A 139467-nucleotide genomic window follows, 5' to 3' on the forward strand; every position below is an offset into this window, starting at 1 on the left:
AAGCTCTTCCAACCAGGAGTGAGATGGGGCGCCAAGCATCACTGCTACTATTCAGTGTTGTTTGGGAGGTCCTAACCAATGCAGTAAAACAAGTAAAAAAAATCAGGGGCGTAAGAATCAGAAAGGAAGAAATCACGCAGTCATTGTTCTTGGATGATGGGATTGTTCACATAGAAAACTTCAAAGAATATATACAAATAAAGTATTAGAATTAGGGGAATTCCCTGGAGGTCTAGCTGTTAGGACTCGGGGCTTTCACTTCCGGGGCCTGGTTCAATCCCTGGTCGGGGAACTGAGATCCAACAAGCCTCAGAGCATGGCCAAAAAAAAAGTTATTAGAATTAATAAGATACTTTAGCAGGTTTTTGGATCCATCAATAAAAAGCAATTGCATACCTACAGTCCAGAAACTAGAAAACGATGAAAAAATTCCATTTACCTTAACAAAAGATGTAAAATACCTAAAACAAAATTAGCAAAAGTTGTGCAAGAGACTCAACAGCCGAAGTTCCAACTTCTCTAAGTTTCCAACCGCCATTTCCCACCGGAAGGAGATGGCGGGGCAACAAGATGGCTCCAGGCAGCATCTCAGACCTTTTGGACGCTTTGGCACCCCAGTCTCCCTGATTGTATGGAAGGTTCCCAGTAAATCCTGTTGGGTGAATCCTCAAATAGATCCAACTCCTGGCAAAATCACGGCCCCAGGTGTGTCCTCAACTTGTAAATTTTCCAGTAGATACTGAATGTCTGGAATGCTTTGGGGTGTGATTCCAGGATGATTCTAATGAGAAGAGTAGATCCAAATCCTTAAAAATTTCATCCAAAAGAATGATCCCAACTCTGTCTTCAGGATTGCATGCAATGTGTTGAGTAAATCCGCGCTGTTGGGCTTGATTCCAGGATCGTTCCATTGGAGACAGGGAGATCCAACTCCTTACAAACTCAAGTCCCAGACTATGTCTCCAACCCTAAGACTTCTAGATTGCATCTTAAAGTCTGGAGTAAATCCACACTGTAGGACAGGATTCCAGATTCCAGAATGGTTACAATGGAGATTAGTAGATGTGACTTTTCACAAAATCGAGATCTGAGGTGTGTTGTTTCTTTCGGTGGAATAGCTCAGTGGAGGGTCACAGACCAGGATGGTTTGCTGTGCAACCACGTGGATGGACCCCCTTACAAAATGGAGGCTTAAGGTGTGTCCCCAACTCTTAAACTTTCTAGATTATATCAAATATCCTTAGTAAGTCTACTATGGAGGATCTTTCTCAGTGGAGAGGAGTAAGTTGAACTCCTTGGGTTTGCCTTCAATTCAAATGTCTCAAATAATGCAGTGCCAGGATTACCAGGCCAGGACTGGATAGTTTGCAGTGAAGAGTGGATTGAACCCCTTACAAAACTGTGGCCTAAGGCATGTCTGGACTTTTCAGCCGGGGACTTTGGGAGGCCACGTCCTCCCATCTGCCATCAAAATATTTTTTCACTGTGCTTATCTTAGAAAACTGATAAAAGTGACTCCCATAGTCTGTTAATGGGCTGAGAATTTTCTGAAGGTAGGCAATCCTGCCCAGTGGCCACCAGGGGACGTGTGGTGCAGCTGAGGAGACCTTTTCCAGGCCCAAGACACCGCACTTGGGGGGACTTTCTTGGGCCATAGACCCAGCCGGTCAACCTCGAGCTGGTGGAAAAGTGGGACTGGGCCTCTGAGGCCCAATGGACTCTACCGTCAGTCGTCTCAGGGACTTTCCCTCAATTTATTTATTAATTATGTTTTTGCCATGTAAAAAACAGCTTTATTGAGATATAATTCACATTATACAATTCACTCATTTAAAATGTACAATTCAGTGGCTTTTAGTATATTCACAGTGGTGTCAACCATCGACACAATCAATTTTAGAATATTTTTATCATCCCCAAAAGAAACCCCGTACCTTTTAGCAGTCACTCTCATCTCCCCTCAACACTCTCCCAGCCCTAGCTAACCACAAATCTACTTCCTATCTCTGTGAATTTGCCTGTTCTAGGTACCTTACACAAGTGGAGCCATACAATATGTGGTCTTTTGTGTCTGGCTTCTTTCAGTTAGTATAATTTTTTCAAGGTCAATGCATGTCAACACATATCAGTACTTTATTTCTTTTTTATGGCTGAATAATATTCCATTGTATGGGCACACCACCACATTTTATTTACTTATTCATCGCTTAATGGACATTTGGGTTGCTTCCACTTTCCAGCTAATTATAAATAGGCTGCTATGAACATCCGTGTACAAGTTTTTTGTGGACATATGTTTTTATTTCTCTTGAGTATATAGAGTGGGATTACTGGGTCAAATGGATTTTTTAAGGCTAATATTCCATTGTACATATATATCACGTTTTGTTTATCCATTCATAAGCTGATGAACACCTGAATTGTTTACACCTTTGGGATATGAGAAATGTTGCTATGAACATTGATGAATAAGTTATTTCTTTGAGTTCCTCCTTTTCAGCTTTCTTGGGTATATACCTAGGAGTGGAATTGCTGGATCTTATGGTAATTTTAAGTTTAGCTTTTTGAGGAATCACCAAACTGTTTTCCACAGCAGCTGCACCATTTATATTCACCATTTATATAGTCATGTATAAAGATTCCAATTTCTCCACATCCTCACCAACACTTATTTTCTGTCTTTTTGACTATAGCCATCCTAGTGGATGTGGGGAGATTCTTTTATTTTCAAACCACTTTTTAAAGTTATAATATTCCAGGAAATCCATTTCAACAAAGTTTTCAGATTTATTGTCCATAAATTTGTATATTAAACAGTGCAGTGTCTTTAATTCTGTCCTCTTCTTTTATTCATGGCTTTTTTGTGTGTGATCAATGTGCTTATACAATGTTGTCAGTTTTATTAGTCTCAAAAAGCCAGTTTTCTTTTTTTTTTTAATTGGATGATTCCCTCTCTATTGTAACATTTTTCCCTATATCATTTAATTTTCTACCTTTTATTTTGGCCTTCATTATACTTACTTGGAGTTTTCCAGTTGTTCTTTTTCTCACATCTTGAATTAAAATAAGATTCCAACTGCAGGTGACCCTAGGCTGACTCTCATACCTTTGCTAGTATTACTCTTACTGTAAATATTTACTTAGTGCCAGCCATGTACCTGGCTTGTGGGCACCACAGTGAACAACCAGTTAAAGTCTTTGATCCATTTTGAGTTAACTTTTGTATGTGGCATCAGGTAAGGATCCAACTTCATTCTTTTGCACGTGGATATCCAATTTTCCCAGCACCATTTGTTGAAAAGACTATTCTTTCCCCATTGAATGGTCTTGGCATTCTTATTGAAAATTATTTGATCATATATGCAAGGGCTAATTTCTGGATTTTCTATTCTCTTCCATTGGTCTATATGTCCCCCTTTATGCCAGTACCACACCATTTTAATTAACATAGTAAGTTTTGAAATCAGGAAGTGTGAGTGCTCCAACTTGGTTCTTTTTTTAAAGAACATGTTGGCTATTCAAGGTCCTTGAGATTCCTTATGAAATGTAGGATTTTTTATTTTTTCTATTTCTGCCGAAACCATCACTGGGATTTAAATAGGGATTGCAGTGAATCTGTGGACCACTTTTGGGTAGTATTAACATCCTAACAACATTAAATCTTCCAATTCATGAACACGGATATCTTTTCATTTACTGATGTCGTCTTTAATTTCAGCAATGGTTTGTACTTTTCAGTGTACAAGTCTCAAATGTCATATTTATTTTAAATGTCATGCTAGTATTTTGGGGTCAAGTTCAGCCCTCTAGCTGCACGCTTGAAGATTCTGTCAGTAGTGCTCTGTTATGATGGAGAAAATTTTTGGTGCTGTGGAAGCATAACAAAACACATATCATGTCTTGTTCTCTCCCTAGCTAAAAATCTGAGTCCCTTGAAAACAGGGACAGGGACTTCTCTGCCTCTCCTGAGAATGCCAGTCAGTGCACTTACTAGCTGGATATCCACCCACCCAGTAGCCACAGTGACTACTTACAAAATGCAAATTTGATCGTATCTTCCTGCTTAAAATCCTTCAAAATCATTGCTATTAAGATAGCTGTTATTAACGTGTTCTCCAAAGCCCTGTGGTACAGTCCCTGCCAATCTCTCCCATCTTAGTAGGAAGACTCCTTCTAACTCCCTGCCGGCTCTCCAGTCATTGTGGCCTTCTTTTCATCTTTCTAAAACAATGTTTTCAAACATTTCTAATTGCAGCCTACAGAAAGGATTTTATTTTATAGTGCAACCTAGTTTGTTACGCATTAACAAACAAAAGTTTTGTAAAGCAGTACAGTACTTAGCTTTACTACTTATACAATGCACTCTGATATTTTCTATTCTATTTCTTTGACAAAGTACCCACTAAATTGATATTATTACCAATGAGGTACAACACACATTTTGAAAACCACTGCTCTGAGCATTCAATTTCTTTGCCTCGGGGCCTCTGCATATGCTATGCTCTGTCTGGAAAGCTTTTCTTGTATCCTCTTTACCTGGGTAAATTTTACTCATTCTTCAATCAAAGGATGCTTCTCTCTCCGGAGTCGACTGCCTGCATTTAAGTCCTGAAGATCGTGATGAATGAGTTAATACATGCAAATAACTCAGAACAGCGCGTGGCAAATAGTAATGCTTCATCTTATTAATGCGGAAGGTAATTCTACAACTATTCGTGTGACTGTTAATATCTGTCTTCCCACACCTCCCAGACTACAAACTCATTAAGTTAGAGACTTTGGTTAATTTTTGTTCATCTTTATAGTCCTAGCGCCTCACTTCGCCTGGCACACAAAGGGCGCGCATAAACAACGGCTAAGGAAACACTGCCCAGAAGAAATAAAAACGTAGACAGACTGGGTACGGAGCCAGCGTAGGGCGTCACCACGGCGCTCCAGAGGCCCCGCCCCACAGGCGGGGCCCTGCCCACCTGGCTGTCGGTGGTCACGTGGGGCTCCGCTGGGTTGCCGCCGGCGAAGCTGGGCCAAGATGGCGACAGTGAAGAAGGCGCTCCTGCGGAGACTGGTGGGCTCGGCGTCCCTCCGGGCTGTAAGTGCCCCGGCCCGCCCAGGGGCGCTCCTGAAGGCACCGTGATGGTCAGGGTCGGGGACGTGGCCCATAGCGGCTGCCCTCTGAGAGGCGAAGCCGGAGAGCTCATCAGGCCAGGGTTGGGAGGGCTTTGGTATCTTGGACCCTCTCTGACCCGTCCAAATCCCTTGAGGGGCATGGGGAAACGGAGGCCCAGAGATGGGGAGCGACTCGCCCTTGTCGTGGAGACGTGGGTCGCCATCCCAGGCGTCCTAATTCCCTGGCCAAGGCTCTTTCTGGTGACCCTGGCATCTGTCTCCTTCTAATTGAGCTTCAGACTTCTTCAAGTCCCTCATTAAGGAAAATCATGATTACCCTGCCAGTTCGAGAGGAAAAAGCCAGTCATCCCCCTCCGTCCGTCTCCATTTCCAGCTCTTGTCGCGTTTGGGGACGCTTGGCGAGCTATCCCAGCGTGCCGAGCAGGACTTGCATCGCGTGCGGCCAGTTGTGATTCCCTTGTAATTGTACTTTGGGCCAGTTTGATCCTGGTGTTTCCATCTCTCGCCCATGCTCAGTGAGTGGAAGGAAAGTGTAGGAGACCTAATTGTATAAAGGGTTGAATACATTGTGTTGGGAAAAGCTCGAGCTGAGATGTCCCAGTGGTTCTGAAGCCACTTTTTCGGTTGAGTGACAGGTCTCTAAACCCCGGTTTTCTTGATCTATGACATGAAAAAACGTTACCTCAGGGTTGGTTTGGAGATTAAGGAAAACGTAAGTAAAGCATTTAACATTGTTCTAGCTCTTAGGAAGTGATTGCTCAGTTGTTGCCTTAGAGTTTAGGAGGAGTTTAAACTGGTAAAAATTACACTCTTGGCAGTAGGGGCCCCTCTCAGAAAACCACTTCAGTGTCTATTAGACCACCTTCCCCCACCGATTGCTCATTGCAGATAAATCCAGTAAGTCCAACTTGAAAAGTTAAGAATATTAAATGAGATGGTGGATGTAAATGTGATTTGAAAAAATTCCTGGTGTAATGAAATGCTGGTAGTAGGCCCTCCCTCCATGGGGTAACTTGCACAGACTTGATGTCGGAACCAGACGGTTAAATCCAAACTTCCTCACTTCCTACCTGTGTGATTTGGGGTCTTTCTGAGGCTGTTTCCTCTTCTATGGAATTGGAATAGTGATAGTTCCTGTCGTGTAGGGACTAAATGAGGTGCTGATGTCTGGAAGTTAGCACTGGGCTTTAGTCAGTTTTAGCTGTTGATATAGGTACCATAGCTCAGGAGGCTGTGGCCCAGGATTTGTGTGGTTAGAGGGGATTATTTCCATGCAGAACTTTACAGAGGGAATGAACTGGGTGTTTAACCAAGGCGAGAGAAGACCGGGGCGGGGGGGACCGAAGGGTGACAGAGGCAACATGGCCTAGGGGTTAAGAGCATAGGCTCTAGATCCACACTGCTGAGTTCAGATATGAGCTCAGTGACTAGCTAACCATGTGACCTTGGGAAAATTACTTAATCTCCTTGGACTTCAGATTTCTCACCGTAAAGTGGGGATTATAATAGTTCCTACCTAATAAGGTTGTTGAGAGGATGATATGGGTTAATATGTAAAAGGCTCTTCTAAGTGCCTGGCAAATAGTAAATGCTTCAATAATAGTAAATACTTGTTTTGTTGTTAGTATATGAAGAGTTGTTATGGGGTAGGAAGTAGAATTGAGTTTATTCTGTTCTCATAAAAGGAACCTGGAAACAGGTTTTACCTTCTTTCAACAACATTCACTGGTTATTTATTGAGCCCATATTAGGTAGCAGGGCCTTAGAAACATAACAATGAATAAAACAAAGTCCCTGCCTCATGGAGCTTACATTCCAGTGCGATCCTTTTAGGGTAATGTACCAGCAGAGGCTGAACATCCCTTTTGGAGGGAGATTCAACTTGCAGGGACCTTCCAACCTAGCCTGTTGACTTCCTGAAGTTCAGTGGCTCATCACCTTAGTCTCTAGGAAGCTTTGCTGGCTAAAACCAAGGCCAGTTCAGGTGAGTTGTTTAAGTTCCAGCTGATTCATAGCTGGGAATATTTCCTTCCTTAAGGGTTGGAGGAATTTGGGATCCTTGTCAGATTCCCAGTACCCCTCGCCCCTTGCCCCATTGCAATATGTTTATCCAGAGCAAATCTGGTAAAATGTAATTAATTTAAACAGTATTAAGTAGTACTAAGAAGAATAGAGGAAAGAGGGGAGAAAAACCTTGTATTAGTCGGTGGTGGTGGGGAAGGGGAGATTTCCTATAGAGGACTTTATATAGGACAGACTTTATACAGAGGAGACTCGGGGTCTTTTTTTTAATGTCTTCAACTGCTGAAGGTTTTATCTCCTCTCAGACTCACTCTCCTTGTCATCACCCAGCCTATGATTATAAGAGAACAGAGCCCCGTCCATACCCACAGCCCCACAAAGTCCAAGACTACTTCTCGCCACACTCAGTAATTGCCCTCCTCTGGGGCAGGTATGCTCTTCATGCATTTATTTGTTGTTTTAATAACTATTTAATGAGTGCCTCCTTTGTGCCAAGCACAATGTCAAACGTGAGAGGAAGTGGAGGTTATGACAAACTCGCTCACAGAGCATACATTCTACTGGAGGAATCATTGAGCAGGCATTATTTGCAGTGCTCTCAGGATGTAATTATAGTCCTGAAATAGAAAATAATGAGGGTGAGGGGATTGGCAACTTTACAAAGGGTAGTCAGAGGGGCCTATCTATGACTGAAAGATGAGAGGGAGCCAGATGTGGGAAGGGCCAGGTGAAGAGCATCCTGGGCAGAGGGAACTGTAAGCCGTGAGGCCCTGCTGTGGGAGAAAGGCTGGTGGGTCTGGAGTATAGTGACCCATCTGAGGGGTGGGTGCAGAACAGAAGGAACCAGTAATGAGTTCACGGAGATTGGCAGGAGTCAGGTGATAAGAATCTTATAGGCCATGGTGAGTGGGGAAGGAATGAGTCAGGTTTCTGGCTTAGGCAACAGGGTGTATGGGATGCTTCTTACTGAGATAGGAAGACTCAAGTCGGACTGGGCTTTAGGAGAAATTAAAGTTCTGTTTGGGGACATCTGTGAGAGCGCAAATAGGTTTGTTTAAAAAAACAACCTAGGGGGGCTTCCCTGGTGGCGCAGTGGTTGAGAGTCTGCCTGCTGATGCAGGGGACACGGGTTCGAGCCCTGGTCTGGGAAGATTCCACATGCCACGGAGCAACTAGGCCCGTGAGCCGCAGTTACTGAGCCTGCGCGTCTGGAGCCTGTGCTCCGCAACAAGAGAGGCCGCGATAGTGAGAGGCCCGCGCACCACGATGAAGAGTGGCCCCCACTTGCTGTAACTGGAGAAAGCCCTCGCACAGAAACGAAGACCCAACACAGCCATAAATAAATAAATAAATAAACGGATCATCACGTTAAAAAAAAAAACAACCTAGGGACTTCCCTGGTGGCACAGTGGTTAAGACTCCACGCTCCCAATGCAGGGGCCAGGGTTCGATCCTTGGTCAGGGAACTAGATCCCACATGCATGCCACAACTAAGGAGCCTTCGAGCCACAACTAAGGAGCCCACATGCCACAACTAAGGAGCCAGCGAGCCACAACTAAGACCCAGTGCAACCAACTAAATAAATAAATATTTTTTAAAAATAATTAAAAATATAAACCTAAATGCTCAACTGTCAGGCGGTTGGAAATGGGTCTGGACTAAAGGAGAGTTGGAAATGGCCCTGTACTGGGAGCATGAATCACTTACTCCAGAGGTCCCCAACCCCCGGGCCATGGACCAGCATCGGCCTGTGGCCTGTAAGGAATCGAGCCGCACAGCAGGAGGTGAGCGGTGGGCAAGTGAGCGAAGCTTCATCTGCCGCTCCGAATCACTCCCATTACCGCCTGAGCTCCGCCTCCTGTCAGATCAGCAGTGGCATTAGATTCTCATAGGAGCGCAAACCCTACTGTGAACTGCACACGTGAGGGATCTAGGTTGCTCGCTCCTTGTGAGAATCTAATGCCTGATGATCTGAGGTGGAGCTGAGGCGGTGATGCTAGCGCTGGGGAGCGGCTGCAAATACAGATTATCATTAGCAGAGAGGTTTGACTGCACAGAGACCATAATAAATCGGTTGCTTGCAGACTCATATCAAAACCCTATCAGTGAGTGGCAAGTGACAAGCTGCATCTTACGGAGTAGACTGGACATAAGCAACACACTTCAAGTGTCACTGTCTCCCATCACCCCCAGATGGGACCATCTAGTTGCAGGAAAACAAGCTCAGGGATCCCACTGATTCTGCATTATGTTGAGTTGCGTAATTATTTCATCATATATTACAATGTAATGATAATAGAAATAAAATGCACAATAAATGTAATGTGCTTGAATCGTCCCGAAACCATCCCCTCCCCCCACACACAGTCCGTGGAAAAATTGTCTTCCACGAAACCAGTCCCTGGTGCCAACAAGGTTGGGGACTGCTGTCTTACTCTATTCCTGTTTCTAAGTGAAATTTTTTTGTTGTTCTTGATTCTGAAACAGAGCGAATGTGAATTAAAGGGTGAGAAATACTGCTTCTTGTCTCAGTATTAGTGAAGATGGATACATTCTTTCAGATTTGCCCCCCTGGAGAATTGTGACAATTTCCTCCTGTTACTTTTTGTTTCCTCTTTTAAACCAAAGGTTAGCACCTCATCTGTGGGTACTTTCCCAAAGCGAGTGAAAATTGTGGAAGTTGGTCCCCGAGACGGACTACAAAATGAAAAGGTAAGGATGGAAATCAACCAAAAAAGTTTTTGCAGGCATTGAGCGTTCCATGTGGTGGGTGCAGAAGTATACCCAACTTAGGGCCGGGTCGGGGAGGCCAGGCAGGCACCTGTGACAGTTCAGGCACAAGTGTTGTGACCCCAGGTCCACCTTAAGGCCCTGTGGGGGGGTGGGGTGGATGGTAAGCGCTGCAGGAGTGCAGAGGGAAGGTGAGGGCGTGCCTTTGATCCAGCAATTGCACGTAAGGGGATTTGTCCAAAGGAAGTCATGAAAGTCACATGCAAAGACTTAGCCTTGCGGATGTTCCTTAAAACCCTGTTGTAACAGCAGAACAGTTGGAAACGACCTAAATGTTCAGTAGGGGAAAGATAACTCAAATACATTAATGACTTCATAAAATGGAATATTGTGAAGCCGTTAATAATATAGGAGTATATTAAGATGTAATCAGATTATAAGATAGTGTCTATATATATATTTAATCTTATACTTTTGTGTAAGAAACAAAAAAGTTTATATATGTGTGGGAGCATCTGCCTAGAAAAGGATCATAGAACAGTGCTGTCCAATAGAACTTCCTGTGAAGACACAAGTGTTCTAGGCTTGAGCTGTCCCAGACAGTAGCCACTAGACACTTGGGGCTGTTGAGCACTTGAAATGTGACTAGTGTGGCTGGGGAATTGAATTTTTTAATGTAATTTTAATTAATTTAAATTTAAATAACCACGTATGGCTTATGTCTAATGTATTGGACTGCACAGATCTAGAAAGTTACCTATCAGGGTATTGAGAGTGTTATCTCTGGGAGGTTTTAAGGGTGGTTTTCTTTTGTTTTTGCCATGTTTTTCTGAAATAATCATGTATTAATTATTTTATTTCAATAAGAAAACCTCTTTAAAAAAATTTTTTTTAAAAGCATGATCAGCCTACCTTTAATAGTGAGTGTTGGTTGGAAGCAATAAGCTGTAAGCTCTCTGAGGACAGGATCATGTCTGTTCTGCTTACCACTGTATCTGTAGCTCCTAGCACAATCCTTGGAACATAGAAGGCTCTCAAAAATTACTTGTGGAATAGATTAAATTAAAGCAGTGGGAGAGAAATTGGGGGTGGAAGGGCCTGGCGAGAAGGACTTGGAGTTTTTAGGATTTTTGACCTAATCCTGTAAGTACTAGGGAGCCATGGAAGGCTTTTGAGCAGGAGAGTGAGATAATGGAGACTGTGCTTTAGAAGGATTCCTGTGTGGGATGAATTGGTAGAGTGACTGTGACCATGCCGTAACATACATGGGATAATGATGGTAGATTTGGAGATAGGAGTCCACAGAGTCTGGTGAGCAGCTAGACATGGTGAGGGAGGGAAAGAGAGAAGCAGTAGGCTGATCATGTGAGGGTGAGATCCTGTGCCAGCTGAGAGACGGAAGGGGGAGAGTGTGACCCTTTGGAGGCCACATTCATAGGACCCAGAAGGTTAGTCATCTCTGCCCTTTCAGGCCATGGCAATTTGTTTATGGTGGGGTCATAAAGTAATAAAAATTTAGTTTAAAAGCCTGTATGACAGGAAAATATTGTTTCCATGTCAGTATTAACTCATTTTCAAGTGAGAAACTGCTTCCACTGCAAAATGCTATCTGTAGAACTCGAAGACAAGCCTTGTTCTGCACCTGTTGGCTAGGATTACATGTGAATTCATGTTAGTGTTTGAAAGTTGAGATAGTGAAGTGCTTGCTGTAGTAAAAGCTTTGAACTAACAGACTGCATTCTGAGACCATTTTATTACTGACTTTGCCAACCTGTCTTTTCTGGTTTTTCTCTGCATTACAGAATATTATACCTACTCCAATGAAAATCAAACTGATAGACATGCTTTCCGAAGCAGGACTCCCTGTTATAGAAGCCACCAGCTTTGTGTCTCCCAAATGGGTTCCCCAGGTGAGCCCCAGCCCTCAGGCATGTCTCAGATGAGAGGGATATAAAGTTTTGCACTTGCCCTGGAAGTCAGTAGAAGTCAGGAACGTAGGTTTCCAGGTCTCTGGCTTTGAGAGCTCTCTGTGCTTCTTAGTAGCATGTGCAGCAAAAGAGCATGCCCTGGGAGGCAGGTGGCTTGGATTCAGTCTTGGCTCTGCCCCGACTTTCGTGGTGAGCTTGGTGAGGCCTTCCCCTCACCAGCTTCAAGAGGACCTCTCAGGTCTCTTCTGGCTCTAAGAAGTCTAGAATCTCTAGGCCTGTCTAGAGGTGTGGCTTCTGCGTTTGTGAAGGGGAAAGACTGGCGACTCCTGCTTCACAGAGATAGTCAAGTGGGAAGAAAGATCCTGTTCCAACTGAGTTAGATGACAGCTGAGCACAGTGCCGGGCTCGGAGCACATTCTCAGCAAATGGCTACAAGTACCATTGCTGCTCTTACTCCTTATGTAGAGCTGACAGTGTTGGCCATATGGAGAAACTGGGGATCTCACCCATGCCAAGGAGCCTTCTCGCTCATCAGCAGTCAAACAGATAGTAAAAGCATTGGGGAGACTCAGCTCTGCAAAAGGACTCATTCTCCAGGGGTCCTGGAGAACAGAGATTTTGTGCTAAAACGGTTTTCTCTACCTGAACTCTCTGCCTGCCCTTGGTGGTGACTTGGCAGTGTCTCCTTTGGCTCTCAGATGGCTGACCATGCTGAAGTCATGAAGGGCATCCAGAAATTTCCTGGCATCAGCTACCCAGTGCTGACCCCAAATTTCAAAGGCTTCCAGGCAGCGGTAAGAGACTTGTTTTTGGTGGGGGCCCCTGAAATGAGATTGATGGCATTGGCCTCTGTCTTGTCCCTGGGCTCAGTCCCTGTCCCAAGATGTCTGTTTGAAGGACTTGTCTCCAGCGGTGATGGGCACTGTCAGACAGACCTGGGGGCGGTCCTGGCCCTGCCACTCGCAGCTCTCTGATCTTTTTTTTTTTTTTTTTTTTGTGGATTTTTTTCCTTTTTTTTTTTTTTTTAATTTACTTATTTTTATTATATATTTATTTATTTATTTTTGGCAGTGTTGGGTCTTCGTTTCTGTGCGAGGGCTTTCTCTAGTTGTGGCAAGCGGGGGCCACTCTTCATTGCGGTGCGCGGGCCTCTCACTATCGCGGCCTCTCTTGTTGCGGAGCACAGGCTCCAGACGCGCAGGCTCAGTAGTTGTGGCTCACGGGCCCAGTTGCTCCGCGGCATGTGGGATCTTCCCAGACCAGGGCTCGAACCCGTGTCCCCTGCATTGGCAGGCAGATTCTCAACCACTGCGCCACCAGGGAAGCCCAGCTCTCTGATCTTGACAAGCTGCTAAACGTCTTTGAGCCTCAGGTTCTGCCTATAAAATAAGGTTAATGATGGTACCTAACATTGTGAGGATTTCAGAAGAGAGGATGCACATGAGTTGCTTAGTAAGAGCCTGGGAGAAGATGAGTGCTTAATGAACGTTAGCTCTTGTTGTTATTGCCCATGTCCTCTTTAAAGAAAGGTGATCGAGCTCCTCACAAGAGTTAAAGGTAGTTGCTAATATCTGTCAACTTTCTTATAATTTTACATGAGAACGTCATTGGAGATGTTGATTCCGAATTTAGGCAAAAAGCTTCTTTTAAGAGTGACTTCCAGGCTGGGTCGCGGCTCCCTAGTTCCCGCCATCTCCCGCCGTCTTTCGCTTAAGGTGCTACTGGGTTTCCGCCTGGCTGCTCTTCGGGTGACTCCGTCCTCGCTGGGCTGCCTGGAGCTGCGGCCTGTGTGGACTTCCGCCCCCAACCCCTGCGTGGGCTGAGCCGGGCCGGAACATGGCCGCGTGGGGGCTGGATCTTCTCAAAAATGACTATAGTAGAAGATTTTGCCGACCTTCCAGGGCACCTGACATTAATATGGAGCAAGGCAGGAATATACTGGAAATCTTACTAGATTGTTTTGAAGAAAAAAGTCTTGCCAGTGATTTTAGCACAAATTCCACAAAATCAGTGCTTTATTCAACACCTAAAATAAAAGACATTTGTGTTCAGTCACCAAGTAGAGAGGGGACACGAGTTTGATCCCTGGTCCGGGAAGATCCCACATGCCGTGGAGCAACTAAGCCTGTGCGCCACAGCTACTGAACCTGCACTCTAGATCCCGCGAGCTGCAACTACTGAGCCCACGTGCCACAACTACTGAAGCCTGTGCGCCTAGAGCCTGTGCTCCACAACAGGAGAACCACTTCAATGAGAAGCCTGCACACTGCAACGAAGAGTAGCCCCAGCTCACCACAACTAGAGAAAGCCTGCGCACAGCAACAAAGACCCAATGCAGACAAAAATAAATAAATAAATAAAATAAATTTTAAAAAAAAAGAATGCATTAAAAAAATCCTTGGTGAGGTTTCAAGAGGGAGTAGAATATAATGAAAACTTGCTTTTGTTACTTTACGTAATTGAGTTCCATAGTGTATCCGCTGAACTAGCAATGTAGCGGCTCCATTATTTACGTATCTCCCTATTGGTAGATTTTTAGATTTTTTCCCCTCTATTCATTATAACAGTGATGTAGTGAACACCTTTGTTTATGCCTCCTTGTTTGCATTTGTAAATTGAATTTCTCTAAGATATGTACTTTTGAAACGAAATTGTTAAGTATTGTCAGTTTTTTCTGCAGAATGGTCTATTAGTTTACTTTCCCACCTGTGATGTGTGAATGGGATTTCTCTTTTCTAGAATTAAAAAATTTACGACTTGAAAAAAAAAAAGAGTGACTTCCAGGGTGGCGACGGCAGCAGCAGTGTTGGTCCTTGGGGGAGGCCAAGGCTTCTTTTTTATTGAGATATAATTCCCTGTATTAATTTCCTAGGGCTGCCATTATAAAATATGAAAAAACTAGGTGGCTTAAAACAATAGAAATGTATTCTCTCACAGTTCTGGAGGCTAGAAGTCCTAAATCAAGGTGTCAGTAGGGTTGGTTCCTTCTTCTTCTTTTTTTTAAAATTTATTTATGTATTTATTTTTGGTTACGTTGGGTCTTTGTTGCTGCGCGTGGGCTTTCTCTAGTTGCTGCAAGCAGGGGCTACTCTCTGTTGCAGTGCACGGGCTTCTCATTGCGGTGGCTTCTCTTGTTGCAGACCATGGGCTGTAGGCACGTGGGCTCAGTGGTTGTGGTGCACGGGCTCAGTAGTTGTGGCTCGTGGGCTCTAGGTGTGTGGGCTCAGTAGTTGTGGCTCGTGGGCTCTAGAGCGCATGCTCAGTGGTTGTGGCTCACGGGCTTAGTTGCTCCACTGCATGTGGGATCTTCCCGGACCAGGGCTCGAACCTGTGTCCCCTGCATTGGCAGCCGGATTCTTAACCACTGCGCCACCAGGGAAGTCCAGGTTGGTTCCTCTGAGGGCTCTGAGAGAGAATCTTTCCACGCCTCTCTCCTAGTTTCTGGTGATGATTAGCAATCCTCAGTGTTCCTCCGCTTGTAGGTGCGTTTCTCCAGTATCTGCCTCCACCTTCGCTGGCCTTTCCTCTGTGTCTGTCTTCACATGGGCGCAATCGTATAAGGGAAGAGGGACTAAGATGACTTCATCTTAACTAATTACACCTACAATGACCCTATTGTCAAACAAGGTCACGTTCTGAGGTACTGGGGGTCAGCATTTCAACATGTCTTTTTGGGAAGGACACAATTCAACTTATAATATTCATATATCATAAAACTCACCATTAGACAAAGGTTTTTGCCACTCTGTGTGGGTGTTCCTTGAAGAGAAAAGTGCTGAAAGGAATTCACCTGGCTGTTGGCAGGTTGCTGCCGGAGCCAAGGAAGTGGCTGTCTTTGGAGCTGCCTCCGAGCTCTTCAGCAAGAGGAACATCAACTGCTCCATAGATGAGAGCGTGCGGCGGTTTGACGAAATCCTGAAGGCAGCTCGGGCGGCCAGTATCCCTGTGCGGGGGTGAGTCTGACCACATTGCTGCTGCCTCTCTCTATTTCCTCAGTACCATTCTGGGTAGGGCCAGGCTCCAGCTCCAGCGACCATCCCTCACAGACTCCTTATCCTGGGTGCAGGCAGCCCAAGCTCCACACCCAGACATCTTTTCCCAGGTAATTTTGGTCAGAAGAAATCCTGGCAAGTGCTTTCCCCAAACCTGATTTTTGGGTCAGTTCACCAGAGGAATCTAGCAGGACAGACACTAAGCAGGGTTTGTGGAGGTCAGTTTAATCCTGGCTCCACCACCAACTCTTCACACCTCCCTGAGGAATCCCCTCGGCCTCTAAGATGTCTCCGACATCACATCTTTAATAGCAGTAGTGCCAGACGTTGTCCATGTATTATCTAATTGTAGCCTCACAGTCGCCCAGCAAGGAGGCCTCTGTCCCCACTTCCAGATGACAAAACTACGGCTCGGGAAGGATGAAGAGTCTGCTGTGAGGTCACACAACAAACTGCAGCCAGAACGCTGTTTCAGAAGTGCACATCTGATCACATCACTCCCTGGTTAAAAACCTGTCAGTGACTCACCAACTCCAGACTTTTCAACATGGTTTACAAGCCCCTGCGTTTTTCAGCCCCTGTCACGCTCTGCAGCCTCGTTGCTCACGTCCCTCTTCTGGCCCTGCTTCCTCAGCACACTGCATTCCAGCCAACTGGAATTTCTTTCCATTTGTCACATGGCCCAGTTCTCTCCTGCCTCTGGGCCTTTGTACGTGCTTTCTGTAGACTCAGAACACTCTTCCTTCTACATCCTACTTGTCAGGGCTAATTCCTGCTCATCTTCAGGTCCTCTCATGGATGCCAGTTTCTCCAAGAAGCTTTCTGTTCCCTTAGGCGGAGTTGGTGTACCTCCTCTGGGCTCCCAGAGTCCCCTGAACATCCTCTAACAAAGCACTTACCTGCTTGTTAAATTCCCCTCTGCCTCCCATCCCCCACTAGACTGTGCTCTCCGTGAGGGCAGAGCCCACCTCAGTCCCTGCTGTACTCCCTCTCCCAGCTCTGGGCCTAGCACATAGTAGGTGCTCAGGAACCGACGGGCGGATAGATGGATGGGGAAGCAAGGGCATGTCAGGTCTTCCTGACTCCCAAGCCTGTGCTCTTTCCTCAGTATTTCTTTAGCTTTTCTGTGCTCAGCAGTGATTGGAGAGTAAGAAGAAGGATTAAGATGGAAAAATACACTGAGATGTTTGAGTCTGAAATTTATTTATCCAGCAGACATTTATTATGCCTCATAATATGCAGAGTACTTTGTAAGACTCTAAAAGGTTTTAATGGAGCCTCAGCCTGAATGGGGTGGGTGGACATAGAAGCTGGCTACACTCAAGATCTGGACTCCTCACCGTAACTCTCAAGACCCCATGATCAGGCCGGTGGCCTCCTCTCCAACCTCATGTTGTACTTCTTTGCCCCTTGCTGCCCATACCTCAGCTGTTTTGTCCTTTATTCTGTGTCTTGAACACACCTACTCTTCGGTCTCAGGGACTCTACGCTGGTTCTTCTCTCTGCCTGGAGCACGGCTCTCCCCCCATCTCAGCTCCAGCTTCGCGTCCTCACAGAGGTCTTCCTGGGCCATCCTACTGTTGTTGGCCTCCTCTGGTTGCTTCTGTCACACTTCCCTTGTCTTTCCTTCATAGCACATCACTTTTTGAGATTATCTCCTTCCCTTATTAGATCACTTTTTTACCGGCTGTCTCCCTAACTTGAAACCTTAAGCTCCGTGGCGGTGGGGATCTTTTCAGTCTTGCTCACTGCGCTTCCCCAGTGCCTGGCACGCTGTGGGCAGCTCGGTATATATCAGTTGAATAAATGAGTGTTGGAACCCTCTGGCCACTCAACCGGAGCAGCCGATCCCTTGGCCCTTGGCTGGCCCAGCTTTTTTGTTCCTGCTTTGGTTTCATCCGTCCTTGGTCCTCTCCCGAGCGTGGCCCCACTCTGTGCGGCTCAGCTGGCTGCCCATATTGCCCTCTTCAGCTTCTCCTCCTCCTTCGTTGATCTCTGGCTGCCTCTCTGTGTGTCGCCTGCTTCCTGAACTACAGGCCTGTTAGTTTCTTCCCTTCCCTGCTGTGGCACTGCGCTGGCCCCTCCTGGCACTGAGCAGCAGTGCCTTCGTCCGGCTCACCAGCACTGCATTAGCCTTCCACCCAGCCCTTGGCCTCCTGCCCGGCTGCAGGTTTGGGTGCAGGCTAACCAGGGACGTGTGTCAAGCAGCCACCCTGCCCCAGCTCTGCTGGCCAGAGAGCCCGGGGCCATTGACACCAGTCCTCCCTGTTTTCCTACAGGTACGTCTCCTGCGTGCTTGGATGCCCTTACGAAGGGAAGATCTCCCCGGCCAAAGTAGCTGAGGTGCGTGGGGGGGGGGGGGGGGCGGGATTTCCTGAGGGTTGGCTCCTGTGCCTGCCCCTGAGTGCGCAGGTTGCTCTCCCCACACTTTCATGGTGGGTCACGGATTTCATTTGTTTGCCCAGCTCCTTCATTAAGCCCCTCTGAGAGCACAGCCCTGCACTCACCCCTGGAGGGCCACCTCCTGGCCTGGCATGGAGTCTCTGAAGCCCCTGCCCTCTACCCCAGGGTGAAAGCCCCTGACTCAGTTTCCAGTCTGGTCAGTGGACCGGTGATGTGAGGTGAGAATCCTCTGCAGAGGGGTTCCTTGTAGTGGCTGGAGAGGCCATTGACATCCTCTGAGAAGAACACAGGGCGGGAAATGACCAACCCAAGAACTTATGTCATTTTGTCCTCAAAGCCACCCAGCAAATTTGGTGTTATTGTTATTCCATTTTACAGTTGAGGAAACTGAGACTAACTTGCCATGCAGGTTGCAAATGGTGAAACCAGGTCTCAACCCCCATCTGCTTACCTCTAAAGCCCTCTTGCTCTTCCCACACACCAGGCAGCACCCAGAAGTGAGCATTGGTGACAGTAGCAACTGCTTATTGAGAGTGGCTGCTCTCGTCCAGAATCTCAGCCTCCTGTGGCCGCCAGTCCTGCCTGTATCCCTGCAAAGGCTCGTCATTGTTTTTCAGAAGCAGAAATTGAAGCTCAGGGAGGTTAGGTCCGTGGCCAAGGCCCCGTAGCTAGTGAGCAGCAGAAGTGGTCACGTCCAGCGTCGCGTCACTCCCAAGCCTGCCCCTTTGGCTCCACCCTCTGCTGCCCGCTGGCTGCCATGGCTCCTGGTCTTTCTGCCCACATGGGCGGCCGCGGAGGGGGCGCACCGGTTTCTTTATCCAGCAGACCGCCGTTGAGCACCACCATGTCCCTGACCCCACCTCCCGCTTCCTCCCGCTTCTCCAGCGGAACAGTGTGCAGCAGCACCTCCCCGGGTGGGGCGTATACTCTCTGGTTCTACAGTGATTTTAGGGGTGGACAGGTGCGCTTCTAAAAATTTTAGTAGTTAGGTACTTCCCTTAAAAATATATAACTAGCACCTCAGACCCATGTTTCACACATCTTCCTACCAAGGATAGAGCTATGCGAAAGGAATCAATTCTACTGATTCTGGTCCTTGGGTCTGACACAGTGTGTGAAGGTGGTAAGTGAAGGAGTGGATGGAGTTTGAGACACGCGCGGGAGGAAAGCACAGGGGTTGGGGCCCCAGGGCCTGCACCCAGTGGCCGGCTCTGCTCCTTACGTCCCAGTCTCCTGATGAGTAGAAGGAGGATTATCATTCCCACTCATGAAGTTGTAAGGAGTCTGTGGTCTGATAGGAATTTAGTGTCTCAGACGTGGAGGTGTTCTGCGTAGGCCAAGGACCCCTGGCTTGAGGAATCGGGGGTCCTCCAAGCGCCTGCTTGTTTCCCCAGGTCGCCAAGAAGATGTACTCGGTGGGCTGCTATGAGATCTCTCTGGGGGACACCATTGGCGTGGGCACTCCCGGGACCATGAAGGATATGCTGTCCGCTGTCATGCATGAGGTGCCAGTGGCTGCCCTGGCTGTCCACTGCCATGACACCTATGGCCAGGCCCTGGCCAACACCTTGATGGCCCTGCAGGTAATCAGGGCATGTCCCAGAATAGAGGCACATGTCCGTTCTCCCAAAGGGTATGGTGGCAGGACAGCTATGTTTCATTTATTCTTTCAGCAAGCGTTCACTGTGCTGAAGGCCCACACCTGTGTGCCAGGCCGCAGGCTGGCCATGGCGGACACAAACATGTGACCCTGCCCTGAAAGTGCCTGCATCTGTCTGTTAGGAGAGACAGTCGAGAATCAGGTGATAATCCTAATGCATTGTGACAGATGCCACGCAGGGAGGAAGCATGGGGCTTGGGAAGGCCCCAGTCCCAGCTGGGGAGGTCAGGGAGGATTCGCCAGGGGAGGCCTGAAGGACACGAAGAAGTTAAGCAGTTGAAAAAGGGAAGCGGAAAGGTGACCAGGCAGCACTGCATTTTAAGACTAAGGTGGGGTCAGGGAGGACTCAGGTGCCCTGGCCCCGCCCTGGCACACAGGGCTGTGAGTGCAAGTGCATGTGCCTGTGTGTAGCGAGAGCAGGCAGGAAGGAGGGAGGGAGGGAGGGAGGGAGGCAGAGGTCACGCAGAGGGAGAACCTTTAATGCTGTTCCCCAAAGATTGGACTCAGACCTCAGATTGGGTTTCTTTTGAGGCTTGCTTCTTGCGGGCTGGCCCAGAATGAGGGTCCCATGGCCCAGCAGCCCCTTAGACGGAAAATTCCGAGTGTCTGACCACAGGCTGCCTTGCTGTAGTGATAGTCTAAGTCTAGCCGGTTGTCTTTAGGTTAGCTAGAGCAATCCTGGGCCACCTTATTTTTTCCCCTCTTTTTAGCTCTCACATTACCTCCTTGAGGCTCATGTCTTTAAGCCAGATGATTCTATTACCTTCTGGGTCTGTTTTCTCAGAGTTGAGGTTTAAGGAGAGAGGAAAAGTGAAACAGTCATCTTAGGAAAGTGGGAGCGACTGACCTAGGGAAACGGGATAGGCCCCCGTGGGGTTAGAGGCTTGACGTGGGGTGAGGGAGCGGGGGTGGGTGAGTGAACACAGGAAGCAACAGGGGTCTGAAACCTCAACAGTGGGAGAGGGTTAGTTTAGGTCGGTGATCGGGAAGGGCCCCTCTGAGGAGGTGGCTTTTAGGCTGCGAAGGAGAAGGTGAGGAGTCACCCATGAAAGGAAGGAGGATAGATATTCCTGGCAGAGGAAACAGTGTAGCATAAAAGACTCACACTGTTTTAGGAACTAAAAAGAGGAACAGTTTCTTTCAGTGGGATTTTCACGTCGACAGAATCATAAGCCAAAGAATTTCAGGCAGCAGATGGTAGGTTTACAAGAACCGGCGTTGTAGGCTCTGGTCCCCACAGTGACAGCCGTGTTTCACCATCCTTGTTTGCAGATGGGAGTGAGCGTCGTGGACTCTTCTGTGGCGGGACTTGGAGGCTGTCCCTATGCACACGGAGCATCGGGAAACTTGGCCACCGAGGACCTGGTCTACATGCTGGCCGGCTTGGGCGTTCACACGGTAATGCCACCTGCCTCCTGGTGGCGACAGCCCTGAACTGACCAGAGCTCTGCCTGAAGCCGGAGGACAGAAGCTGCTGGGTTTGTTCAGGGTTTTTGTGGTGGTGCTGGTGCAGTTAAGAGAAGGGTGCCAAGAGATTAGGGCCGTTCTGTCATATGTTTTGGGATAACAGAGCGTGGCAGATGGAGGCCACGAGAAGGCAGGCCCTCAGTGTGAGTCTGATGGTTCGGTCTGAGTAGGCACCGGGGTGTAGGGAAAGAGCCCTGAAAGAGTAAAGCCATGACCTGAAACGAGTCAGTTTCCTCTGGACCTTTGTTTTGTTCTCTGAAAAATGAGGACAGTAGAATTAGCCCCGCAGGGCTCTGCCGGAGTCAGTAAGGGCCCTCAGTGTGGGTTGGAAGCAGTGTAGCATCTGTGCTTTTGGATTAGACAGAACTGGGTTTAAAACCTAGTCCTGTCACTCACAGGCTGTGTGACCTGACAGATTACTTCACCGCTCTGGGCCTAAGAAATGGGAATAATAACAGCACCTATCTCACAGAGTTATTATGAGCATAAGAAAATGTGGAATGCTTGGCCCAGAGCTAAGCAGATAGTACGCATCAGTAAATAGGAGCTATTGTTATCAAGGTTTTCAGTGTGGCCCTTTTAGTTGGTGTTTTTACTCCTGTTTCTCTCTACCTCACGGTCCTTACTTCAGTATTCAGTGTCTGACCACTGTGGGCCAGGCCTGTGCTAGACCCTGGAGTTGGAGAACCACACAGGACTACTGAGCTCCCTCCCCTGGTGGCGGCGCTACAAACCATTTCACACATTGAGGGCAGTCAGAGGGGAACCCCACGTGCCACGAGGACACCACCTCACAGGCAGCGGGTATCCCGTCGTCAGAGGAACGAGAGCCTGGTTGTCTTCACCCTCACACAGTTTTCGGTCCAGTCTGATGTTTCCCTGGGTGTTGAGGGCATGTCGTGACTTACTGCATCCTCTAACTTGTTTCTCAAAGGGTGTGAACCTCCAGAAGCTCCTGGAAGCTGGGGCCTTTATCTGTCAAGCCTTGAACAGAAGAACCAGCTCCAAAGTGGCTCAGGCTACCTGTAAACTGTGAGCCCCTTGCCCCCCGAAGCCCTGGGGACTGTGTGGGAATAGGGACATGTGTGGATGACTCACAGATGGGCATGTGGAAATGGGAATGAAATCAACAGGAGTAGGCACCTCACTGCCAGCTCTGCACCTAGGTCTCTCCTGGCGGAAAGGAGGTGGACTGGAGTTGCCCGGCCTCAGGCCCTCCCTGCCTGACCCGAGGATGAGTGAGAGGCTTGGGCAGCTGGAGGTCTCCCTTCACCATGGACCCAAAGGCCCAGGAGTTGGATGCCTGAGGGCACTTGGGAACCCAATTCTCTGACTTGGGTTGATCCTCAAGTCTCATCTCTGGGTGAAACCTGCCAGTTGGCCACTCTACACAGCTTGATGCTGCCATATCCTTGGGGCCATCGCTCGCTGACTTTGTAGGGCAAAGGGGCAGGGAGGAGTTTTTTCCTCAGCTGGCAGAGGGCATTTGGTGAAGGGGTGAGGGCTGAGCTGTGGTGGCCACCTGCCAACTCCAGCACCTCTGGAAAATCTCCACTTCGAACATGATTGTTGAAAACAGCTTACGTAATTAAAGGTTTAATGACATAACCATTCCAGTGTTCTGTTGTGCAGATGCGTGTACATAGGGGAGAGGGAATAAAGCATCTTTACAACATTTCCTCTAAGAGGAAAACATAGACTTCAGTTTATTAATCTCTGAATTTTCTCCCTCTTTCCCCTCTTGAGAATTGGGGAGGTCGGTGGTAATGACAGCGCTGACCAGAGCACCCTGGGGAGGTTGTTTCTGAGGCTCGTGGCTCTGTGACCTGGGCTGTTGCACAAAGTCCTCTGGGCCTGGGCAGGTGCAGCTCTGGGCGCACTCAGCTCTCAGGACCTCAGCCTCTCCTTCCTGTCAGCGTCCTTGCTGGACTCGGGCAGGCCCAGGGCACTCAGGCTGTGGCACACACGTGTGCATTTCTTCCTTTGCTCGGGTTTCATCATTCAGTATGTCATGCCTTTATACACATCATTCCTTAACCCTCCCTTTATTTTATAAATTTATTTATTTATTTATTTTTGGCTGTGTTGGGTCTTCGTTTCTGTGCGAGGGCTTTCTCCAGTTGGCGGCGAGCGGGGGCCACTCTTCATCGCGGTGCGCGGGCCTCTCACTATCGCGGCCTCTCTTGTTGCAGAGCACAGGCTCCAGTCGCGCAGGCTCAGTAGTTGTGGCTCACGGGCTTAGTTGCTCTGCGGCATGTGGGATCTTCCCAGACCAGGGCTCGAACCCGTGTCCCCTGCATTGGCAGGCGGATTCTTAACCATTGCGCCACCAGGGAAGCCCCCTCCCTTTATTTTAAACAAAATCAGAACACCATTTTCTAACGTACTATTATGGTAGGCAGGGTGCAAACCGTTCCAGGCTGACCGCAATTGGCGCTGTAATTCCTGTTTTAGTTTCAGGGCTCCCTTAGCGGTATTTTTTTTTTTAAGTATCTATCTCATCTATCTTATCTATCTATCTAATCTAATCTATCTATGCCGGGTCTTCGTTGCTGCGTTCGGGATCTTTAGGTGCGGCATCGGACTTCTTAGTTGCAGCATGCATGCGGAATCTAGTTCCCCGACCAGGGATCGAACGCCGGGCCCCCAGCATTGGAAGCGCGGAGTGTTACCCACAGGACCGACAGGGAAGTTCCCTTTTGGCGGGTTTTTGAACTAGACTTTACAGAACGGCAGCCTCTGGGCGACCCCTACCCGTTCCCGTCCTTCGGCGCCGTCCCTCTTGCCTGTTCCAGGCAGCCATCTGCTTCATGCCAGGGTTACTAAAAAGAAAGGGTTTGGCAGCTACGAAAACAGTGAAAAACCTGCGGGCGAGCGTGGAGCCGCGGTTTTCGGCCCCGCGCCTGGCTGTGGCTCCCGCCGCCGGACGGCTGCCGGGCGCCCCTGAGAAGCCCCATCTCCCGGGGCGCGGCGCCCGTTTCCCGTGGTCAGGACAAGCGCTGGCGCCTGGGTTCGCGGGCCCGGCTGCGGGCCGTGCCCTCCTCTGCCCACCGCCCAGGCACGGGTCGGTACCTCCCTCTGCGGGATGTGCCGCGCAGGCGTCCTGAAGACGCAGCTTCCGTGGTCCTCCCGGCGCCCCGTACTGCGGTCTCTCCGCTGACACGTCTCTTGGGGGCGTGGAGGAGGCGGGGCCAGGGCGGGCCGTCGGTTCTTAAAGGGACTGGGCGCGGAGCTCGGGAGGCGGCGCCGTTCGAGGCAGCGCGGGGTCCGTGGTGCGGAGCAGGTTCGGGAGGCGAATGGGGGGCCTGGGCGGGTTTGCGAGGGGCCGGGTGGTCCACCGGGCGCGAGGGAGAGTCTCGGGGGTCTGGGCTGCGTTCTGGGCAGAGTCCCGCCAGGGCAGACCCACCCTCGCTGCTCGCAGCTCCCGCTGCCTTGGCTGGGGTGGCCAGGGTTCATTCATTCCCGGCCGAGGCACCGCCCGAATCCCAGCCTGAGGCTCAAGTGCACTTGATAGCTCACGGCCCTGGGCCCCCTCCCCTCCATTTTACGGGCTGGGAAAACTGAGGAGGCGACAGCTGACCGAGGCCACTCTGCGAGTCGGAGGAAGGCCGGCCTCACCAGCCTTCCTGCCTCCCATGGCTCCTCCGCCTCCACTTTCCGGGGGCCCGCACAGTGCGTGGAGCTCGGTGGGACGGGGGCGGGGGCGGCTTCAGCGTCAGGAGCAGAGTCCAGCGGGAAACAGTGGGGGCAGGGGGCGAACTGCTTGGGGCGAGGGGCGGGACTTTGAGCCTGGAGATCCAGATTCTAGCCCGGCCAGCACTAGCTTTGTGACTTAAGGCAATTACTTCACCTCTCTGACCTTAGTATCCTTTTTTGTAAAGTGCCAGTAGTAACACCTGCCTCATCAGGATGTTGGGGGAATTCAGGAAAATAATGCAAAAGTGCCCAATACAGAGCCTGGCACGCAGCGGGCGTTCAGTCAGGTGGGTCGGAGCTGGATGAGCCCAGAAGAGGATTGACGCAGCTCGGAGGAAGGCGGCTGCGGGCCAGGCCGCCCGGGATGAAAGACCTCAGTGTCTGAGTTTCCTCCCCCGCCCCCCTCCTCCGCTCCACCGTCTCTGCCCGTAGAGTTTGTTCAGGGCGGTGGTGCACACCTGGCAGTGGAGCTTGGAGCCAAGGCCACGTCTACACTACCCTGTTCAGTGCCCCCTAGAATTAGGCGAGATCCTTAGCTCCAAGCGGGGAGTGGCATCCGCACAGGCGGAACCAGCCTGGCTGACCTGGGGTGGGGCCCACTCCAGGAGTGCAGTGCTGTAACCCCAGAGCTGGGCTCAGCCTGCCTGGCAAAAGACCCCACTTTGAGGCCATCTGCTATATTTCCTGCCTCCTCCCAGTTGACCTTTGTGGGAGGGAGTCAGGGGGCTGCTTACCCCAGGAGGTATTAGTCACTGAACCAAGGAGCCAGTTTATACCTAGTGATGGCAGAGGGACTGGGAAGGTCTGAGTCTGAGCAGACAGAACCCCTTCCTGGGCTCTTGGAGTCCCAATGCTGCTGCCTTGTTTCCTTCTGTCCAGAACTGTCCAGTCCCCAGACAGCTCGGGGAAGGCAGCGTGGAGCCTAGGGTTCCATCTTCCCAACCCCCGGTCAGTTATGGCGCTTGTGCCTCAGTCGTCTCCCCACCTGTACCATGTGGCAGGCCTTTAAAATCACCTCATCTGACCCTCACACTACCACGTGATAGTTGTACAGTTATAAACTCCATGGTATAGAGTTGGAAACTAAGGCCAAGAGAGAAGTGGTCTCCAAGGCCTAAGGCCAGAAAGTGATGGTATCCAGTCTTGGACCAGGGCTGACTCCAGACCCACCCTATTACCTAGGACGCACCACTGCCTCCCTGACGCCAGAGTCCAGATCGAAGGAGGCCCTGAGCAGGCAGCCTTGGCCACCTCTGAGTCTCTGTCCTGGGCCAGGCGCGATGGCAGAGAAGGTGCTGGTAACGGGTGGGGCTGGCTACATCGGCAGCCACACCGTGCTGGAGCTGCTGGAGGCGGGCTATGCGCCCGTGGTCGTCGACAACTTCCATAACGCCATTCGTGGTGAGCAGGTGGAGGGGGGCTGGTGCTCCCAGGGGGATGGAAGGGAAACCCTGCGTTCTACCCCCGCCTCCAAGAGATGTGTGTCTGGCCAGTCCCTTGGGAACCCAGCACCCCATCTCCTCTGACTTTGATGGCCTCTTTGTGCCCAACCAGGAGGGGGCTCCATGCCTGAGAGCTTGCGGCGGGTTCAGGAGCTGACAGGCCACTCTGTGGAGTTTGAGGAGATGGACATCTTGGACCAGGCAGCCCTACAGCGTCTTTTTAAGAAGGTGGGTGCTTGGCAGGCAGACAGGGGGCATAGCCAAGGGCCAGGCCTGTAAGCAACCTCTGACCCCAGCTTTGCAACCCTGCAGCACAGCTTCACAGCGGTCATCCACTTTGCTGGGCTCAAGGCTGTGGGCGAGTCGGTGCAGAAGCCTCTGGATTATTACAGAGTTAACCTGACAGGAACCATCCAGCTTCTGGAGGTGAGGCGTGAGGCGAGGACACAGACACTGTGAGGGCCCCTAGCCGGGTACGCGCTGCCAAACACAGTGGCAGAGCCCAAGCTGTGTCAACTTCGACAGGTCTTTGCCTCTCAGCCTCAGTCTCCCCTTCTGTACATGGGAGCCCATAGCTCAGCCCCACCCACCTGGGAGGTGTAAGGGGGCGGGAATAACGTGTGAGGCAGAGGCCACTGACGCCTCCCCTCCACGGGCAGGTCATGAGGGCCCACGGGGTGAAGAACCTGGTGTTCAGCAGCTCGGCCACCGTGTATGGGAACCCCCGGTACCTGCCCCTGGATGAGGCTCACCCCACAGGTGGCTGTACCAACCCCTACGGCAAGTCCAAGTTCTTCATCGAGGAAATGATCCGGGACCTGTGCCAGGCGGACAAGGTGAGGGCCCCCTTTGACTCAGCCGTGGCTCCGCTCACGGACCCCTCACAGCCCACGCCCGCGAGCCTGAGGATGGGATCCGGATCAGCCTCCACCGAGGAGGAGGCTGGGGTTCAGGAAGCAGCAGTGACTTGCACAAGGTCACACAGCACTTGCAGGGAGGGCCCGATACCCTGCTCCTTTCTAGGGATAGAGAACCGGCAGGGTGGGCTCTGGATTCAGCTGGGACACACAGCCTGCACCCCCAACTCCCATCGTCTGACCTGCGTCCCACAGGCCTGGAATGCAGTGCTGCTGCGATATTTCAACCCCATAGGCGCCCACGCCTCGGGCTGCATCGGCGAGGATCCCCAGGGCATCCCCAATAACCTCATGCCCTATGTCTCCCAGGTAAAGGAGAAGGGAAAGGAAGGGGGTGGCCCTAGGCTTGAGGGCTACAGCTGGTGCCAAGGTCCTGGGAAAAGCTAACCTGACCTCCACCCCAGGTGGCGATTGGACGACGGGAGGCACTGAATGTCTTTGGCAATGACTATGACACAGAGGATGGCACAGGTGAGCCCAGGACCAGGAGGAGCCAGGAGTGGGAGCCGGGAGGGAGACTGAGGCGGGGCAGAGACTGTACTGAACCCAACACCCAACCACCTCCTCCTCTGCAGGCGTCCGGGATTACATCCACGTCGTGGATCTGGCCAAGGGCCACATCGCGGCTTTGAGGAAGCTGAAGGAGCAGTGTGGCTGCCGGGTAGGAGGAGAAGGGAGGGAGGGGAAGGAGACGGAGACCTGGACCAATGGGGCCCAGAGGGGTAGTAAGTCCAGCCCCCGGCACAGTCCCTGTTCTCCTCTCCGGACAGATCTACAACCTGGGCACAGGCACGGGCTATTCGGTGTTACAGATGGTCATGGCCATGGAGAAGGCCTCGGGGAAGAAGGTAGGCTGGCAGCCCACCCTGACCCACCCCCAGCCCCTCCCACTAACCTACGTGACGGGCATCCCAGCACCGCCCTGTCTCCTCAAGCCTGCCTCAGGACTTGATGCCTGAGAGCGAGACCCTGCTCTGGACCTCCATTTCTTGAGGGCCTGGTCAGCAACTTGGCGGGTAAGGCCAGGGCCAGCTCAGCTAAGCTACAGCCGTCCGCTCTCTTGCAGATCCCGTACAAGGTGGTGGCCCGGCGGGAAGGCGATGTGGCTGCCTGTTATGCCAACCCCAGCCTGGCCCTCAAGGAGCTGGGCTGGTCAGCAGCCTTAGGGCTGGACAGGATGTGTGAGTGCTAGCCCAACCCCTGACCCTGGGTGCTGGCCTGGCCCCTGGGAGAGAGTCAGGGGCTAGGAAAAGGGCCACCGGGGGTCTGGGCCTGCCCACTCCGGGCTGTCCGAGGTGGTGCGGGCCCTGCACTCCAGTGTGGACCCTGAGCACAGACCTTGCCCCATCACAGGCGAAGATCTATGGCGCTGGCAGAAGCAGAATCCTTCAGGCTTTGGCGCGCAGGCCTGAGACCCTCACCTACCAGGGACCAGGAAAGGAAGAGAAACAACTGCCTGCTCTCCAGCCTCTGGCAGGAACCCAGGGGCCTCAGAGCCTCCCCTACCTCAGACCCCAACTGTGCCCACTCAGCCCACCAGGCATGAGGCCAAGGGCACCACTGACCAGGTATCAGGGGTCTCTATTCCACAGGGTCCAGGAACCCAGGAGGACCACCAAGAAAGAGCAAGTGGGGCGAAGCAGGGCCCTGAGACACACAGAACGCCCTCCCTCCCAGGGACTAATTTATACTGCTACGAAGGAGCTTCCCAAAGTATTTAAAATAAAGTTTTCTTACACTGGAGCAGATTCTTGCACATGATCACACTCTACCCCTTGGATAGAATCATCCAGGCCTAAGAGTTGAAGCAATTTCTTTAATTTTATCGGAATCCAGACACAACAAGAAAAACACCCAAAACTACATGGAGACAGAAGACGAGACATGACTCCTCCCCACCTCCCCCCGGCCCTAGAGTGGGGACAACGTGGGGTGAGGCAGCTGGGGGAGACCTTGAGCCTCAGTCCAGCCCTGCAGGCTCCAGGCCCGCGGGGGCGGAGGGTAATGGGGAGGCAGGGCCCAGCCCCCAAGTCAGAATGGCTGAGGGGAGGCCCCCTCGAAGGACTCCGCCCCGTCACCCACACTCCTGCGCAGGGGCAGGGAGCCCACAGCAGCAAGGGGGCCCGGGCCACGGCCACGGTCATGATTGAGAAGCAGCTGGAGTGGAGGCAGGAGAGACACGATTATCTGGGCAGAATCAGCTGGCGGGAGAGGGTGGGAGGTGGGGCCTGGGAGGGCCCCAGGGGCCAAACCCTGAGGTCACAGGAGGGGCCCAAAGTGGGGCTAGTGAGTGAGGTCCTGAGTGAGTGGGTCAGCGGCTGGGCCCCTTTCTCCCGCTGCCTACAGCCCCTCCAATACTGCTGCCAGGGGGGCCCCCCCTCCAGGGAAATGGGATAAGAAAGCAGCCCACCCCGTGCGGCAGACAGCCAGGTGGCTGAAGCCAGGAAGGGAGGCCCGGCCAGGCCTTGGCCTGCCTGCCCCAGAGGCCTGTGGGAAGAGGAAGGGTCCAGGAGGGTGAGAAAGGGGCTCGACCGGCTCAGATCCAAGATGGTGCCGCGCGTGCCAAGTCCCCCATGAGCTGGGGGACCGCGCTGGGGGCCAGGAACTGTAGTTACACAGGAGGCAGCAGCTTCTCAAGAAACTCCTTCACAGCTGCCATCTCCTGGGGGGCAGGGGGGGTATTGTGAGAGGCTCCTGGCCGGAGGGAGGAAGGAGAAGGGCGGGAGTGGGAAGCAGCCCCTCAGCACTGACCTGAGGACAGGAGCTGTGCATGACACCGGGATAAGTCTTGAACTGGACCCTGGCAGGTGTAACAACAGACCGGAGCTTCTCGGCTGTCAGGGCCCCAAACCGTACGGGAACCATGGGGTCCAGCTCCCCGTGACACTGAAGGATGGTCAGGTCCTTGGCACTGCCGTTGGCTGCCTGTGGGCCAGACGGGACTCAGAGAGCAAAGCCAGTGCTTGGGCACAATCCCCCAGCCTCAAGGAGACAGAGGGCAGGAGCGGGGTCGTGGAGACACTCACCTGGGGGAAGGCCCGGTGCAGAGGCAGCCAACAGCTCAATGCCACAATGCCAGCCAGAGGGTGGGGGCAGGTGAGGGCTGTGTAGAGGGACAGGGCTCCACCCTGGAGGAAGGAGAGAATGAGGGGTCATGAGGGCACAGCTCAGCTCCCACCACCCACCCGCCTCTCTCTCCCCTCACCTGTGAAAAGCCTCCCAGGACGATCCGATTGGCAGGGATCCCATTCTTCATCTCATGCTCAATCAAGGCCTTGACTGGGGGGAGGGGGCATGACTGGGTGGAGGGAAAGCTGCCAGAGGGACCCAAGGAAGGGAGCCAAACAGAGGTATTGCCAGGCACTTTCCTGGGCGGGCAGAGGGGGAGAGGGAGGATGCCGAGGAGGGGCTGGGGCCTTACTGTTCTCTGCTGCCTTCTTAATGCCAGCCTCGTCCTCTGGGGCATCTGGACTCAGCCCCATCAGGTCAAACCTGGAGAAGCAGAGGCATTGGCAGCTACCGGGAGACCTGGGCTGGCCCCAGGCAGCTCCCTCAAGCTCCTATTCCCCCTCCCCAAACTCACCAGGAGGGCATCACCATCTTCATGTTGAGTGTCACAGGGATCCGAGGCCTGGGGAGGGACAGCAAGAAGGGCCGTCATGCTCAGGAGGGATGAGGAAGCCACAGCAGAGAGCCCAGGTGGGGGCAGGGCAACCCCTGGGGAACCCTCCCAGCAGGCAGGGCCTGTGTTTAAGGTGTTGCCAGGCAACCTGCCACGTGGGGCTGGAGGCTGTGGTTGGGGCATCAGCAGTAGCGATGGAGAAGCACAGCCCAGCACTCGGTGTGACGGGGTTCCAGCTCAGTCGGTGAGTACTTGGGGAAGGGGTACAGGGGGTCCTGGTTCTAGGAGGCCTTGGGGCTGGGGCTGGACCCTATTCCTGAGGGTTCCACAGGAATGATGAAGGCTGAAAATGGCACTTGTGACTGCTCTGGGCCCCAGGCCCCAGGATGCAGCCGGCAGGAGAGAACAGGCCTGGGACCACAGGACCACCCCCCATCCTCAGCCCCTTCCTTGCTGGGGTGGCACTCACGCATGGGGACAGATGTACTTGACGTGAGGGAGCCGGATAGTGGAGAGGGCGTCAGCCCAGCTGTGCCTGTAGGAGGGAAGAGAGAAAAGGCACCAATGTGGAGAGGGAGGAAGGGAGGGCGCAGGCCTCTCCAGTCCTGCCCACTGGGCCCTCCCCCACTTCCCCAGGAACACCCCCTCCCCAGCTCACTCACCCTGTGTCTCCAAGGCCATGTAAAAAAATAACCTGGAAAAGGATCAGAGATGGGGAAGAGGGCAGTCACCGTCCTGCTATCACTCTCGCTCTGTCCAACTTCTGGCCACCCCTCCCTCACCCCCAAGGACCTGGAGGGGAACTGAGGTGGCAGTCAGGCGATTAAGCCCCTGCCTCCCGGCTGCAGGCTGCTCGCCCTCTTCTCACTGCCACCTCTGTTTTCCCCACGCCCCCTCCAGCCAGTTCCCCAGCCGGCCCCCTGGGGGCTGCGTGGGTAGCAGAAGACCCTTACCGCAGCTGTTTCCCGCTCAGCTCCAGACACAGTGGCAGCATCGGTGAGCAGGGGCACAGACATGGTGTTACCACACATGCACTGCAGGGCTCCACGGCTGGGGCCTGTGCACATTCGGGGCAGCGGTCAAGAGCAAGGCCAGGAAGGGGAGAGAATCCTGACACAGGAGCAGAGCCTCAAACCCAGGGCGTAACCGGGCCATCAGCCCTCCACCCCAGGTTCTATCCTGGGCACAAAGAAAAGCCAGGCAAGAAGTCCTGGGCCCGATCAAGCGGGCAGGAAGTTTGCCTTCACTCCAGGGCTGAAAAGCAGGGGCGGCCACCCTAGTGGCCCTGCTTCTGGCCCCCACACAGCCTGAGGTTGCTGGAGGTGGGCAGAGGCAGGGCTGTGGGGCCGTGGGGCAGGGCAGCCAGGGCATCCCCCCCCTGCTGCCTTCTCCCCACCTAACACTCGTTGGCAGGTAACTGCCTCCTCTCCCTGCTCTCCAATCATCCCCCTTCTCTAGAGCCCTTGTGTCCCCTCCTCCCCACAACTCCCGGCCCTACTGGGAAATGAAGGGAAGGAAAACTGCCGGGAAATATGCTTCCAGCCCCTACCCTCAACCCCACACACATTTTCTCCAACTTCCCTCCCATCCAGCCCCCGTCAGCCTTCTGGCTCAGCCCTTCTCAGAGCCCCTGGGAGCTGCCCATGTCCCCAGAAGGCACACAAACTCCGATCCACCACCCACCTCCTAAACAGTGCCCCCCGCCCCCTTGTATGAGGCCACCTGCGGCTGCCCACTGACTCCAAATAGGTCCCTCAGCTCGACCATGCTCTCTCTGGGACTCCCAAACACACAAAAGAATGTCAAGCTGGCTGGCTCCTCCCGTCCTTAGCATCTTCCAAACTCCCCGGCAGCTTCTGCTACCCGCCCCTAAGTGCCGACCCTTCCGAGCAGCGCCCACCCCTCCCACCCCACCAACTGGCTTCCCCCTCCCCTCTCCCCCGAGCGCCCCTCCGCACAGTGGGATCCCTCACCTCTGACCCTGGGGTTCCTCTTCCCACACAGGAATGCACCTTTTGTCCTAAGCTGAGATTCCCTTCCTTCCCCACTGAGCGACTTCCACCCCTCACCCCAGGCCCCTCCTCTCAGAGTGGTGCCTTCCCCCCTGACCTGGGGTCTTCCTCGCCACAGTAAAAACTCCCACCCTGACCCATGGTCTCCCACTCCCCACAATGGAAACTTCTGTTCTGACCGAGGGTCGCCCTCCCCGCAATGACAATTTCTATCCTGACGCCGGACCCGCTTCTGCCCACAAAGGGGCGTTCTACCTTTGACCCTGGAGAGCCCCCGCCCCACAATGGGATCCTCCACTTCCGACCCTGAAGTCCCTCTCATCACACCGGGACCCCACCTTCCTCCCCCTCTCTACCCCCAAAGTCCCCCAGACCGGCCAGCGCCTCCTCGCACCTCACTCCCCACCCCCATCCCTCACAACTGCGGTTGCCCCTCCCCACTCGCCAGGACCCTCGCGGTGGGCCGATGCCCCGCCAGTGCCCTCCCCGGGCCTGCTGGCCCCGGACCACGGTACCTCCACTCCTGGGGGTTTCGAGACCTCTCGGGCGATTCTCCTCTCTCTCCCGCACAGACACTCACTCTTCCCCCTCTACCGCCCCCGCCGGAACTTCCGTTCGAGTCCCGGGAACCCAGCCATCGCGCTGCCGGAAGTAGCCTGGCCAGCGGTACGGAACCCGGAAGTGGGCGTCGGGGTTTCTTCAGATAGGAGCTGCCATGTTGGGTACGGTGGGGCCACTCCCCATAACCAAGCCACGGAATCTCCGGCCGCATCTAGACAGTGCGTCCGTGGCTCCCACCTGCTGCCACCACCCGTGCGCCTCCTGGAGGAAACCTGTCCTGAAGGAGAGGCATTCCTCACACTAGCAGAGTTTCCCACCTTCCCATCCATTACGGTCTTGGGTATCCACCACTGGCCCTCACGTCCTGTGCCAGGGTCATGGATAAAGTCATACACTCAGCGGAAAAGACACTTTGAGACCATCTAGTCTTCCAATCGTATTTTAAAGATGAGGAAACTGAGGCTCAGGGGAGGGAAGTAAACAGCAACCTCAGGATTACACTGTAATGCTGCCTCTGCACCTGCTTCCTGAGCTGAAAAACGGTGACCATAACCACCCAGCTTACTTCACAGCTTTGCTGTTAGGCTCAAATGAGGCCGTGTGGAAATGCTCTATACGGTGTAAAGTCACAGTGTGAGGACATAATGACTCTAAAAAGGACCCTGGGAGAAAAGAACACTGGCATCAGCAGTGTCCGAGACAACTGGTCAGAAATCGAAGTGTTGTCTTAGCTCTGCGCACAGCAAGCAATACCACACAGACAGTGCACAAAATACCGCCATCAGCGCGCTCCAGTTGTTAACAAAGAGGGTTTCATTTGGTCACCGAGTCACCCTTTGCTCCTTGTGGCATCGGTAAAGTGGAATGGGGCTCAGGGTCCACATAAAGGCCGGAAGGGGAGGCAAACTGGGTTGCAGGACCATGTCCCTGACAGAACCTGTGGGCATCTGCACACAGGAAATGAGTCATCCCTCAGCAGCTTAGGACTCGTTTGCCCAGCTTAATGTACACTGGTTTTTTTTTTGAACTGCAAGAAAACAGTATCATCTGGAAGCTCAACAAAGCACTTTTTCCCAGGTTAAGAGGCAGTTTGGTCTTAAGTGCTCAGCAGGTCACAGAACAGGAAAACTTTGGGTCCAGAGGACCACAGCAGGCCAAGGATCCAGGGGTGGAAAGGGGGAGAATGGATGTGGACAACACAGTTGCTCCCACTCCCAGAATCCCTGCTGGGTCTGCTTGTGGAAGAATAAACAATTCCTCCTGCACCCCAATCACCTAAGACACTGTGGCACTTTGAGCAAATTCTTCAGAGTGAAGCTCAAATTCAGAGGCCTTGTCTCAGAGGCTACCTGTGATTAGTGCTAGTGGGATTAGTGGTTAGTCTGCTCTAACACTTCTAACTTTATTTTCCCCCTACTCCAAATTAAAACATAGCCCTTCTTTATCTCCAAATGACCCAAATGAAATAAAGAGGCTGTGGCGGAGGAGTGAGTAGGACCCTTAGTGCATCGAGAATTGTATTTGCATTCTGGTTGATTTCAGGCTGCATTTTTAGAAATTCTGAGGCTCGGGCAAGGCTTGGTGGTGGCAAGCTTTCCCCAGGATAAGCTGGAGAAACAGGCTAGCAACGGTGTGGGCCAATCCCTCAGAGGCATTCTCTCAAGAGGATTAAATTCAACACTAATTTCCATTATCAAGTGTTTCTATTTTCTGCAAAGGAGAGAATAGTGACCACTTCAAATCCCCTCTTTTAGGATACTTAAATTCTGTCCAATTGCCGTACTGACTTTCAAAAACTTAAGTCCAAATTCTTGGGTCTACCTTCAGACCTTACGTGCTGCTCACTTCACTTTCCTCACCATCACTTCTTCCGAGGAGCTCCAGAATCTGTTCTCCCTTGTTTTTGTAAACATCACCTCACAACTTACTTCCTTACCTGAGAAATGGAATATAAGGTTTTTAACCTCACCTTCTTCTTTACAAAATGTGGGTGGGTGGGTATAGGAGCATTTTTAGCCTACTGTACAGAATTAAACCTGACCTTTCCTGGAGATACTGATCTACTGTCGATTTAATTGTGGCACTTATCATCTACCTAGTCCAAAACAACAACAACAGATTTCAAAGTTTCATACAGTTCTCAGTAAAGGTTTCATAAGTACTACCAAGAACTCAAAAGAATATACAAACATTAAGTCTGGCAAGGATTTATTAGGAAGCTTATTAGTCACAGTGAATAAAAAGCCATGAACAGAAGAACTGAGATCTCCAAATTCTGCCACTGGGCTTACAACACTAGTTAGAAGCTAATATTAAGGATGTCCCAAGAGGAATCTTATCTAAGTCCCAATCTTACCCCGACCAGGATACCCACAAGCACAGAAACGATGGCCATGCTCTCCTCAGACTGCTTACCTGGTTAGCAGGAAAAAAGAACTTCTTCTCAAGCTATTAAGCATTATCAGGAGATTCTTGTTCTTCTAACTATAACCATGGGACACTAGTGCACGACAGACAACTCCAAGCTGGGCAACTTGACAAGAATGTTGAAAGATGACAGGGAGAAGGAGCAAGCAGGGACAAGTATTTCTAGTTGGAGACCCTCCTGATGGTTAACACGAACACAATGCTGAGGCTTCAGAAAGTTTACTGCAGCCCAGGAAGAGTCTCCATTTAAGAAAAAACAAGTCACACAAAAATCCTGCCACAAAGCAACAAGACACTTGGGATCCCATGGCCACCTTAACTGGGAAGGCAGGCATTATCCATGACTGCCAGGTGCTGACCACCCCAAGACCCAACTTCTGCAGGGCCCCAGGGAACCACGATTGTCCCTCGGCACCCACACGACCCTTCCCGGGGGTGTGGTGTCTTCCGTAGGGCAGGTTTCTGCAGCAAGCCCCAAAGACAAAGCTTGGCAGAGGCTGTGGCAGCCAACTCTCTCTGGAGCCCCATCTCTCTGTGTCTTTCCCAACAGTATGTCGTACATCTTCACTGACACAACGCCTCTGTGGGAGCCTTGGCCAGCCCTTAGGAAATAAAGTGTGTCTGTGGGGTAACCTGATGGACCCTGTGGTCAGCTGGGTTGGCCGATGCTTCATAATTGCAGATGGTCACCTCATGTCGGCGAAGCTGCAAGAAAATTGAGAGGCTGGGTCAGCTGGCCATTGCCCAGACCACACAACGGAGTGGTCCTTATTCAGGTTCATTTCTAGAAGTCATCATCTAATCTCTTCCCCGTTCTGATACTTTTTATCCTGAGAAGCCTGGGTAAGAGCGAATCAATGATTCACCCCATCACTTAGAAGAGTCATTCCTCCACTATAATGGAGGCACCATGTGAAGAAGACCTTGTCTATCTTGTTTATCACCCTATCTCTGGTGCCCAGAACAAGAAAGGTTACCAACAATGTTAAATGAAGGAAAGAATCTTAAGGTGAAAAACTGCATTGATATCAACTGTATTATTTCAACCCCCTTAAAATTCCTATAGCCTGTCAAATGAGACGGACAGTTTACAGTGATGAAACCAAGAAAAACTAGACTGGGAGAAACCAATGTCTCACTTGCTCTTTTTCCTTTCCTTCAAGCTCCTACTACCACAGCATGCAGATATACAAACATATGTACACATATTAGAGGGGCAATAATACTTCCAACCCCATCTTACCTCAGTCCATTCTCCTCTCAGGCCAATATAAAAGACCTTTGTGGTATCGGCTCCAAAGTTTTTTGAAATATGAATTGAGAGATGATAGACATTTGAAAAACGAGAAATTCTAGAGGATGAAGGAGTAGAGAGAGAAGACAACAATAAGAGTTCAGTGAGAAGCTCACTACCATGTCAAAAAAGTCAATTCCAGCTCCATCTTGCGGTAAAACCCAGGCAAATGTCAGAGAACAATCTTGGGGTCTTACGTCTCATCCTTCTCCTTTGGGCAAGCAATGAATACAGTGAACATTTACTGAACATCTACCAGATCTTGTCCAAGGCAATAGGGACAGAAAAATGAATCAACACTGCCCCTGCCCGCAAGAAACAGGAATGAGAAATGCTGTGCGACCACGCAGGAATCTGAAAGCAAGCTCAGTAGGAAAATGAGAGAGGTAAGGTGGTCACATGTAACTTGGCTGCTGTAAGCCCATTATGCAAAGAGGAATTCTGAAAACATCCTTCCTAAGACCATACTAGGAGCTCATTCAAATCTGTCAATTGCTTCCAGGTTAACAAGTCTGTGGCTTGCACTGAACCTCTGCCAAAATTTGACCAAGCCGAGGATCAGGCCTCTCCACTGTTTTAACTTGTTTCTGATGCTAAGGAAGCAGGAGATGGGCCAAAAACAACTGCAAGCCCACTAAATGCTAATGCACAGATGCTCACTGCAAATGAGGGAGCGCCTACCATTCTCAGAAGCCAAAGAGTGGAAGAGAGGCCCAGTGCTTACTTTGTAGCATACTCTAGTTCTCCTGTAAGATCCCGGTTCAGACTAAAGGTCTGATCTGGCTCCCTGTCTGTATCATCAAAGCTCATCTGTGGAATGTTCTTGTACCTGAGAAAGGAAAGGGGAGAAAAATCAAGAAATGTGCATTATCACATTTTTCAGGTTCTCAGAACTTCCTACTGACTCCTCAACTGCCCTCGGTTCTATCAACAGGAGATCAAATTTTGGAAATGGCATTTTACTGGCATTTATACACAAATATCTTTAATCCAACAAGAGCTGAGAACTGCAACATAAGCCAATGGCATCTCTGAGTGGGTTAAGAGCGCATGAGAAGCAATACACAAAGCGATAGCTCAAACTGGGTCACATGCAGCAAATGCATGGAGAAAATAAGCAACTCAGCACATTCAGACCAAGCTGGGGATGTTAAATAAAACAGCTTACTCACGGGGAAAAAATACTTTGGCAGAAACATCTTAAACACAGTTAAGAGATAAGATCAGGTAACCCAATGCTCAAGCATTTTTCTGTGTTCAAAATTACCCTATAGTATACAGAGTCATCTTACAAGTCTTAAAAAAATACAACTTGGGGATTTCCATTTTGAAGAAAGCACAAAAGGCCGCCAACTCACAATGGGCTTTGGAAAGTTAAGTAAAACTGCTAGTGAAGAAACAAATTTTCAAAGACGTATCTTAGAAACAGCAGTCTCCTCTGTAACTCACAAATTCTAAAGGACTGGGCCACACACACCTCCAATCTCTAGAGTGTCTTATTACCACACCCACATGGGAGGGGCCTAGATATTAGCTGCAGCAAAATGCAGGTAACACAGGAAAGCAAATGTTTGCTTCAAAGTGTTTCTAAGAATGATGCACAGAATAATAATAATAATAGTGAACATTTATAAGCAGCATTATGAGAGGCAGTACAGCACTGTGGTTATTAAAAGCAGTGTCTCTGGAGCCAGACTTCTAGGTTTAAAGCCTGGTTCTGTCACTGACCAGCTGTGTAATTTTGGGCAAGTGATTTAATCTGTCTCTTAGTTCATCATCTGTAAAATGGGGATAGTGATAGTACATATCCCATACAGTTGATGTGGATATTAAATTGAATCAATTCTAACAGACACACTTGTTAAAAAATTTTACTATGGAAAATTTCAAACATACATAAGAGTTAAGAGAAAAATATAATGAATCTCCATATACTTATTACTGAGCTTCAATAATCAAGATCATGCCAATTCTGCCTATCAACCCCATTTTGTTTGTGCTTGATATTCTGAAGCAATCTCAAACGTATCATTTCATTCACAAATATGTCCGTATATATCTCTACAAAGTAAGGTCTTCGTAAAAAAAAATATGATACCATTTTACAATGAACAACTTAACCATTAGCAATAATTCTTTAATATCATCTAACACCTAGTTTGTGTTCAAATTTCACTGATTTAAGGTCTCAAGTTAACTTTTCTGAATGTATCAGTGACATGTCATAGTTGAACAGATACTGCTTTTTTCTTTATCAATGGTACATAAAATAATGGTGCATTTTATAATCAATGACATCTTAGATTTGATAAAGTGCAAAGTGCTTAGAACTGAGGGCTCTGTAAGTATTTGCACCTGCCTTTCCAAAACCAGGCACATACTATGGAATTCCCTGGCGGTCCAGTGGTTAGGACTCGGCTCTTTCACTGTTGAGGGCCCAGGTTCAATCCCTGTTCGGGGAACTAAGATTCCACAAGCTGCGCAGCGCAGCCAAACTCCCCCGCAAAACCAAAAAACAAACAAACAAAACGGGACACATCCTACGTTCCAGATTTATTCTAAGCTCTTTACATGTTATAGCTCATTTCTTTCCACAATCTTAAGAGGTTCAGACTATTATTGCCATTTTACATATGAAAACGTTGGGATATAGAGAAGTAACGCCCAAAGTCATGCAGCTAGCAAGCGGTACAGCCAGAATTTGAACCCGAGTATTTACCCCAGAGCCCCCTCTTCACTACAGCGCAACATGGATGTCTAGTCTTGTCCAGTCAATCCATCTCCCAAGTAAACAAGTCCCAGAAAGAATCAACTCAAACATACTTTGTTTCCTTACAATGATTAAATAAGTGGATTTGCTTTCAAATTCATGTTTCTAACATTCAAATAGTGTCCATTTCTTAAATCTCTCATTTAAATTGATCACTTTTTCAGAAGAACTTTTTATGTAAAGTTCTTCTCATATTTGCTTCTCCAGCCCTCAGAAAGCAGTGTCCCCTCCTTCTAGAAAGGCTACGCTGGAATAAGGCAACTTGTCAGAAAGGGAGTACTAGCTCTAGTATCAACAGATTCCATGTTACAAGAGGTATATAGAACTTTGCTAACTAAAGGCCGTGTAAACTCAGATGGAGTGCTTCCATCTCAACAAAACACACAGAAAGATTGTAATTGTCTGAAACAGCAAGGGAAGATGTTGAAGCTAACCCCAAGGGTAGACTCCTTAAAGATCATTTGAGATCTGCAGCTGGGTTATTACGAAAACTGCAAAGTCATCAACAGTTGGCATTTATAGGATGCTCTCTGAATGGTGCCACAGCAAATACTTTGAAGAGAGACAAGCTGGTGGCCCTAAAGATACTTAATCTAAAAATGCCGTTAATTCAGGAAGAGATAAGTGTATTCCGATGCAGAACAAACATGAGGCTTTTTTTTAAGAGAGGGAGGGGATATTTAACCCAGTAAAAAGAAAAAGTTAGACTATTCTGGAATAAAGTGCTACCAGAGAAAAGAGAAAAAGGGATAGGAGCTTCTTGAGGGCCTAGACCCTTGCCACTTACAGTCTCATCTCAGAGGGGTGTGAGTCATCATCTTCTCCCATTATAATGATACCTTTGAGCTTGACATTGCCTGTAAATCTGCCAGAATGCAAAAAAGAGGGTTGTCAACCTGGGGTTCAATCTGTGCTGAGCTGTGTGACCCTGGGCAAGGCCCTTCCCCTTACTGGGCTTCAGTTTACTCATGTGTCAGACTTGTGCTAGATAATTTCTAAGATCCTGTCTGCCTCTGGCATTCTTTGGTTCTAAAAAATTTACCTTGACTTCTCAGTTATCTTTTAACAAATACATCTTTTTTGCACCAAGAAAGCTACTCACACCCACCTCAGTAATTTACCCCATTTCCAGAAACAGAGGTGTCCTCTTGACACAACCATGGAATGAATCCTGATAAGGCAACTGGGTACAGCCTCTTTAGCCTGAGGCAAGCACCAAAGAAATACTTACGGAATATTAAACAGAAGCTCTTCATCTGCATCACTTTCAACAAACTGGAGGGGAGAGGGAGGAGAGAGGAGAAAGCAACAAATATTTGCTGAGCGCCTACGATTTTAGGCATCTTCCACCCTGCTTTACAGCTGGAGTGCAATGCAGATAGTCAACCGCCCTCAGTTTTCCAGCACTTATTAACTTCCAGGACCGACTAGCCTCCTGAAATTGTGTGCAGAGATCTGTGCCTATGCGGTCCACAGCTTTCAAATGGCTCTACGCCCCACAATGGTAAATACTCTAGATAGGATAACGTGCTTCATCTCCCAAGGCTGGTCTTCGGTCTTCATCAGGTGACAAGTGAAATCAGGCAGCCACTGGGACCAGTGGTCAAACGGTAGGGAAAACGCCCTGATGGGTCATCCTCCCTCACTACCCCCGCAGCCCTGGAACTGAACGTTGGCCGTGTAAAGCAAAGAGCCCCTTCCCGTCTCTGGGCCTCAGCTCCTCTACCTACAAAACGGGGAGATTCGACTCTGTTCGCCTCTCACAGGACTGGCAGGAGACGGGCACGGGAAAGCGCTTGGCAATCGGGCCGTGGTTATTTTTAACTTCAGAGATGAGGCTGACAGAGCAGACGGGCGGCCTGAGGCCCCGCGCGGGTCCCCGCCCGCCCGCCCAGGCCCCGGAAGGCCCACCTTGGAGCGGTCGGTCCGCTCCTCCCACGGCTTGAAGACGCCGCGGCCGCTGCCCTCGCGGCTCTCGTTGAGACACTGCAGCCGCTCCAAGTCGATGCGCAGGTACAGGCCGTAGGCCAGGCCGCGCTGCTCGGGCGGCTCCTCACGTTCGGCGGCGCAGCGGCAGCCGCCCCCGCCGTGACTGTGGCCATGCGACATGGCGACGCCGCCTCCCGCGCGTTCCCGTGCCCTGCCGCCGCCGCCGCCGCCGCCGCCGCCGCCGCCGCCGCCGCCGCCGCCGCCGCCGCCGCCCGCGACTCGCTCGTTTCGCTCCGGCCGCCAAGCGCGCCGCGACCGCCGCGTCGTAAAAGGCGCCCCTGTGCGGCGCAAGCGCGTGAGGAGAAGAGGGCGGGGCTCGGAGAGAGTCGACGTTTGCTAAGGCGCTTCCAGGGGCCGGGAAATTAAGGTTGACTCTTTCAGTCCCGGAGACGGTTGCTATTGCAGTCCCAGCTTCACAGATGTGGAAACTGAAAAGCAGAGATCAAGCTGGTGTTCCGAGTAAATGGTGGGGCTGGGTTTCGAATCCTCCTCCTCCTTAGGCTAAAGTCTGTTTTCTTTTCGTTTACCACCAACGTTTTTTGGGAGCTGGTGGCGCAGTGATAAGGCCCTGAAGAGTAGGGAGCACAACGTTATCACTGCCGCACATGTGCATGCTTAGGCGCTTAGAGCTCACAAACCCACGTTCATAACCACTTTCTTCACAGTGGGCTTAGTGGTCGAGACCACAGGCTTTATGGACAGCTGAATCTGGAGACAAGTCCTGGGTCTGTTATTGACTGTGTGACACCCTGAATAAGTCATGTTCCCCATCCTGAGACTTTTTGTTCCTCGTCTGTAAAGTGGGAATGGTAATATCTGTTTCATAGGATCTCAGTGAGTGTTAAATGAAATAATGCTCTTCAAAAACTCAGCATAGTGGCTGACACATGGTAAGAATTCAATAGTTGAGTCAGATCTTGGTTGAAATCCAAGCATTGCCACTTACTAGCTTTGTGGCCTTGGGCAAGTGATTTAACCTCTCTGAGTCTCAGTTTACCCCCTGTAAAATAAAAGGATTGGACTAGATGACCTTTAAGTGCCCTCCCCATGTGATGTTTCAGAGCAGTTTTTTCAAACGGCTGGTTGTGACCCATTGATATGTCTTAAAATCCATTTAGAGGACTGTGACCAGCATTAAAAAATTAAATAGAATAAAATAGAAAATTCAGAATGTATTACACATTTTAGTCTCCACTTACAGAACTTTTGTTTCAGCTTCTTGTATACTCAGGTGCAATTTAAAATGTTTTTCATCTTTTGGGTTGAGATCAAGAGTGGAAAGCCACTATTTCGAGTTGAAATGATTCTGGTTTCGGGGTAGTATGCGTTCTTACTTCTTGGTGGAGACGGGGAGAGATAGGAAGTTGAGAGAGTTAAGAGATACTTTGGATAGCCCCTACCCTTCACCCTGGCTCTGAAGTATCCAGACCAGACTTGGGGCTGGAAACCAAAATAAACATCTGCTCAAGTTCCATTCAGAAATATTTTGATGTCCTAGTTCAATTCTTTGTGAAGCAGGCAAGCTTGGTTCTGGTTCAGATAGCTCAATGTTATGACTTATTCCTGCTTTCACATTACAGTTTCAGGGAAGGGGCCTGGCACGTGCTAAACTAAACACTTAGCAAATATTTGTTTAATAGAATGATACACTCAGTAGCCTTTCTTTGGGAAGACTGTATCCCACTGCAGGACTAACCCAGGCCTTCTACTCACTTTTGGCTTCTTTCCTATCATTTGCATCATTGTCATCCTTTAGTGATTTATCGAGCAGTGTGTGCCAGACATGGTGCTAAGCACATTATGTAGTTCATGTAGTTCATCTCAGTTATTTGTCACATGATCTTTAAGAGATAGGGAGTGTTACCCAATATTATCCCCAATTTGAAGGTGAGGAAAATTGAGGCTGAAAGAGGTAAATTAACTTGCCCAAGATCAGATAAGTTTGGGAAATAACTAGGTTTTGAGCCTAGTTTGTTTTCCTGAAACAAAAAGGTATACATCAAGTAAATATGTTGTATCGATTAGCTTATACCATGTAACAAATCACCCCAAAACTTAAAATATTTAAACAACAGCATTTATTATTTCTCATGCTTCTGTAGATCACCTGGTCAGTTCTTTTCTGGGCAAGTTGGGTGGGCTGATTAGTTAGGAATAGCCTCACTCACAAGTCTTGTTGATGTGGACGGTCTGCTGAGGTGATGGCCACAAGTCTCCAGCAGACTACCGGAACTCAGACACATTGTTGCAGTTGCTGAGTTCCAGGAGCACAGGAGGGAAGACCCAATTGCACAAGCACCTGTTAACCATCAACCTCTATCATTTTTGTGAATGTCCCGTCAGCCAAAACAAGTTTCATTGGCCAAATCCAAATTCAAGGGTGGAGAGATAGACTTCACCTTTTAATTGGAAGAACTACAAAATACTGTGGCTCCCTGCTCTTCCGCCCCCAATAGACCCATACTGGTTATCTTTTGTTGTGTAACAAATTACTCCCAAATTTAACCGCTTAAAACAACAGTCGGCATTCATCTCACAATTTCTGCAAGTCAAGAGTTTGGGAGCGGCTTTGCTAGGGGGCTGGGGGGTTCTGTCTTGGCTCTCTCACAAACCTCAAGTCTTCTGAAGGCTTGATGGAGCTGGACAATCCAGTTCCAAGATGGTGCTCTCGTATGGCTGGCAAGTTGGTGCAGGCTGTTGGCACAAGGCCTCACCATATAGACTGCTCCGTAGGACTGCTTGAGTGTCCTAGTGACATGGTGGCTGGCTTTCGCCAGAGCAAGTGATCAAAGAGAGAGCAAAGTAGAAACCACAGTGTCTTTTATGGCCTAGCCGTAGAAATCACATATTGTTGATTCTAAAATACTCCACGGTTCCATAGGTCAGCCATATTCAGTGTGAGAGGGAACAACATAAGGGTGTGAATACCAAGAGGTAGAAATCATTAGAGGCCCCCTTGGAGGTGGCTACCACACTACCATACATGTTAAGTAACCACTGAAAATGTCTTTAAATTTCTCTTATACTTAATTGGTAATTTGGATGAGGATAGAATCTCTCAGAATTGTGAAGCTATTGCTCTGTTGTTTTCTAGCTTTGAGAAATACAGTGCCATTCTGATGCCTGATTCTTTGTGTGGGTTGCCCTCATTCCATTTCTGGAAGCTTTTAAGATCTTCTTTTGGGCCCTAGTATTGTGAAATGTAATGCTGTGGCTCTTTTGTCGTTCACTGTGCTGGATAGCTGGCAGACCTTTTCAAGTTAGAGACCCTAGAACAGAATGTGAGCAGACAGGTTAAGACAGCCGCACGCCCGTGCACAAGGCCCCTTGCAGGGACACATTTTAGGGTAAGAGAAGAGGGGTGGGGCTATGGCCCTGTTCTCTCCCTTTCCACCACCTTCGAGTGCAGAGCTCCAAAGGCTCAGAAATCTGAAGGTGGCCTCCAGGTCACTGCGAAGGTTCATTTGTCAAGGTAGCAGAATAAGCTGTATTTTGTGTTTGTTTGTTTTTGGCCAGGCTGTGCAGCTTACAGGATCTTAGTTCCCCCACCAGGGATCAAACCCCGGGCCCACAGCAGTGAAAGCACAGAGTCCTAACCACTGGACCACCAGGGAATTGCCTAGGCTCTATTTTATTTAACTGTTCGTTAGCTCCATTTATAACTCTTTAAGTACACCACCATTTATTGGTACTCTTGCCTCAATCCCGCAAATATTGAGTATGGCCTGCTGGGCAAGTCACTTAGCCTCTCTAAGCCTCAGATTTGTCATATATAAAATGGGAATAATAAGAGTACCTACTCTGTAGGGTTTTATTATGAGGGCGATATGAATAATGTATGAGAAAGGTTTGGAACAACATCTGGTGGGTTGGAAAAGGGTAGATAGTGTCCATTACTTATTGTTAACCAGGCTTTCAGCTCAGCAGCCCCGTCTGGTTCAGTGGGAAATTGCAATTGCTAAGGGGGTTGGATTTGGAAGAAACCAGCTCTTGCAAGGTAGCCTGGCTCTGATTTGCGGATAATGCCTTCGGCCTCTCCTTAATCTGTCTGCCTCTTCTCTTGCACTCCTGTGTTGCAGGGATGTCTGAGGACAAATGGGAATTCTCACCGACTTCTAAGACTACCCTGGGGCAGGTAGGAAAAGCTTCCGATTTTTTCTTTCTCCTACTCCCAGGTTCATCTGCAAACATTTCTGTAGCAAAAGGACTGCTGAATTTGTATCCACCTTCCCTTCTCTCCTGTCTCAATTAAGCTGGGAGAAATGAACTATTTTTCTGTCACTTTCGAATGCTTCCTTGTGGCAAACCGAGAGTATTGTACTAATAATAGCTAATAACCATATGGCACTAATAATGTGCCACGCACTGTCTCAAGAGCTTTACTTATATTGTTTTTTAATCTTCATAATTATAGGTGTCCTATTATTTTTATTTTATAGGTGAGAAAACTGGGGCACAGAGAAGCTAAGTAACTTGCCCATGGACACACAGCTGGTTAGTAGTGGAACCAGGATTTGAACCCAGGCAGTGGGGCCTCCAGAGGCTGTGCTGAGGCTAACCACACTGAACCACCTCCAAATATTAATTAACATTTATTAAGTACTTACTCTGGTGCAAAGCTGAGATCCCAGAGCTCAGGCTCTTAACCACCATGTTATGCTGCATGTACCAGCTAGGTTACATTGGGCGAGTCATTTTCCTCAGAGCTTCAGTTATAACAAAAATCCTTTACTAAATGCCCATTCCATGTTGGGTACTTCACCTAATTCATCACTGACATCCTGGCTGACATGTCTTGAGCTCGTTTTATGTTCCAGGCACGATTTTAAGCACTTTACATGTTTTAACTCATTAAATCATTATATGATAGCTCCACAAGGTTGGTGTATTTTCCTCATTTGGGGAGGAAAACATTGAGACACAGAGAGGTTAAGTGACCTGCTGAAGCTTGGAAGTGTGGAATTCAAAGCTGGGTGGCCTTGTGGAGTACCTGAGAGTCCAGGCTACTGTGATTGCCTTTGTAGTTAGCAAATATTTCCAGTTCTCTGCATCAAGGTGCATGGATGGATTGTACTTCCCTGTCCCCTTGAATTTAGGTGCAGCCAATGAAATATGATGGAAATGATGGATGTCACCTCTGGATGTAGCTTAGGGTCCAGTGCAGTATTCTTAACTTGCCTTGAAAATCTTAGAAGGCCTCCCTCAGCCTGGGTCCCTGCGTGAGGATGACATAAAGCAGAGCTCCAACAGACCCTCAGTGGACATGTAGTGTGAGTGAGAAACAAATCTTCGTTGTGTTGAGCCACTGAGATTTGGGAGTTGTTGCTACACCCTAACCAAGTCCAGGGTTCCTTAACCTCTTCTCTTTCTTTGCTTTGGAATAGTTTAAGTGGCACTGGTATTATCTAATCTTTAAGGTTGAGAGAATTCTCCTATGAAATCTTAGGCCTGGAGCTTTTTTATAGGGCAAGCTCTACAACTACTTTCTCATTTTTTCTATGGTAATTAGTCTGTTTAAATTTGCCATTTCTATACGGGTCAATTTTGGTAAGTTGTATTTTTCTGGAAAATTATCCACTTTATATAGATTTTCTGGGTTTTAAATACTGGGAAGTTTTACATAGAAGTCTAGATTTCGGTCTTTTCTTTAAAACTCGATGACGTGGCAACACTGGGCCCTGCCTTCTGCCTGGAAACAATCAGGTGGAGCTGTGTAAATAGCCCTTTTTCCTTCTGTTCCCACCACTTCCCACTGTCTTACACCAAACTTCTGGTATTTGTGGCCCCTGAGATAACAAGAAATTAGGTAGTGTCTGCCTTTTTGGTGGTTGTTAGGGGCTATGGTTTAAGGCACCTGAAATAGATAGGAGTCCAAAAACAGAAAAGCTGAACTAATCCTATCTGGGGCAGCAGGGGCTAAGATTTCAATTATCAGGAAGGACTCACTGACCTCAGAATAGTCCTTATCTTGTGATCCTAAAGCTTTAATTCCTGTCAAGAGAAAACAAAACTTTGCCTTTCATTCTGCATTTAGAGGGAATGAAGGAAGGACAGTAAAATTTATTGAGCTCCACTTCTCTCATTGAATCCTTACAAGAATTCCTGTGAGGTGTCATTATTCCCATTTCATAGATGAGGAAACTGAGGCTCAGAGAGGTGTCACAAAGCTGAAGAGTGGTGGAGCCAGGATTTGAACCTGAATCTCTTATCCCAAAACTCATGCGCTGTTTTCGCACTGCACGAGGCATTCCCAAACCAGGCTGCTCATCAAACTCATTGGGGGAGGCCTATAAAAAAAGTACCTACTTCCAGATCCTACCTCTGACCAATTCAGATTTCTGCAGTGGGGCCAGAAATATGTAAACAATGATTCTGGGAATTCCCTGGCAGTCCAGTGGTTGGAACTCCGCGCTTTCACTGCTGAGGGGCCGGGTTCGATTCCTAGTTGGGGAACTGGGATCCCACAAGCCACGTGGTGTGGCCAAAAAAACCAAAAGAAAACAATGACTTGTGTAGTTATTTGATTACTGTCTCCCCTACTAGATGAAAGCTCCATGAAGGCAGAGGCCATGTCTGTCTTATGCAGTGACACAGAGTGGGGACAGCACAGTATTTGCTGTGTGACTGAGTATGCAGGCTTCCCAGCCCTGACACACAGGCCAGCTGTGAAAAGCTTTTACACTGTTTGTGGAAAATTCTCTGGAGCAGTTCTCAAACTTTAATGTGCATTATAAGAAGAATTGCTTGGATTCTTTTTTTTTTTTTTAATGCACATTCTGGGGCCCCAACCCCAGAGATTCTCTGCTTGCGAAACATGGGTATAGCTATATAAAACTTTGATGGCTTGAACTTTCCTCAGAAGTTTCTGAAAAGAGTTGAGACAGTAGGCATCACAGAAAGAGAAATCTGGGGGCCTGTGAGGACAAACTGCCTATTTCACCAAATAACCAGGTTAGCCAAATCACCAAGGAGACACTCAAGTGGATGTGGAACCTTAGTGGAGAAACCCTGTGAGAGGGGCATCTGTTAAGGGGATGAGCCAGGAAGAGGATTCTTCTGGACATCAGTCACACGAAGCACAGCGAAGTCATTCCTAGAAATGATTAGGGTCTTGGCCTGGGCATCTTTCTGCATTGGAGGTTGGCTTTGTTCCAGAAGCCTAACATTGGGTATGTGTTTGCATGTGAGATGGGAAATGTGACTGAGAAGATGTGCTTGGAAGTCAGACCAACAGCACACAGCACCACTGGTCACCACTGTGTGACCTTGGGCAAGTTCTTAATTTCCCTGTGCTTCAGCTTTCTCAGTTTTTAAATGGGGGCCGTGACAACCTACCTTATAGTACCATTGTGATAATCGAGATAATGTATGTATATGAGACCGTGGTTCCTGGAACATGGTAGGTATATAACCAGTGAGCTCAGTTACTCTTACCTGACCATGAGCGCCAGACTTGACTGCATGTTACTCTGTATCCCAGGGTCTAATACAGGTCCCTGGCTCAGCAAATGTTGAATTAATGAATAATGGACAAAGGGCTAACTTATAGACAGCGGGTAAAATCATCCATCAGATACCACATTCCATCATTAACTTCAATGCATAGTAATTTGTAACAGTGAGAATTAGATCCAGTAAAGAATTGGGAAAAATAAGTCCAGACCATACACCAAGAATACCCTCTTTAGGAGGGAAGGGATCATAAAACCGTGTTGCCGTGAGATGTTGAGGTTTGATGTGAGAACCAAGGCTCTTGATGTATGTAGGGGCTGAAACCAAGCCCTTGGCTCCACCCACGAATGCTGAAACTCTCGCAGCTCAGCCAGGGCCAGCACAGCAGGTTCTTATTAAGCCCTTGCTGCCACGACCTTTCTGCCTGTGTGCTCGTTGTGCTCTCATTAGGAAGCCAGTGTAAGACTGAGGAGACCTATCTGGGTCCTCCACACCCGCTGGAAGTGACTGAAAGGTAGAGTGGCACACACTTTGCAGTCAGAGAATCTGGGTTTGAAATCCTTTCCTTTGCCACTTACTAGCTTAATGGCTTTGGCTGTCATTTCACCCCTCAGAGCCTCAGCTTCTAACTGTAAAACGGGGTAACAGGTCAGTCCCAGGGTTCCAAGTGCAGTAAGGGACAGTGCATGGTCCCCACCAAGTGCTCATTTTTATCTGAGTTTCCTTGCTTTGCTCATAGGGTTTCCTCCCCTTTGAGTCTCCTTTTCCCAGACCTGCTGTGCTACAGTACAGACAGAAATCCAGCATCCTTCATGGCCCAGCCCAGGGATTAAGATCTCTGCCTCACAGCCCAGAAACCAGACATTGTGACCGACTTCCATTCTCTGACACGATAAGGGAGAAAGGAAGAAAGACAACAGTATATGGTGTTTTGTTTTGTTTTTTTAATTTAGACATGGAATTTTCCTTCCTTTTCATATAACTTATCTAATTAAAATATTCATCTTGGTAGTTACCACAAAAAAGTAACATAGAAAATTGTATATACATTTTGGGACCAAAATACAAATGAAGAGCAAGGTAATACCTTGCTCCTTTCCCTCCCACTTCCCGGAAAGAAAGAAAAAGCCCCAAAGAAACTGCTCATTACACCAAGGATCACAAAGGGGTTAATTTGCAATTCAGTGATTTGTATGTAGTGTAGCACAGAAAAAAAAAATTGCACAAGTTTTCACAAATGAGACCAAAGGTTCAACATCATCCTGTGTCTGCTCTGCAGGCATTTCAATAACCCAGGAGAGGCGGTAGTTTAGAAACTCAGTTTTTCCTCTTCCCTCTTCTCACCAGGTCACATCCCTGATGCAGACAGTCTTGGAGGGGGAGAGGGAAAGATCTGGCTCTATGCAAACAGGGGTGATCCAAAGATGGATAGTGATGTTGGGATGTGTCTTTTCTTCCCTCCCTGCCCAAAGACTCCTAATAAAGGAAATTAAATCATACACAACTGTATCAAATATGAAAAACTGGTTTCAATGGTAAAGACTTGAACACACAGGTAAGAGACAAATTCAAGGCGTGGACACCTAGAGGAAGCTATTCTAGGCAACAGGTGTCTGGCACCTGACCCAGACGCTCATTTGGTTTTAGATAAGAGGCTTTCTAATACCACCTTGGGGGAGCAGGCTGGGGGACTGGTGGAATGGTAATACAAACAATCAAGAGAAAGAATGCTTTACCCAATTCAAAAATACAGCAAATTAAAACACAGCAATACTTGTGTCCCTCAGGTACCCTGCATAGCAACGCACACTGAACAATGCTTCTGCTGCACAGACTTCTTGCTGCGTCGCTCTGCAATCTTCAGAGTTAGCCTAACTGAGGTCTCCAGGATGGTTAAAAACAGTGGGCTCCATATTCTGGGCTTTGAGTGAGCTTGTCAAAGGGACTGGTAACTGCCAAGCTCCATGGGCTATCACACTAACCACGCCCTCAATCTGCTTCTCAGGTTTCTTAAGGATGAGCTTCTCAAATTTATAGTATCTCCTTCTATCTGGGTCACAACCAAGTGGGTTCCTACTAGATTAGTGCCCTTCAACAGCCAAGAAGGACACTGACACTGTCCTCCAAGCTCTGATTTTTCCCCCTATGTCAACTCGAAAGTGAGATCCTCCCTTCCCAAGACTGGTGGATGCCCTTGTGGCTGCCCCATCCTGATGCTACAGCTCAGACCCTTTCCTTAAACTGGCCCTTACCTCCAAATTCTGGTTTCAAGATTCAAAAAGTAGAGTTTCAAGTTGCTAAGTTCTCTACAAAACATAGCAAATTGTTGTGCTCTTTCAATCACATGATCTTACCTTTTAAAGAAAGGCAAAAACAAAACCAATTTCCAACACAGCATTACCTTTTAAAACCATTCACTTCTAGTAGCAATTCACAGGGACTAAGAGATTACAGTGCTGGCTTTTAAAACTCTGAAGTTGTATTTGGGGGCCTACAGAAAGCCCTGCCATGTGTTAGTGTCTTGCCCCATGCCAGTGGGGAGAAGGAAAAATAGGGGAGGAAAAAAACCCTAAAGTTTTGAATTAGAAACTGGAAATTGTAAAAATACTGGAGTTCTGTGCTCTCTAGTGAGCCTCAAAAACAGTGGGACCTGGCAAAAAGGATGGGGGGAAAGACTCTAGAACTTCCCTTAATAAATAATTCCCTGAATGAGTAGGAAAGAGATGCACCTGCACAGGACCTCAAAGCAACTGAGGGTCTCAGAGGTGGGGCGGGGTGGGGGGGGGGAGGGTCCGACCTGAACACTTCCTGTCACCACGCCAGGGCTCCCCCTCCAGGACAGGCAGCCCAGGACCCATTCCTCGCTCTACGTGCAGCACGTGCCACACAGGCTCTGGGGACACCCAGTCCTCTCTCTGGGCCAAAGTCTACTCAGGAGAGATGAACTGGGACAGGGGAAAGGCTTTCAATAGGCTTTTGTCTAACAAAGAACCCTAAAAATAAAAGGCTAAGTGTGTGGTAGAGGACCGGAAAAAAACAAAAAAAACCCAAAAAAACAAAAAGAAACCTGGGGGTAATATAAATACAATCTGGGGGCAATATTTATTAATTAAAACTATGTCTTATAGTTTACAAAGAAGGTAATTAACAACAAAGGTACAATTGACCTTAAAATCCTCAGTGAGCGTGAGGCTTCACATCTTCTTCAGAACTCGGAAGTGCTCGCCAGGCAGGGAGGCGGCAGCTGCGGACACAGGCACAGGCACGACGCCTGCCGACTGTGCAGGACTCGGAGACCAAAAGCCTCCACGAAGCGAAAGATCCTGGTCTCCTCTGGAAGTTCCATTCCCCAACCCCCACTGTCCTCGTATTCCTCTCCGCAAATTTCATTTCCAAGGTAAGTCCTCAGTTTATCGTCGGGAGAATCTGTTCTTGAAAGCTTTAATCGTCTTGGCCATCATTGGGGCAATTTCTGTGAAAAGAGAAATAAGGCAGTTGTTTCAGATCCATGGCAGTGTGGACACCAGTGGTTTACAATCAAACAAAGCCTTGTTACTCTTGGCTCTACACAGCCAGACAAATGGATACAAGCAGCAGTTATCTGCCAACCCCATAGAAAAGCAGCAGCCCAAAGGTAACACTTCCCCAGCACCTGCCAGGCCCCTGACAATCATTCCCTCTAATTCTCACAACTTCACCAAGACTCAGGCTGGACCCTGTACGGTAAGCGGCAGAACTGGAGTTCAAGCCTTGCCAGACTCTAAAGGCCATTCTGAGCCATAATTTAACTCTGCCTCACCAATATCCAAACCAGCCAAAAGCACCCCCTCCCATACCTGTCTGTCCAGTGTAGCAACAGGTCTGAGATGAGCTAAATGCACATACCACCTAAGAACGACTAGCCTGCCCTCTAGCCTGGTTAACCTGAACTGAGCCAAAGTGCAAGTCAGGACTCCCACCCTCCTGTGGGCCCTGAAGTAAATACAGAATAATGCTTTTCTTAAGTTAGGACACCGCTGTAGAATATTGGGGATAGTCTACAGTAGTTAAGTTAGTAAAATATGAAATAGACCCAACTACATATAAAAAAATACTTGGAAGGTGGGGTTATAAGGTTATAAAACTTCAATAAAATTATTTAGCTGTTAATAATAACAGTTGGAAACTCCATGTTATTGCCTGGAGAAACAGGTTTACATTTAGGTTGAAAAAAATAAAAGAAAAAAAAAGCAGAGTACCAAAATGAATATTCACTACGATCATAATTTAAATGACACACGAAAATATGCACTACGAACAAAGCAGGGGAAGGAGGCCCTGACATTTAGACCAGCTGTGTGCAAGGCATCACATACGCTACATCTAACACACAAAGTGTGATGCAGCAGGAATAACATTAGAGGGGTTCAAATACTAGTTTTGAAATATCTGAGCAGGAGCTCCAAGTTACCTACTCTTCACAGTCGGTTTCCTAGGATCACAGGAAACAGCGCTGCTGACCACGGGTGCCGAGTGGGCACTGCTGGTACTCGGGCCGTCGTAGGCCGGCTCCTCGGGGCTGGCGTTAAAGCTGTTGCTGCCGCCACTGCCCAAGCGGCTGCTTCCTGAGAGGTACGGCGCTGGCTTGATCCTGGGACACAGAGCAAAGCTGCTAGCCAAGAGCAGGAGAGATCTGCCCTCGGCACCAGGAGCCTGAAGCTGGCTGGTCTGAGGACTCAGTTCTGCGGCTTTGACCAGCGGACCTAGTACCCTAGATTCTGGTGATGGCTCGGAAGTGACTGTGGTAGGCCTTCAGAATGAATGATAATCTCAACTAACTTTTCACTGTTTAGGTGTAAATCTGTATTTTGACAATGCTAACGTACTTAGATAATTTAGTCATCACAGTAATATGTTTTTTGTTTAAATGGGGAAAGGGAAAAAAGCCTTAGGGGATGTGTCCCAGAAGCCAGGCCCTGTTCTCCATTTAATCTTGACCACCCCCCCGCCCTGACCCCACCTAGGGGCAGGAATCATTATCCGGCCCACAGTGCAGTCAAGGACGCTGAGGCTCAGGGAGGTCAAGTGCCCAGATGGTCAAGGTCAGCCTGCAGAACCCACTCTGCACTGCCACGCTTTCACCCCCAAAATCAATCGCTTCTTGCCCCTGGGCTGCCTCTCAGGGCTGAAAGATAAGCTCTTGGGCTCTCTCTCTCCCTGAGCAGGCAGAAACCACAGAGGAGCAGAGATCTTACCTGATTTTCTCAGGCACAGCTGCACCTCCTGTTCCAAACTTCTCCTGCCTCCTTCGAACATCACGAGGCGGCTTGGCCACAGAGTTGACAAAGGCCATTTTTGCTTGTCGGCCTGCAGAGAAATGGAGATTAATACCCGCCTTCTTGAGCTGAGGTGCTAAAGGTAGGGGATTATCAACCCTGGAAACCCCTCTGTAGGGTAGCATGCACAGTGGCAGAAGAAACACCTCACCCTTTGCCCTCTTCTGCAAATGCAGGAGAGATTTGGGGGCCAGAGGTGATACCTTAGCTGAGCCCACCACGGCCCTGCTGTTGACCAGAGCACAGGGCTCACTATTCTGCCAGACCCACGCTGCCCCCTTACCTTTGGGCTTATTGGCGTGCGCAGATCGGATATTCTTTGTGAGGACTCGCAGCCGCTGCTCTCGGGCATCCTGAAGCCGCAGGTACATCTCCCGCCACGACTCATACTCTTCTGGCCTTTCATCCTTAAAGTCTCGGTGACAATGAACTTTCCATAATTGATCCGTATCTTCAATTAATACCTAAAATCAGAACCAGGACATCATTTACATGCAAGTACTCTTACACATCTCTTTTCCATCCTTAATCACCCAGGGGGACCAGCTTCCTAATGATATTTTGGTCCTCTTAGTAGTAGCAGTAGTATATTAAAATACCACAGTTCTAGGAAAGAAACCCAAATCACTGAATTAAAAAATGTTAAGTGTGAGGCACTATAATACTAGCTGCTTTTGGGGGTTGTGGGGCTAGGAGAGAAGGCAACACAAAAATTAGTTTAAGATCAGTCTTTTCCTTTAGAAAATCAGTGCAGGGTAGGAACTGGGATGAAGTCAAATCCAGGCATTTCCCCATCACTACACTGAACTGCAATGGCCAGGGGCCACTTAAGAAGGATATGTCATAGATCCTTTGAATTAGAGACAGCTAATGCAATCAGATGAGCATCTCCAGCATTAGGAGGATTTGGGGATAGATCTGTTTGTCTCTAGGAGACACCCAGCCAATTATATTCACCAGACACCTGAGTGTCAACACATAGCTCTGTCCCTGCCCTGGATCCCAAGGGCTGTGCTGCTAGAATTCTCCCTTGACCTCTGTAACTAGGCAAGCTCAAGGGAGGTGTGGGAAATGGTCCCCCTCTCCCACCTTTCAATCCCATCTTGATTCTAGCCCAAGAGGCCTACTTAAGATGCCAGGAGCAGGTGCTAAAAACCTGCCTGTTTAAAGGCCCACAGACAAACCCAGAACAGTGATCCGACCACCACCTGCCCATCACCGTGGCAGATTCGGAGACAAAGCTGCTTCTGGAGACGCAAGCCAGCACACTGCCCTCTTCCCATCCAAACAGGATACTCACGTGATTGTATTCCTCTATGCGATATAACTGATCAGGTGTACACCTCTCCAAAACAGGTTCAAGAACAGAATATGGGACGCCTCCCACTTCAAAGATTGCTGCAGAGAATCAAAGGGGAAACGCACTGAGTAGTGGCCAAGTCACCCAGTGTCCCAGTGCCACAACGTGCTGAAGAGCGAAAGAGAAGCATGTGACTTACAGTCAATGTTGTTTTTAAGCACCCGGATGCACTGCTCGTGCAAGGTCATCATTTTGGGGAGATAGGCACACTTGGAACCAGAATAGACCTGCATCTTGGAATTCATTCTTCGTCCGGTAAATCCAGCTTCTTCCTCTTCCTGGGGTGAGGAGAGTGCTGTAGGGCAAGAAAAACAGGAGTGTAAGTGATAAAAGGCACTGAGCAATACAGTGAAAACTCTCCTTCCACCCCATTCCCCAGCCTCCCAGTTTCCTTTCTCAAAGGCAACCAATGCTACCAGTTTCTTGTGTCCTTCCAGAGAGTCTATGCAAATATAAACTAATATTTATTTTATTCCTTTTTAACCAATCAATAACATACTATAACCATTCTGTCATTTACATTTTAGAAATCACATCAGTACATAGATTTTCTACTTTTTTTTTTTAAACGGCTGCATAAGATGCCACTATGTGGATGAACCATGATCCATCTGTTAGTCTCTTGCTAAGGGACACCTATGTAGCATCTAATTCTTTTGCTATTAAAACTAGCCTTTATTTATTTATTTATTTTTGGGCTGCATTTGGGCCTTTGTTGCTGCACGCGGGCTTTCTCTAGTTGCAGCAAGCGGGGGCTACTCTTCGTTGTGGTGCACGGGCTTCTCATTGCAGTGGCTTCTCGTGTTGCGGAGCATGGGCTCTAGGCACATGGGCTTCAGTAGTTGTGGCACACGGGCTTAGCTGCTCCGCGGCACGTGGGATCTTCCCGAACCAGGGATCGAACCTGTGACCCCTGCATTGGCAGGCAGATTCTTAACCACTGCACCACCAGGGAAGTCCCTAAACTAGCCTTTTTTTTTAAGCCCCTATGGAATGTACAGAGTAAAAGGCTGCTGGTAATAGCAGCAGCTAAGATTTAGCAAACACTATGTGTAAAAACCCAGAGCTCAGAGCTTTACCAGCATTATCACTTTCAATCCACCTCATAGGCAGATACCATTATTACTCCCATTTACAGAATATGAAACTGAAGTCCAAGGAAATTAAGTTGTTACCCAAGTTCATGTAACTTGTAGTAGAAGCCAGAGCTGGGATTCAAACCCAAGCCATCAAACTCCAGAACCTGTGCTCTTAGGAAATGCACCAAAATCTGATGACAGATTATGAATGAATTTTTAAAATCATTTTCTCCATTAAAAAAAGAAAATTACCTTTTCGCTTTGGTTGGAAGGCAGACATCAATTCAAGGGAAGGAAGTGGGCGGTAATTGGCCTGTATCACAGGTAATGGAAGGTCTGGTAACACTGGCAGCACATCGCTGGGGACCTGCAGAGAAGAGACCAGTGACTGGAGAGCCTCCTTCTACAAGCACAGCTCCTTCCCACAGTCGGTGCCCAGCAGCGCTGACGTGGCAGGTAACTTCACAGGCGTATCCAGCCTGAAGGAGGGGCGGCAGCCGTGCCCGACACCACCTAAGTCAGGAGACACAGAGAGATGGGCCCAGCACAATGGGATGCCTCAGAAAATACTTTTCTTGGATTCTGCTGACCCTGGTGGCCAGAGAGAGGTGGCCAGAGAGGCCGGGAGGAAATTACTTCAAACTGACATTCAACAGGCCACGGGAAAGCCAGCCCAGACAAACAGCGGTGGGGTCGTCCCTGGGGTCGTCCCGGGAGCTCTGCAGGCCCAGGTGCTCTGGCTGGGAAGGGGCCACAGGGGTTACCTTTTTCAGCTTGGCTGAATGGGATCCAGCTGGCGGAAGCTTCTCTGACTTGTTTTCATTCACCTTAGGTAATTTCTGAACTGAGTCCAAGTTTTTACTAGTGCTTTTTGAATCATGTTTTTTAAATCCTTTTTCTCCAGGAGTCGTGGTTGAAGTTTTCACAATCTTTTTCTTTTTCTTCCGGGGCTGGTCATAGCTGAGGTATGACTCAAAAGACATGGTGGGCTGCTCGAATTCATCATCCATATCTGCCTCCTCAGCTTTAAGAAAGGAGCCCACTGACTTTCTATCTGAATGAGAAGGTTTTACTTTTCCTTCTTGAGTCTTTAGGTTGTTAGAAACCTTCTCTTTTGCCTTGGGCAACAGGTCTCCTGCCCTCTTGCCTATGTCTAAGCTTTCTAGACTCTGCTTGTTTTTGTCTGATTTGGTTTTCTCTGGGTCTCTATATTTTGGCTTTTTAAGGTGGTTGTCTGATGCCACCTCCAAGGGGGGTAAAACCTTCTTGGTGCTGCCCTCTTTTTCCTTCTCTTTCTTGACACCACTAGAGGGCGGTTTCTCCTTTGTACTGTCCCCTGAGGGTGGCCTCCGCCGGTTTTCCTCTTTGGAGATGGCCTTGTGTGATTTTTCTCTGCTCAAAGAAGACTTCTCATCTCCTTTGGCATTCACCGGACGTTTTTCTTTATGGGAAGATCTGTGCTCCTTGCTCTGACTCACGACCTCTTTCCCTTGGGCTTCACCCAGGTGTCGTTCTTGACTGACCCCCAGTCTGTCCTGAAAGGCATTACTGTGGCCTTTGCCAGGCTTCTGGTGTGAAACAAAGGGCTCGTGGTCCTCCTCCAGGGATCTGTAATGGTCCACAGACATCTGATGAGGGCTGGCGGATGACAGTGGGGACTGAACATGGCCGTAATCGGAAGATTCGTGGTCTGAAGAGTAAACTGGAGAAACTCTGTGGTACCTCTTTCTCTCGTCTCTCCTCTCATGACTGTGAGATACTTTGTGAGGGCGCTCAAGCTCTGAGAGTTTTCTGTGTTTTTTCTGTCTGTTATCAGGAGTAAACGACTGGCTACCAGAGGCTTTCCAGCTTTCTGGGTAGTCCCCCTCTACCTCCTCCTCCTCCTTAAGGGCATCCCTGGGGCGCTTTCGAGAATTGCTCTTCTCAAAGTCCTGTTCATCAGGCTCAGTATTTCTAAAATAAAAGAAAAAGAAGATGCAGCAGATATAAATCTCAGGGTAATCCTTGTTCAGAGGACAACGTCACAGGACCTGAACTCACGAAAGAGATGAAGAGTTTACAGAGTTAGAAACAAGGTCTTGGGAAGAAGGTCAATGGGTTCTGCTCAAAGACACTCAGCTAAGTTTTAAAACTGGGAAAGCTGAAATATTCAATAAATGGAAAATGATGAGTTTAACTACAGGACACAAAGAAGATCAAACATCTTGTGGACGTGAAAATACTTTAAAAGCTTTTCAACACAGCGAAATATTTAACTTGTTACATTAAAAAAGGGCTGTAATTTACATCAGTTTATTCACAACTATATAAAAATGCCTTTTAAGAACAGGTTAGAGGGCTTCCCTGGTGGCGCAGTGGTTGAGAATCTGCCTACCAATGCAGGGGACACGGGTTCGAGCCCTGGTCTGGGAAGATCCCACATGCCACGGAGCAACTAGGCCTGTGAGCCACAACTACTGAGCCTGCGCGTCTGGAGTCTGTGCTCCGCAACAAGAGAGGCCGCGACAGTGAGAGGCCCGCGCACCGCGATGAAGAGTGGCCCCCGCTCGCCGCAACCAGAGACAGCCCTCGCACAGAAACGAAGACCCAACACAGCCAAAAATAAATAAATAAATAAATAAAAATTAAAAAAAAAGAAGAACAGGTTAGAAAGAAACATTCCAAAATGTCAATAATGCTTATCTTTGGATGGTAGAATTAAGAAATTTTTATTCTTATTTCTATTTTTAAATGTTTTCTAGTATTCTATAATGATCATGGATTATTGCTTATAATTGAGGCAGAACTGAGGAACTTTTCTTACCGTTCCACAGGAACCAGCTTCTTCCACTGGGCCACTAGGTCCTTGGCAAAGCTTCCGACATGCTCATGTTTTCGCAAGCTATTTACCGTTTTCCCAACCCCGGTCTCCTACAAAGTTGACAAAGGAATTGTTAGAGGGTTGTAGAACCAGGCTCACAATTTTCTAAAGAAATAAGACCTCCTACTTTTCAACAAACCAATACTTCCTTCCAAAAACATACCTTGCAAGTCTCAGTACAAACTTACTTTGTGTCTGTGCCCCAAAACTCTAATAAGACACACAGTAGCAAAGCGCACCAGATTCAGAAGAGGAAAACACTAAATTAAAACACTTCTAGAACTTCAGCAATAATAACAAGAGTGATCATGGCAGGTGTTAGGCACTGAGCTAAGAGCACTGCATACAGTGTCTGAATTAATACTTATTTGATAACTCTATGAGGTTAGGACCTGCCCCATTTTACAACGAAGGAACAGCCTAAAGTCACAAACTTGGATTTGAATCCAGGACTAAATGCCAATGTTCTTTTAATTTTTAGAAAAAAAAAACTGAGATAAAATTCACTATTTTAACCATTTTAAAGTGTACAGTTCAGTGGTTTCCAGAATACTCACAATACTACACAACCATCGCCACTAATTCCAGAACATTTTCATCACCCTAAAAAGAAACCCTGTTCCTCCCAATTCTCCCCACCCCTGGCAATCACTAATCTAACTTTCTATCTATGGATTTGCCTATTCTGGACATTTCATATAAACAAAACCATACAATATGTGGCCTTGTGTCTGGTTTCTTTCACTTCTAAAGCCCATGCTCTTACTGTACAATCTCTCTGGTCGGGAAGGGGAGGGGACATAGCTATATAACATCTAAAATTACACAGTTCTTACCGCAAGAATGTCTACTGTAATAGGCAAGGTGGAGAGTTTCTTCAAATATTTCAATAGCTGCAGAGAATAAAATGAACATTAATTTCTATAAAATCATAATCATTCACTGGAACAAATAAGAATAATATCCAATGGTTAAGTACTTACACTGTTCTGTAGTATACAGTATGATTGTTATCCTTATTTTACAAGTGTGAAAACAGACTCGAAAAAGTTAAGGTACTTGCCCCAGGATGCAAGTAGGGCAGGATTCACTCAGATCTGCGGCTTTAGATTGTGTGCTTTCAGCCACTATGCTACACCAAGGGGAAATAAAACTTAGAGAAGAGAATCAAACCTATCAGCTCTAGGAAAAGTAATCAACAACTATCTTTCTGCCCAGTTTTGAGAAAGACTTTCTGAGAAAGGAGCCAATTTTAGGAAATTACTCATGCACCCGGCATAGAGGAAAGTAAAAAGGAGAAGAGGTCTCTACAGAAAAAGGGTATCATGTTTCCAGAAAAAGTGTGTTTAACAGAACTGGGTTTTTTCGATGTAAGTGGGAAACCAAGATCAATTTCAAGTTGCTAGAATCAGAGCTTTGCCATTGCAAATGGTGAACACAAAATGTCTGGGTAGATTAGAGAAGCAATCTGGGTTTGGTCACATTTCCTTTCTGTATCCTCTTGAGCTAGCTCAAAATCAGATAGCAGAGCTGTTACGACAGAGTTCCAGAGTCAGAGACAGGCTTCAGTTTGGCCCTGCCACTTCCTTGTGGGGTGATCTTGTGCAAGTCACTAACCTCTCTGAACCTCAGTTACTTCATCTGCAAAACAGGAACTGGATCCTGTCTGTACTTCACAAGCTGTGAGGATTCAGAGAGACAAACCATGTGCAGTCTTTAGCCATAGTGCCTGGAATGCTATACAAGCTCAATAAATGCTTCTTATTAATCATTTCATTCATCAACTGACCATTCTTTAAACGGCTACCCTTGATCCTCTACCAGATATTCCCCAGCCAATTCCTCCTTGCTCCACTTCTACCCAAAGTCATGACTGCTATGCCATTCTCTAGGAAATATTTATGTATATATAAATATACCTACCATTCGAGGAGTGCTGAAAAGTACAAGTAGTTCAAAATAGATTAACTGTGACTCCCTTTATATTTAAATATCTGATAACAAGATCTGTTCTTTTTCTATGTGTAGCCCAGGCTACAATTAGTATGCTATATTGCTACTAGGTGGAGTAGCAAGTATGTTTTTCTGGTCATTCTACTTCAGTAATTACCGAACCTGGTTGCTAGGCAGAGCAACTGGATCACATGTGATAATCTTGTTTTGACTGGGAACATATGAGAAGCCAAGTGGTGTATCTAAGGAGTTTCACCTTCATAGTTGAGTGAAAATTATCCTCCACTTCGAATTCGATCACCACCACCATCCAACTCAGGACAAAGTATATGTGTATTTCTTGTCATCAAAGCTATGGGTGCAACGATGAATGCCAATTCCTTTTCTTAAAGGAAAATTTAGAATCATTGAAAAGGTTAAAGACAGGTTGTCTCCTCTAATGCCATTCCCTGGAAGGCATTTATATACTATTTACTGTGCACTGGCTACTATGCTAAGTCCTTACATGTGTTACCTCATTTCATCCTCATTAGCCAACTCTATAAAATGGATATTATGTTCCCCATTTTACAGATATTAAAACTGAGCTCAGTGAGGTTAGGTAACTTGCCTAACAAGCGAGTAGGTCAAGTGTGTTTACCACAGCATGTACTACAAAGCCAGGAGAAATATCCAACATAAAGACACTGTCCTTAGAAGACCGGAAAAGTAAATGGAGCAGTAGTTCATGTGCCTCTTAGCACACTCGACACAAAGCAGAAGAACCCCTCCTTAGTGTTACGTTGTCAGACAGTTTAGAGTCCACAGAGGAAAGAAGGTCACCACCAGGACAGAGTCCCAGGACCTCTACAAAGGCCACATATAAGAATGGGGCCAGAAGTCATTGAAGGTGTGTTCATCTCAAAGCCTAGCACTAACTGGAAGTGTAAATGCTGCCTTTCTGCTTCGTTTTGGGTTAGGAGGGACGACTTAAAAGCAGATGAAACTAAAACCCTAGAGATATTCAAACCAATTTAGCCCAACATAAGAGAAAAAGGGCTTCAGAGCCCCTCTATTTTCAATTAGGTTCAAAAAAGAACAAAGGGGCTTCCCTGGTGGCGCAGTGGTTGAGAATCTGCCTGCTAATGCAAGGGACACGGGTTCGAGCCCTGGTCTGGGAAGATCCCACATGCCACGGAGCAGCTGGGCCCGTGAGCCACAACTACTGAGCCTGCGCGTCTGGAGCCTGTGCCCCGCAACGGGAGGGGCCGCGATAGTGAAAGGCCCGCACACCGCGATGAAGAGCGGTCCCCGCACCGCGATGAAGAGTGGCCCCCGCACCGCGATGAAGAGTGGCCCCCGCTTGCCGCAACTAGAGAAAGCCCTCGCACGAACCGAAGACCCAACACAGCCAAAAATAAATAAGTAAATAAATAAAGTAGCCATAAAAAAAAAAAAAAAAGAACAAAGCATTAAAAAGATAAAGCACTTTGGGTATCCTCAGGTAGGTGGAAACTTGCCGTTATCAAACCAGTTGTAGTTTGCAAGAACTGATAACAAGTCATTGAGAAATGTCAAACATTTGCACAGTCCATGCTTAGGAATCTCAGTTGTCCTCTGCACACTACTTCAACACAAAGAGCTAAAGATATTCATAATGTTGACCCCTCGTTCTCCACTTGCCTTCAAACGGTGTTCTTCGTAGTTTCCACGTTCAAACTGTAACACAGGACAGGTAACTTTACCAGCCATGAAAATTGCTTCCACTTAAATAGTAGGAACCAAGTGACCCTGGTTTGCCTGATACCTTTTTCCCCAAGTAAGCCTAGATCACAGATGAGCTTAAAGTGAAAAGAGAGTTACAGTTAAACACCTATGTTTAATACGAGGAAATCTATGAATATAGGTGTGGAATCAACCCTTTGGCTAATAATGGTTTGAAATCAAGATTTAGTTGTAAGTTCAGTACTGCTATATAATCATCTTACAATTTCAAGAACAACCTGTGGGAGCTTGTTGGGTTAACAGAAGGTTGAGAGGCCAGTGTGCCAGCTTGCAGTTTTCCCTCTGCATTAGCTCATTTGTAAATGCCAACTATTGTGCCCTTTGCAAAAATGATCTTCATAATGCAAAGTCAGAAGCTCAGGGTGAGTTTCTATCTGGGAAGAGAAAGCCCAGATACTCACAATCACTAATAGTTCAAGGAGGATGTGAAGTCAAACCAACCTTTTCTTAATTTTAAATTTCATGCACATCAACTACTGGAAAAGCTACTTCAAAATTTAAATTCTAGTGGGAAAATGTAGACACTACACGGTGCATTTTTTTTAACCCGATGGAAGACCAAATTGGGGAGATGGGGGCGATTTACATCATACTGCTCTAGGGTTTTAAAAAAAATCAGTCACAAACCTACAGTGTTTGGGAAAACAAGCTAGTACTTGGAAATAATGACCATTTATTAGATGCCCACAAAGGGTTATTGTAAAAAGAAACTTGTAAATATGTCTGTCCACTAGGTACTGAAGCCATTATAGAAAATATAACACAAAACAAGTGAAAGCATTTCAGTTTTCACAGACTTAAAGCTAAAATGTCGTCCTGAAGAAGTGGATCTTTGAGCTAGGTATGCACGAGAAGAGTTAAACAGTGGTCTGATAGATGCGTTGAGCAGCCTTTAGAAACGGAGGGAAAAAAACCTCACCTATGACAGGCCAAGAACAGGTGAAGAGAAAGGGGCCCTTCAAGAAAAATTGTAAAGAGTGGAGATTAACATCTACTGAGCTCTTCTGCCTTTTGGTTCTGTCCTGGGAAGAAGCAGGTGAGGAAACTGGCTTAGCAAGGAACATCCCTAATGTCCATGGCTGGCAAATGAATTAGAACTCAAATCTCCTCACCACTTTATTTCCACTGCCTCCCTGGATTATTTCCTCTTCAAAAGCCACTCCGGGGTTCAGAGATCCAACTCTTACACACTGTACACTCCAGCTATAATGCTGACAGAGAATGTCAAACACCTTGAGTGTTTTCATCAATGTATTTCAATTAAAAAAAAAAAATTCTAACATCCACGGGACACTCTCCCAGACACCAAGAAGCTGGATGGAAGAAAAGTCGCAGAGAGAGAAGAATGCATTTAACTTAAGAAAACAGTTAAGGGGGGAAAAAACTAGCTGAGTGCAATTAAAAATGGTTGCCCATCACTCGCAGCAGCCAGAAACGGTAGCTCTTACCTTTCTATCAAGGCCAGAAGGAAATCTAGCTGCAACTTCTAAGCCTTAATTTTTTTCTTTCCTTTCCATTTACAACCTAAGTTTTTAGTTAGGGTGACGTGAGGTTTATTTTGTTTTGAAAGAGATTTACTGAGAAAGCGAAAAGGTCCACGCTCTAATAATCAAGCCAAAGCAATAAAAACGTCTTAAAGACGCAGGACCACACACCGAGCCTAGACTCCATCAAGCACAGGCAGAACCACCTCCTTCTCCCAACAAACATCAAAAGACTCTAAGAAATCAGAAACATTTCGCAGGGCGAGGAATGGAGCGGGCAGGAGTTAACTCTGGGCGAGCTCTCCCGACAGGAAACAGCTGGCCCGGGACGCCGGGGGAGGGCTCCGGGAGCCCCGCCGGCACGCGGGCTCCGGGCGGACACCGCGGGCACCCGGCCCGGGAGGCAGGGAGGCCGGGCCCGCCGAGGCGCGCCGCTCGCCGTGCGGGGTCCCACCGCGTGGGCAGCGGCCAAGGGCCACTAACTTCCCGACCGCAGGCCGCAGACCGGCGGGGCCGCGCTCCGGGTCCGAGCCCCCACGGCCCCGGCCGCTCGGGAAGGAGCCGCGCCCGGGCCCGCGACCGTTACGGGGCCGCGCCGCGCCCAACGCCCGCCCCGCTCCGCGCTGCCCGCTCGCTCACCTTCTTCGGGTCCGGGTTCGCGGCCAGGCGCGCCTGCAGCTTCTCCACAACTTGGAGCGCCGACTCCGCCGCCATCGCTGTCACTGGCGCGGCCTCCTCGCCGGAACTGGGCTCGCGTCGCGTCCTCTGGCTGCAGCTCCGCCCTCCGTGCCTCCCCGGCGGAGACGGAAGCGCGACTGGTCCCTTCCGGGCCTCGGCGAAGTGGGGTGGAGGGGCCGCGGGGCGTGCGGGGGGGGGGGGGGGGAGGCCGGCCGGCTGCAGGCCCCGCCCCCACGGCCTGTGGTTGTCGGGGGTCCGGTCCTCTGCGCCCTCCCGGAGCCGCGTGCGCCGGGAGCTGGAGCAGCTTGGTCCGGGGGCGTGGGCTCCGCACTGGTCGCCGCTGGGCAGCCTCGCTTCTGGTCCTCGTAGTGCGGAGCCACGGCCTGGAAAACCACTCCGGTGTCCAGCCAAGGCAGGATGAGATCACGGCGCCGGACCCTGCCTTTATAAATCCTAGCCCGCCCCCCTTGCGCTGTGAGCCACGCCCCAAATAACACCTGTGTGTGGTTCCAGGGTGGGTTTGCGGCTCAGGAAATCAGGGATTAACGCTAGTGACCACCCTTGATTGGGGGTACTAAGCCCAGTGGTTGAGCTAAGTTTCACTCTCAGTACAACCCAATGAAACGAGGTATATTATCCCCATGTTACAGATGAGGAAACTGAAGCTCAGGGAGACTAAATTAACTTGCATGTGGTCATGTAACAGGAAAGAAGTGAAGCTGGAATGTGAATCTAAACAGTCCAGGTCCACTGTGACCGCACATCTCTGAACAGGTCAAGGATTTGAGACCCAGAGAGTGAAAGTGATTTGTCAAAAGTCAAACAGTTTAGCTACAAGAGGTAATAGCCTGTGTCTCACTTTCTGCCAAAAACAGTGTCTGGTACAGAGGTACCAAATAAATACTTCTTGAATGAATGAATGAATAAATGAATGAATGGCTGGTTCCTCTAAATCAGTAGGGCCTCAATCAGACAAGCCCATGACACCATCCTTGAGAGCCCTTACCCTCATCCTAGAAGCACTAAATTTTACTATTAATAAAGTATTATTACTACTAAAAAAAAAAAAAAGCTACTAAGCAGTTGAAAATTGGTTTAAAACACCAGCATTGATTACATCTTGTTTGATTAGATCATATCGGATTACACACTAATCTGATCACCATCAACAATTTGGCAGTGTACTGAGCCTGACCTCTCACCCAATGTGGGAAAGCCCGGTGGCTCTTCAGGTCTTGCTCTGGGAAAGGTAAAAGAAACAATATAAATTGTTTCTTCAAATGAGCTTTCATTCACTCAGTAAATTGAGAAGCCCCCCTCCCCCCCACCCCCTCTGCTTGGTGCCCTTTCCTCTGCAACTAACACTTTTCAGGGTGTAAATTGTCAATTTATTCTTCTGTCTTCTCACTGAGCTGTTTATTTATCAAGTGCAGTGACTGACCTGTCCAACTTTATTTTATTTTTTGGCTGCACCGTGTAGCTTGTGGAGTCTTAGTTCCCTGACCAGAGATCGAACCCAGGCCCCCGCAGTGAAAGAGCTGAGCCTTAACCACTGGACTGCCAGGGAAGTCCCTGAACTGTCCAACTTAAAATCTCTGTTGCCCAGCACGGTGCAGTCCATATAATCAGCACTGGATAAAAAGTCCATAAAGATTAATAATCACCCATTCAGTGCTCTAAGACTCAGTCATGGGGTGTAATGGAAAACACATCAAACTGGTGTGAGGAGACTTGGATTCTAGTCCTGGCCCTAGAATCTCCCTCTCCTGCACAGCAAATGCTTTTAAATTTACATTTTCAATGCCTTCCATTTTGAAAATGTAACACTGGTGTAATGGAAAAATGGGCCCATTCCTGACACAGAATTGCTGACTAACTGACCTGGCATATACTTAGGACACATGGAACACTTTGTGCACGTTACCCAGGGAGATCTCAACAACCGGAATGAAAAGAAGCAATGTTTGCTGCTGGGGGGTATGCACCCCATCCCTACCCCATTTATGCCAGCCTGAGGCAGGGTTACCTGCAAAGTAAAGAACTCTTACACTTGAATATTTGTCTACGTCTCAAATCAGTTAATTATGTCATATGTGTCATTCTGATTAAAAAGAAAGTTTTTAACCAGTTCTGAAAGTGATACTCTGTATATGTTCACTGGGGGATTACCATCTATCTAATCCTTGGTTTATGCAAGGATTTTCAACAACAGAATGAGTTCCCTAAAGTCAGAGGCTGTTTTGTCCACCTTGGATGAGCAACACCTAGCACACAGGTGACATTCCATGAAGGTTTCTTGAAAACTGAACTAATTATTATTCAACATAAGGCCAGCCCAGAGTGTCATCTGAAAACCTGAGGAGGTTAGCACTATACAGCCCCTTGTGAGAGGACTTAAAGGACCCATCTTTTAAAACAACAACAAAACATGTTCAGAAGGCATGTTTAAGGCTATCCTGGGAGACAAAAATGGGCACGGAGGCTCGCTCTCTTCTGCTATGCACACTTTTTGCAACAAATATGTTCCACTTTTATAATGAAAACAACTTAAAGGCATTTTAATTTTGGAAAAGAGCAATCCCAGGCTGGTTAGCACTAGAGTCATTTAAAACACTGAAAGACAAGAGGGGGGAAAAACCAAACAAAAACAAAACAAAACCAAAAAAACCAACCACTTTGTCTTTGATAGCAGAAAGGGGCCCTTGCCTTTCATGGAATGGTCAAGTGGGATTCTGTGGGCTGGACAGTGTGCTGGGTGAGGAATACTGGTGGGTGAAAGGCTTCCCCCTTGGACCTCTCCTGGCCTGGGCTCTGCCACTCCTCTCTCTAACCAAGTGGGCGGCATCTGAGGTTTGTTGGGTGGTGGATGTAAAGGACACAGGATTGGAGTTCAGTGACAACCTGAGCTCCAATCCCCACCTCTACCAATGTTGGCTGTGGTCAAGTTACTTAAACTGGCTGAAATTGTTTCTTTATAGATTTCTTGTGAGGTTTATTAATATGTTATATTAAGTAACTGACATACAGAGGTTGTTTTTTTTTTTTAAAGAACAAGTTATTAAAGAAAATTCATTGCCTTGGTAAAGAGAATATTATGTTCTGCTGTAAAGGAGGATGTAAAACCATCTGGGCAGCTTTGTTCTGCACAGCTGTAGCCACTGTTCTCTTCCCCAATGGGCTCATTTTTCTGAATTGACTACATTCATCTTTGTTTCACGTACTTCAAACATGTTCAGTTGGTGGTTATTTTACTTAGGGACGGCATCTTTCTGAGTTTCACAGGCTGGATTTGCCCTCCTCAAATGTGGTAATGCAAGCAGAGACTGCCAGCTCCAAGGAATGGTGTCTGAGATTCAAAGTCCACACATTTCATAGACTTGCCTTGAAGTTCAGTTAAACTCTCTACTAACTAGTTAGGGATATCAGACCTAGAAACCTCCTGAGGCCCTTTGTCTTAAGAGGGCAGACAAGCATTCTGTAATGCCCATGGAAAGCAGTCCACTGAGAATCTGTATTTATGGGGCCGGGGCGGGGACGGGGGTGGGGGTGGGGGCTACTATAAAAATAAAGAAGTATCAATGATATACTTTGATACTTTTATACTATGAATTTATATAAATTGTATCCAGGTAGTAACCTAACCACCGGGTCCCTTAGCTCTTTACCTTGTTTCATCTTTGTTATAACATCTATTACAATTTGAAACTGCTTTATTTAGTGGTTCATGTTTTTATAGTCTCTTCCCCCTCTGTGAGCTCCATGAGGCATCACTGTGGCTAAAACTACCTAGAACATAGTAGGCACTCAATATTGACTGAGTTGAATGAAAGGTCTACCTCACGGAATTATTGTTTGGATTTAATGAGATTACGTGTGAACATACCTGGCAAAGTGCTATCAACCAACAATGTTATCTTCATTAATCCTCACCATCCATTTTACAGATAAGGAAATTGATGCTTTGGAAACTTAAGGGACACCATGCCCTCAGCTCCAGAAACTGAGAGTGTGGTTGTGGTCTGTGCTGAGAATGCCCTTAGAGGTAAGTTGTTAGAAAAAGTGTGAGCTAAATAAAAGCAGCTTGCCTGGCACACATAGGGCCGGACAGTAAAGAGAAAGAACAGAGAGGACGGAGGGAGAAGAGGGAGAGATTGATTGATTGGATTAAGTCTGGATCTATTAAATTTTCACCCCCACTATCAGCAAAGGTTTAGGAACCCTCTGAGTTTGGGTGTTCACAGGTTACAAAATCTCAAAGGGGTCCATGTCTCCCTTATCTCTTTGGGAAAACCAACCAACCAACCACTGGGTTAAGTAGAGAAGATTAAGAAGGCAGCACCGGGCTTCCCTGGTGGCGCAGTGGTTGAGAATCTGCCTGCCAATGCAGGGGACACGGATTCGAGCCCTGGTCTGGGAAGATCCCACATGCCACGGAGCAACTGGGCCCGTGAGCCACAATTACTGAGCCTGGGCGTCTGGAGCCTGTGCTCTGCAGTAAGAGAGGCCGCGATAGTGAGAGGCCCGCGCACCGCGATGAAGAGTGGTCCCCACTTGCCACAACTAGAGAAAGCCCTCGTACAGAAACGAAGACCCAACACAGTCATAAATAAATAAATAAAAGAACGTGAATTTCTTAAAAAAAAAAAAAATGTATATGATATCATTTAAAAAAAAAAAAAAAAAAAAAAGAAGGCAGCACCACCACTGAGGTGGGAAGAACTGCTGCTTGTTGAGTGCCTTATAGGTGGCCCAGCTCTGTGTTACCTTTATATGTTATTTCTCCACCTTCCAACAATCTCATGAGGCATTTTAAGGATGGAGAGCCCAAGGCTCAGAGAGGTAAAGCAACTAGCTCAAACGTGGTAAATGACAAACCCAAAACATGAACCAAGGTCTGCTCAGCTCGGAAGCCCACACTGGCTTGCACTCCATAACTGAACACCTGGGTGCTGGTCACCTCTCCTAGTTCCCTGACTCATTGCTTGACGCTGGCGAGGCCTGCTTCCTCACCTGTTAGCTGAGGAGGCCTGATGTATCAAAGCAATGATAACAATAACAATGGTGGTAACACTACCACCAATTCTTGGCACTTACAATGTGCCACACATTATGCTAAGCAATTTGCATTAACTATCAACTGTACCTAAAAACAATCTTGCAATATAGATATCATATAATCTCCATTTCACAGATGAGGAAACTGAGGATTTGTGACCTACCTAAAGTCACAGAACTTGTAAGCAGCACAGCCAGGAGTCAAAGCCAGGTTTGTCCAGCACCAAAGCTCAAGCTCTTTGACCTTAAGCTGCCTTGTTTCCCCTTGCCAGAGAGGCCACTTGGGAAGACACCATCCAACTGACACACTTCATTCATTCATTCCTTCATTCCTTCATTCCCTCACTCCAGCTTTGGTGCTGGAGTGGACTGAGAAAGGGGAAGGGCAGTACCAGATGAATTGGTGAGGAAGGCAGGGGGCAGATTATGGAGGGTTTTAGAGACCGTGGTAAGGACTTTGTATTTTATTGTGAAGTTTTATGGATCCCAGGTAGGGGAGTGGTAAAACCTATAAACTAATTATTTTAACACTGTAGACGGGGTATCAAGAATTAAAGACTACAATTAATTTGATACTGTGCTTTAAAACAAACTCAACAATCCCTTATAACAGTCATCTGATCAGAGAGACTTGACCTAATCACCTTATATGAAGTAGTGCACATATGCACACACACCCACACACCTCTGTCACTATATTTTTCTTCAAAGCACTTATCATCACCTAATATACAGCTGATCCTTGAACAACACTGGGGGGTTAGGGGCGCCGACACCCCTCGAAAATCCCCATATAACTTTACAGTCAGCCCTCTGTATCCGTGGTTTCCCCATCTGTGTATTCAACCAACCTTGCATAGTAAACATAATAGTATATATATGTATGAGAAAAAAATCCGTCTGTAAGTGGACCCGTGCATTTCACACCCATGATGTTCAAGGGTCAACTGTATTTCATATAGTGTCTGTCTCTCCATTCCTAGAATATAAATTCCATTTTTTGTTCACTGCTTTATTCACCACCACCTAGGATAGTGCCTGGCACACAGTAGGCAGTCAATAGATATTTATTGCATGAACAAATAACAAAGGTATGTTATATGCCCCTGCAAAGAACAGTCTACATTTGCTATCTATGCTTGCTCATTGCCTCAATCAATATGAATGTTGGTTTCTAGTCTCACCACTCTACTGAAAATAACTTTTCAAGGTCACCAGTAAAATCCCAACTGCAATATCTGAAGGTGTTCTTACTGTGGTGGATCTCTCTGCTGTATCTGACACTGGTGATTTCTCCTCTCTGGGAAACTCCATTTGTTGGCTTCCATGACACTTCCTCTCCTGATTAACTTTGAAAGTTTCCGACTGTTCCTTTTCTGTCTCCTTCATGGTCTCCTTTCCCACCACTTCTCTCCCCTTGAATGCTGTAGTTCCTCTGAGTTTAGTCCTGGGCCCGCTACTACTATGATACTACATTGTCTTTGGGCATTCTCATCTATTCTCATGGCTTCTACCACCATCTATAGGCTGATGATTCCCAAATCTATAGGTCTAGTCCCAAACTTTAGATTGCCTGGATGGAGAGCAGAATCTATCTGGATGGATATTCCTCCTCGATGTCCCCCATGGCCCTATGGCTCAGCAGGTTCAAAGTGGAACTTGCCATCTTCTCCTTAAACCTCCTTTCCTCTAGTGAGCTAGGAGCTGCTGAGACGGAGATGATTGAGAGCACTGCTGCCCCAGGACTTCCATCTACTCCTTCACAGCGGAGGGCAAAGATCGGTTTTTAGCCTGAGAGGAAATGCAAGGAAGCACTCACACCAAAACGGCTGCCCCCATAGCTGGTCTATTAGAGGCTCACACCCTCAGCCTCGAGGACTGCCTGTGTCCAGTAGTTCTGCTCCGAACCCTCATCCTGGCTGTTTGTTGGGCATCTCAAATGCGAGATGTGCACACTTGACCTCACCATCCTCCCTTCCTAAATCACTGTTCCCCACATCTATAGCTGGCGCCATCATCTACCCGCATTCCTCCAGGCTTGAAACCTGAAAGTCATTCTTGATTCCTCTTTTCTCTCCTGTGACACTGAATTAATCCTGGTGATTTTCATTCTCAAACATTTCTTGATTCCATCTTCTCCTCGAAATTCCTACTGCCATGAACCCTCCTGGGCTCTTAAAATATGTTTGCTCTCTCAAACTCTCTCTCTCTGCACACTTCTCTAACAATTGCTTAGACTCCTTTTATTTGTGGAAGGGGACATTTTTAGGCAGAGCAAGGCAGGCAACAGGATCTATCTAGCAAGAGTTTTATTTTCACTGTTTCTTTTTACAATTAACTTCTTTTTATGTTGAGTAATAATGATTTTTTTTCATTTGGACATAAAATTTCCTTTTAAAATAAATTTATTTAAGTTAAAAATAAAGAGTGAGTCTCTTCACATCAAAATTAAGTGGATACTCAGTAGTGAAAATCATGAAGGTGGTTCAAGAATGACAGAAGTGTGGGGAACACTAAGATAAGATCCAAAACCCTTAGGAGAACATATTAGCTTGAACCATATGAAACTGATGATATCTGACTATTTTTGTTTTGACCTACAAAAATGACAATTTCATATGGTTCAACCTACAAAGTCCTAAGTTTTCTAGCCCTTGCCTATGTTCCAACACAACCAACTGCTTGCCGCTGTCCTGCACACACCACATTATTTCTCTACTCTGTATCTTTGCCCAAGCCAGTCCTTCCACCTGGATACCCACACATTCTTAGGACTCAGGTGTCCCCACCTTCAGGAACCTTCCCTGTCACCTGTCCCCAGATGCAGGTGAGGTGCTCCCCCTCAGTGCTTCCCTAAAGCAGTTAGCATGTCTGTCTGCATGTTTGGGTCTGTCTCTCCACCTAGACTATGCACTCCTTTAGGGCAAAGACTCTTTTTAAAATGAATCTCCGTAGCCTCTGCCTGGCACACAGTAGCCCCTCAATCAATCTGTAGCTAATCAAGTGAGTGAGTAAATGGAGATCTATAAAGAAGGGAGGCCTCAATCTGCCTAGAGGGCCAAAGGAAGCTTCAGAGAGGAATCATTTGACCTAGATCTTGAAGGCTGAGAAGGAAGGAATTTGCCAGGTGAAAAGTGAGTGGAAGGACACTCCAGGTGAGGCAACAAAAGGGACTGCAGGTCTGAGAGAGTCTGCAGTGCTGGAGGAAATGGAAGTATGGCTTGAGTGGAGGGTAAAGGAAGGGGAGATGAGGAAAAAGGCAATGCTTACAGTGTACCCCCCACCCAGTCTTGGTCAAGATACCCCAAACCAATAAATACATCCACAAATAATTCCAGTGGGTGTTGACTGAAGGGGTGTGAGGCTGGCGTATTTTTCTACCTTGAAAACAAAAAGCTGGTAATCTGAGCACAGATGCAAAACCAGCCGTGCAGAACCACACTGTTCAAACCGTGTGACCTCCCTGCAGCCCTCAAGGAACTTACTCTCTAGGATAGCCGCTGTGTAACCAAGAATCAGAGAAACTGCCACCACAAAGACCAGGCTTGATCGGCAAATCCATAGGAAGACCGCTCCTGGGAACAGAGTTGCCTAAGACAGGAAGATTGATTCAGAGACAAACATGGGTTAGACCCCTCCCCACCAGATGAGAGATCCCTCTGACCTAGTAGGAAGGCAGACTAGTTATGGTAAAAACAACAAAAATCATATGGAAGACTTAGTATTGTTAGGAGAAATGGATGTTTTAAATATTTTCTCATTTAAGGGACAGCCTTTTTTATTACTGTCCCCACTTTATAGAAAAAGAAACTGAGGCTTGGTGAGGTAATGGGAACCACTGGGTCTGAAATTCAGGTCTATGGCTGTGAAAACAATGCTCTTCCCACTTCAACACAAAAGAGGCTTCACTTCGCAATTGACCAATGAAGGAGGGAGGACCCTCTGTATCACGGGGAAAAGGGCACATTCAATTCCACGTATTAATATGATGTGCACAAACCATCAAGGGGACACTCATACCTCAGGCGTGTCATCCTCAGCCTCATGTCAGGATAATTTCTAAGCAGTTGGCTATCAGAGTTCCAATCTCTCCCTCTCTCAAGCTCCAGTACCTCTTTCAGTAAACACTTCCCTAATCACCTACAAGAATCACTGTTCCCTTAAGGCAAGCCAGTTCCTCTTTTTACTTCCTGGTTTTAACGGGGCAAGACACAGACAAATCTCTCTCAGTCTGTCTTCTCATCAAAGTGGGGGAGTTGTGCTTGTCGAATAAGCCGATAGCTAAATCAATACTACTTGTGCCGAGAACTGCAAAATAAAGAAATATCGTACTCTTGAAACAGGACTTGATTCGTTCAAATATTTACTGAGCTTCCTACTGTGTAGCAGGCACTGTGCTTGGTGCTGGGCCCCCTAAGATGTGCAGACAGCACCAAAGCTGTAAGGAGTCCAGTCTAGTGGGTGTGATGTTATTCAAAAGAAAAATTCCATTAGGGAAGCCCTAAAACTATCAGCAACTAGAGCACGATCCAAAGACTTGAAACAAAAATTCTACTGAGGAAGAAAATACTTCTATAGATACATGAAAGGATGTTCAATCTCTCTAGTAATCAGGGAAATGCAAATTAAAACCACAGTGAAATACCCACCAGACTGAATTAGTACCCGATAGCAATACTGGGCCAGCAGACCTGAGGTTGCAGAACGGTAAACATGATCAGGAGCTGAGGAGCACAGGTACAGCAGGCACTTATTAAACCTTTTGCTAATCCACGAATAGAAAGGCTAGAGCAGAGACAGCAAACTGGCAGCTCGTGGGTTAAATATGGCCTGCTGCCATGTTTTGTTTGCCCTCAAAGTGTTTACAAAATTGAGCTAATTGCCAAGAGTTAAAAATCAGGCGATTTCACAACTTCTCTCGAAAAACAGTTAAGATCTAGCAGTTCTTGGCCAGTCTACATGCGGCTGGAGCTGAGTAGCAGCTGAACCCCTCCTTCCACCACGTCCCCCCACTCTTCCACCCTCTGGCACTGGGGCTGCTGCACTGACTTCCATTACCTCTAGCCCTGAAGTGTGCTCCCCCTCAACTGAAGACTGAATGAGATCCACTCCCAGGGATAAGATCCAGAAACTGGTATTACCACCTCTGCAACAGGGCCAGGAACTACAGCGGGAGACAATTTCTTCAGCAAGATATTTTACACACCATTAACCCAGATCCTTACAACTCTGCAGGAAACCAGGGCTCAGAGAAGTTAAGAAATTTGCCCAAAGTGTGGCAAAGCTGGAATGCAAACTCAGGAATCTCTGATTTAGCTAATATTGATTAAGCACATTCATATACTTAAGCACTTTTAAGGGTCGTACATGAACTAAAAATGTAATTCTCACTTCAACCCTATGAGATAGGAATGATTATTATCTCCGTTTTACTCATGAGAAAACGAAGGCACAAAAGGTTAATAACCTGTCAAAGTTCACACAGGCAGTAAAGAGGCAGAACAGGGATTTGAACCCAGTCATCTCATTGGAGAGCCTGACTCTCAGGGCAATGCTGACAGGCCTCTGGAGCATCCACAGAACAAGTCCCCACCTCCCAGATCTTGGACCTCGCCAGTATACAGTTCAGTGGCTCCCTTCCAAGACATTTTGTGTTAGCCTTTAATACCGAAATGGGATACCACATACCATCCTGCAAAGTATTCCACCCCACTTATCCAGATCAGCATAGTCTCCCATTTCTATGGACACACTACAATTTGTTTAACTTATCTCCCTATAAACATCTGTCTCCTGTTTTTCCTTACTTTTTTTTTTTTTTAAACTGATGTTCCCCCCACACCTGCCAAGAGGCCAAGGTTGGGAGAGCCCAGAGCTTATTCAGGGGTGCAGGTCCAAAAGAAAAACAAAAAAAAATTGAGGCAGCAAACATTCTCTTTCACCTAAATTTGTGCACTTGAACATATCCTCTATAGGATAATTCTAAGTAGAATTATGGGGTACAGGTCATGCACGTATGAGATTTTGATAGATATTAAGTTGCCCTCCACAGAGGCTCTACTAATGCACATTCCCACCAACACCCTACCACGGGCCTGTTTTCCACACCCTTGCCTCCACTGGGTATATTTTTTCTATTGCTATCTATGCACCACTCTCAAGCTGTCCCCCTTAAGCTGCTTCGTTATTTTTATAAATCAGTTCTGTTTCACCAGTATGATTACAACTGTAAAAAGAACATAACAAAATAATCTATGTCTAGTTTAAAAAGAGGAGGGGGGCAGAAAACACACCAAAATGATGGCAGTGACTGGATTTATGTGGGCATGATATAAATGATTAAAATTTTTCCCCCAGTATTCTCCGAATGTTCTGAAGACTGTTACTTTGATAACAGTAAGGGAAACCTTCTCCCTGCTGCCCCCTATTCCTATACCATGCCCCCACTTTGATTTCTTTTTTTTGAAGAACACAGGCCCAGAGTGTGTTTTGGGGGCAGCAGGGAGGAGAGGAACTAAAGAGACGTGCCATCAGCCAGATTTTGTGGAAGAAGTGCCCACCACCCCCATCCCGCCCTCAAGTGGATAGTGAAGGTGGTAAAGAAGGAAAGAAAGGAGCTGGAACTACTCAGGGAGGGCCGGAGGCAAGATGGAAAAGATTAGGGAAACTCTGGGGCTTAACAGTCAGAAGGCCAGCAAAAGAGTAGACGGCTGTTTACAGAGGATTACAGGGCCACGAAACGCTTCCTAAACCTGTGTCTGCACAATATGTCAGATTCCAGGAAACAGCCCCATTACTCACCTAAGTTTTCCAAACCTGAAGTCAGGAGCATCTTAGATTCTCACCTGTCCACCCCAGCCATCAGATCCTATTGACTGTGTCTTCCTAACTCTCTCAAAATCCATTTGCTTGCCACATCGCCTTAGTTGGGGCTCTCATTCTCTCTCGCCTGGATCACTAAACCGTCAACACCACCACCTCTGTACCCAGCCCCCCTCATTTCCCGCAGAGCTGTCAATTCAGAGCGTATCTGACCCGCCAGTCTGATCTGGGTAGGACATTTCCATGGTGTGGGGCCTGCGGGCCTGATCTCAGCCCTGGCTGCACGCTGGAATCACCCAGGGAATCTTAAAGGTGATCCTAATGCACCAAGTCCCCAGATCCAGAGATTCAGAGAAAGCATCTACGGTGGCCCTTTTACATTTTGTTTCCCCTCCTCCTCCAGACAATATATTGAACCCTACTGTGAGCCATGCACTTGCTGGGCACTGAGTAATTTCAAGAGAAATGAGATACAACCCTTGCCCTCAAGGAGCTAATAAGTTAGTACGAGAAATGGTTTAGGGTAGGGCCCAGATTTTTAGTTTTTAAAGCTCCCCAGGTGATTCTAATGTGCAGCCGGGCTGAGAAATGCTGCCTCCAGGGATCCTTTGTATGGTGTTCAGGAACTCCACATCATTCAGTCTTTCAGCAGATATTTATTGAGCACCTGCTGTGTACCAGACACCTCGCCAGCACGGAGGCTAAGCGAAGAGTAACATGAGGGCCCTCATGAAGCCTGTGGTCTAGCAGGGTCAGTCTGGGGCTCTTCGTATTTTAAGCCTTAGTTCTGCCTCCTCCCACCTCCCACTCCTTGTTCTAGTAATCCTTACTGATTTGGGATTCCCCAAACTTGCCCCACTGTAGCTTCAGGGCCTATAAACATGCCAGTCTCTCAACCCAAAAATCTAGCCCTCAGCCTCCTGGCCTAGTTGAGACTCAGCTTGAGAACCACTTCCTCTGAAAAGCCTCTACTAAACCCCACCCCCAGATCTGCCCGGATTAGCAATGCACCCATCTCTGTACCTAGGGTTATATTGTGCATTTCATTGTCTGGCACCCTTACTAGACTGTGAATTCCATGAGGGCAGGGATAGTGACTAAACCATCTCTGTATCCCCAGTGGAGGCACTAATTAATTGTTTGGTGAATCCATAAATGAGAGAACTTGAATGACCAAGAGGGGGGTCTGTGTAAGAGGTATCCACCTAGGACAATGTATGGTATGAGCAAGTTATGAGCAGATTGGAAACTAGTTAGAGGAGGTTTACAGCTTCAGAAGCTTCTGCTTCAGGGAGCTAGGCTCTGGATAGGAGGTTCAAAAATAGACAGCTTTATAACCACCAGGGAGGCAGATAGATAGATTACATAGCATCAAAACTGAGTAAGACAGTGGTAGCCTTACTTCTCTTTGAAGAAGTGCCCTGTGTGATGGAAATAAAAGAGGATTTGTTCTAATTTGTGTTCTAATTTGGACATTTGCTTGTTATGTGACTTTGGGTTAGGTCTACCCCTAATATTTGTAGGGCCAGTGGCAGGAGTGCGAATGGAGGCCCACATACCACATGTCTCAATATCTAAAAGTTATCAAATAAACTAATAAACCATTTAAATACAGTTTCTATTCTATTTTCCTACTTTGATAAACATACCTTCATAATGACCTGGAAGTCTAGGTTTGAATTTCAGATTCTTAGAGTTCTTGGGAATATGGTGGAACAAGGAAAACTAGCTCAACCTACCTGCTTCTCTTCCCACCAGTGGTAGGTAGAATAATGCCCCTCTTTCCCAAAATGTCCACAGCCTAATCCCTGGAGCCTGTGAATGTGGTACCTTACGTGGCACAGGGGAATTAAGACTGCTAATCACCCAACCTCTCCTCCAGATGGGGAGACTATCCTGGATTATCCTGGTGGGCCCATCATAATCACAAGGATCCTTAGAAGTGAAAGGGAGAGAAGAGTCAGAGTCAGAGAAGATGTGACGACAGAAGCAGAGTTTGGAGTGATGGGATTGCTGGCTTTGAAGACGGACGGAGGGCGCCACCAGCCCAGAAACATGGGTGGGCTCTAGAAGTTGGAAAAGGCAAGTCAACGGATTCTCCTCTAAAGCCTCAAGAAAGGAGTGTAGCCCTGCTGACACCTGGATTATAGCTCACTGAGACCCGTTTCTGACTTCTGGCCTCTAGAAATGTAAGAAGATACATTTGTGATAATTTTTAACAGCAGCAACAGGAAACTAGTGAACCGCCCAGGCTCTACCCTGAACCAGGAAGCCTCGTGTTTACCTGCTGGGCCACGCCAGTCACAAGTCCTAAGTGGCCCTCCCACCAACAGCTGCCCCTTGGCCACCCCAACATACACCAGTGTTCTCAAGAGGAGGGACCCAGGAAGGAGGCTCTAGAAGAGAGCTGGGGCCATTTGAGCAAGGAAATGTGGGTTTTCTGTACTTGTGGTTGGTCTGGAAGGGGGTATGGGCTCTAGGTTGGCACAGTTCCTGGGTCATGTGGGGAGGCACACAGCTCCAGGGCGTCCAGGGAAGGACCCTTTAAAGCACAGAGGCCAGGATCCCACAGGCCGTACTGCCTTGAGTCAAATGGCTTCACCTCCCTGAGCCTCATCTGGAACATCAACCATTTGGATCATTACTGAGCATCTTGTCTGTGCCAGGTGTTATGCTTAGAGACAGCTGAATGGTAAGGAGCTAGTTGGCACTGAGCAATCCCTCAATAAACTTTAATTTCCTTCCCTTTCTACTTAATCTCAACGAAATCAATAGGCTTGCAAATTAAAATTAAAATCCCTTAAGGGTGGCTTCCATTTGCTTTTCGAGGAGCCTGAAATCCTCCGCAAGGCCCCGCAAGCCCGACCTTCCCTCCCCACTCTGCCTCCTCCTCTGCTCCACACACAGGCTTGTTCTTCCTCGACTGAAGCAAGGGCCTTTGCTGCTCCTGGTCTTCCCCCTGTTGTCCCTTCTGTCTGCAGTGTTCTGTCCTCCACACACACCCACCCCCCTTTCACCAAGCTGACTCTTTCAGGGCATGGTTTAAATGCCATTCTCTTGAGGAAGCCCTGCCCAGTTCCCAAACCCCACCAACCAGAGCAGGTTCACCTGCTCTCTTCTCTCCCAACTCCAGGGAGCATTTCTCTGTAGCACTTAACATCATGGCCATCATAGAACTATTTGTATTACCTTATTTTGGTTAAATATAAGATGAATCTATTTTCATAATTTTTCATTTCATTTTCTTCAAGACAAAGTCCAAAATGTGTTACTTTTTTTATTGTGGTAAAATAAACATAACATAAAATTTACCATTCTAACCATTTTAAAGTGTATGGTTCCGTGGCATTAAGTACACTCGTTGCCATGCAACCAGCACCACTGACCATCTCTAGAACTTTTCATCATCTCAAACTGAAACTCAATACCCATTAAACAATAACTCCTCATTTTCCTCTCTCCCCAGCCCCTGGTAACTACTGTTCTTTCTGTCTCTGTGAATTCGACTACTCCAGGTACCTCATATAAGTGGAAATCATACAATATTTGTCCTTTTGTGTCTGGCTTATTTCACTAAGCATAAGGTCCTCAAGGTTCCTCCACATTGTTGCATGTGTCCGAATTTCACTCCTTTTTATGGCTGAATAATATTCCACTGTTTGGATGTACCATATTTTGTTTATCCATTCATCCATTTATGGACATCTGAGTTGCTTCCACCTTTTGGCTATTGTGAATAATGCTGCTATGAACATTGGTGTATAAATATCAGTTGCCCTGCTTTCCAATCTTTTGTGTGTATACCCAGAAGTGGAACTGCCAGATCAAATGGTAATTCTATGTTTAATATATATTGCTTGGGCTTCCCTGGTGGCGCAGTGGTTAAGAATCCACCCGCTAATGCAGGGGACACAGGTTCTATCCCTGGTCCGGGAAGATCCCACATGCCGCAGAGCAACTAAGCCCGTGTGCCACAACTACTGAGCCTGCGCTCTAGAGCCTGTGAGCCACAACTACTGAGCCTGCGTGCCACAACTACTGAAGCCCACGCGCCTAGAGCCCATGCTCCGCAACAAGAGAAGCTACTGCAATGAGAAGCCCACGCATCGCAATAAAGAGTAGCCCCCGCTCACCGCAACTAGAGAAAGCCCACGCGCAGCAACGAAGACCCAACGCAGCCAAAAATAAAATAAATAAATTTATTTTTAAAAATATATATATATTGCTTTTCTCCATTCTTTAATACTCTCCCTGCCCCCTTGCTTCAACACTGCCTTTAGCGCCATGAAGATAGGAACCGTGTCTGTCTTACTCCTGGGACCAGCACAAGCTGGTGTTTCAATCAATGTTTGTTAAATGAATGAACGAATGGCAGTTTAGCTGACTTGGGTGAAGGGTGGAAGCCTGGAGCAGATAGAAACAGAAGAAAAGTGGCAGCAGTTCCTGACAGGGATTTTTACTCCCAGAAGTCCCAAGGAGGGTGCCCACAAGTTTGTCTTGTTTTCCCCAGTTTTTTTTTTTTTAAGATTTATTGATTGATTGATTGATTGCTATGTTGGGTCTTCGTTTCTGTGCTAGGGCTTTCTCTAGTTGTGGCAAGCGGGGGTCGTCACTCTTCATCGCGGTGCGCGGGCCTCTCACTATCGCAGCCTCTCTTGTTACGGAGCACAGGCTCCAGACGCGCAGGCTCAGTAGTTGTGGCTCATGGGCCTAATTGCTCCGCGGCATGTGGGATCTTCCCAGACCAGGGTGCGAACCCGTGTCCCCTGCATTAGCAGGCAGATTCTTAACCACTGCGCCACCAGGGAAGCCCCCCCAGTTTTTTTTTTGTTTTTTTGTTTTTTTAAGGTTTCATGCCTTTCTATGGGGCTCATCCTGTCTACGGCCTTACACTTGAAGCTCTTAGGTAGAAGTATATAAAACTACATCCAAGTATCTATGGTTCACTCTCATGAGGCAACAGGAGCACACTGTGAATTGCTGCTTTGAGTCAGAAGGAAAAGGGTTAGAAATCAAGCTCCACCACCTCCTGGTAGTGACTCTGAGCCTCTCTCTCTCCTTATCTGTAAAATGGGAATATTATATAATTCATAGGGCAACTACAAAGATTATCTCAAATATGTAAAGAGCCTGGAACCAAGGGGATGCTGTCAATAAATGTTCTCCTCTTCACCTCCTCTAATCCCCTCCCCCCGGCACCCCCCCCACAACACACACAGATTATGTGTGCTCAACTGATAGGCATGATCATCTGTTTTGGAAAGCCTTGATGGTTTTGATCACCATGGGGGCAATTTGTAAAACAAAGACCAAAGGAACGTATTCTAGGGCACAGAGGAATTCATTATACACCACACATTCTCTCCACAGAGGCTCAATCCACAATTAGAGCTGAGAGAGTTCTTACTACTCCCAGATCAGAAATGTTAGGCACATTGACAAACACTTGACCACATCTGAAATGATGATGATGGAAACGCCTCACGAGGATAGACAAACTATGTTGGACTTTGCATGACACTTTCACATATATTATCTTTTTTTTTTTTTTTTTAATTTTATTTATTTATTTTTGTCTGCTTTGGGTCTTCGTTGCTGCACGCGGGCTTTCTCTAGTTGCAGTGAGCGGGGGCTACTCTTCATTGTGGTGTGCGGGCTTCTCGTTGCAGTGGCTTCTCTTGTTGCAGAGCACGGGCTCTAGGTGCGTGGGCTTCAGTAGTTGTGGCACGTGGGCTCAGTAGTTGTGGCTCGCAGGCCCTAGAGCGCAGGCTCAGTAGTTGTGGCGCACGGGCTTAGTTGCTCCGCGGCATGTGGGATCTTCCCAGACCAGGGCTCGAACCCGTGTCCCCTGCATTGGCAGGCGGATTCTTAACCACTGCGCCACCAGGGAAGCCCACATATATTATCTTTTTTGAGACAGGCAGGAAACTGATGGAGAGTTGAAAGACTGGTCTAAGGTTACACAGCCTGCATACGGCAGTAGGGCATAATGCAAACCATTCAGGAGATTTGGGTTCAAATTCTGACTCTGCCATTCACTCATGCTGTGATTTTAGACATGATAAAGTAAATGAGACTCAGGCAATCTGTTTAAATAAATAATAATGATTACTTGAGGCATATGACTTTTAGACACTTGTCCTCCAGAGTATGATATTTTGCCTTCTTAGAAAGAGGAAGGAAAAAATCAAATACATGGGGGAAAGGCCAGCATCAAGTTCTACTCAAAGTACGCTTGGAAGACCGGCAGCATCAGCATCACCTGCTACACTGTTAGAAATGCGAAGTCTCAGCTCTACCGCAGATCTACTAAACCTGCATCCCTGGGAGGCCCAGGAATACGTATTTTATTTAATAAACTCTCTAGGAGATTTGTAAACCCGCTGAAGTTTGAGAAGCACTTTGCTACACACAATGCATAAACTGATTCATCCTGTATCCTGCTAACTCCCAAGTTTATATCAATTTCCCCCACTTATCCAACTGCTTCTGTGACTTCTCCATTTAGATGACTAAAAGGCATTGCAGATGTAATGTGTTCAAAACCAAACTCTTGATTTTCTCTCTCTGAACCTGCTCCATTTGCAGTCTTTGCCCACTGGGAACTAGCACAGCCATTGACCCAGCTCTTCAAGCCAAGAACCTAGGTGGCAATCTTGATGCCATTCTTTCTCAGGCCCCATATCCAATGCAGTCCATCAACAGATCCTGTCAAACCAATTTTCAAACATCCAGAATCGCACCCTGCTCACCATGTCTTCACCACTACCAACCTAGTCCAAGCCCTCTCATTGCAAGTGCCTCGACATCCAATCCTTGACCCTACAGCTTTCTCTCCTCACAACTAATCTTTTAAAACATACATCATGATGTCAGTATGTCTTACTACTGGTGATGTTAATCTTGATTGCTTGATTAAGGTGGTGTTACTGAGGTGTCACTTTTTCTAGACCTTCTCAGCAGAAAGAGCTAGAAAATATGTGTTTATACTAACTCATGTACCTACACACATTTATCTCTTTCGAGTTCCAACCAATACCAGCAACTTCAATCCAGCACCACAGGGTTCATTCTAGCATTTCTCCTTTGCTTACTGGTAATTCTTCTGGTCACTTCTTTTTCAACACTGAGAAACCTGATTCTCATTATCCAGAATATATTTACTTATTGTTCTATCCTAGAATAAACATCAAGTAATTTCAGAATTGCTAACTCACATTCCTCCTCCTCTCTCTTCCCCTCCCCAGTGTGATGAACAAATTTACCAACTAGAATACAGTGTTTGTGTACAGTTCTTTTTGTCTTTAGCCTTAGTTTCCAATCAAACACTATTTTCCAAAGTTACTTAGCTCAGATCCTTTCTTCTTCTACCTCTTTAGTAAAATATCAATATCATATACTCGCTAAGAGCAATGCACTGAGGAGGGCACATCACCTCTGTAGTATTCTTCCCCAAAATGCACCAACCTCAATCTAATCATGAGAAAACAGCAGACAGACCCAAAGTGAGGGACATTCCACAAAGTAACTGACCGGTACTCTTCAAAAGTATCAGTGTCATGAAAGACAAGGAAAGACTAAGAACTGCCACAGACTAGACGAGACTAAGGATAGATAACTTAACGCAATGTGGCATCTAGATTGGATCCTGGAATAGAAAAACTGGTGAAATCCAAATAAAGTCTGTAGTATTCTCTCAATATTAACCTCTTAGTTCTTTTTTTTGGCTGCACCACATGGGATCTTAGTTCCATGACCAGGGATCAAACCTGTGACCCCTGCCTTGGAAGCGCTGAGTCTTAACCAGTGGACTGCCAGGGAAGTCCTTTAAGTTCTTAGTTTTGATATCATTGTGCTATGGTTATATAAGATGTTAATATCTTGAAAATTTTATTGAGATAATTGTAGATTCACATGCAGTTGTAAAAAATAATGGAGATCCGTTGTACACTTCATCCAGTTTCTCCCAATGGTAATATTTTGCAAAATTATAGTATAATATCACAACCAGGATACTAATATTGATACAATCTACCTATCTTCTCCATTTCACTTGTACTCATTTGTGTGTATGTGACATCTATTTTTTGTAAGTCTTAAATCATTCCAAAACAAAAAGATTTTTTAAAAAGGTTGATGAATTGGCACAATTGAGATTCCCCATCCCCACCTCCTCTGAGAAAGGGGAAGGGTCCACCACCATGCCAGTTTCAACCAACTCTGTTACTCCTAGCCACTATAGGTATTTAAATATGTGAACCCTGGAGCATGTAATTTCTAGGGGCCATTCCAGCAATAAAATGTTATGAATCTCTGAAAAAAAAAAAAAGTTGATGAAATGTCACAGGCATGAGGGGAGGAACCTACATCAGACCACCTCAATTTCCTTTCCAACCCCCCTCAACACCTTCCCATCACATAATAAACCCAAACTCTTTATTACCATGGCCTTTGAGGCCTTAAGTGGTCTGCTCTGCACCTCTCCAGCCTCTTTTCTTTCCATTCTCCCACTCCCTTGCTGTGTTCCAGTCACACTGGCCTCTTTGCAGTTTCTTAAAAGTGGCCAGGTCCTTTCTCATGTCAAGGTTCCCTCTGTCTAGAATTAGTGCCTTCCTAGATACTCACAACAAGGCTGCCTCCCTCACTTCAGGTCTGTTCAAGTGTAGCCTGCCCAGAGGTCTCCCCTAACCACTCTTTTTATTTACATCCTCCATCATCTTCTACCCAGTTAACTTTCATACCACTTAATCAATGCTTGATGCTATATATGTTTGTTTACTAAATGTAATCCCCATGAGAGTAAGTATACCCAGAGCTTAAACAGTATCTGAAATACACTAGCTTTTGATATTTATTAGATGAGAAACTAGATAGATGTTACCTATTCTATTCTATTCTTCTAAACAAAGGCTTTTTAGAAGTTTCCTGTAAGAATGTCAAAGCCAGTGCTTGTCATGGACCTACTATATGGTATGATCTCATCTATTTTTTTTTAATTTTTATTTTTTTATTATTTATTTTGGTTGTGCCAGGTCTTAGTTGCGGCAGGTGGGCTCCTTAGTTGCGACACGTGTGCTCCTTAGTTGCAGCTCGCCGGCTCCTTAGTTGCGGCCAATGGGCTTCTTAGTTGCGGCATGTGTGCTCTTTAGTTGCGGCTTGAGGGCTCCTTAGTTGTGGCATGCGAACTCTTAGTTGCGGCATGCATGTGGGATCTAGTTGCCTGACCAGGGATTGAACCTGCATCCCCTGCATTGGAAGGCGGATTCTTAACCACTGCACCACCAGGGAAGTCGCTGGTATCATCTCACTTAATTCTCAATAATCTTGCATAATAGCATTATCTCTATTTTGCAAATAAGAAAACGGAAGCTCAGAGAGGTTAATGTACAAGCTCAAGTTCAACAGTACAAGGCCGGTCTGAATTTAAAGCCCTTTTTTCATCTCTAATAGCTGTTATGGCTCAGTGGGAGTCAGTCTAGGCTGAACCCACCAGTCTGGACAATTACATGCTTCTAGCTTGGATGAAGGAGATGTATTTGTACAAGAGATCTCAAACAGTCTAGACATCTTTTACACTTAACTCTTGGAGGCCCTCCTTGGACCTTACTTTGATATGTCAAAACCTCCAAACTGACCACAGCCCTCCAGATATGCTCTGGTCAGTGGCATATACTTTGAAAGCCTGGACCAGGATACTGGATTAACATATCTCAAACTAAGCTCCGTGGCCTGTAATCGCTTTTCAGAACTTGCACTCACTGACTTCATTTGTTGTTGCCATCTTTGAAAACATGAGAAAAGTATAGCCTTGAAAATTATAGACCAAAGCCTATCAGTTCTACAGAGAACGCTTGATATTCTGGAAGGATAGGAGACTTTTGAGACTTCCCCAAATTTATACTTCCATATAATTGCCCCCAAAATATGATATAAGGTATAACTGGGGGAAAAAAAAAGACCCTTAGATACCCACTGATCACATAAATCCAGGACTATGGTGCTTTATAGAGCTATGAAATCTTGTCAACTTTTGCCTGACCTTTTCCTTCTCCTTGGATGATTTTTTTACTGTGGATGAAAATGATGGAAACAAATGGCATTTCCTCTTTGCTGCAGAGTACACAGTATTCTGCCTATACAGGGGCCACCTCACATCATAGATTCAAGGCTGCCGAATCTGACTTCCACTCTTTATCTCCCATGGGCTTGTGTCTCTGAAACCATTTTCTTTAGAGCACATCATTTTCTCTTCACCTCCATCACCCTCAGTAGCAAATGGTTTTCATAACAGATACCTCTTAGGATGTCCCAGCAAAGTTACAAATTAAAATTTGCTACAGACTTCCAGGTTTGCTTGCAAACAGCTGTAATTCTGACTAAAATTCACAAACACCAGACGCCACTCAGCTATCTCTACTTGCCACCCCCTCTCCAACTTCCTCATTTCAGGTCACATCATCTTACATCAGGAGTACGGCAAAATGTTCCTGGTGCTTCTGCCTCTGCCCAGTCTTGACGCCCCTGGTACCCTGCTGCTAGGAGGAGCTTTCTAAACACAAAGGAAACTGATAATCATTTGACCATCTGTGTCATAATAACTTCACTTACATTATTTTCACTCTTCATAATAACCAAGTCACACAGGAATATCTATCCCTACTTATCAAAGAAACTGAATTCAGAGAAATTAAGAAACTCACCAAGATCGGAAGGTCATTAAGAGCCAGGACTGGGATTCCATCCCTGGTCTCTGTGGCTCCAGAGCTCGTGCCCTCCCCATTACAGCCAGCGGCTTCCCAAAGCTTTCCTGCCATGCCCCCAACACTGCTCTCGGCTCCAGACACAACTTAACATCCTTCTTCCCGCTTCCATACCTTAGTGATCACTATTGCCTTGTCTGAAATGACTTTCCTCAACCCTTTTCTTTGCCTGGTTCACTCACGACACCGACATTTAAATCAAGTGAGTTTTTTGTCATCAACCTCCGCTGCCCCCGCCCCCCCCTCCCCCGCTGCAACACACACACACACACACACACATAATCACAGAACAGCCTGAGCAAACCTCTGGCACACCATCCATCAGTTTTCTAACCTGCTGTATCCTAAAGTATGGGGTGGGTACATGGACACAATATTAAATAATATTGAATCGCAAAGTGAGAAAGGTATCCCCTTTCCATTTCTCTTTTAATCTCTGACTACAAGCAGGAAGTTTCAGTGCGGTGGTGGTGATCAGGTGGTGGTGAAGGGCACGGCCCCTGGAGCCAGACTGCCTGGGCTCACTCCCTGCTGTGCTACATAATAGCCATTGACTTCTCTGTGCCCCAGCTTCTTCATCTGTACTGTACAGATAAGAGTGTAAACGGGGCCGTTCCAAGGATCGAGAGAGTTAATAACATTAACTCATTACCTGCTCAGGGTAGGCGCTCAGGAGCAGATAATTACTATAGTTAGTTCTCTTTAGCTCCTCTCTGACTACTGCTACTTATTCTCGAATAGAGCAAGCCTCAGGCCCAGAGCCTTTAGCAGGCAACAGAATCTAACCAGCTACTGATACTGATGTTCCATTTATAGTAGGATATAAACAGATATAAATTTAACAATTGAGTCCCTTGAAAATAAACATTAGGCAATAATACAGGTGGTACCTGGATATGGCAAAAAAATAATAATAAAAGCAGTACTGGAACGAATAAAGTTAGAGAAGTATACTCAAGTGTTCTCACACACACACACACACACAGATAACTATGTGAGGTGATAAGTGTGTTAGTTAACTTGACTGTAGTAATAATTTCACATGTATACATATATCATCACATTGTATACTTTAAATATATATAATTTTACTTGTCAATTGTACCTCAATAAAGCTGAGGGAAAAAAAGCTGTGGAAGCATATTGTTGATTTATTCACTTGTCTCCCCCACTAAACTGGGAGTTCCTCAGGGACAGAGACTGTCTTTCATTGCTGTATCCCCCAGATCCCAATACACTGCAGGCCCATAATATGAATTTGCTGAATGAATGAGTTACAGAGAAGTATACAGCCTAGTTCAGTGGTTCTCAAAGAATGGTTCTTGAATCAGTAGCCTCAGTATCAACTGGGAACTTGTTAGAAATGCAAATTCTCAGACACCACCCCAGATCTACTGAATCAGAAACTCTGAGGGTGGGGTCCCAGCAAGCTGGTTTTTACAAGTCTTCCAGCAGATCCTAGTGCACTCTTAGGTTTGATCATCACTGACCTGTAAGACAAAGATACAGAGCAGGGCTGGAAGACAGCCAAGACAGAAGCCAGAAAGCAAGAGCAGAGGTGAGAGGAAGCTTTTCGCATGACAGCACTCTGTATCAGGACAGACCCGCAGGTTGAGACGCTACCAGGAAGAGCAAAGATTCTATCATGGAAAAGATTAGTTCCTTGTGCATCTATCAAGTACCAGGCCAGGAAACCAGGCCATCTGGGTTGGGCTTGGCTCTGCCTTTAACCAGCTGTGTGATCTTGAACATGGCCCATTAGCTCTCAACCTGTTTCTTCACCCATCGGTGCTCCACTGAGAGGGTCCTGCCCTTCAGGAGTGTTCCTCCATATTTGGTGCAGGACTCTCCCAGATGATTCTTTCACTCCTTCTCTAAGGCCTAACACCTCTCCCCCCATCCTTACTCTCCTGCTTCACTGAGAAAATGGAAGCTCAATCAGAAGAGAATGTCCACGGATCTCCATCCCACATCCACCACCTACCAACATCTACACCCACATACTCAGCCTCTTGACTTACCAGCCACAGTTCTACCCAAACTGAATCCCTCCACTTGTGTGCTAAAAGTAACCCCTCTCGCTTATTCAAAGGTATTGCTACAGCACATCTCCCCTCTCCCACATCAATTTTTTTTTTTCCTACTGGACTTTTCCAATCACCAGAAAAAGCTATTTCACCCATCTTTGCTCCCCTTGACAGCAAAACTCCTCCTAAGAGCTGTCTATACCAGCTGTCTCCAGTCACTCTGCTCAGGCTGTCACCTCTACCACCCTACCAGCACCTCTCCAGTCAAGGTCACTAGTGCCTCCATGTTGAGAAATCTAATGGTCAGTTCTCAGTGTTCACTTTACTTGACCCACCGGCAGCACTTCCCTGAGTTCATCACACCCTCCTCCCGCACGTGTTCTCACTTGGCTTCCAGGACACCAAACTCTTCTGTTTTCCCTCCTACTTTACTAGTCCTTCCTTCTGAGTCTCCTTTGTCAATTCCTCTTCTTTTCCCAGACCTCTTAATGCTGAAGTACCCCAAGGTTCAGTCCTGGGTCGTCTTTTCACCACACCCACTCCTTTATGATTTCATCCAGTCTCAAGACTTTAAATATGGATATCCTGATGCTGAAGACTCCCAAACACACATGTGCAGCCCAAACTCCAGCCTCTGGGCTGCCTATTCCACATCTCCCCTTGGATGATTAATAGACATCTTAATCATGTTCAGAATGGAATTCCTAGTTTCCAGTCGAATCTGCTCCAAACACAGCCTTCCCTATCGAAATTAATGGCAACTGTATTTTCTGTTGCTTACGCCAGAAATTTTAATCATTCTTGATTTCTCTTTCTCTCATATCGCTCATCCATTCATTCAAAGCAATCCTGCTGGTTTACCTTCTAAACCTGTTATCTGACCATTTCTCAACACCTCCAATACTGCCACCATGTCAGACCCAACATGATTGGATTATTGCAATACTTTCTAACAGGCCTTCCTGCTTCTACCCATTCCCCCATATTCCAGTCTCAAACAGCAGAGTTAGCTTTAAAATAGAAGTCAGATCATGTGATACCTCTGCTCTAACTCTGCAGAGTGATCCGTTTTACTCACAGTGAAGGCCAGAGTCTTTATAACGGCTTACGAAGCCCTACCCAGGCAGCTTCCTCACCCGCTTACCTCTCTGACCTCATCCCCTCCTACGCTGCCTGGCTCTCCTGCTCTCTGTGCTATATACCCCTCCGGTGGAGGGCCTTTGCTCTAGCTGCTCCCTCTCTGGAAAGCTCTGCCTCACAGATCCATTTGGCCAACTCTTACCTCCTTCAAGTCCTCTCAAACCTCACTTTCTCAATGAGGCCTACCCTGACCACCTTCCCCATCCCCCTTTCCCCACCCTACTTTTCCTTTTCTCCACAGTGCACATCATTTCATGACATACTTTATAATTTACTTGTGTCTTGTTTGTTATCCATCTCCTTCCACTAGAATTTAAGCTCTACGAAGGCAGAAATCTTTTGTTTTTTTGGCCACGCCATGCGGCATGAGGGATCTTAGTTCCCCGACCAGGGATCGAACCCATGCCCCCTGCAGTGGAAACACGGAGTCCTAACCACTGGACCGCCAGGGAATTCCCAGAAATCTTTGTTTGTGTTTGCTGATATAGCCTAAGAACTTTAAACAGTGCCGGGCATATAGTAGGCACTCAAAAACTTTACAGAATAAATGACTTAAGTAGGACACATTTTTTTAGATAGTTACATATCTATTTAGTATATTTACTGGAGTACAATATACTAAAAGTAGGGGAATTCCCTGGTGGTCCAGTGGTTAGGACTCAGCGCTTTCACTGCCATGGCCCTGGGTTCAATCCCTGGTCGGGGAACTAAGATCCTGCAAGCTACATGGCACGGCCAACTAAAAATATATAAAGTAATATAATAAACATGTCAAACCTGTAAATTCAGTGACAGGTTCTTTTATGACTTTTAAAGAAAAACATCTGGTAAATTACAGTACTTCAGAAATAAACTAGAGGTGGTTTACAAATTGAGAAACTCTGCCCGCTATATACAGACAGGCAAATTCAAATCCTCTGCCATTCTAGAGGGCCTTCACAGCGTTAAGGGTTGCATCCTAGAACTTTCAAACGTGGCTGTGCACACAAATCATCTAGGAAGGCTGTTACAGAAAGGATTCCTACTTCTCCTCGAAGCTCTTTGGGGTTGGGGCTGGAATCTGTATTTTAAACATATGTCTCAGGTGATTCTCCTGTAACCAGTCCAGTGCTGGGCAAGGATTAGGACTTAGGGACTGCTGGATCAGATCACCTCTGAGGGCTCTTCTAGCTCAGAAGTTCTGACTTTCTGATTGAAACACAACTGACTACCCTGGAAAGCAGGATTTTTCAAACTGCAGATTTAATGGGTTAGAACCAGCATCAGGAAAAAAAATAACAAAACAGACTATAAAATGAGAACGCATTGCCTGTAGTAAGGGTATTGTTTCATGAACTATTTTTCAGAGGTGAGTATATATGTAAGTATTTAATAAGTGGTGATATAAAATTTGTGTGTGTTTGTGTCGCGGGGTGCTGTGGTCAAAAAACTCTGAAAGCTATTGTTGAGAGAACAACGAATCTCTTAACTTTCAGTGCTATAAAATGCGAATTGCTAAGCCCCACAAAGTTCAAGTCTCTGAGTGGAGTTCAGGAATCAGCATTTTTAACAGCTGACTGATGCAGGTGGCCCTAGACCACGCTTAACTGAGCTCTGTGAACTCAAACCCGCCCCCAGGACCCAACTCATGCAGTGCTTTTCAACACTGGGGGAGGGGGAAGAGGGGGGTTGGAATGCCCTGGGAAGGAGCAAATCCCAACTCTCCATTTTTTGGGTGGTGCTAAGGGATGATCTGGAAAAGCATAGTTAATATCACTGTACTGTAATACTGGGGAGGAGCCCTATTTTGTTCTTTATAACATTAAAAAGGACACTGGATTTTTCTTCTACCTGAGAAGTGGGGGAAGGAGGAACATGTACTTTTCGTCCACTTTAGCAGCGAGGACTGTATCTGTCCGGTTCAATGCCATGCTTCAGGGAGGTAAGCACTCAAGTATTTGTTGAATGAATAAGGAGAGAAATGCTGAAATGAGAGAACAGGAAGCTGTGCCTGGCTCCTCTCCAAGTTACTGTCATTCTCAAGGCCCAGTTTTTTGAAAACAACCCCCTGAATCTGAGCTTACTCAGCGCCTTTACAGTGAATAACCCTCATCCTCATCTTCTTTCCTTTCCCAGGAAAGAGAAGCACTCAAGTCTCAGAATAAAACCTCTTACGTTTAAGCCTACCACAGACCACAAAGTATATTCAATATGTAGTATTTACATACTGATAACAGCTCCTACTATGTGATTTACATATACTACCTTTAACTCTTGAAAATAACCCTGAAAGGTAGGTGTTGACCTATTTTACACAAGACCTTAGGCCCAGGGAGGTTGGCTGACTTGCCTGCAGTCTCACCCAGGTAATAACGGGCAGTGTTGCTGGTTGTGCCCTATCTGAGCAACAAGCTGGTCTCGGAGGTCAGACACTGGGAGCGCACAGTGAGACACAGCCTTGTGCCCGAGGTTACAGAGCATGAGCTACAAAATGCACACATCTCCCATTCTCAAGAACTTTCTTCCTTTAATTATAACTCAGCAGTTACTTGGGTGTTTGTCCCTGTAGACCCAGTCTTTGAAAAGTAAAGACCAACTCCATTTCTATGATTGTCAGCCCTCTTGGGGACTTGGAGAATGTAGGCTAGCATTTTGTGGGCCTGTCAACCTAATTTCAAGGAAAATTTAATGGAAGTATATTTCAAGGGGCAGATGTGTGGTTTAACCTTATTACAACAGAAGCTATAAAAAGGTTTAACCTTATTACAACAAGAGCTATATAAAACTGTACAAAAAGACAGCCGGTCTCTATGTCCTCATCATCGTAACACCTCATAGTTATGAAAACTAAATGAGATAATATGCGTGTCAGGAAAGAATCCCAACCAACATCTGGGAAAGCATACTCCTGCCCCCCAGGTGTTTGCCTGGACCACCACCCTCAGAGTAACAACTATTGCACAGCTATTTCCTAAAATTAGAGTTGGAAAGGGGTGAAGTGGCAGCTAGTGGGACCTTTCATAGAAAACAAGCCTACACTATCTGTCAGGGACCTGCAAGGGATTTGAGATGCTTAAATTCCAAATTCTGTGCTCTTACCCACTGTGATATACCGTGTAATGATTAAGCAGAAGCAGAAGCAGTCTTTTTTTTTTTTTCAATAGGTGCTTTTTAATTAACTGATTGTTTTCAGTTATTTTGGAGTACAATAAGAAATTTGGAATTTTGAAAATAGAGATGGTATAAACCATATTTCATTTCCTCATAGAATTATATCCCGTTTTTTACATATAGATCCATAAGAAATTGCACACATAGAAAACAATACAGGAAGCAGAACCAATCTTTAAAAGCAAAAAATAGAAATACACTATAGGAAAACATTTCCAGAGGCAGTCACCACAGTATTAAAAGGGTTAAAAGTCACGTTATCAAAGCAATGTGTTTAGCAGGGTAACCGGCGGAGTCTAGAACATCACTTCTGCTTCAGTTGTCGAATGCCTTTGCCTTTTAAGCTACTTTCAGATTCCAGGTTAACTGTTGATATATTTATTACATAACAAATTAAACCAATAGTGATAAATATAATCCTAAATCATGTTACACAAGGTCCTTAATTGGTACAATCACACATTATTTTTGTTCAGATATGTAAAAGCACAAACCATCTGCATTTGTTTCCTAAGCTTTCCTGCACCTGCACCTTGAACAGTCAAGTTCAGTCTTCCTGGTGCCCCCGGGTACCTCAGGCTGGATTCCCCTCTGACAGCCACAACCTTGGTTTCCATAACAAGCTGCTCTTAAAGTGGTACTGTTCCCCCAGGCACCAGCTAGGTCCCCAGTGGCAGGCAGTTTAAACTATTTGTGGGTGGTTTCTGGGCCCTGACCTCACCACTCACCTAGACGGCCTGGGCCTTAAGCCTGTAAGACTCAGGCCCCTCTGGCAGCCTACTCATTGTCTTTACTCAGCAGTCGGCTAGAGCGCCTCAGTGTACACATGGAGTTTAACAGGTTGGGACTAGCGGGTGGTTAAGCTGGAGGAATAGGCAAAAGCACAAAACCCAATAGGCTTTGCTATAGAGGGCCAGAGAGGCTGAAGTTTGCTGTTACTTGCCTATGGTCACAATGCTGGCAGAAGCAGAGCAGAAATTATATAACACCATCCAACAGCTTTAAGATACAAGAACCTTACACACACTCCCTGGACAGAGGGCCAAGAAAACAGGACAACAGTGCTTCTACTGGGGCAGTTCTATGGAACTGACATTCCTGACATTTGGTGCTGGCTGCATAGATTAAGGTAGTATATGGCCTATACATCTAAAGGATGGCATGTTATGAGGCCACTGTAATGACATGAAAACACTTTATGTTAAGAGGGGAAAAAAAGCACAGATTATAGCTATAGTTTCCTCTCAATTTGTTTTTTTTTTTAAAAAAAGGCCGGAAGGTAACATTAGCCATGTTTGTGAATTAGCATCTCCAATAGAGAACCTGTCTTTAGTCTTGTGATTCTCATGCAATAATTTCTGACTGAAGTTATTTGGCACATTTTCTACCTAACATCTCAAAACAGTAACATATGCACGTACACGATTTCCTGTGACTACACTTCCCTGGCTGGATTTTGATCTCTCCTGTCCGTTTAGCTATCCGATGTGGATGACATGCCAGCACCCTGGAACAACAGCCCACGTGGTCCCTCCCTTTCTGCCCTAGTTCCCCTTCCTAAAGTCTGTCTTGCCAAAACAGCTGGAGCCTCCAATGGCAGGCCTGACCTGACTGTTCTCCCCAGCCCTCACTCCCTCTGGTCGTGGTCTCCCTGCTGTTTCTCAACCAGACTGGGACCTCCTAGCGTTTGCACAGCTGGCTCGCCCCATCATGTAGCTAAAGTCATCAGTAACCACCCTGTACCTACCCCCATAGCACTTCACACATTTGTGATCATCCCGAATGGCGGAATGTTTAGTATCCTTGACCTCCAGTAGCCAACAGCAGCCCTAGTTACTGTGATAACCAAAAGCCCACCCCCACAAATATCCAAATACCCCAGGACGGGGAGGGGCAACACTACCCGTTTGAGAACTCTGCCCCAAAGGGTAGTTGCAGGACTACATTCATTCAGCCAAGCAGCATCTAGTGTTCCCGGGCCTGAAACTGGGATACAGACAGATGCCCGCCAGGGACACTACCTGTTCTGAAGACAACCACATGTAGCGTGGGTGCAGAGTCACCTAACATCTACCTAAGTTTTCACGGGTGGCAGCTGAGGAAATGAGAAAAACCACACAGCAGGAACTTCATAAAACTAAACTTACTCAAGAAGTCTCCCTGTTATACCTTCCCTCTCTCCGTTTTGACCTTAGGATGCGGTCAGCGCTTCTACTCTTTAGTATGCATACATATCACCTACAGATCTTGTTAACGGAATTCGGGTCAGAGGTGGGGCCTATAGGAGTTCTAACAACCCCCCAAGTGACCCAAGCAAGCTCAACCCAAACATCAATGCTTCAGACCCTGTGTGACACTTGTCTGGAAGCCAAGCTTCTAATCAGACAGCGGGTAAGCTTTCCTGGCACTGCCGCTCTAAACTGGTTAAGGAAGCATCCTCACCTGCTCCAGTTCCCAAATGTCTCATCACTCACCTAAAATACCACTGCTAGAACTAGGAGTAAAATCCAGCTACTCCCCAAACTCCGTAGGGCCTTTTTTCCTCTGGGCCAGAAGCCCGGGCAGTTTAATTTTTAAATGGGAAGTGAACTCAACTGAATACACAATACAGCAGGACCAAATGGAGGGTGGGCAGGTTTACACTGTTAAACTAAATAGTACCACAAACTTAAAAACACAGCTACACGGCAAATGGCTAACAGTAAAGAGCACAAGGACGGCAATACTATTAGAAGGACTTTCACTTTCTACATTTCATTTTCCTGCAATGCTTTATTTAGACGAAGCTAGCATACATACACTCCCACCCCTGGAAAATATACTGACTTCCCACAGCAGCTAGCACCCAGTCCTAGTTAGCTAATATATTCACCAAGAGTTACTTTGTTCTCAAAGATGTTTATTCCAGTTGTAGTTGTTAGTGTAATTACAGATGTTAAACAATGAGGTGCCCCCGCCTATAAAAGAGAAGCTGAATCACAAGAATTGGGCTCCTTCACAAGTCTTTACTCCATTTACAAAGTGGTGGCCCACAGTAAAAGACTGAGAAGTGAATGCACACTGATGTTTCAAGTGAAACAAAAAGTTTATGCTAACACATTTCATGATTCTCCCCTTTAAGCATCTGGATCTGATGCCTAAGACTTTATCAGGAAGACAAAATAAGTAGTATCTTCATAAAAAGTTGGGCATACCAAATAACTTCAAGGTTTAAAAATACCTACGAAGGCAGCTATTAAATTAGAGAACCATTTAACAGCAATGAAAAGGTGGCCCAGGGACAACTGAACTCATTAGTCACAAGTGAGTAAATTATTGAGTTAATTTGTGCTCAAAATTCAAACTATGAACCACTGGCCAAGTATTGTGTCCAGTAGAGAAATGGTGGCTTCTGAATGTCACTGCTTCAGTGACCTGGTAAAGTATAGGCAAGACACGTTCCACTTTCACACCAAAGGGGGAGCAAACTGGATAAGAGTAACATTTCTCACAGATGATAACACAAAATTAATCCCTTTTGAGCACTATGTGCCTGGTACAAGTTTAAGCATTCTACAAGTATTAAACCGTTTAACCCTGAGGGATATAACCATTATTGCCTTCACGATACATATGGGGAAGCTGAGGCAGATTTATACACAGCTAATAAAATGCAGGGTGAGGAATCAAATCCATGCAATGTGTCTCAAAGACCACCCCCTTTCTCTACTTATAGTCTCATCAACTCTAGACTCTCATTTTAAAGGAAAACTCAGTCCAATATTTAACCCCAAGCACCACACCAAAGCCTCTGATCCCTTCAGACATCATTGCTGGTAAAACCTCTAGTGAAGAGCAGAATCGCTGAACAGAGGGGAGCCCTGCACCCCACTTTAACCAAGGCTCTAAATTCAAACCCAGCCCCAACCATTCCCTCCCCTCTACAGTCAGTTTCCACAGGGTCACCACACCACAGCCTGTCAACAAGGGTGTGGTGAGCACAGACAGTGCTGCGAAGCTCTCAGGTTTGGATCTGCCAGGAAACACTGGCATCCAATCGGGGATGACAGGGTTGTTACCAGCTACTCCCATCGAAGCTTTAAGTGGCTTGAGGTCCAAGGACTTGAATATGGCCAGGCTCCTTTCACAGAACACACAACAGTAATTGTACATTTCACTGAAAACTTTTTATTAGCCTTTTGGATAGAAACGGGAATTTATTTGCCAGGAAGGATGATCCCATCATACTGAAAGAGAACAGATTTTATTTTTTCAGAACAGGTGGTTAACAGTGAAGATTGCAGCAATGGCTAACGTTCAAGAATTCAAATCAGGTACGTGAACTTCGGCTTTGAATCCCATATCCCTAAACAGGAAGCTGGCCATCTTTAACAATTGCTACACTATGCTCAACTGCACTATACCCTGAGAAAAGGGGCTCCTATTAAAGCCGTATTCCTCCCCTTCCAGCTATCTGCATTCATGGGGCTGGGGAGAAAGCCTGGTTCTGGGTGTTCTTTTAAACCACCAACCCTGGAAGCCCATTTTCCAAGTTGCCCAAATGTTCCACCTTTAAAAGAGCTACCCACCAAAGGGTGCTAGACTTTGCATCCCCGTATCCCAACTCCATTCACCAACACCACATTCCACCACTTCACCTGAGACAGATCAAGCTTTACCTTCTGCTGGAACCAGCGCATGGCCTCCTCTTTGCTGATTCTGTGTTTGGCCCCAATGCAGCCTGTCCTGCGCTTCTTGTCTGCGATGCTGAAACCTGGCCTACCCAGCACCTGTCCCAGGAATAACCAACAGTCACCTAGTCAGCTCAGAGTCAAGAGCAGACGGACAAGACTCACACATTGGAGCGACTGAGCTTCAAGAGTTACCTGGTGGCCCAAGAGACCCATGATCTCAGTGTGATGGAACCTGCATCCTGGATGACACATCGCCTTCCTATACACTACAGGTCTGCTCTGGAGGCTGGACTTGCAGCTCCTCCCCGCTCCCCTACTTAACTTCCAATGGTAGCTAAGGATTCACCGCTGCCCCCACACCTCAAAGCACTTTTATTTAAAAAAATAGCAAATAAATTTTACTTCAACATGTGCATTGTAGAAATCTTAAAATTTCAAGAAGCACAAAGAAATAACTATTTCTCTCCTCTGCTTCAGCTCAAAAGTGCTTCTTAAAGGTTTGTCATCCCCCGTGAGCACCCAACTCTCACTACCATTTGTCTGGATGTTCAAATCTAGCAAGGAGAGTGCTGCCATCCTTCAGGTTCATACTAGTCAGGACTTCAGCGTTTTGCCATTTATTTACTTTGATGGTTGGACCAAAACATTACAGTGACACAAATGGTCACGTCTACATTAAAATCCCCATCCTGAGCAAACAGCCCCCTCGTCAAACCTGCTTCCATGTCCTCTGGAGGGAAGCCACCCCATTCCCAGAGTCTAAGGGAAGAAGCAGGGAAAGAGCAGCCTCAGTGCAGCCAACCCAAACGCCAAATGCAACCCCAATACCCTCTCTCAAATTTTCGATTCAGTGGCTGGATGGAACTGTTTCCTTCGCCCACCTTTGTGCAACATCAGTGCTTGCTAGATCCTAGACCGGAAACGTCACGGATCTTGCCCATCCAGTTCACAGTGCTGTATCCCCACACCTGCCACAAACGAGGTGTATCTTCCCAAGGGAGAGAAGACAGACGACACTCAAAGCCCCAACCCAACATGTCACCATCAAGCTAGCACATACGAAATAAAGGAGGAACAGATTCCACTCTCACAGATCAGGAGGAGAAAAAATTAAGTATTCATACCACATAGAAGTCCAGGCCGTAGATACCAATGCTTGGGTCATATTTGATCCCCAGATCGATGTGTTCTTGGATCCCAAAGCCAAAGTTTCCAGTATCTGAGAAGTTATTTTTTCTTAACTCATACTCTCGCACCTGAGGAAAAAAAAACGCAGCAATCACTCCCTGTTAACTCAACCCCCCCAGTAACTAGCTCAGCCTGCAACACTCAGGACCCCCAAAACACAATTCAATGTAATTTGGCCAGGAACAAAATCTGATCTTCCCACTACACCAAATCACAGCTATGGATTTCATATAACTACTAACTTTCGAAGGGAAGGGAAAAACCCTTTAGAAGTTCAAAAGTCAGAAGACAGAACATTAAGTGTAACTACTACCCCAGTAACTGTGTGCTAACTTGGTGCTCTTCAGTATTATCCCACGGAGGGATCAGCCTCACCTTCAGACCTTTCTCCAGGATTTCTTCTGCCTTGGCCCCACGGACTGTGCAATGGACAGCAATTTTTTCATTTCTTCTGATGCCAAAGGATCTGACGGTGTATCTAGCTGCAGGCAGGGGTAACAAGGAGTCAGCTGTTGTCATACTCCCACTGCACTCCCCTCTTCCCCAGAAAATCATCTCTATGACTCCAAAGAGACATTAAGTATCCATCCACATTCTAAAGTGGTGGTGTTCTAATCAGTGTCAACTTGTATCAGTTAATCAGATTCAATTCTAACACAGAAACAGATTTTCCAGCTTCAAGTCACTCAGCCATACTCGAGCAATTAAGACCTCAGAGCCATAATGTCAAAGTCTCAGGAAGGGCAAGTTCACAACCAGTATAAGCTAAAGGAAAATGACCATGCATTCTACTAATAATGTTTATTAATAATAGCTAATATTTGCTAAAACCTTATTGTATCCCCATTTTACAGAAGCCGTGAAAGGTTAACTTGCACAAGATCAGTTGGTAGTAAGAGGCAGGCTGAGACTCCAAGGACTTGCCATATTCCATTACCCCAAAGCAATGAAACTCTAAAAACAAAAAATGTAACAACAGTAATGCCTACACTGTGCTTGGTATGCAGAAGGCATTTCATGTAACGTATTCTGTCCCCCGCGATCTTGTAATGCAAATACTACCATCCCCTGCATGCAAATAAGGAAGCTGAGGCCCAGAGAAGCCAAAGTCACAGACTAGCAAGTGATGGAGCCAGGATGTGAACTAGATTAGTCTAGGGACACGGCCCTGTTCTAATTGTAGCCTATGTAACCCTAACTGCTAATCAAGCCAAATACCATTTTCTGCATTCCCAACATTTCCACGCTACCTCATACTCTCGTTACTTGCAAAAATCGCTACTTGGGCTAGTCTTAGCTTAATCTCGGCTCATACGAAATCTGGTATTCCAATACCACTCCTATGTTGGAAGGGAGATACTTCCTGGGAAGCTCAGGAAAGCAATGCTTTAAAGAGATATCAACTGTCACCTTCAAAATGGGTACAAAACAGGCTTGACAGCAGGCGAGGTTAGAAACATCCGGACATCTCCAGCCGCCAGCCCTCTCCCTGCCGGCCACGACTCACCTTTGGAGAACACAGGGGTCTGGCCTGTGAGCTGCTCCAGCACCTTGGCTGCCCGGGTCAGCCTGTCTCCACTCTCCCCCACGCAGATGTTGAGGCAGAGCTTGCGGATGCGAAGTTCCCGCATGGGGTTCTCCTTCTCCCCTTGATCCTGCTGCAACAGGGAAGCGCAGCCGTCAACACACACAACCCCGCCAGAGCTGCCAGCCTAATATTTATACACAGCGCATTTCCGCTCATCCCAAATAGTCCCGAAAGCCCTAAAGGTTCAAGAATTATCACCATGTTTGTGTGGGAAGCACCGAGGAAGACATCTCGGGGTCTTGTTTCTCCTTCCCCCACGCACGGAACGGGTGAACAGAAACAGGACAGGTACCGAGTGGAAAAGCTACAGACAATGAGGGTGAACCCCAAGGGGCTCAAAGTGTAAGGTGACGGAGGGCGCCCCGTTACACGGCCGGTGAGGGGTGAGTAAACAGCACGTGGCTGGGCAGCTCCCCGACCCCATTCGGAAGCCGTACAGTGGCTGCGGCCGAAGCCTGGCCTCTGCCCCGAGGAGGAACCGGCTGAGGCTCCCCAGCATCGGGCAAGTTTCAAGACCCGAGGCCCAGCAACAGGTCCGAACCCCGCGTCCCAGACACCCCTCCGATCGCTCCACTGGCCCTCGCTGCAGCCTGCGGGCCGTGCTTCTGGGCCTCCCGCGGCTGCCCCGAGCCTGCTCCTGGGAGGATGGGAGGAAGGTGACTGGGTCCAGCTCCGCGCCCTCGGCTCCTATGGCTCTGCCAGTTTCGGCACGGCCGGCATTGCGGGCTCCATTCTCCTCGGGCGGCGGGCGAGGTAACCCCCGCAGGCTCCGCCGGCCGTGGATGGAAGCGGATGAAGGGAAGCAAACCCAGGCCTCGGCTACTCACCGCCATGACGGGAAACAGGAAGAGAAAGTAAGACTTCTGAGCCAGGGCCTTATGGGCCAGGAGGCGGGCCCTTTTCCCAGGCTAACCAGCGAGATGAGGGAGAGGAAGAGAGGGGCGTCTGGAGCCGCGTAGAGTCGGCTTCCCCCTCGTGGACACAGATGTCAACTGCAGGCGACGCTGACTGACCACTGGGGCTTGGGCTTTTCCAAAAGCCGGTTTTTAAAGCTCCCTGAGCTGGCATTTCCTTGAATTTCCGGTCCCCAGGGACGCTGTTCCCGCCCACAGCCTGAGGTACGGGTGGTTCTTGCGTGTTGAGACTGCCAGAATACACTGTCAGTTATGCAAATTATGAAGTAACAGTTTTACTCTGTAACAGTGTAAACAAATGGCATTTAACTATTTAAATAGTAGTTAGAACAGAGTGTTGGCTTAAGAGTCCTGAGCTGTGAAGACAGGCAGATGTGGTCCTGTCTTGGCTAGCTCAGTAGCTATGAGATCTTGGGCAGGTTACTAATTATATCTCCTTCAGCCTCAGTTTCCCTCAGCTTTAAAATGGATACTTGTATCACTTGAGGTTGTTGGTAATAATAATAATAATAATAACAATAATAATATAGTGGGTTATTCTTATGAATGTAAACCCACTATATTCAAGCAACCCCCTACCCCCAAAAAGTGTTAGACATGGTACATAATCAAGAGAGGGTCATCATGCAGGCACAAAGATGGCTTACGGATTAGTCTCTGACAGACAAGTACTCCAACCTCAGACAGTAACAGGCCTCCCTGGTTTGTGCTAAATCCTCATCAGCAGGACCCAAGGGGGTGCTGTGCCAGGATCCACACCCCAGACAGAAGCTGGCCGTGAGTCAGGGGGTTTCTTTGACAGAGGCAAATGGAGAAAGGAGAACATACAGGGCTTTGGTGGAAAAGGAGTGAAGGGGCTTTCTTCTACAGTCATAATTCCTTCTCTCATCCCCGTGCGGGAGGTAGAAGCCCCCAGGTTCTCCTTGTATCATCCTTAGGGACAAAAGGACACTTCTGGGAGGACACTTCTGATGGAGGAAAGCAAAGAGAAAAGGCCTATCCTCTGAGCCTTGTCTACCAAGCACCCAGCACTAGTCCAGAGCAGGGGCCTCAGGCAGACCCCTAGGATGGGCAGAGCCAAGCGAGGGACTGCTCCAAAACTCCAGAGATGTGACAGCTGGATGTAGCACATGATCCTGCATTTTCTGTTCCTATAAAGCACATTATTGGACCCACTGACAAAATCTGTAGACTTCAGAAATGTATGCATGGTAATTTAATGTTTGACCTGATTATGTGAGCTTGGTTACATAAGAGACTGTACTTAGGTTTAAGAAATATACATCCAGGGACTTCCCTGGTGGCACAGTGGATAAGACTCCATGCTCCCAATGCAGGGGGCCCAGGTTCGATCCCTGGTCAGGGAACTAGATCCCACAAGCATGCCGCACCTAAGAGTTCTCATGCCACAACTAAGGAGCCTGCCTGCCGCAACTAAGGAGCTGGCGAGCCACGACTAAGACCTGGTGCAACCAAATAAATAATAATAATTTTTAAAAACTCAGTGAACTTTCAAACTACTTGCTATTAAAAAAAGAAAAAAGAAATACACATTTGGTATTTGTAGGAAAGGGGCAGCATATCTGCAGTTTATTATCAAATGGTTCAGAAAAAAATGTATATTTAGAGGGAAAAGGATAAAGCAAATGTGGTAAATTTAAGATTTGGAGAATCTGGATGAAGGATACGTGGGACTTCTTGCAACTTCTGTGTAAGTCTGAAATCATCAAAGTAGAGAAAATAATTTCAGGGAAACATGTACCTAGGAAGATACATAAAAGCTTATCCTCAAGAACTCCCATCTCATTCCCTCCCACTACAATTTTTCTCCAGCCGAGTCGCTTGACAGCAATACCCACAGGTGGTAATGAGGAATAGCTAATTGATACTGATATGCCGTGCCCAGTAGGTACCAACTCACTCAAACTTCAACATCCCTGTGGAGGCAAATACTATTGTTTTCCCATTTTATAGATGGGCACACAAGGCACACAAAGATTCAGTAACATTTATAGACACTATTTAAGTCAGGGGGGTCTAACACCAGAGTCCAGTCCTGTTCTAGGAACTGATGAACTAAGCCAGGGCCAAAAGCTGCCCCCAGCTTCCCCCTTTATGCCTTTTCCTCCCTGTGACCCCAGCTCTGTGGTTCTTGCACCAGTCAGGCCCCCAGGAGGAAGGCAGAGGGGCAGAATGAGACCCAGCACCCCTCTGCTTCCTCCTTGCTTGAGACATCCAGGTCAGTAGAAGCAGCGGCAAAATGACTTGTGCTTTATCCCCATGCCTGAAACTCATCAGCAAAAAGAAAACCCAGTTAGCAGGGGCAGGTTTAGGACAGCCCAGGCAAGAGAAGAGCAAGTCCAAGACTTCTTGAGCCACTCTTTCCCCAGGTGTGGCTCTGCCTGGGCTGCCCCTGGCCTGGAGGGGCCTGAGTAGCCATCACCACTCACTTCTTGGCGGCTTTTATGGTCGCCTTGGTGACTCTGCCTCAAGTAGCTGCTTTTTTCTCCACGGCTTTGGTGACCCTGGCAGCCTGACATTTAGCACAGAGCCTAGCGCAGAGTAGGAAGTGCCATTCCCTGTGTATTGAGTTCAGAAAGTTCTTGTGCTTCAAGCCCAGTCACGCCTAAGATAACTGGGGAGTCTAAGATTGGGGAATCTGAGCCTTTGGGTTCAATAGGCTCCATCAGTAGTTCTGGTAATCCACTAGGTTTGAAACCCACTGCACCAGAGAGTAGTGGAAGGAAAAAAAGTCCCCGCTACTCTCTTTACTGTTCACCTTCTCTAGGTCAGTGCTTCTCAGACTTTGATGTGCACCTCGGTTACCTGGAGATCTTGTTAAAATGAAGATTTGAATTCAGCAGGTCTGGATGGAGCCTGAGATTCTGCATTTCTAACCAACTCCCAGGGGATTCCCATGCTGCTGGTGCACGGACCACACTTTGAGTTAGCAAGGCTCTAAAGTGGCCCCTGCCTTCCCGTGTGACACTAGGCAAGCTGCTTTCCCTTTCTGGGCCCTTCTAACCTGGCACTCAGATCCTCTGACCAGGTTCTGCTTCCCGGCTCAGGTGTGACACATTGGCCAACTGGCTCCCTGGAGCTGGGAGGAGGAGAGAGCAGCCCCGGTAGCCAGTTGCTGTTGGGCCTTACCAAGGGGTGGGTCCTCAGGGAAGCTTTCCATGCACATGGGATTGCTCAGAATCATCTGGGTGATGCCTGCCTCCCCAGACTTCAGGGCTTTAAGGTTGTCTTCCAGCTTCTTGCCTGAGTGCCGGTCAAGCTTCTCTCTCAGCTCTGCAAACTTGCAGGTGATGGGCACTGCGGCAGTCCAGAACTGGTGAGTAGACAGCTGCAATGCTGCCAGGATGGTTGAAGATGATCACCTGGAACTGGGGGGAAGTGGGGGGGAACGGGGGATGAGGAGGGTATTAGCCAAGCATCCTTCAAAGGAGGTGGCTCTAACCAGCTAAGGGGTCAGCTACCTTGGACACAATTTAAATCATAGTGAATATTTGAATGTTTATAGGGTATACCAAGTTCCGTGCAAAGCAAATCTCATTCATTTCAGTTTAATGTTCACAGCAGGGAGGCTGTGTAACCCAAAATTTCATAGCGAGGAAGTGGCAGAGCTGGGTATAAATGATGTCTATGAGTGATAGATATTATTATGTGTACTACTTCCCCCCACCTTTTAGAAAAATGGATTCTAATAATAGCTACTTAACTTGTTAGGTGGCCCCAGGTCAGCTGTTTTATACATCACCTCATTTAATAATCCCAAGATCACTGCAAGGTAGTCCTAGCCTCCACATGCACAAAGAAGAATGTGCTAGGGGCTTCCCTGGTGGCGCAGTGGTTAAGAATCCGCCTGCCGATGCAGGGGACACAGGTTCGATCCATGGTCCGGGAAGATCCCACATGCCTCGGAGCAGCTAAGCCCGTGCGCCACAACCACTGAGCCCAAGCGCCTAGAGCCCATGCTCCACAACGAGAGGAGCCACTGCAATGAGAAGCCCATGCACCGCAATGAAGAGTAGCCCCCGCTCGCCGCAACTAGAGAAAGCCCGCTTGCAGCAACAAAGACCCAGCACAGCCAAAACTAAATAAATAAATTAATTTTAAAAAAAAAGAAGAATGTGCTAGACATTGCATTAAGAAAGGGTTTCATGGGACTTCCCTGGAAGTCCAGTGGTAAAGACTCGCGCTTCCACTGCAGGGGGCGTGGGTTTGTAGAGGGAGCTAAGATCCCACATGGCATGTGGCGTGGCCAAATTGAAAGAAAAAAGAAAGGGCTTCATATTCTGACTCGGGGCCAAGGAAACACCTGAGAGGTCCAAGCATACAGATTCCCAGTTTCCACACAAACCTACTGAATCAGAACCACTAGGGAGAGTTCTAGGAATCTGAATTTTTGAAACACTTCCCCAGTGATTTCTAACGCATTTGGTTTGAGAACTACTGCTTTAAGGCATCAAGATCATGCTTTGGAAACTAACCAGATCAGCAAAATGCATCATCTCGTTCAAGGGCAAACAGCAAATACACTGCAGAGTCAGGGTACTAACCCAGACTGTCTGACTGTACCTACACTGCTGACAAGAGCCCAGCATGGAGCCTGTGCTCAGTGACCACTTCCTGAATGACCCAGTGACCCATCCTGTTCTCAGGATGGTATGGCCACTTCAGGAGGACACCCATAAGTGGACTTTCTCACCTGGGAGAGGAAGCTCCCATCTCTAAGGGCGGGTCATTCTTGCTGTCCCCTGCCACGTTGCCCTGCCTGATGTCCTTTAAGGACACGTTCTTCACATTGAAGCCCATGTTGTCACCAGGCAGGGACTCAGCCAGGGCCTTGCAGTGCATCTCCACAGACTTGACCTCGGCGGTGATGTTGCAGGGGGCAAAGATCACCACCATGCCCGGCTTGAGGATGCCAGTTTCTACTTGGCCCACGGGCACGGTGCCAATACCTGGAGGGACAGAGAAACCAGACCCTAGTGGGCCCTCAACCCCAAGTACCCCACCCAGCATGCGCTCACCCCCAGTCTTGTAGACATCCTGCAGGGACAGCCACAGGGGCTTGTCTGTAGGGCAGGCAGGCGGCATGATGGAGTCCAGCGCTTCTAGTAGCGTCGTGCTTACCACGTTCCCTTCCTTCCTGATAATTTTCCAGCTTCGGAACCAGGGCATCTGGAAAAGCCACCAAATGTGCACCTTACTCAGCCCTGAGAAAGCCTGTCCCAGGTACCAGCCAGCACTTAACATGGGACCTCAAGGAATTTCTTTACGCATTCTGAGCCTGGGCTTCCTCATCTGTGAAACGGCAATATCACTGCCTACTGGCAGACCAGTGTAAAGACACAAAAGACCACACAGTCCACCAAGCACAATACTTGGTACATACTATGTGCCCACTAAATGGTGGCCATTACTCCAGATCTCACAGGCATTGCCCCTGAGTTGAGCCCATACGTTTTAGGAAGCAGAGATTCCTAGAATCTGAATAGCCCTTACATCTCATTCCATCTGCTCATTATACAGATGGGGAAACTGAGGTCCAGAGAAGAGAAAGGACATGTTAATGTTCAACAAAGTTAAGTAAACATTAATAATAAGAACGAAAACAAGACTCAAATACTCTAACACTCATACCTTCTAAAGACTAAGATGCTTCCCAACCGAAGTACCCTAAAGAATGTGCTACAACATGCGAAGACCAAGGAAGCAGACTTATAAGCAAGGGCACATTATTGAGTAAAAGACCTTCTGGGAAGATGACTTTCAGTATGACGGTGCATTGTGTGCAGGCCTTTTTTTTTTTTTTTTTTAATTTTTATTTATTTATTTATGGCCGTGTTGGGTCTTCGTTTCTGTGCGAGGGCTTTCTCTAGTTGCGGCAAGTGGGGGCCACTCTTCATCGTGGTGCATGGGCCTCTCACTATCGCAGCCTCTCTTGTTGCGGAGCACAGGCTCCAGGCGCGCAGGCTCAGCAATTGTGGCTCACGGGCCTAGTCGCTCCGCGGCATGTGGGATCTTCCCAGACCAGGGCTCGAACCCGTGTGCCCTGCATTGGCAGGCAGATTCTCAACCACTGCGCCACCAGGGAAGCCCATGTGCAGGCCTTTTAAGCAGACGTTGTATTTACTCCTCTAAAAACCCTACCCAAAGCTCATCAGAGACATCATCTTTGCCTTCAAAGATTTATCAGTTAACTGGAAATCCAGCACAGAGGACATACAGAAAGAATCAAGGTGGTTGATATTAAGGGCCAGGTGGGCTGACCAAGAGCTGATCAGCACTTGGACCTTATAGGTCAGGCAGACAATTGGAATCCTGATGAAGTTCCTCCTTTCAGCCGTAGGTCCTTGAGCAAATGTCTAGGCTTTGAAACTTCAGTATCCCACCTGTATCAAAGGAAACACCGGCCCCTACCACAGCACTGTAGAGAGGGGTAGGTGCCCTGGCCCTGAGGGCACTCACAGCAAGCTCTGTGAACTCTCAGTTCTTAGTGAGACTCTCAGAAGGGGAAGAGGCAACAACTGCCATGGGTGAAAGGGTGAGGAAGGGGCATCAGGGAAGGTTTTGATGGATGGGGAAGAAGGCTCCAGTCAAGGAAGGCTTCTTCCACGGAAGAGAAGCAAAGCTATGCAGTACAGAAGCCACACAGAACACATCTCGCCTCATGGACTCAAAAATCAGTGGCCCAAGGAAGAAGGCTACCATTTCTATTAACACTCAACTCTTACAGAGGACGGGGGAGAGGGGAGAGGTAGGAGGCTTTGAAAAAATTTAATAAGCAATTTTGTACAAATAATTCAGACTTGTAAAAAAAATAAAAGTATTCCTTCTTTTTCCAGAGGGGATAATTGAGGGTCAGAAGTAGGTTGCCAAAGGACCGATGACTGGCAGATGGCTAAACCAGGAGTTGATAATGAGGCCAACTCCTTATCAAACACCAGCCTCTCAATGAGGATGAGCTCTTCAATTAATTTGATGAACTTGGCAACTCACTTAGCTCTGTGCCACCTCACAGACCTGCACAGCCTTTGAGGTTGGCATCATCTCCATCTTAAAGCTGGGGAAACCGAGGAGTCCGATGTCACAGATATTTGAGAGCTGAGTCTAAACTCCAAGTCTACCATCTAGTCCACTGGCTGCATGCTTTGTTCTTTTAGCATCTAGAACATGGTAGGTGCCTAATAAATGCTCGAAAGGACCTGAGCGTGAAACTCCCTTATCTTACTAGCTGAAATGTGTAACAAAACTCAGGATGTGGGTGGGACTTCTTTTGTGGCACAGTAGTTAAGAATCCGCCTGCCACTACAGGGGACACAGGTTTGATCCCTGGTCCGGGAAGATCCCACGTGCTGTGGAGCAACTAAGCCCGCACAACACAACTGCTGAGCCTGCGCTCTGGAGCCTGCAAGCCACAACTACTGAGCCCACGTGCCACAACTACTGAAGCTCGCATGCCTAGAGCCCGCGTGCTGCAACTACTGAAGTCCGTGCGCCTAGAGCCTGTGCTCTGCAACAAGAGAAGCCACTGCAATGAGAAGCCCGCGCACCGCAACAAAGAGTAGCCCCCACTCACCACAACTAGAGAAAAGCCCGCGCGCGGCAACTAAGACCCAACGCAGCCAAAAACAAAAAACAAAAAACCAAACAAAAATGTCGGCATGGGGAAACAGGCATCAAAAGCTTCAGATCTGTCATTTTAGATGAGTCCCCTTTTACCACTAACGCACTCTTACCTTGTCCCTTTACCTTTTAGATTTTTCTCAGCACTTGTCATCATACATGATATTATTCCCCACCCCCAACACACACACACACACACACACACACACACACACACACACACAAAAGACTGAGTGCTGTGAGCAGAGCTGCTTCTTATTCACTGTGGTACCCTCAGCACCAAGCACAGTGCCCTGTGTGCAAAAGTTCAAATACCGTCCAAAGGAACACATTGCCAATGGCAGTTCTAATCTTTCTCAAGGGCAATTGGGCAGGATATGTCAGAAGACTCCAAAATAATGCCTACCCTTTGTTTCATTAGGGATTATACTAATTAAGTTATTGAGGACACGTGCAAAGATTTATTTACCAAAATGCTTATGGCAATTTTAAATAAAATTAGAAACAGTATTCTTAGAAGTTCATGACCTTGGGCTATTCCTTAACTGTGTCTCAGTTTTCTTACTTCACATGGGAATAAAATGCCTTCTTCATGGGGTTCTGTATGTGTGAAGTGCTTAGTCTGGTATCTGTCACATAGTAATTACTTCTATCATTAATCACCATTTTCATTTAATAATGGATATGGCTAAACAAAATACTGTATTTTGAGGTTCAATACAAAACACACCCATTAACTATTGAACATGTTTAAAATATTTATCTATTTATTTATTTAGTTGTGCCGGGTCTTAGTTGTGGCACGTGGGATCTTCATTGTGACATGCAGCATCTTTAGTTGCGGCATGCGGGCTCTTTTTTAGTTGCGGCACGTGGGACCTTTAGCTGTCATACAGAATCTTTTAGTTGCAGCATGGGGGCTCTTAGCTGCAGCATGTGGGATCTAGTTCCCTGACCAGGGATCAAACCTGGGCCCCCTCATTGGGAGCGTGGAGTCTTAACCACTGGACCACCAGGGAAGTCCCTGAACATGTTTAAATGGCAAGGAAATTTTAAAAATTAGAAGTGTTATAGAATATTATGTTTAGTTTGAGTCCAGCTGTGAACGTCGAGAAAGAACTACATGAAAACTAGGTTATCTGTTAAGCCATGGGATTGCAGTTTATGCTTCATATCTGCATAAAATGCTCCTTGTAAAAAGTTAGACGTTACTTTTTTAGTCAGAAAAAGATAGCTATGTACATGGGGAGCAAAAAGCTTAAGAATCCTCAAGTCAGTTATGGAAAAGGTAGGCTTTAGGCAAATGCAATAAGTAGTAGCAGTTAGCGCTTGAGCGCCAACTGTTTGTGTGAACAGATGCCCATGTGGAGTCTCCCAGGTAATTCCCACAACCCCGTGAAGTGAGTCCTAAGTCCCAGAGCATTAATACCTCACTCGTCCCTTTACTGTGGGCAAGGGATGGAAATGGGGCTTGAACCCAGGTCTAATGCTAGAGCTAGACTTCCTTAGTAGGGTGACACTCATCTAGGAATGTTAAACCCTACTAGATTCTGGGATCCACGGGCACAGTGACTATATCTTAGACATTTATATTGCCCCCATAACTGCCTAACCCGTCTTGAGAGGTGGGATAGCTTAGACGCAGTGAGCATGGGCTAGAATTCTACACTTCGCTAGCACTACCCAATAGAACTTTCTGCAATGACAGAAGTATTTCATAACTGCACTGTCCAATATGGTAACCACATATGGTTGTTGGGTACTTGAAGTGTAGCTAATGCAACTAAGGAACTGCGTTTACTTGATTTAATAATTTAAATAGCCACATATAATCAGTGGCTACCATATTGGACAGTGCAGCTCTATGCTTACTAGTCACGTAGTCTTGAGTTACCTCTGTTTGTTCCTCTGTAAAATGGGAATCAAATCATGTATCCCACGGGGATGGAGATCACTCACGGTGACTGACCTAGAAGCACACTCTAAATCCTAGGTATTATATTCTAGGAAAAGCCCAAAGATTTGAGTTGGAAAGTCTCATGTAATTGGCCCTGCCCCCATCCGCCCTCACCTTTGTGCTGGGTTCTGTCATGTTGTCCCCAAGTCCGCCTCAGATGGGCACAAAGACAACAGCCTTAGCGTTGTAACCGATCTTCTTGAGAGAGGCCTTCACCCCCTTGCTGGTTTCCTCGAAGCGCGCCCTACGGTAAACAGGCTCTGTGATGTCCACCTTGTTGACCGCCACTATGAGCTGCTTCACGCCCAGTGTACAGGCCAGCTGTGCATAATCACGGGTCTGCCTGTTCTTGACGACGCCAGACTCAGACTCGCCTACACCACTTGCCACGGTCAGCACAGCGCAGTCCGGCTGGCCTGAGGGACAGAGAGGAAGGTCCAACTCAGACCTGTCCTAGAACAGCCACTGCCCATCCTCATAGCAGGGCCCCCATGGCAGAGCAGACAGCACCCCCTGGTGGTGCCTGCGAGGTGCCCATGATCATGTTCTTGATGAAGTCCCTGTGACCCGGGACATTGATGTTGGTGATGTAGTGTGTCTTGGTCTGGAACTTCCACAGGGAGATGTCAGTGGTGTGCCATGCTCCCCCTCTGCCTTCAGCTTGTCCAGCACCCAGGTGTACTTGAAGGAGCCTTTGCCCATCTGGGCTAGGAGTGGGAGGGAAAACCCCAGGGTCACTCTGCCTTCCAAAGCTGCCTACCGACCAAGAAGAAAGTTCCCGAGTAAGCTGAGAGTCAGAGGAGACAGTAACAGGGCAGTGTATGGAGATGCCTTTGAATTTTTAAAATAATAGAATGTATTACTAGTACAATTAAGTTTTTCTTTCAGAGCAAGTTTTAGAGTCAGAGTGACCCAGGGCCACAGTGAGCCTTGAAGTAACAGCAGCAAACATGTAAGTAATGCTGACCATGTACCTGGTGCTGTTTTTAGTACTTAACATGGATTATCTCATTGAATTCTCACAGTGATTCAGTGAAGTTTTATTATCTCCATTTTACAGATGACGTAATAGAGAAATGAACTGACTAGCTCAAGATCACACAGGTAATAAGCAGCAGAGGCAGGATCTGAACCCAAGGCATCTGACGCTAAAGCTCATGCTCTTAACCATTACCCTGTGTTAAATGGTAGCTGTGACTGAGAATTACCCCTGGGATCCTGGGTAAGTTGAATTTCTTTCAGCACTGGTGAAAATGAGGCTACTAAAAATTCTGTAGCATATACAGGTTACCATGTTGGTCTAGGCTGTACTCTACCTCTTGCCAGCTGGGAGACCCTGAACATTTGTTCATTTCAGTTCTAAGTGCTGTGCTAGGCCCTGAAGGCAGAGTGGAGATCAGGAGAATCCAGAGACCAGGTAGATTCTTCAAGAAAATGAATTAGTTTGTTAGGAGATAGGACTAGAACCCAGGTGTCCTGACTTAGGAACTTGTATAAAGTCTCCCACAGTTTAGAATATGTATTAGATAAGCAGTTCTCGAAGAGTGGTTCCAGGTCCTCTAGCTGTGTTTTTTAGAGACTACATGATATGAAATTGCAACAGATTTATGCAGAAGCTGATAAGAGAATCCGGCTGTCTGCCATTAAGCCAGACATTATTGATACCTGCAAAAAATGTAAAACAATGCAACCACTCTAAGATTTTTTTGTTTTGAAAAATAGTTATTTTTCAAACACAAAACTATGATATTTATTTAATATGTAAGGGGTTTATTACTGTTATTTATTTTTTTAATAGATTTATTTATTTATTATTTTTGGCTGCGTTGGGTCTTCGTTGCTGCGTGCGGGCTTTCTCTAGTTGCGGCGAGCGGGGGCTACTCTTCGTTGCGATGCGCAGGCTTCTCATTGCGGTGGCTTCTCTTGTTGCGGAGCATGGGCTCTAGGTGCGTGGGCTTCAGTAGCTGTGGCACATGGGCTCAGTAGTTGTGGCTCGCAGGCTCCAGAGCACAGGCTCAGTAGTTGTGGCACATGGGCTTCGTTGCTCCGTGGCATGTGGGATCTTCCCGGACCAGGGCTCGAACCTGTGTCCCCTGCACTGGCAGGTGGATTCCTAACCATTGCACCACCAGGGGAGTCCCCATACTGTTATTTTTAAATGAATTAAATATTTTAAAAACTCAGTTTTAATTTTGAATATGGTAAATGCAGCTATGTCTAATTGACATAAACAAAAACTCTTTGGGGTCCCTGTAAGAGTATAAAGGGTTTCTAAGACCCGAAAATTCGAGAACCACCGCATCTGGTCATTTGTTTCTCCAGGAACTTCTCGGTTATGCTCCACCATGCTGGCTCTGGGCCAGCCCGTCTTTTCTCAGGGTTCTAAAGCTTTCCTGACTGGCCCCTGCCCCATAAGCAACTCCACAGCAACTGACGGCACCTCTGGAAGCCAAGAGTAGGAAAACGGGATCTATGTAGCCGATGGCACAAATTTATGCCCTGTTAATTACTGTCTTTTTTCAATCCTCCTTATTTATACCTGTGCAGCAGCTGGTTCTCAGACCCCTCCCATCTTGCTGACATGCTTCTTTAACTTTCTCTAGGGTTTTCCACCCACCTCCCTGGCCCTCCGTTCTCATTCTCCTGCATGGGCTTCTCTTTCTCCACCCATCCCAGGGCTCTGTCCCTCACCCTTTCCCACAGCATGTGCCCTGCTTACTCCCGTGGTCTAGTCTCCAACCTGGGCTTCCCTCCCGAGCTCCAGACGTCAATATACAGCTGCCCCGTGGACACCTCAAGTGTCACACACCTCGGGCAGACTCTTTCAGACCCAGACCAGCTCTGCCTCTGGTATTCACCAACCATCCACTTTCTCGAGCCAGGAATTCCTCTTCTTCCCTCACCCCCTTACCTAGAGCTAACCCCTAGGTTCTGTGGGTTCCCCACCTCCACGGCCCTGGACTCCATCCATTACTCTCCATGCCACTGCTGCTGCCTGAGCCCAGGCCAGCATTCTTGCTCACCTGTTCAGCTGCAACAACCTGCTGACTGGCTTCCCAGCCCCCAGTGTTGGGCCCTTTGGTCTGTTGTCCCTTTGCTGCCCCCAGTGTGCTCTTCCTAAAAGACTTGTCTGACCCCGTCATTCCCGTGCTTGCAGTCCTTTAGTGGCTGCAGGGACAGTGGCTAGACTCCTTAGCAGGGCTGTCAAGGCCCGTGTCCCCCTTTCATCAACCGCACTCCACCTGAGGTGCTCTGACCTGCTCTTCTGGTCTCCTCGTGGCCCATGGATACCCTCCTCATTTCCTCAAGACTCAGAGGGGGTCCCTTCCTCTGGGAAGCCTTCAGGGCCTCCCAGGCCGTGTTCATTATCCCTGCCCTGGGCCCCTACAGCACCCACGCGGTTACTGAGCTGGTCGTGTGGCACAATGGTGTGTGACCAAGAGTTCCGGGGGTCAAGGCTTGTTATGTTCGCCGTTGTATCTCCAGGGTCTGCCTCAACATCCATAATAGGTGCACGGCAAATGAATCCTTTTCCCCCTTTTAAATGGGGATGCAGCTTTACCTCCTGAGATACAGTGTGGCACACTTGAATTTAAACCTTGGTGCCACCTTCAGGCGAGCTGTTTAACCCTCCCGAGCCTCATTTCCTCACCTGGAAAATGGCAGCCACACCACCTGCCTGGAATGATGAAGAAAAGCACCTACCAGCCCAGCAGGTGCTCAGCGGGAGCGGGCTGTGCCCTCCCCCAGCACAAGGGCTCCCTCCCAGGGAAACCAAGGCTGGAAAGGGGGCAGGGGGCACTCAGGCAGAGCAGCCTCAGCTCGGAGGCCTCCTTCTCAAACCTTTCGATGGTCCTCTTGTTGACACCCCCGCATTCGTAGGTAAGACGCTCATTTGTGGTGGACTTGCCCGAGTCCACGTGGCCGATGACCACGATACTGATCTCTTGCCCATGCTGGGAGCTGCTGGGAGCTGCTGGGAGAGAGAAGGACAGGTGTGCTCAGGGCCCCTGCCCCTAGCTCACCTTCCCTGGGACTGGGCCAGCAGAGGTTGAGACAGGAGAGGAAAACAGTTGGCCAGGAAGGAAGGGGAAGGGGGCCTCCCCAACACCTCGCACCTGGGGAGGCTGCTGTGGTCTCCCCCGGCTCCAAGGGGGTCGTGTCTACCTCCTGAGTCGGGAGGAGCCCCTGGTGCTTCTTGGCATCTAGAGCCGACCCACCGGGTGCCCGGCCCCACCCCCTTTTACAGCCCACATCCCAGGCCTGCCCCTTGCATCCCCACATCCCCATTGGCTCCCACTGGTCCTCTGGACCACGTGGGAGAAACCCAGGGCCCAGCTGTCGGGGGGTGGGCTGTCATGCTTTCAGGTGGGGAGGGGCGTGAGTCCGCTGCCCACCAAAAGGAGGCACCTCTGGGCTTTGAGATGATGAACGACACCCTCTCCCCACCACTCCCAATGCCAGGCTGGGAACTAAGAGATGGCCCAAGGGTCAAAGGCAGGCCTGAGGATGGGAGGTGAAGGCAGGAACCTGGGGTCCAGAGGAGGTCCTGTACTTGCTGTCCCTGGGCATTCAGGCGTGTGTATGGGAAAGGGTGGGAGCTCTAGCTTTATACATATCTGCCTCCTGGGTCGTCCTGGGCCTCAAGAAGCGAATGGATTCATTCCTGTCTCCAGCAAGCACAGAGCCCGACCCATTGCAAACCCTGCGTTTGTTGAGTAAATGCAGAATCGCTGCCTACCGCCTTCCAGGCCCTGCCCCGGAGCCCTGCGCGCACCATCCCCTTTATGCTGCTACGAACTCTCTCTGGAAAGTGAGGACGCGGAGGCTCAGGAGCAGGACCACCGGTGAGAAGGTAGCAGAACTAGGGCTGGAACACAAGTTGCCTGACCCCAGCATCTTAGCCAGAGGCCAGCTCTGCCTCTCAGCGAATTAATGTCTGAAGGAATGAAGGGAGGAAAGGACGTGACTGCAGCCACAGCCTTGTTCATCTCTGGGCTCCCAGCCTCCGGGAGTGGCTCACTAAGTGAATATCGAGGGTGGGACCTGGAGGGGAAGATGAGCTGGAGGGGTCTGTCTCCCCTGAGGGAAGGGCTGCCGCCAGGGTTGAGGGTCAGAGCTACTGGACTGGAGTGTGAGGCCAGCACGATGCCAGCGTTTGGAACCATCCACACATCAGTTTCTGAGGACCAGGCTCTGTGCCCGGAGATCAGTGTGATGCAGGGAAAGGTGGCAGAAAGAACAGGCTGACCTAACTGGATTAGAACCCTGGCTTTACCACTCTCCTCCTATGGTCCTCCAGCCCCTCTGAGCCCAGGTTTCCAACTACCTCTCAGTGTTGTGGTGATTCTAGTAGATACGGCACCCCTCCCCCCATTATAAATCCAGAGGATGCTGGCAGTACAGTAGGTCCTTTAAAACAGCGGTCCCCAGCCTTTTTGGCACCAGGGACCGATTTCGTGGAAGACAATTTTTCCACTGACTCTGGGGGTGGGGGGATCAGGCGGTAATGCGAGCGATGGGGCACCGCAGAGGCCCGCCGCTCACCTCCTGCTGTGCAGCTCTGTTCCTAACGGGCTGTGGGCTGGTACCGGTCCGTGGCCCGGGGCGGGGGGTGGGTTGGGGACCCCTGCTTTAAAAGACTTAAGGCAAAGTAGAAACACATGGGGGCGCTCTAACCACAAACCGCAGAGAAAAATATTCTTACAACCAGGGCGATGGGGAGCTGGGGACACTGACGGGGCTGTTACTAAACCCTTTGCCGATGACATGACCAATTCTGGTCTTTCCTCTTGGATACAGGTGGTGATAGAGAAATGATGTATGAGTGGGTGGTTGGATGATGTAGTTAATTTCAACTTCATCTAAGCTTTGCTGTTTACTAATTATTTTGCATCTTCTTATGCGAACAGAAATTTTTGGCTGTTAACTCCCATAAGTTCATAAAAGGTAAAGTGAGGCCCTAGTGTTACCCAAAAACTGGGTTCACCTCTTGGTAGATGTTGAGCCAAAAGACACAACAAAGCCAAGGAACGGGAGACGGATTTATCACTCACAGTAAGTAAGGAGAACACCGGGGATCCTGCCCAAGGCAGTGTCTCCTGGAGCAGCAAAACCGGGGAAGTTTTAAGCTGAGGGTACATGCATATTCATGAGGGGGCTTGAGCAGAGGAGAACTCAGCATAGAGTTGGGGGAAAGGTTGACAGAGTCCAAGCTTTAGTTGGTTGAAGTCCTGAGGGTCAGCAAAGGTTAGCATCATCATTCCTTAGGTTCCAGTTGATCTCATGGTTGAGGGGTTTAAACTCTGCCAAACAGCTCAAGACAGTGCTTCAGGCTAATCTTTACCATTGAAACAGAACTGGGAGTCTTTACAACTGATTTATTATCTTTGCTCTTGTTACTTCTCTTGTCTATTCCCTTAAGATCATTATTACTGAGACGTGTTCAAGGGCAAGCATTGTGGCCAAGCTTAGATCACAAAATGGGTTAGGCCTGGGTCTTTCCTGGTGGTCCAGTGGTTAAGACTCCACGCTCCCAACGTGGGGGGGCCCGGGTTCGATCCCTGGTCAGGGAACTAGATCCCGTATGCCGCAACTAAGAGCCCACATGCCATAACTAAAAGACCCCGCACGCCGCAATGAAGATCCCGCATGTGGCAATGAAGATCCCGTGTGCCTCAACTAAGACCCGGCACAGCCAAATAATAAATAAATAAATAAATATTAAAAGAAAAAAAGGGTTAGGCCTAAAGTGGCTTCTCTATATCTGGTTCTTTTCTTCCGGGGACCTGCTACCCTATCTACTAGGGACAGTTATATTTCTCACCCATCTCTGGCCTTTCAGCTCATGTTTCTGAGACTATCTGTGGAGTGCTGGGAAGGAAACTGGCTTTAGGATCCAAAGACCAGGCCCCAAGCCACAGCTCTACCACCTCATGGCCGTGTGAACTTGGGCAGGTTGCTTGACCTCTCTGAGCCTCATTGTCTCATTGGTAAGGGAAGGATGGTGATAGCCGTCCTCACAGGATTATTGTGAACATCATGTGAGCTGTAAGATGATTTTGCTGCAGGAATGCCTGTTTGTTGTATGGCATTAGCCTGTAGAAATATGTCAGTAAGTTCCTAATCAATGGTTTTAACATGCTGATTATTGGCTGACCACCTCCCCAAATGGGTCAGAAATTTCATTTTACCTCTTAAGGGGCTTTCCAGTATCTGGGTTTTTAAAAGCACTGGACTGGGCTTTTTGCCAAAGGGAGGTTGGTAGTGACTTATTGTCCCTGAGGGTCCTTCTCTGCACCAGCCTATCATCACCCCAGAAACTCCACCATCGGCAGTGTTTTAGTTCAGGCTGCTATAACAAAACACTACAGACTGCATGGCTTAAAAACAATAGAAATTTATTTCTCACAGTTCTGGAGACTGGAAGTCTGAGGTTAGGATGCCAGCATGGTTGGGGGAGAGCCCTCTTCTGGGAGGCTGACTTTTTGTTGTGTCCTCAGATGGTGGACGGGGCAAGGGAGCTCTCTCAGGCCTCTTTTATAAGGGCGCAGTCCCCAAAGGCCAGATCTCCTAATAACATCACATCACGCATTCAGATTTCAACATCGGAAGCATTCAGACCAGAGCAAGCAATTTGCTGCTTCGGGTTCCTCTTTTTTTTTTTTAAATAAATTTATTTATTTATTTACATTTTATTTTTGGCTGCACTGGATCTTCATTGCGGTGAGCGGGGGCTACTCTTCGCTGCGGTGCGCGGGTTTCTCATTGCGGTGGCTTCTCTTGTTGCAGAGCACAGGCTCTAGGCACGCAGGCTTCAGTAGTTGTGGCTCGCGGGCTCAGTAGTTGTGGCTCGCGGGCTGTAGAACGCAGGCTCAGTAGTTGTGGCACACGGGCTTAGTTGCTCCGCGGCATGTGGGATCTTCCCGGACCAGGGCTCGAACCCGTGTCCCCTGCATTGGCATGTGGATTCTTAACCACTGCGCCACCAGGGAGGTCTGGGGTTCCTCTTTTAAAACATCACCAACTACTCCCCCTTTTTTCTCCCTTTCCTTCTCCCAAAGGGCTTTTCCCACTGACTTGCTGATTCTTTAATGCCACCTTTGGACACTTTGGTTTGGCCTAAGGTTTCAGCCTCCAGATAAAACTGCTTCTAGTTCTAAGAAAAGCCAATACTGGAGACTCCATTATGAGGTCTTCCAGGGCAAGGACCATGGCTCAGTCATCTCTGTGTCCCCCAGGACCTAGCAAAGGGCCTGGCACACCCTAGGTCTGCAGTGAATGCTCGTGGAATTGGCAAGTTTTATCCAGAATCAAACTAAAGTGTTTTTCCATCATCCCTGCAGCTAGGAAGGAAGGTACAGAAAAGGATTTAAAACAGGGAGGCCAAGCTCAGTCTTTCACACATTTTCACAGTCTGTCTTTTTTTCCCTCAACACTAAAGTTTGGGTTTGAAAAAATTAATTACTAAATTCATTAATTGTTAATTATTAAAGCAGTACACAGGTGAGAGAGACAAAAATAGTATATGATATCACTTATATATGGAATTTAAAAAATAATACAAATGAATCTGTATACAAAACAGAAACAGACTCATAGACATGGAAATCAAACTTGTGGTTACCGAAGAGAAAACTTAAGGGAGGGAGGAAGGGATAATTAGGAGTATGGGATCAACAGATATAAACTACTATACATAAAATAGATAAGCAATAAGGATTTGCTGTATAACAGGGAAACAATATTCAGTATCTTCTAATAACCTGTAATGGAAAATAATTTGAAAAAATATATATAACTGAATCACTTTTCTGTATACCTGAAACTAACACAATATTGTAAACCAACTATACTTCAATAAAAAAGCAATATATAGTCAGTATAGCGGTTATAGAAATACAGAAAGAAAACCAAATTATTCATAATCCTACAACCACCCAGACACTATCATCGTTAAATTGTCATATTTCCTTCATGTTTTTCCTTTCTTTAAAAAAAATCCTATGGCCGATTGGGAGTGGTCTGGACCTCTGACAGGTGTGCTGGGAACATCACAGCCTGCATCCCGGCCCTCACCAGGCACCTGCTCCAGCCCCTCTTGCTCCAGCGCTGCTCCCCTCTGGGGAGAAGGTGCTGATGCCGGAGAGGGAACAGAACCTGCTAGAGCCTGACCCTCAGGGCTTCTGCTCCAGCAATTTGGGATTTGACCGCACCCCGATATGGTGGTGGTGTCTACTGAGTAGAGCAGCCCCTGTTCACACCCGGCTCTGGCTCTCGCCTCTCCACCTCCAGCCCCACCTCCTACCAAGGTGATAGCTGCCAGATACTCTGGGGGGAGATGTGACTCATGCTCTCATCAGATCCTGCTCTTCTACCAAAGCCACTGGACTGTAGAGGGACATTCCCACACAAGGACAACCCTTCAGGATCAGGATAGGTAACTGTTTCACCTAACTTCATAGAGACAGAAGAATTTGTTTCAAATGAAAGAACAAGAAAAAACCCTGCAAAAACAACTAATGAAACAGAGATAAATAATTTGCCAGATAAAGGGCTCAAAGCATTAGTAATAGGAATGTTAACTGAACTACGGAAAAGAATAGATAAACACAGTGAGAATTTTAACAACAAACTAGAAAATATAAAAAAGAACCAGTTAGGGACTTCCCTGGTGGTCCAGTGGCTAACGCTCCATGCTCCCAATGCAGGGAGCCCGGGTTCGATCCCTGGTCAGGGAACTAGATCCCACATGCCGTAGCTAAGAGTTTGCATGCCGCAACTAAAAGATCCAGCATGCTGCATTGAAGATCCCGTGTGCTGCAACTAAGACCCAGAGCAGCCAAATAAATAAATAAATATTAAAAAAAAAAAAGAACCAGTAAGAACTGAAGAATACAAAAACTGAAGTGACACAGATGTAGAGAACAAACGTATGGACACCAAGGGGGGAAAACCACGGTGGGGTGGGGATGGTGGTGTGCTGAATTGGGCGATTGGGATTGACATGTATACAATGTTGTGTATAAAATTGATGACTGATTAAAAAAAAAAAAACAAGTGAAAAACACACTAGAAGGAATTAACAGCAGACTAACAGGTCATACAGAAGAAGGCATAAGTGATCTGGAAGACAGAATAATGGAAATCACCCAATCAGAACAGCAAAAAGAAAAACAAATTTTAAAAAATGAGAACAGTTTAAGGGACATCTGGGACAACATCAAGCGTACTAACCTTCACATTATAGGGGTCCCAGAAGGAGAAGAGAGAAAGGTGTCGAAAATGTATTTAATGCAATCATGGCTGAAAACTCTGGAGCATTCATGACATGGAATATGACTCAGCGACACCAAGGAATGGACTATTGAAACATGCAACAACCTGGATGGACCTCAAGGGCATTATGCTTGGTGAAAAAAAGTCAATTCCAAAAGATTACGTACTGTGTGATTCCATTTGTAGAACATTCTTAACACGACACAACTATGGAGATGAAGACCAGATCAGTGGTTGCCAGGGGGACAGGGACAGGGGTGAGGAGGTGGGATAAGGTGGGAGTGTTTAGGAATACAAGACACGGGACAAAGCAGCTGTGATGACAGGACTATTCTGCAACTTGACTGTAATGGTGCTTACTGGAACCTCTACAGGGCATAAAGTAGAACTACACACACATACACACGAATGAGTGCAATTTTTAGAAGATGGTGAAAACTGAACAAGATCTGTGGACCAGTTGGTAGTAATGCAGCAGGAGTAATGTGACTTTCCCAGTTTCGGTACTGTACTACAGGGACTTCCCTGGCGGTCCCGTGGTTAGACTCCATGCTTCCACTGCAGGGGTCATGGGTTCAATCTCTGGTCAGGGAACTAAGATACTGTACTACAGCTATGTAAGACGTCACCACAGGGGGAATCTGGGTGAGGATACACAAGTCTCCATGTACTATTTTTTATACGTTCCTTTGAGTTTATAATTATTTCAAAATAAAAGTTTAAGTTTTCTTTTGAGGGGGTGTGGGGGGCAGTGGCTATGAGAGGCCGCTCCATCTCCCAATGTATTTAATATTTAGTGCAAAGATTCCTACCCTTCCCCGGGTGGGATGCCAAGGTTCCATTATCCTGTTTCCTGTGGCTCTGGGGAGGAGTTTGATGTAGGTGTAACCGCACAGGTACCTACCAAGGAGGGTGGAGGGAGAGTGGTGATGCCACCATTTGTAGACAGATGGGTCAGGTATGAGAGCAAGGACCAGTTTGAATTCCCCTGAAAGCCAGCCTGCAGGCTGTCTTGAACAGGAGGGACTCTGGCCTCTGACTCCTAATACGAAAAAGTGACCTCTGTACCAAAGGGGAAAGGGGGAGGGGAGGGATGAATTAGGAGTTTGGGATTAACAGATACGCACTACTATATATAGAATAGATAAGCAGTAAGAACCTACTGTATAGCACAGGGAAGTATATTCAATACCTTGTAATAACTTATAATGGAAAAGAATCTGAAAAAGTATATATATATATGTTTATATATGACTATAGAATATGACTGTTCTATAGTCACATAGATATATGACTGAATCACTTTGCTGTATACCTGAAACTAACACAACATTGTAAAACAACTATACTTCAATTAAAAAGCAAACAAACAAAACAGACCTCTACTTTTCATGAATTGTGTAGTTCTCCAAGCCTTTCTGTGATTATCCTTAGAGACTATTTTAAAGGCTGCTTTGTCCAAGGACCCTTCTCCTTAGTAGATCCTAAAAATAAACTATAAACTAGTCCATTAAAAATCTGTTAACACTTCTGCTGTGGGCCAAGATAGAGTAACAGGTACCAGATAAACTCCCTCACCTGAAACAACTAAAAAAACTGGACAAAAAAATATATGAAACAATGGTTTTCTAACATGGCCCACGAGCAGTGGAGGACAGTGATTCCTGAGAAGGGGAAACCAATACGGTGAGTTTACGATGGCTCCAGCTTATTGCCTGGAGACAGTTTCTGAGCTGCAGCAGACGGAGGGGAGCCCAGGGCGGGCCTGGCAGACTCCTGGGGTAGAGATGGAACCAAGGAAGGAAGTTAGCAGGGCCAAGCACCAGAGAGGAGAGAGCTGCAGACAGAGATCTGCAGAGGGTTCCCTCTTCAGCTGAGGAACTGAATTAGCTGATGTGTAAAGAAACTTAACTACCTGAGGCTGGGGAAAGACCCATCACCAGAATTCACTAGCGTCGGGAATACTTTGTATTCCCACCAGCCAGAGTGGAAAACCTCACAATTCAAGAGGGATTGGGTAAAGTACTCAGAAGTGTACTGTCTCAGTAGTGGCACAAAATGAGCCCTAGAATACAGGCTGCTTTAATCCCACCTTACAAAGCCTCAAAACAGGCCTCGAAAGAATAAATCTATTTCCGAGTAACTTGTGGCCCAGAACAAATTTCAAGAAAATTTATAGGAATACAAAAATATCCAGCACTGGGACTTCCCTGGTGGCGCAGTGGTTGGGAGTCTGCCTGCCAAGGCAGGGCACACGGGTTCGAGCCCTGGTCTGGGAGGATCCCACATGCCGCGGAGCAACTAAGCCCGTGCGTCACAGCTACTGAGCCTGCGCGTCTGGAGCCTGTGATCCACAACGGGAGAGGCCGCAACAGTGAGAGGCCCGCGCACCGCGATGAAGAGTGGCCCCCGCTTGCCGCAACTGGAGAAGGCCCTCGCACAGAAACGATGACCCAACACAGCCAAAAATAAATAAATAAATAAATTTAAAAAATATATATATATATATATGTATATATATCCAGCACCAAAAAAGGTAAAATTTATGATGTCTGGCATCCAATAAGTTGTCAGACATGCAAATAAGCAAGTAAATAAGACCCAAAATGAGCAGAAAAAACGCCCAATCAATAGAAACAGACTCCAAAATGACACAGATGATAGAATTAGTAGAAAAGGGAATTAAGAGTTACTGTAACTACATTCTAGGTGTTCAGGCAGGTAGAAGAAAGGTTAAACATGGTAAGTAGAGACATGGAAGATTTTTAACGTCTTTTAAAATTTTTGGTTAAAAAATACATAAAATTTAACATCTTAACCATTTTTAAGCATACAATTGAGTGATATTAAATACATTTACATTGTTGTGCAACCATCACCACCATCCATTCCCGTAAGTCTTTTCATCTTACAGAACGGAAACTCTGTATCCATTAAAAAATAACTTTTCGGGCTTCCCTGGTGGCGCAGTGGTTGAGAATCTGCCTGCTAATGCAGGGGATACGGGTTCGAGCCCTGGTCTGGGAAGATCCCACATGCCACGGAGCAGCTGGGCCCGTGAGCCACAACTACTGAGCCTGCGCGTCTGGAGCCTGTGCCCCGCAACGGGAGGGGCCGCGATAGTGAAAGGCCCGCGCACCGCGATGAAGAGTGGCCCCCGCTTGCCGCAACTAGAGAAAGCCCTCGCACGAACCGAAGACCCAACACAGCCAAAAATAAATAATAAATAAATAAATAAAGTAGCTATAAAATTTAAAAAAAAAAAAAAGTGACAGTTTAAAAAACAAAACAAAACAAAACAAAACTTTTCATTTACCCCTCCCCCCAGCCCCTGGCAACCACACAATTTCTGTCTTTATGATTTTGGCTGCTCTAAGTATTTCATATAAGTGGAATCAAACAGTGTATGTCTTTTTGTGACTGGCTTATTTTACTTATAATGTCCTTAAGGTTCATCTGTGTTGTAGCATATGTCAGAATTTCCTTCCTTTTTAAGGTTGAATAATATTCCATTGTATGTATACACCACATTTTACTTATCCGTCCATCCACTGATGGACATTTGAGCTGCTTCTATGTTTTAGCAATTGTGACTAATGCTGTTTTGAACATGGGTGTACAAGTATCTCTTCCAGATCCTGCTTTCAAGTCTTTTGGGTATTTTATTTTATTTTTAATAGTTTTTATTTACTTATTTATTTATTTGTACCGGGTCTTAGTTGTGGCAGGCAGGCTCCTTAGTTGTGGCTGGCAGGCTCCCCAGCTGCAGCAGACAGGCTCCTCAGTTGCAGCTCGCAGTCTCCTTAGTTGCGGCACGTGGGCTCCTTAGTTGTGGCATGCAAACTCCCAGCCGTGGCATGCATGCAGGATTCAGCTCGCCAAGCAGGGATCGAACCCGGGCCCCCCGCATTGGGAGTGCGGAGTCCCAACCACTGTGCCATCAGGGAAGTCCCTTTTTGGGTATTTTAAAAGACCCAAATCAAAATTGTAGAGATTAATACCACAACATCTAAAGTGAAAAATACCTGGATAGGACTAACAACAGACTAGATACAGCCAATAAAAAGGTTAGTGAACTTAAAGACATAGCAATAGAAAGTATCCAAAATGAGACAGATTTAAGAGAAAAAGACTTAAAAATAATTACAAAGCATCAGTGAGCTTGGAACAACTTCAAGCTACTTTAAGTATAAGGTATAAATGGAATCCCCAAAGGAAGCAGGGGGACAGCATAGGTGTGGAGTAATGGATTCTATTTATGACCACAGTAAGCCATCTGGGTTTAGGATCAGGGTGTGGGGTGAGGATGGGGGTTTGAGCTGAAAGAACTCCAGGTGGGATTGAGGAATCCACAAACTGCTCCTGAATTTTTACCCAGCTACTCCTGGGCTCTCAGTAATCTCCATGGCCACCACTACACCCTGCCTCCCCCTCTAAAATGCTGGCCAAATCCCTAGCCTCATCCTTCTTAGCACAAGTTGGCTTTTCTACAAATTGGCTAAGGGCGTAGAGTTACACAGACCTGAGTTTAAATTCCAGCTTTGTCATTCACTAGCTGTGCGGTCTTTGACAAGTGTCTTAACCTCTTTGAGCCTCTGTTTCCTCCTCCATAAAATGGAGATACTAATATATATCTCATGAGGATAAACCCAGATCACATATGTGAACATGCCTGGCATGTATTAGATGTTCAATAAATGATAGTCCTCTCCCTCTGAACTTCTGTTTCCTCATTTGTAAAAAAGAGGGAGGTGGATAAAATTTTAGGGCTTCTCAACTCTTCTATTTAAGGACACCCATGGGCATCTCTCTAGATTGTTTTAAAAGTTTGGTTCATCTGTACAGTAGAATACTATTACAGCTGTGAAAGAAAGAAAGAAAAGAAAGAAAGAAAGAAAGAAAAAGGAAGGAAGGAAGAGAAAAAGAAAGAAAGGAAGAAAGAAAGAAAGAAAGAAAAAGAAAGAAAGGAAGAAAGAAAGAAAGAAAGAAAAAGAAAGAAAGGAAGGAAGGAAATGCTTTTCAAGATTAATTAAGTAAAAAAGTAAGGTCAGGAACTGTGTATCTTACACATTAGAATCCATGTAAAAATGGGGGGAAGAACCATACATATATGCACCATTTCAGTTTTTTTCCCTTGCACTCAGCCCACTTCACAGTTTACAAGAGTTTGTGGGGATTTCCCTGGTGGTCCAGTGGTTGAGAGTCCGCCTTCCAATACAGGGGACACGGGTTCGATCCATGGTCAGGGAACTAAGGTCAGGGAACTTAGTTGCTGCAGGGCAACTAAGCCTGTGCGCCACAACTACTGAGCCCTCACGCCACGACTAGAGAGAAGCCCGTGCGCCACGACGAAAGATCCCACATGCTGCAACTAAAACCCGATGCAGCCATAAATAAATAGATAAATATTTAAGAAAAAAAAAAAAGAGTTTGTGACCCCTGCTCTGAAGAAGCCCCATGTCCACACATGACCCAGGGCCATGTTCGCCAGGGTAGGGATTTGAGGCTCTCAGGCCTAGAAGCACTTTCAATGCCTTTGGTCTGATATTCTGGGATTCTCTAGGTCCAACAGCAGCAGAAATGCCAGAAGCTGGCATAATCTGTGGGGGAACAGGAAGTTCTGCCTGGGGGTGGGGTGGGGGGAATGCATGTCCATCTCAGGCCAGGTTTGCAAAAGCGAGAAAGAGAGAATACTACTAGCTCTCTGTCTGACAAGCTGATTTTGGTGGTCCCAGGGAATGGGGACAGAATCCCTGGTGCAGTGGGAAAAACTGGTATCCCTGGCCCCCTGAACTAGGTCCTTCCCCTGGGGGGTTAAGAACCCCACAGCCATGGGAGACAAGATCCCCCATATGGTTGCTATGGTGTTTGTGATGCCAAATAAACCTGTGTACCTGGAGGAAGAGGCAAGACAGGAAATACCTTTTAATGACTTGTGCCAGGAGTCAGCTTCCCGCGGCTGCCCTCTCGCCCTTGGGCCTGGTCACCGTGAGCTGGGGGGCAGAGGTGGGACTTAGCTTGTGGCTGACTCTCTAACTCCTAGCTGGAGTTTGGCACAGAATGTACGCTCACTACTTGTTCAGTGAGTGACTTAACTGAGGACCTGAAGTCATTCTCGATTTCTTCCTCTCCATCGTCATTCAATCCCTCATTCCTGTCAATTCTTCCCTGAATGCCCCGGACTGACCTTGCTATTTATTGCATGGAAAGCAGTCTGGGTAGTGGTTAAGAGCACGGGCTCTGAAGTTGAGTTTTTTGGACTTGAATCTTGGCTCCTCCACCTAACTAAGCTGCAAGGAGGCCTCAGGAAAGTCTTCTTCTCTCCAAGCCTCCAGGCTTTTGCTAATATGTTTCCCTTTGCCAAGAATGCCCTCTCCTACCACTCCCTGCCTGGTGCGTGGAAACCATTCTCATCCTCCGAGGTCCAGCCCACTGGTCAGTCTTTCTGAAGGCTGCCCCGAGTCCCTGGGCAGAAAGCATCTCTCTCCTGCTCTAAAAGCTGTTGTTCAGACTCTCTAAACTAGCAGTTGTGATATGGTAATAACCTATGTCACATTCATCAGTGTATTCACTCATTTTTTTTTTTTTTTTGCTTTTTTAAACTGCTTTATTAACGTCACAATATATAAAGAACATCTCTCCATGCAATAGGTAAAACTCTCCAGCTGACAGAAACTTACAGATTGGGTCAGAAACACAACATTCAATTAGAAGCTGGTAATAGGAGACCCACAAGAAACAAGTAACACCAAAAGGTTTACAACAAAGGTACGTCACAAACATGTAAGTTTAGGAAGCAGGCGTGTATCCCTACTAATTTCAGGGAAAACATCAGGATTCAAGGCATAAGGCAGAACTCATCATGATGGTCATGGTGAGGGGGGTCAGTGCTAACTGCCCGCAGACTATGACTCAGCTGCTTTTCCCTCAGCTTTTCCATCAGCTGCCTCACCTCCTCCCCAATCCTTTCCATATTCTCTTCTCTCATCCTTGCCTGTGGCTCTTCAAGCCTCTGAGTCATGTCCCATCTATACTGCAGGATGGGCTGCCTAACACGGAACCTCCTACGATTTCCTCTAGGTACACAATATTCACCAGCTTCCAAAGGGAGGGCGAAAGGCTCTCCTTTATTAGCATCCTGCCCCTTTTCATCCTTGTTTTCATTCTCCTGGTTGGCATTTTCCATGTAGAGATTTTTTACTGCTTGTTCCTCTTTGGACGCCATTGCTCCTGGGCCTATCCTCGCTGTCTCCTGCTCCTCCCGATTCTTGCTGCAAGTGCACCGCCGCGACACTTCGACTCGCAGACCTGCTGCCCCCGCGCCTCTTACTCTTGGGGGTCGACCTCGGCCCGCACTCCCTCAGGGCCACCGGGAGCAGGGACCTCCCCCTGCCCCCCGTGTCACTTGTCCAAGCACCGGCTTGGGCCCCGATGCTCTCCTTTCTTTGTGTGTTCCTCTCACTCATTTTTTAAAGCAAGTATTATTAAACACCTACTATGTGCCAGGCACTGTTCTACATACTGGGGAACGAGAGCAACAAAACCTCGGCCCCCAGGGGCTGGCATTCTGCTTCCCCCATGGTCTGAGAGGCAGCTGTGTTGCAGTACTGCTGGGCTGCCCCCCGCAGGATGCAAGCCCTGTGCTTTCCCAGCCTCACGACAGAAGAAAGAGCCTGGAGTCAGTGACAGAGATATCAATGGTTTAATGGATGGGGATGGGGGTCTTACGTGTCTGAAGCAAGGTTCTGGAGCGCTGCCCCACCATGTGTGGCAGACGTGGCAGCAATCTTTGCTATGGGGGGGGGGGGAAGGCTACCAGGTATAGAGGGAGTTGAGATCAGGTTGGCTCATCAGTTACCAGGGAAACCAGCAGAGGGGCACACCCCTTTAACAAACCATCATAGTGGAGATAGTTCTGATCTAAATATTAGAACAATCACTAGCTGGGATGGGGGGCAAGTACATAGGAAATTACTGATGAGGCTCTATGATTAAGAGGGCAGGTCAGGCATGTGAACAGGGTGTAGGTGAAGCAGAGACTGGTGGAGCAAGGGATGTACAGAGAGCAAGAGCACAGCCATCTTGGGTGGCCTGATCACACAAGTACAAAACAGCTGGTCTTGGAGTCAGGAGGGCTGGGTTCTATTGGTCCTGGTCTTCCACAGCTGTGAGATCCTGGGCACGTTTGCTACCCTCTCGGAGCCTCAGCATTTTTACCTCTAAAATGGGCTTCATGGGCTTCCCTGGTGGCGCAGTGGTTGAGAATCCGCCTGCCAATGCAGGGGACATGGGTTCGAGCCCTGGTCTGGGAAGATCCCACATGCCACGGAGCAACTACGCCCGTGAGCCACAATTACTGAGCCTGCGCATTCTGGAGCCTGTGCTCCGCAACAAGAGAGGCCACGATAGTGAGAGGCCCGCGCACCGCGATGAAGAGTGGCCCCTGCTTGCCACAACTAGAGAAAGCCCTCGCACAGAAACGAAGACCCAACACAGCCATAAATAAATAAATAAATAAATAAATATTTAAAATGGGCTTCATGATACTGATTTCAGTTGGATGTTGTAAGGATTAATTGTATGACTATGAAGTGCCTAGATGGTGCTGGCACACAGTAGGTCCTCAGTGAAGGACTGACCAGAACGGGACAAGAGCTTGCTGAGCACCAACCCTGTGCCAGGCCCAGGCCGGTGGTACAATGGCTACCCAGGTGCTGGCCCAGCCCCCAGGAAGCTTCTGGGTCGAAACCTACACCAAGGACGCTCTAAGAGGTTTGGGAGGCACTACTGATATTCTCTAGGCATTGGAGGTAGGCAGGGATGCTGAACATGTTCAATGCATGGATTTTCCCGCCCAATAGAGAGAGCGTTGCCCAATAAAATGCCCCATCTCTGAGAAACACTTGCTAGAACCATACAAGGCAGAGGTTGCAAACTCAATGCCTCCTGGGACCAGGCAGGTGAAATGCATCATTTGTCTTCCTGCAACACAGACAGTTTGTTTAAAATTAAACATATAGAAATGAGCTCTCGTTCACAAAGATACTTCCATTTTTCTTGAAACATCCATCTCTCATTGGCTTTTTTTTTTTTAATTTATTTATTTTATTTATTTATATTTGGCTGTGTTGGGTGTTCGTTGCAGCGCGCAGGCTTCCTCTAGTTGCGGAGAGCGGGAGCTACTCTTCGTTGCAGTGCGGGGGCTTCTTATTGCAGTGGCTTCTCTCGTTGTGGAGCACGGGCTGTAGGCGCGTGGGCTTCCGTAGTTGCGGCACATGGGCTCAGTAGTTGTGGCGCACGGGCTTAGTTGCTCCATGGCATGTGGGATCTTCCCAGACCAGGGCTTGAACCCGTGTCCCCTGCATTGGCAGGCGGATTCTCAACCACTGCGCCACCAGGGAAGCCCCTCTCATTGGCTTTTGTTTTCTTACATTTGATAGAAATTGGGGCATAGAGAAATATTTACTTTACTGTGAAGACAACCTCAAGAACAGGGTGAAAGGATAAAAAGTCACAAGACCACATACAGGATCTATTCCAGGTGTCACACCTGGTTCTTTAAGGTGTTTCAAATTTCTCAAGATTGTAATCTGGGCCAAACCCAGACCTTCTGAGCATTGAATTTAGCCCATGGGTCCCAGTTTTTGTCCTCTATTTGGGTTTTCTACTTCTGACCTTTTATTTCCCATCAGAGCCTAGCCTTCACCCAGGTGGGAAAGATGGACATGGCAGGGAGGGGAAGGGAGGGGAAGGAAAGGCCTCATCTGGGGGTAATATCCATCAGGTTCACCAAGAAGACAGATAGAGCAAGGTCAAGGTCATGGAGAGAAAGAACAAGATGCAGTACTGAGGTGACGGACTCACAGCCATGACCAGCACGGAGGGGCCTAGAATTCCTGGGGGACAAACCCATTCAGGGCGATCCTGTCCAGGGTGAGGTGTTCTCCTCTCCCCTGCCTTTCAGTTCCCCTCCCCCATCCTTCTCCCTGCCCTCCCCCCTTTTCCATCTTCCTTTCCGGTTCTCCCTCCCACCTTCCCTCTTCCGCATGGGTTCATGGGAAGAACTGAACCCAGGCTCAGATGGTGCCACAGCTGGGGGACCTTGGGCACGCCACCTGACCGCTCTGTGCCTCAGCTTGCTCCCTGAGAGAGTGGAGAGTGTCACAGCCCCTCCCTCACTGAGAACTTGACCCTGAGCCATGGTACCAGGAGACCTGAGTTCTGGTTCCAGCTCTGTCTCTGACTGGCTGGGGGGCCTTGGACAAACCACATACCTCTGGGCTTCATTCCTTCTTTATTAAAAAAAAAATTTTTTAATGTGGGCAGAAGTTAGACTAGGTAATATAGGAATCTCTTTCAAGCTCTGACCTTCTGAGGTCAATTCTGTGAGCTCTGAATTCAATTTCTAGTCACTTCCACCCAGTCTCTGGGAGAACTCAAGCTCCTAGGTGGCCCAGTCTTTCCCTGCCTATAAAAAGCAGTTCTGATGAACTCATTTGCCCTTCAGCAGTGAATGACTGTGTTATTTCTCCAGAGACAACATCTGACTGGGATCTGGGATTTGAGTCAGAACCTGGTTTGGGGATTTAGGGTCAGTTAGTGAATCTCTGTATGCGGTTGAGACTTTAACTGGGAGAAGCAGTTGTTGGTGGCCACGGTGGCAGAGAAAGCCAGTCTTGAGGGAGAGAGAGAGACAGAAACAGAAAGAGGAACACAGCAGACCTACAGGGAGGAGCAGAGAGAAGAATCCCCATTTCAAGCTCTTGAAATCTGAGACACCCCTGAGTCTTTGTAATGGATTCTCCCCACTTTTTTTTCTTTTCTAGTAAACTCCAGTTAATTTCTGTTCCTTGTCACCAAAGGTTTCTAACCCACATAGGTTAAAACACAGAGGTTTGGTTTATTATATTTCTGAAAAGCTGAGTTTGTTTTCAGTAGAAAAAAAGAGAAAGCTAAACAAGGACAGACACACCGCCCCCCCACAACAAGAACAAACTGAAAGGAAAACAACCGTCAGTTATTAATTTGACAAATGTTTCTTGAGCACCTACACTATGCCAAGCATTGTGTCCAGTACCTCATACACACACATTACTTTAATGTGTGGGTAATGTTTTTCTCATTTCAGCGGGCATTGAGGCACAGAGAGGTTAAGGGACTCCTGCAATGACACACAGCTGGTGAGCAGCAGAGACACCGTGAGTCAGGGCTTGGTGAGATGACAAAAAGCTGGGTCTTACCTGTGTCAGCACAGCTCAAAAGTGAAGAGATCTCCTGGGTGGGGACCCATTTGGCCCAGAGAGTGTAGCAAGCCTGAAAGATCACACCCCGTCATGACTCAGTTATTCTGGCTACAAAAGAACACAGCAATCTTTCCAGTTTGAAGCAGGGAGGGATAGATTGGAGAGGAAAATCTTCCAAAATACGAAACACTTGGAATCCCTCAGTATCTCTCATTTTCCATCTTCTCAAGATTTCTCCTGTAAAAAGCCTTACTGGGTTCAGTAAAAATGATTCCTCTCCTAGATCCATGGAGGAGGTTAGAGGGGGTAGGAGAGGAAGACGCAGTACCCAAATCAGGTCGGAAACAAGAGTTTACTTTGCAGTTGCATCATCTTTTTTTTGGCTGCGCCGCACAATTGCAGGATCTTAGTTCCCCGACCAGGGATGGAACCCGGGCCTGTGACTAAAAGTGCCGAGTCCTAACCACTGGACCGCCAGGGAATTCCCTGCGTCATCTTAATATAAAAATTTGTTTGAAATCAATAAAAAGAGGCCCTGTCAATAGGCAATAAACGAAGAAAGAATAGTCAACATTTCTAAGAATCAAAGAAATGCAGATTAAAGCAACATACTATTTTTTACCTTCTGGGTTTTCAAGCATTAGAAAAAGTATAAAGACCATCGCTGGGGAAAGACGTGGGGATGTGGGTACTCTCATACTTGCTTGGTGGGAATTTCAATTGACGGAAACATTCTGCAGGGCACTTTGGGAATATGACTCTAAAGCCTTAAAATGTGTATCCTTTTGACTCAGTAATTCAATTCTAGGTATTTATTGAAAGGAAATATAATCACAGGGGTATTCTTTCTAGGATTATTTACAATAGTGGGAGGGTCTCTGGGGTGGGCTGAGGCTGCCAGGGTGCTCAGGGCACCCATGGGGTTTGGGGTAGCTGCTATTTATCCACCAGAGGAGAAATATCTCCATAGTTCTCCAACTGGTTCTGCCATATTGCCCATCTGTAATGCCAGTTTTAAAAACTAATTTTTTTTTTAAGGTTTGCCTCTGCTTCTCGTAAAGTTGGACCTGGGGGCTGGGGCTTTGGTTCTTGCTCTTCTGCTTGAGCACAGGTCCTGGGGCATGACTGTGCCATTGCTCTGATGGGAAAAGGAATGTGTGTTTGTGTATTCCTGTGTTTTAAGCATTTCTCAATTTTAATTTTCAATATGGCAAATACTGAAAAGAAATAACCCACATAAACAAAATGTCTGTAGGGTCCTTAACAATGCTCCTGAGACCAAGGAGTTTGAGAATCACTAATCCAAACAGATGGATGTCAGGGCCACTTTCAAGATATAAAAGGTGGGGTGCACGGATTGCCCAGTGTCACCAGCTAATGAGGAACGAAGCCTGCATTCGCATCTAGGATCGTCTGACCTCTGAATCCTCTCTTTCCCGCTATTCACCCGGCAGATCAATGTAATGACTCGTGTCTGTGTGTTTCCTGGTGGGGACCCAGGTGCCTTCCCCGCAGCATCCTAGCTCCTGGCCCAAGGCCCAGCACTAATTGGGAGAGAAATGAATGTTTGTTGACTGAATAAATGAACGACCCATTCCAAGCATATCTAACTGAAATTCTCCCTGGGAGTGAAAGGTTAACCAAACTCTCTCCCTACACCCTCAGCCCTGCTTCTCCGGCCCCGTTCTTTGGCCTCAAACTTCCTGCAGTAGCCACCAGGGTTAAAAGGCCCTGGGACCAGCAGGTGCTTCAGACAGAAGGATGAACAGAATAAGTCCCAGTACTCAGGGAGATCCTGAACTAGCAAGTAAGAGAGGCCCCAAATATGTAGTGACATGAGTGACAAATCTTACTGACAAGAGAGGGAGCGTGGAAAGTCTGTAGGGGAAGGGAGGAAGGGTCCCAACCTGGCAGTTCACGGGTGGGGGAGGTCAGGGATGCTTCATTTCTAAGCTGGACTGAAAGTAGAGCAGCGTTTGGCCAGATGAAGAGATGGAGAAGACTGTTTCAAGCAGAGGAAGAGCATGTTGGAAGACCCAGAGGAGAGAGAGCTTGTGGACCCCCAGAGACAGGAAAGAAGATGGTCTGGAGAGGTGGGTCCCGACCACACAGGGCCACAAAGACCATGACCAGAGCTTAGGCAGAGGGGAGCTCTATTAGCTCGGACTGCCATAACAAAATACCGCAGACTCAGTAACTTAAACAATAGAAATGTATTTTCTTACAGCTCTGGAGGCCAGAGGTCCAAGATCAAGGTGGCAGCAGATCCGATTTCTGGTGACACTCTCTTCTTGGCTTGCAGACGGCCACCTTCTCCCTGGGGCCTCACATGGCCTTTTCTCTGTGCTTGTGCTGGGGACGGGGTGGAGGCAAGCTCTCTGGTGTCTCTTCTTATAAGGACACCAATCCTATTGGATCAGGGAACCCAACCTTATGATCTCATTTAATCTTAGTTACCTCCTAAAGGTCCTATTTCCAAATAAGTCACATTGGGGGTTAGAGTTTTAACATATGAGTTTGCGGCTGGGGGGACACAGTTCAGTTCATAGCAGATGCCATTGAAGGTTTTAGGCAGGGAGGTGCTAGGGTGAGACTAGCCTTCGGGGAGCTTTCTGTGGCTTTCCTTCGGGAGGATGGGCCAGAGCAGGCGAGACTGGAAGCTATTTGAACGGATGCTCTTGTCCAGAGGTGAGAAGTGCTGCCTGGATCAGAGGAATGGCATTTAGGATGGAGGGGGGCAGCTGTTTGGTGAACTTGAATCTACAGGACTTGAAGTGGGGGTGAAGGAGGGGGAGAAGCCAAGGATGACAGTCAGGTTTCCAGCCTGGGTGATAGGTGGCTGCAGGGCCAGCTTTACGGGCATGTGACCTGCACAGCCCCATACTCAGAAAGGCCCAGTGCTGGTTTAATGCCCTGCTGCCGCAGTCCTGAAGTTATTAATACTTTTTAAACAAGGGGCCTTGCATTTTTATTTTGCACTGGGCCCTGCCAATTAGGTAGCCAGTCTGTGTGGGTGGGGATTTGTGGACCAAGATGGGGAGTCTGGAGAAGGAGGAGTTTGGGGAAGAAGATGCAGAGTTCAGAGTGAGCCCTTTCTCTTACCAAAATTCAGAAGCTTTCCAGTCTTTTCTGCAGGAATCTTTTCCTTGGGCAGCAGGAAAAGGGGGACAGTGTCCTCTGGGGGGCTTTCTCCTGTAGAGACCTTTCTCCTGAGGGGTTACCTGGCCAGGGGGAAGCCCCTCTTTTCAACCTCCTTCTCTGAGGTCTTGTCCGTGTCCTCCAAAGGGATCCTCTGGGCTCTCCCTTCCTTCTCACGAGGCACCTCTTCTCCCCACGAATCACTGGATGGGAGCAGTGAGGGAGCTGGCCTTATAGTCCCAGGAAGATGCCCGTCCACGCTGTGACCTCTCTCTTGAGTTGATTGGATGACACCAGCTTATCTCTGCCAAGCAACCTCTCCTAATCCACACCCCACCGCTACTAGCAGTTGAGGGCAAGGACTTCAGAGCCTCTGAGTGTGCAAATCAGGTGCTGAATTTATTCCCTTCAGCACTTTGGAAAGCCTCACTTGCCTTATCTGTAGGGTGACCACATACTTTATTGACTTCTGAGAATGAAAGGGGAGAGTGAGAATGAAATACTCACTATGCTGGGACAATACATGTAAACTGGCACTGTCCCATGTAAAGGGGAAATATGGTCCCTCTATTATATGTAAAATGAGATTTCGTGGAAGCAGACACAGAAACCAGGGAGCACAAAGTAAGTGCGCAATGAACAGCACCTATTATCATTTCTACCCTCTGCATTCATTCTCAACTCGTGTTCAAATCTCATTTGCTCATCAGTCAATTACTGACCACCCACCGCGTGTCAGTCGTGCAGTGCTGGTGCCCCTGATGTGAAGATGTACTGCTTATTCATCTATTCAGCCAGTATTTCGTGAGCAGCTCATATATGCCAGGCCCTGGGCTGGGTTCTGGGCATCCAAACATGAGTGACACCCCTTGCCCTCCTGGGGCTTGCACTCTTGTAAGGTGTAGTGGGTTGAATAGTGTCTCCCCCAAAATTCATGTCCACCTGGAACCTCAGAATGTGACCTTATTTGGGTCTTTGCAGATGTAATTAAGATAAGGATGGAGTGAGATCAGACTGGATTAGGGAGGGCCCTAAACCCAATGAGAATGTCCTTGTAGAAGACAAAACAGGACTGAGAAAGACACAGAGGAAAAGGCCTTGTGGAGGCAGCAGAGACTGGAGGGCAGTCACCCTTCCCAGGGACACCAAGGATTTTGCTGGCAGCCCCCAGACGCCAGGAGAAAGTCATGGAATGGGGTCTCCCACAGAATCTTCAGAAGGAACCGACTCTGCAAACACCTTGAATTTGGACTTCTGGCCTCCAGAACTACAAGAGAAGAAATTTCTGGTGTTTTAAAGCACCAAGTTTGTGGTACTTTGTTATGACAGCAGCCCTAAGAAAATAATACATAGGGGATACAGATGCTTTCTATGTGGATAAATAATTACCCACTAGTAGCTACCTGTGGGAGAGGGGGTGACTGGGAGGTGTGAGAAGGGGCTTCTGGGGGAGCTGGTCGTATTTGTTTCTTTCAGCGCAACATGCAGGATCCTAATTACCAGATCAGGGATTGAACCCGTGCCCCCTTCAGTGGAAGCGTGGAGTCTTAACCACGAAATTGCCAGGGAGGTCCCTCATTTTTGTTTCTTGATCTGGGCTCAGGTTATGCTGGTGTGTTCATTTTTTAAATTTTTTAAATTTCTTTTTTTGGCTGTGCTGCACAGCTTGTGGGATCTTAGTTCCCGGACCAGGGATTGAACCCGAGCCCAGGCAGTGAAAGCGCCGAGTCCTAACCACTGGACCGCCAAGGAATTCCCTATGCTGGTGTGTTCATTTTGTGACAATGCATTGAACCGTACACTTAGGATTTGTGTGCTTTTGTGTGTGTTTATTATACTTCAAGAAAAGGTTAAAAAGATAAATTGCACAGATCGATACATTACTATGGAT

At 47.4% G+C, this 139467-nt stretch overlaps 7 protein-coding genes and 2 long non-coding RNA genes across 25 annotated transcripts; 4 read left to right on the forward strand and 5 right to left on the reverse strand.

The window, feature by feature from the left end:
• Window positions 1–4950: 4950 nt before the first annotated feature.
• HMGCL (3-hydroxy-3-methylglutaryl-CoA lyase) lies at window positions 4951–22938 on the forward strand. 6 transcript variants are annotated; one of them, XM_082403637.1, is made up of 9 exons: window positions 4951–5089; window positions 9779–9862; window positions 11683–11790; window positions 12507–12602; window positions 15613–15761; window positions 18080–18143; window positions 19598–19786; window positions 21136–21261; window positions 22265–22938. In XM_082403637.1, exons 1-9 carry the CDS (start codon window positions 5030–5032, stop codon window positions 22364–22366), a joined length of 978 nt encoding a protein of 325 aa, XP_082259763.1. In that variant the 5' UTR covers window positions 4951–5029; the 3' UTR covers window positions 22367–22938. The 6 variants fall into 6 exon arrangements, with proteins under 6 accessions (XP_082259763.1, XP_082259764.1, XP_082259765.1 ...); XM_082403638.1 differs by having other exon boundaries at window positions 5021–5136; XM_082403639.1 differs by lacking the exon at window positions 4951–5089 and adding an exon at window positions 6001–6024.
• A 1361-nt stretch (window positions 22939–24299) lies between these two features.
• GALE (UDP-galactose-4-epimerase) lies at window positions 24300–29128 on the forward strand. 2 transcript variants are annotated; one of them, XM_082403695.1, is made up of 11 exons: window positions 24300–24613; window positions 26209–26427; window positions 26581–26696; window positions 26781–26894; window positions 27128–27304; window positions 27581–27694; window positions 27790–27856; window positions 27961–28046; window positions 28156–28233; window positions 28452–28566; window positions 28739–29128. In XM_082403695.1, exons 2-11 carry the CDS (start codon window positions 26307–26309, stop codon window positions 28795–28797), a joined length of 1047 nt encoding a protein of 348 aa, XP_082259821.1. In that variant the 5' UTR covers window positions 24300–24613; window positions 26209–26306; the 3' UTR covers window positions 28798–29128. The 2 variants fall into 2 exon arrangements, with proteins under 2 accessions (XP_082259821.1, XP_082259822.1); XM_082403696.1 differs by lacking the exon at window positions 27581–27694 and having other exon boundaries at window positions 24512–24613.
• A 59-nt stretch (window positions 29129–29187) lies between these two features.
• On the reverse strand, window positions 29188–34593 carry LYPLA2 (lysophospholipase 2). 5 transcript variants are annotated; one of them, XM_082403741.1, is made up of 10 exons: window positions 33535–34153; window positions 31961–32064; window positions 31670–31701; window positions 31477–31542; window positions 30969–31016; window positions 30807–30877; window positions 30591–30664; window positions 30412–30513; window positions 30137–30310; window positions 29188–30047 (listed from the first exon to the last, which is right to left on the reverse strand). In XM_082403741.1, the coding sequence occupies exons 2-10, from the start codon at window positions 32036–32038 to the stop codon at window positions 29997–29999; spliced, it is 696 nt and encodes a 231-aa protein (XP_082259867.1). In that variant the 5' UTR covers window positions 32039–32064; window positions 33535–34153; the 3' UTR covers window positions 29188–29996. The 5 variants fall into 5 exon arrangements, with proteins under 5 accessions (XP_082259867.1, XP_082259866.1, XP_082259868.1 ...); XM_082403740.1 differs by having other exon boundaries at window positions 31961–32117; window positions 33535–34149; XM_082403742.1 differs by lacking the exon at window positions 30591–30664 and having other exon boundaries at window positions 31961–32117; window positions 33535–34593.
• On the forward strand, window positions 31024–52574 carry LOC309634133. The gene is made up of 2 exons (XR_014247870.1): window positions 31024–31251; window positions 46140–52574. It is a non-coding gene; the product is annotated as an uncharacterized lncRNA (long non-coding RNA).
• PITHD1 (PITH domain containing 1) lies at window positions 35772–42340 on the reverse strand. 2 transcript variants are annotated; one of them, XM_082403796.1, is made up of 7 exons: window positions 42253–42340; window positions 41983–42213; window positions 41303–41346; window positions 40859–40936; window positions 38026–38130; window positions 37251–37359; window positions 35772–36712 (listed from the first exon to the last, which is right to left on the reverse strand). In XM_082403796.1, the coding sequence occupies exons 2-7, from the start codon at window positions 42178–42180 to the stop codon at window positions 36611–36613; spliced, it is 636 nt and encodes a 211-aa protein (XP_082259922.1). In that variant the 5' UTR covers window positions 42181–42213; window positions 42253–42340; the 3' UTR covers window positions 35772–36610. The 2 variants fall into 2 exon arrangements, with proteins under 2 accessions (XP_082259922.1, XP_082259923.1); XM_082403797.1 differs by lacking the exon at window positions 42253–42340 and having other exon boundaries at window positions 41983–42243.
• A 12-nt stretch (window positions 52575–52586) lies between the features above and the next one.
• Window positions 52587–66308, reverse strand: ELOA (elongin A). Of its 3 annotated transcripts, none has more exons than XM_082403610.1 (11): window positions 65967–66308; window positions 60963–61019; window positions 60070–60176; window positions 58031–59219; window positions 57519–57633; window positions 56327–56482; window positions 56128–56225; window positions 55111–55291; window positions 54747–54858; window positions 53967–54142; window positions 52587–52984 (listed from the first exon to the last, which is right to left on the reverse strand). In XM_082403610.1, the coding sequence occupies exons 1-11, from the start codon at window positions 66039–66041 to the stop codon at window positions 52923–52925; spliced, it is 2328 nt and encodes a 775-aa protein (XP_082259736.1). In that variant the 5' UTR covers window positions 66042–66308; the 3' UTR covers window positions 52587–52922. The 3 variants fall into 3 exon arrangements, with proteins under 3 accessions (XP_082259736.1, XP_082259734.1, XP_082259735.1); XM_082403608.1 differs by having other exon boundaries at window positions 53963–54142; window positions 65967–66157; XM_082403609.1 differs by lacking the exon at window positions 53967–54142 and having other exon boundaries at window positions 65967–66158.
• On the forward strand, window positions 66303–96220 carry LOC309634135. The gene is made up of 2 exons (XR_014247871.1): window positions 66303–70337; window positions 70698–96220. It is a non-coding gene; the product is annotated as an uncharacterized lncRNA (long non-coding RNA).
• Window positions 96221–99103: 2883 nt separating this feature from the next.
• Window positions 99104–103388, reverse strand: RPL11 (ribosomal protein L11). 4 transcript variants are annotated; one of them, XM_082403706.1, is made up of 7 exons: window positions 102828–102922; window positions 102607–102712; window positions 102328–102478; window positions 101196–101302; window positions 100757–100888; window positions 99618–99728; window positions 99104–99185 (listed from the first exon to the last, which is right to left on the reverse strand). In XM_082403706.1, the coding sequence occupies exons 1-7, from the start codon at window positions 102905–102907 to the stop codon at window positions 99156–99158; spliced, it is 717 nt and encodes a 238-aa protein (XP_082259832.1). In that variant the 5' UTR covers window positions 102908–102922; the 3' UTR covers window positions 99104–99155. The 4 variants fall into 4 exon arrangements, with proteins under 4 accessions (XP_082259832.1, XP_082259834.1, XP_082259831.1 ...); XM_082403708.1 differs by lacking the exons at window positions 102607–102712; window positions 102828–102922 and adding an exon at window positions 103236–103387; XM_082403705.1 differs by having other exon boundaries at window positions 99104–99728; window positions 102828–103229.
• A 26605-nt stretch (window positions 103389–129993) lies between these two features.
• LOC309606097 (protein BEX1) lies at window positions 129994–130577 on the reverse strand. The gene has a single exon (XM_082342694.1). It carries the CDS (start codon window positions 130418–130420, stop codon window positions 130034–130036), a length of 387 nt encoding a protein of 128 aa, XP_082198820.1. The 5' UTR covers window positions 130421–130577; the 3' UTR covers window positions 129994–130033.
• Window positions 130578–139467: the final 8890 nt, after the last annotated feature.

Source organism: Balaenoptera borealis, assembly GCF_965194805.1.
Source record: "Balaenoptera borealis genome assembly, chromosome: 1".
In the NCBI taxonomy this organism is placed as follows: Eukaryota; Metazoa; Chordata; class Mammalia; order Artiodactyla; family Balaenopteridae; genus Balaenoptera; species Balaenoptera borealis.

What these genes read in the sequence shown, in the direction of transcription:
- RPL11 (XM_082403705.1), bottom strand. Translation starts at nt 102,907, where the DNA reads ATGCTGGGGAGCCTCAGCCGGTTCCTCCTCGGGGCAGAGGCCAGGCTT. An exon ending in GTGCTTCCCACACAAACATG is followed by an intron (nt 102,479 to 102,606) that starts GTGATAATTCTT and finishes TCCCTGTTGCAG; the next exon opens with CAGGATCAAGGGGAGAAGGA. An exon ending in GACCCCTGTGTTCTCCAAAG is followed by an intron (nt 101,303 to 102,327) that starts GTGAGTCGTGGC and finishes CCCTGCCTGCAG; the next exon opens with CTAGATACACCGTCAGATCC.
- LYPLA2 (XM_082403740.1), bottom strand. Translation starts at nt 32,074, where the DNA reads ATGTGCACAGGCCCCAGCCGTGGAGCCCTGCAGTGCATGTGTGGTAAC. An exon ending in TAAGAAGGCAGCAGAGAACA is followed by an intron (nt 30,665 to 30,806) that starts GTAAGGCCCCAG and finishes CCCTCCCCCCAG; the next exon opens with TCAAGGCCTTGATTGAGCAT. An exon ending in TGCACAGCTCCTGTCCTCAG is followed by an intron (nt 30,048 to 30,136) that starts GTCAGTGCTGAG and finishes CCTGCCCCCCAG; the next exon opens with GAGATGGCAGCTGTGAAGGA.
- GALE (XM_082403695.1), top strand. Translation starts at nt 26,307, where the DNA reads ATGGCAGAGAAGGTGCTGGTAACGGGTGGGGCTGGCTACATCGGCAGC. An exon ending in TACAGCGTCTTTTTAAGAAG is followed by an intron (nt 26,697 to 26,780) that starts GTGGGTGCTTGG and finishes GCAACCCTGCAG; the next exon opens with CACAGCTTCACAGCGGTCAT. An exon ending in TCATGCCCTATGTCTCCCAG is followed by an intron (nt 27,695 to 27,789) that starts GTAAAGGAGAAG and finishes CCTCCACCCCAG; the next exon opens with GTGGCGATTGGACGACGGGA.
- ELOA (XM_082403610.1), bottom strand. Translation starts at nt 66,041, where the DNA reads ATGGCGGCGGAGTCGGCGCTCCAAGTTGTGGAGAAGCTGCAGGCGCGC. An exon ending in GCATAGAGGAATACAATCAC is followed by an intron (nt 55,292 to 56,127) that starts GTGAGTATCCTG and finishes TTCTGATTTTAG; the next exon opens with GTATTAATTGAAGATACGGA. An exon ending in TAGGAAACCGACTGTGAAGA is followed by an intron (nt 52,985 to 53,966) that starts GTAGGTAACTTG and finishes CTCTTTTCACAG; the next exon opens with AAATTGCCCCAATGATGGCC.
- LOC309606097 (XM_082342694.1), bottom strand. Translation starts at nt 130,420, where the DNA reads ATGGCGTCCAAAGAGGAACAAGCAGTAAAAAATCTCTACATGGAAAAT.
- PITHD1 (XM_082403796.1), bottom strand. Translation starts at nt 42,180, where the DNA reads ATGTCGCATGGCCACAGTCACGGCGGGGGCGGCTGCCGCTGCGCCGCC. An exon ending in CACCCCTCTGAGATGAGACT is followed by an intron (nt 38,131 to 40,858) that starts GTAAGTGGCAAG and finishes TTCCTTTCTCAG; the next exon opens with GTACAAGAACATTCCACAGA. An exon ending in GAACTAGAGTATGCTACAAA is followed by an intron (nt 37,360 to 38,025) that starts GTAAGCACTGGG and finishes TTCATCCTCTAG; the next exon opens with AATTTCTCGTTTTTCAAATG.
- HMGCL (XM_082403635.1), top strand. Translation starts at nt 8,773, where the DNA reads ATGCTCAACTGTCAGGCGGTTGGAAATGGGTCTGGACTAAAGGAGAGT. An exon ending in ACGGACTACAAAATGAAAAG is followed by an intron (nt 9,863 to 11,682) that starts GTAAGGATGGAA and finishes TCTGCATTACAG; the next exon opens with AATATTATACCTACTCCAAT. An exon ending in CTCCCAAATGGGTTCCCCAG is followed by an intron (nt 11,791 to 12,506) that starts GTGAGCCCCAGC and finishes TTTGGCTCTCAG; the next exon opens with ATGGCTGACCATGCTGAAGT.